The 144,179-nt window shown below is 41.1% G+C and overlaps 2 protein-coding genes across 5 annotated transcripts; one reads left to right on the top strand and one right to left on the bottom strand.

Annotated features, from left to right (window-relative positions):
• Positions 1 to 52,559: 52,559 nt before the first annotated feature.
• SHTN1 (shootin 1) lies at positions 52,560 to 119,732 on the top strand. 4 transcript variants are annotated; one of them, XM_049810933.1, is made up of 17 exons: positions 52,560 to 52,632; positions 62,506 to 62,558; positions 69,945 to 70,005; positions 74,537 to 74,631; positions 76,797 to 76,965; positions 80,268 to 80,365; positions 81,317 to 81,398; positions 83,179 to 83,273; positions 94,922 to 95,068; positions 96,399 to 96,552; positions 98,730 to 98,835; positions 100,571 to 100,653; positions 104,428 to 104,537; positions 105,184 to 105,237; positions 108,157 to 108,277; positions 109,250 to 109,382; positions 117,816 to 119,732. In XM_049810933.1, exons 1-17 carry the CDS (start codon positions 52,575 to 52,577, stop codon positions 118,024 to 118,026), a joined length of 1,830 nt encoding a protein of 609 aa, XP_049666890.1. In that variant the 5' UTR covers positions 52,560 to 52,574; the 3' UTR covers positions 118,027 to 119,732. The 4 variants fall into 4 exon arrangements, with proteins under 4 accessions (XP_049666890.1, XP_049666889.1, XP_049666891.1 ...); XM_049810932.1 differs by having other exon boundaries at positions 109,199 to 109,382; XM_049810934.1 differs by lacking the exons at positions 109,250 to 109,382; positions 117,816 to 119,732 and adding an exon at positions 108,356 to 109,158.
• A 607-nt stretch (positions 119,733 to 120,339) lies between these two features.
• On the bottom strand, positions 120,340 to 142,355 carry ENO4 (enolase 4). The gene is made up of 14 exons (XM_049810532.1): positions 142,191 to 142,355; positions 139,597 to 139,725; positions 138,192 to 138,382; positions 135,938 to 136,074; positions 133,688 to 133,857; positions 133,328 to 133,459; positions 131,795 to 131,860; positions 131,017 to 131,079; positions 128,758 to 128,925; positions 126,838 to 126,963; positions 124,352 to 124,547; positions 123,306 to 123,373; positions 122,624 to 122,741; positions 120,340 to 120,512 (listed from the first exon to the last, which is right to left on the bottom strand). Exons 1-14 carry the CDS (start codon positions 142,353 to 142,355, stop codon positions 120,340 to 120,342), a joined length of 1,902 nt encoding a protein of 633 aa, XP_049666489.1.
• Between the last annotated feature and the right edge of the window lie 1,824 nt (positions 142,356 to 144,179).

The raw sequence follows: 144,179 nt of genomic DNA, 5'->3' as shown, positions 1-144,179 counted from the left end.
TGTCCCCCCCCCCCCCCTCACCCCCCCGCTTCAGTGACTCCTAAGCACGAAGGTGTGGGGGCTCCACCTGCGGCCCCCGTTTCTCCCCCTCCCGCTGCACTGCGCTCCCCGGGTAGCGTCCCTGCCGTCGGCCCTTCGTACCAGCCGGGAAAACGTCCAGCAACTTTTATTTTTTTCACCAGAAATCTCGAATGTGGGAAGGGCCGGAACGGACTGCCTTGAAAATACACGCACGAAGCGGGGAGACAGAAACCAGTGGCTGCAGAGATTTTGAGTAAAACTGTCTCTCCCTTCGAGATAACACAACGCCCCTTTTTTTCTTTTGGGTTTTTTTTCCTCCCCCCCCCCCCCCCCCCCCTTCCTCGCGTTCCCACGGGCCAGTCCTGCGGACCTTATCTGCAAAAGCAAACCTGCAGATAAATAGCGGAAGTCGCGACTCGATTTGCATCCAGATCTGTTGCGATGGTAATTTTTCTTTTCTTTTTTTTTTTTAATTATTTTTTTCTCTTTGCTTTTTCCAAATAATTTCAACGCGCATCTAAATCAAAAAACCCCCTTAGCCTTCCTTCCTCCTAAAATAACCCTCTCGTATATCGCTCACACTTCATTTAAAACGAACGTAAAATATAAAAAGCGTATCTTTTATTGTTATTTTTGTACTTTGAAATACATCTATGTAACAACCTTTTTTTTCCCCCTTCATAATTCTTACTGCTATTTTCTCCACAAACATATGTATTTCATCTTTTAGTATTCCAGATCGAATATTTCCTGTTCAATTTCGGTACTTGAATTTGCCAGAAAAGGGATACTGTACTTAGCTAGTTCTTTGAAAAAAAAAAAAAAAATATTCTTTACTTTGGTTTTAAGTTTCTTTTCTTTCTTTAAACTTTAACACATGGCGTTTACAAACTGTATAAATACGTGCCACCAAACTGTAACCAAAAAAAAAAAAAAATTTACAAAAAGTGGAATGGTTGCTGTAGTATATAGAATTAATTATAGACCAGAACTGGACAGAAGGAGCTGGACAGAAAGAAAATAGTAATTTTATTGTAAATTATTTACGTCTGAAGTTTCTAGACAACTAGTCGAAAAAAATAATGAATGAATCGAGCGCTGAGCCCTTGCTACTAACTTTTGTTCTGAATGTTTTGGATATTTGGATGTTTTGTATTTATGTGGTGAGAGTGAAATATATTATATCTATATGATGATGGAATTAGGTGTATTTTCGTCTTGTATTCGTAGCACCCAAATTACCTTCATCTCCTACGTGCGCTGCCAAAAGAAAAAAGATAATCCTTCCTACCCCTACGTAACCCTCCCAATTTTTTAGTTTTCTTTTTAAATTTTATTTTTAATTTTGAAGCGGGGGGTTGTCAGGTCCCTTTCGTGGAGCGGGATCTCTTCTTCCTGGGGCAGTTTGGGGCATTCCCGGTCCCCTCCCCGGCTCCCACCCAACCCTCGCAGCGCTCCCCGGCCCCGCGGGCCCAATCCCGCACCCGTGCCCGTGGCCGTGCCCGTGACCGGTGCGGCGTGGCCCTCCGTGGGGAGGCGAGCCGGGTGCCCGGCTTGCCGGGGTGCCACCGCCGGGGTCCACCACCCCTTCTCCTGCCTGCAGCGGGTGCCGGGCCTGGCAGGCGCTTACGGATGCACGTACGTGTGTGCGTATCTATCTATATCTGTATAAGCACATATAAATATACATGCGTGTATATACGAATACACATATCTGCTTGTACGCATAAATATGGATATTTTTAAGTATTTTCTCAACAGCTCTTGCTTCCATCGTGTTTGGCAGCCGAGCCCAGACAGTCCTTTGCTGGGAAGACGGCGCGGGGCAGAACCCCCAGGTTCTGTGGGTTTTTCAGGAGCGGCCCCCCCCCCCCCCGCCCCAAGGCTCTGGTTCCTCCATGGCCACAGCCAGGTGTCAAACTGTGGCCCCCCCCCAGGCCAAGCCACCTGCGGCACCGTGGCCCCCGCCTGCCCGGCGGCTTCCCCCCGGCCACGGGTCCCCGGTGCGGCCTCCGCTGGGCTTTTGCCGTGAGCCCGTCCCAGCCAGGGCAGCTGCACTGCTCAAGATTAAGAGGGAAGGATGTGGTGGCGATGGTGATTTTGGCTGGTTTTTCTTTTTTTTTTTTTTTTTTTTTTTTTAAAGTGTGTAGAAATGATCTGGGGAAGGGCAACCCCAGTGAAGGAGGGGATGGCAGGTGACATTTGAAGAGGTGATATTGAAACTGCTGGTCAAGACTGAAAAACTTCAAGGGGAGGGGAGGGGAAGCAGCGTTAAAAAGAAAAGAGCTGAGCGTGGCAAAACAGATCCGCCAGGGAGACCCCGGGGTGAGGATAGTTTTCGGTTTCTGCCTTGCCTGCATGGACTGCACAGCATCGCCTGCAGCCCCGGACAAAGAGAGGAGCCCAGGCCTGGCTCGCCTTTGCCGAGGAGGCGATCGCCACCGCTCCCACCTTCCCCGGGCTCTCCCGCCCTGCGTGGGGCCGTCCTGCGTGATGAATTTGCCCTCTCCCACAGGGACCTCTCTGCTGTTGAGATGGGGCCCAAATCTGCTGCCGCACCGTGACCCGTGGGGAACACCAGCACGAATGCGTCCTGCCAGAGCTGTCTCAGGTGCCTTCATCTAAAAAGAGGATTTCTCTGCTATTCTATTCTTTTTTAACCGGAGACAGCAGGGGGGCTTCTGCCCCTCACACAGGCACCATGACACCCTTTTTCCCTGGTTGCTGGCCTGACCTGCAGTCCCAGGGCTGGAGCCATGGTCAGCGTAAGCTCTTTGCTCCTCACTGAAGGCAATTTAAGCCAGTGTCAAGCTAAATTGCCCACACTAAAGCAGAAATCCTTACTTTACAGCTTTGCAGCCTTCAGTATACACGTGAAGAGCTAGATCTTTTTCTTCTTCTTCTTAATTATTTCTGAATATTGCCAAAAAAGGATGTGCCCTGAGGTGTGAAGGGGTCTTGTCTAAGCATTCAAGTAAAAGAAATATTTTGAGACATTATTCTTTCTGTCTCCTTCAAATTCCATCTGACCCACCTCGGTACCGGAGGCTGCTTCTGGGCTGGGGACCGAGCACAAGCCGGAGGCTCTCCACTCCCGTGCAGGGTTATCGCAGTCCTGTTTCAGCCTCTGCTTGTGACTCAGGTCAAAACCTTGGACCCCAACAGGGAGGGAAGCGATTTGTTGTTTCCTTTGACACTTCCAGAATCCAAATGCATGGGGTTCCTGTGTGCCTAAACTCCCTCCTTTCTGCAGGAGAACAAACCAAGACACGTTCATCTGATTTCTGTAAAAGGTGGAGGGGTTGGGAATACCACCTGTAGCTGTGTTACTAAGTAGGACAAGTTGAAAATCACGTGTATGCACATCCATATATACAGTGAGCCTGAATCAAAAACTGCTTATAAGCAATAGCCCCATTTCTTTTTTTTTTTCTTTTTTTTTTTTCCAACTACACCAAAGCTGTTCTGAAGCTGTGTGCTGCCCAGAGACACTGCTTGCTTGTTTTCATTGAAATGCTGAATTTCATTCTACTGGAGCAACGAACACAAACCACCTTCCTGAAGTTACTTGCTGCCGAAAGGTTTTGCAACGTTTCATGCAGTGTGGCTGTTTGTGCCCGTCGCTGCGGCATCTGAGCTCAGACTGAGGAATGCTGGGCTTAGGCAGAGGGAGCATGTGTGAGTGTGAGAGGCAGGAATATTTAGTAGGAAAGCAAATAAACAAAATATAAATCTATCTCCAGAACGATTTTTTAAAGGCAATCCTGAAAGTATTTCTGTGGCAGGCAGACTTCCTCAAACTTTCCTTTAGCAGCAGCTACACATAGGACTTAGGGTGAGCAAGCAATAACAAAGACAGAGGGCAGCATGGGTTATTTCACTTTGTTCGGCTGAACCCAAGGAATATTTTCACAGGTACGTGGGCAGAGTGTCTGGCCCTGTGGCTGTCAGGAAGGCAAAACTCCCAGGATCAGCTCCAAAGCACCCAGGGTGAACACAAAACAATGTTAGCCAGGTCCATGTAGGAAAAAGAGGAATTAGTCTATTTAGAGGATTTTTTTCAAAAGCATTTGCCCACGCACTTAACATAGGCTCTGCTTTATTTGCTGCTCCTCCATATCCCTCATACCAGGGATTAGTGCAGCCTCTGACCACTTTGTCTCCATTTGCAACCCTGTCATCAGCCCAAGATACATGACCTTGTGACATGTAAAAAAGCACACCAGGTCCCTGATTAACTTCGGAGTATTTTATTTCTTTAGAGAAAAGAAAAACACTTCAAAAGAGTAACTCTTGAACAGAATCAAGCCACAGTCACTGGCAAGTGTTTAACAAAATTACCAGGGGAGCTAAACTGAAATCCATCGATGTGATGCTGTCTGTGTAGCAGCTGTGATATAAATCGTGACGCCGGACCATAGCTGTGGTCCACAGTGCTGGCTGGCAGAAGCCGACATGAAAGGTTTCTGACTTAGATGTAAGAACTCTCTAATAAGCAGTTTACTCCCCACCTTGCTGCTTCTAATAATTGCTGAGAAACTTAAGTGCAGTGTTTATTATCCTTCTCTATGTAGTTGTTACCGTTAATGTTATTCTTCATATCTGTGTGAGTGACTGGTTCTCATTTGAATGTTAAGTCTTAAACATTTCTAGCGGAGTGAGTTCCACAGTCATATATAGAACAAAAATGATTGCATTTTGCGTATTCATTTTCTACTTTTTATTAACGTGAATAGTCCCAAGTCCTGTCATTAGAAGCAGCAGAACAGACATTCCCAAGCTACCTTCTGCAACCACATCCTTTTTAATTCTCTTTTACCACGTTAGCTCTTCTTCGTCTCCTTTCTACATGAACAATCAAAATCCTTTCAACTTCTTTTCATACGCAGTTCTTGCAAACTGCACTTAATATAACTGTTTGCCAAGAGGTGCTGCCTTTTCTTTCTTATTCTCCCGGTAAAAAACCAAAGTAATAAATTCCAAGAGCCTTTTTCTCTTCAGCTATCTGCAGCCCGTTCTTCTGCTTGATCCCCCTGCTGTAAGCAATGATGAAAACATCACACCGGTAAGGATTCGCCCAGAATACAAGCCTTTACCTGACACGTGGTGTTATGGCCAATGCAAGAGGACTGGATCACAGGCCTCATCTGCTGAGTTGCCACAGCATGGGTGAATGAAATGTTTTTTCTGTCTTTCAGCTGAAGAGGCCAGCCAAGGAACCAGATGTAGCAGAGGACAAATAAAACAGCCCGATCCACACGAGCCTGGTGCACAAAGTTTGTCAGAGAACAGCGTATGTTTGCCTGGTAGAAACCTCTTCTTACAAGCCAGCAGCACATGAAAAACAGACTGTGAGATTGATGGAAAACCAAAGGGAAAATGATTTTTCAATTCTGTCCCCAAAAGAAAAGAAGACGAATGCTAACATGAATTTGAATCATTTCTAAGGTGGGTACCCCTTATGTATTCAGTGCATCTCTTTCTATTAGCCTGGCTGCCCAGGGATCAATCCAGAGAAAATTTTGCAAAGGAAGCCTCATGGAGTTCTTATCCTTTTCAATTCCCTTCCACAGTTTTGTTTGTCTTCTTTTAGCGCACGGAAAAGACAGGGGGGTAGAAAGAAACTCATGCTGGCAAGCTGCAAATTGGCAAGTCGGGAGCTGTGGTTTCAGGGGTTCAGACTGGACATTGGGAAGGAAGCCAGCCAGAACACAGAGGGAGACAAGGAAGGTTACTGAGACCACACCTGGGAAAAAGTTGAAGATAACCATACGAAAGATCAAATGAAAGAAGTCCTCACCCTGGCTGCAGAAATGCTGTCAGAGGGAGGAGCACTTGAAGGACAAAATGGTGTGTGTACAGAAGCATGGAAGGATGTCCTCATGGCTTAGCCCCTAGCCTGAAGTTAAGAACAGGAGAGCAGTTCTTGTCTCTACCAGAATTTCTGCCCGATCCTAAGAGCATTGTTAGTCATGGGTCAGTGAGTTTCTTGCTGTTCTTCCTCTGAAATGGGAATACTAATACTCATCTAAACCTACATAGAAGGGGGTATCGGTATATACTCTTGCTTTAATGAAGGTGAGGCAAAATTGTGACCTAAAATTTAACAGCCACCACAGTGAACTCTAATTCACTGTTTGCAATCATTCCCTCTCACTAGCCCTGATCTTTCTTCCTTTCCCTCTTTTCCTGCCTGGTCTCTTTAATTTAAACCTCTAAAATGTGCCTACCACTAGATGGTTCTAATCTCTTTGAGGCCTCTAAACAACTTCATAAACCAAATCCTAAATGGAAATCAGAAGTAGGCAGGAGCATAAAGTGTCTGTTTCCATAAAGAGCTAAGGAGGGATAAATAGGCAATCCAAGGCATCCTGAGTGCCTGCTCCAAGATAATCTCTATACTTCTCTGGACACAGCATTGCAAACATCCTCAAGATCAGCTGATTACCAAGATGAATTAGTAAATAAGAACCCATTTCATCAGGTGTTGAGGGGGACTTTAATTGTGCTCAGGCTCCAAATGGGAAACTTTACACCATGGCCACAGCTGTTAAAACAACAGAGCCTTATGGAAACAGGCTTGGATTACTGGCCCCATGGAGTGAAACATTTTTAATGAAAGGGATTATGCTTATTATTTTTTAGTGCATTGTGTCTTCTTAGATACTCTTACTGTCATTATTATTATTTACCAAGAGAACTGATATTTACTCCCACTTCAACATGTTCACACGCATCTTTAATACTTTCTTCCATTGGCATAGTTCTAATATGGTCATAGGGAAAGTAGTGTGAGATACATGAATTAGTTGCCCTTTATTAAGTCTAAGATATTCAGAAACTTGGTGTGTTTGCTTCTCTCCCACTTGCCAATTCTCTTATTGACTTTACTTGATGAAATCAGATCCCTCATCACGTACAGTTTAAATGGTGTTTTGTGAGAAGATGATCTCCATAGATGATACTGACACTGCCTTCAGTGTTAGTATAGGCTATTTGTGTTCAGAATAACTTTTCTTTTTCATTAGAAGAGCCGAGTGGGGAAAAATCCAGAGGAATCGATTTAAACTTTTAAGCATAAAATTTATCTATTGCAAGGGGAAAGCGCCCATTGTATAAGCCGTATTTCCAGTTCATGCATTAGTTTGTATTCCATTTCCAGTTTTTGCTCCTGAAGTTTCTATCCAGGATTGTGGTAGTCTGACTTAGTGGCAAAGCTCTTCCAGGGAAATGCCTTGTACTGTATGCATGGACTTTCACAGAAGCAAGGTCTAAGATGTATACATAAAAGAAGAAACGGCCATCTAATCAGGCAGTAGAAACTTTTCTATGGCACATCTTGAAATTCTAAGATGTGTGTTCACTGCTGAGAACAACTATGTGAGATTTATTTGAGGAGGCTGGATTAACGAAACTCAATGAATACAATATTCACCATAAATCTGTTTAAAAAAAAAAAAAAAAAAAAACAACAAAAAAAACCCCAAACAAACAAAAAACGAGTAAAGAAGAAATATTTTCATTCTGATGGAAGATGCTGAAATCCTGCTGCTCAGAATACATCTCCAGAAATATTCTCCTGTGAATAGGAGTTTTGAGTATGTATCTAGCTTTTGTGGGCTCTGGGGGACAGCGAGTACTGTTTCTGTGATGGGATGTTGTTACTGTCTCGAAACTTCTTCATGAGCCAAACCTCACCTCCTTCTGGATATAATTAGTGTGAAACCTACGGTTTGAGCTTTATCTCCATCCTGTTACCTATCGCTGGAGACAAATTTTCTAATGTTCTAGCTAAATTTCTGTATGTTTTTGTTGAACAGTCAGACACATGAATCTGAGCAGAAAGACACAATGCAACCCTCCAGAGCACCAGCTCGGTCAATGAGGCCTCAAGGCATGACGTTTTCAGACAAGGGCTATCGTCTCTTTCTGCTGAGCACCGGTGATGCTGCAAAACCAAATACCAATAGATGCCTGGGAGGCCTTTACGTACAACTGCTAATGTTCAGAGAGAAGCCTGCTCCCAATGCAATCCCAGCCATGCCAGGTGGGCTGCTGTGGGACCTCACGCCGTCTTTCTCCGCCGTGTGCCTGATGAAGGCCGAACCTTTTCTTCATCCACGACCCACACCCGACAACGCGCCCGCCGCCTGCCCGCTCGGCCGGACGCCGGCTCTGGCACAAACCCTCCCATTTTCTCCCGGCGAGAAACCTCTCCTCCGGGCCGCTGCGGACCCAAGCCACCCTGGGCAGGTTCCCTCCCCGGAGCCACGGAAGACCCGGCGGCTTCCCCCGCCCGGCAGCAGGAGGCGAGCGGCGGTTCGGGGAGCGCTCAGCACCGCGGACAGCGCCCGCCCGCCGGCCGGGGGCTGCCGGGGCCGCGCAGCGCGGTCCCTCCGCGGGCAGCGGCGGCTCCTCCGCGGGCAGCGGAGAGGGGTCACCCGGGGTGCCGGGACCAGCAAACCCGCCGTGAAGGGTTTAACGCCGGGCTGCGGGAAGGGTAAGGAATCCGCCATCCCTCCGCCGGCCGGGGGCTGTCGGCGCGTTGGCGGAGCGCGCCCGTGTCCCTCGCCGGGGTCGGCGTCGGCGTGAAGAGGGGTTGGACTGAAATGATTGGAAGGCATCTCGAAACGCATCTCTAGTGGTAAAGTAGCTCTTGATAGAAGTGAAATCGGAGGCGCGGGGGTGAGATAGCGTGTCGTGAGCGTCTTTAATCGGGGAAGAGGATTTAGCAAAGACAGAATTATTTCGTCTGGAAGGCTCTGTTGCTGCCACGCTCTTCTGTTACCGCACTGCACATCTTCACCAGGCAGGTTAGCCAGCTTAATTCAGCCCCACCGCCCTAACTACAATTACCATGTTTCCTGACCACCAGGTAATCCAAATGTACATGCAGAACAGTTTTGTCCTACCACACTCAATAGGAGCAAGCTCATCTCCTTGACATCGCTTAAAAGAGACTTCTAAGACGTATAGGCGATCAGGGTCCTTATTTAGAAGCACTCGCTGCTCTTTCCAGAGCTACTGTTGTGTGTTTGGGAAACTTCTGCTAGGAAGTATCACATTATAACAGATTCAGTGGGGCCAGAACACGCAGATCTTGATTGGCAAGCAGAGAGCTCCAGTTCTAGCACTTTGTCCATTTGCTTTCCCTTTCCATTCCGCTCCCACTCTTGTTTCGTTTATATTGTAAGATTTGCAGGTAGAAACTCTCTCCTGCTAAGCGTTTGCATAGTTAGGCCAGTCAGTAAGCATTGCTGTGATATGAATAACAATAATAAACAGCTTTTCAATCCTTGAGCATATAGTAAATGCTGAAAGCCAGAAGTTCAAGCCCTTTAATGAACTGTAATGCTAGTTTATATTAAAACCAAGATAAATGATAATTTTCTACCTGTTCATTCGGTTTCACAGCCTAGAGAGCAGATACACCCCTTTCTAGAGGCATGTGGATACACCACCACTATAAAATACCCTTGCTAATTCCCGTGAGACTGTAGTAATGAAAAAAAGACTTACAGAGTTCACCTGTTTGAGAGCTTCCAAGGAGTTTAATATCTGGCTATATTTATACATATGCATGCTTCTGTTAAGAAGAATCCTTGAAACTGCCCATACTCCATAGCTAAATGGTGTGGACATGCAGGTAACAGAAAAAATTGCAGTGACAAAGAAGATTTTGCAATGTCCATTTGTGCTGGCCAAAGCAGTGAGAAGCCCAACAGCAGAGCAAATGCAGGGCAGACGTTTTGGTAACAAGCAAGGAACAAATGCATAAAGTGACCTCTCTTCCGAAAGCTGCATCAGTACAGAGGGGTCCCTGAGGAAATATTTCTGCCTCATTACATGGCTTCCTAAAGTGGAAGATTGGAAGATGGGAAATATTGGCTCTTTCAGATCAGGATCCTGAGGTGGCTCTTGTGCAGTAAACTTTGGTGGAAAGCAGAGTCATTTTTACCTTGGTTACTCTGAACTTTATTGCTTAACATTTAAGGGCAGAGAGTAAACAAAACCTTTGGCTAGGATTTTTCTGACATTTTCATAAAGAACTATGACATGTCCCATTGTAAGTTCTTGATGTGTAAGGACTAAGAGGTCACAAGTACCAGAAGAAAGAGGCAACACAATTCAACTTATGTAAAATAAAATTCTTACATACGATCTGTTTCCTATCTATCAGATTAACAGGGTGAAGGACTTCTGTACTTGCGGGCTATGATTTGGCAGGCGGTGGTAGGCAGCACAGCGTGGGCATTACCCAACTGTGTGTGGGTTAATATCGAGTCTATCAACTCCTGGCAGCCTGGTCTGGGACACCAACCCAATGAGTTACTTGCCTTTTAATATATCTTGCTACAATGCTAGTACGCAACGGTTTTAGTCTTGATTAATGTAAGAGTTAATCTGCTGGTGAACTCCTAAAGTAACTTCCTAGAACTGTTGAGTTCTGCACCACAAAACAGCGTAGGACTTGAATTCAGCTCTTTCCAAAGCTAGGACTGTGTATTAAGTAGGGACCAATTTTCCTCTGTATTCAGGATTATTTCAGGCCCAGAACTCAACGGGATTCAGCTGAGGTGTTGTGCTTTAGTTCACACATGATCAATAATTTTAAAAGGTGTAGAAGAAACTTTGCTTCTGGAGCAAATTATTCTATAACTGACTAATTAAAGGTCAGCTTAAACACTGGACGCTGTCTAAACCAGAATGCTCACTAGACAATCACTAGTTAATATAATAGTACTCAGTTTATGCTGCTATGTGATAAATATTCAGTTCTATGCATGTCTGTGCACAGTGTGCTTAGGGAAAAAAGGGAATAGCACAGGCACCACCATTTTTTCATGGGTTAGCTTGCAAACAAACATATTAAAAAGAGTCAAGAGTAGTATTGTCTAAAATGATGTAGAAAGAAGAGATATCCTTAACTGGAAGGAAATAAATTACCAGCTTTATATGGCCAGCTGTTTTTTACGAGGAGAGTAAAATTTTAAAAAGAGAAGTTTGGAAATCTCTCCGTGGACAACTTCTGGCCTGTATTGTAGAGGTGCATTGGAGAAAGCTGAAGGGAAAGCATAAGCTTTCGAAGCCTTTGAGTACAAATTACCACTTAGCTAGTACTTAATACTGGAGCATGATACCGCAGACCCATTTACCACAAATTCTTGCTGACCGTATTTGGCAGCATAAGGCCTTTGGGGTCAGGGTGCTCAGTTTACAGTTTTGCCCTTTCGGTCTCAGAAGTAAGGAAACATTTCAAACCTTCAGCTTCAAAAAGAATCTAAGAAATGCACAAGAGAGCCAACTTTTAAATGAACTGGAAAGATTTTATGAGGACAGAAGATCAACAAGTGACCAGGACTCCAACTGTGAAAGAAAATGTGAGAAACAGGCACCTCTTCTAGTGTGAAATTGGTCTAATTCTTGGGGCCTTTAGAGTGGCAGTATCAAACAACTGGCCAATATGATGTACGCTTTCTGCCATTCGCATGGCATCAACTCCATTACCACATTCTGTGAAGCAGTCAAATTTGCCACAGGTTTGTTTAACCCCTCATTTGACAGTGGAGATGGAAATTTTTTTCCCTCACTGAGGGCTGAATGTGCCTTTCCTAACGCACCTGGGAAGCCAGTCTTAGCATGTACCTCAGTGCTACACACAGATAACTCTGCAGAAAAAACCCATACAGCCAGGAGCCGTATGAAGTGGGGATGCAGATATGTACCTGATCTTAAAGGGGGATTATAAGAAAGATGGGGACAGACTTTTTAACAGGGCCTGTAGCGACAGGACAAGGGGTAATGGTTTTAAACTAAAGGAGGGTCAATTCAGGCTAGATAAAAGGAAGACATTTTTTATGACAAGAGAGGTGAAACACTGGCACAGGTTGCCCAGAGAGGTGGTCGATGCCCCATCCCTGGGAACATTCCAGGTCAGGTTGGACGGGGCTTTGAGCAACCTGATCTAGTTGAAGATGTCCCTGCTCATTGCAGGGGGGTTGGACTAGATGACCTTTAAAGGTCCTTTCCAACCCAAACTATTGTATGGTTCCGTGATTGCTGGGCGGTGGAGGTATCGGTGGGCAGGGGATGAGTAAACGCTCAGAGTACAGCTGTGTCTTGAAAGAGGCACCTACATCGACAAAGGACCAAACCAGCTAACTATAAGTTGCTGATCAGCAGTATGGGGCTTGCAAAAGGGGTGAAGGCTGGCACACTGCTTTAGATATTTAGACATGAGATGTATTTGCTGGGTTTTATTTACAACATCTAATAATGTCGTCTTATAGTTTGGGGAATTTCTAGGTATAATTAATTAAACAAACTAGAACTTTGGCAGAGCCCAACATGAACTATGCTTCACAGATCTACCGTGCCTTTTCATCCTGCCCTGTTTTGCACCATCACCTGGAGGAATAGGCGTCACTGGGTCCGGTTGCAGGCTCTGCCAGCACTCTCGGTCTGTGCTTGCGTTTTTAAGACTTCAGACAAATCTGCTACTGCAAGACACCTTGGTAGCAAAACCCACAGTATGTAGAAAAACTCCTCCTCTCCCCTGAGAAGCAACTCTTTCTAGTCCAGCTGCCTTTACTGTTTTATTGACAGCAGGCGAGAGGAGCATTCTGAGGCGAGTGTGTGTATGCGTGCTTGTGCGAGTGATTGTGTCTCTCTCTGGTGGGCAAGCCAGGTAAAACTGCTTCTCAGCAAATGTGCAAACACAATGACAGAACCATGTGATTCGTTAAACCACTGATCCGATGCCCTTAACAACACAAATTCCTATCAGATCCCAGCCCACAAAGCAATATTGATCATCTTTCTTAAGGGAGGAATCACCACGACGATATTGTTGAAGAAAGGAGGAACATTTTGTCAAGAAGCTGTATTTCAAGTAAAATAATCCTCCACGGAGCATTCACTTTCAAATCAGTAACGGACAAGTATAGCTAACTCACAAAACAGCAGCCAGTTATATACGCAGATTTCAATGAGGCTTTTAGGAGAAACAATGGGGCTGTTTTTAAGGGTGGTTGCCCTGTTGAAGTGCATTTCTCTGAATAGATACAATGCTGTAGTGCTGAATGGATTCAATGGTGCTGTCTCAAACACGGCCAGGAGTGTCTAGAAGTGGGTGGAGGTAGAAAGAGCTGGTGGGACCCTTCTTATGGTTGACTTAGGCTGCCTCCTCCAATCCTTTCTTTGCTCCGGCAGGGGCTGAGGTTTCCTTCCCCTTTCCCTCTGTGGCAAGCTTCCTTCTCTGCATGAATATTCCCTGTCTGGAAATAAAAGAATGAAATTTTAAAAATGTGGGCTTAAAAAAATCAAGCATAACTTTGCCTGAATGAGACGTCTGGGTAACAGAAGACTCACCTAAGGGAAGTGAGTAATATCTTGGCACCTTGGCTATTTGAAACTGTGAAGGAAAAATACATACACAGATAGAATATAATGTAGGAATCAATCCTGCCTTGGCCTCTGTGAGGAAAACAAGTGACCTTAATGATCTATTCTCTCTCTAGAGCACTCACACAGAAAGCTGTGCTCGTTCCAATTCAGCTGTGTGCCCAGCACATAACACAATGGACCTCACTCCTCGGGAAGCTCTAAGTGCCACTGCAATACAAATAAACAAGTTCTGCACAAGATGGTGAGGGCACCAGAAGCCTACAAAAAGCAGCTCTTGGGGCCACACGAAGACTTGGAGGGGGGTGGGTTGCAGCAGGAGCATTTACTTAAGGAAATGCACTTCCCTTATTGAAGAACACACTTCAATTCAAAATGTGTGCCTCCTTTTTGCCTTTATAAATTTTGTATGCACGCTCCTATATATGTCAAAATAGAAACACAATGACTGCAAGCTTATGGGTGACACCACTGAACAGTGCCATAAAATACAAGACATGAGACAGAAATATATAAATAGCTGCGGGCCATGATCTGCTCTCACTGTTTATGTGCAGCTCTATTAATACTAATAGGAGTTAAGTGTGCAGAATAAAGTGACAGCTATTGCCCCTCAGCTCTGCCAGCAGTTCTTAAGTACTGCTGTGGTCCAACCAGCACTTCGTACTACACAGTGCTGCCTCAATCACAGCAAAAGCTACCGCTGCACCCCAGGAAACAGCATGCTGCAACTGTTCTGACCTTATGTAGGGTGTTTGTTCAGGTTCCTACCTCCAGTCTCACTATGACCTACTGTAACATGAAAGCAATAACAATAACAACAACAACAATAATAATAAACCCAGCAATAATAATAATAATAATAATACAATCTTGTTGTTCTCATGCCTTTGTCAGGATAGTGATTCTTTGGCATAACTTTGAAAATGAAAAAGGTGCTAAAAATTGGATTTGGGTGTCCCAGAAAATGGCCTTGAAATTGTTCAGCTAAGAAAACCACAGACAATACATGGCACAGGACTACCATGGTAGTCCTATGTCCCACCCATCTCATGCTTTTGGTTTTTTTGGGCGGGATTGATTTTTTTTTTTTTTCTTCTTGGTGACATTGTCCATTACCCCTCTGGGTTCTGAGAAGGGAACGACAAACCCTGCAGGAACTGCCTTGGGAAAGTCTGCTCTGTAGACAGTAAAGGAAATTACTAGTGATCCACTGAACATCCTGTGAAGCAAACGGGCACAGACTGTTGGAGGAGTCACCTTCCTTCTCATCGTCCCTTTGTCAATGTCTTTGCCCCACTCTTCTATGGCTGCAAGGGCAAGGGGTGGCTGGAGCTTCCCCGGGCAGCTCTGCAGTGGGTGCCTGTGTGCCAGCTGGGGCCTGAGGTGTACGGCAGAACATCACTGAGCTGCAGGTTACGGGTTAGGGTCTGCCGTCTGCAGGTGCTGGACTGTCTCTTCGAGGCTGGGAGGAACCTGCTGGATACTTTCAGTGCTGGCTGGATAGGGCAGACAGTTTCTTCAGCCGTGTTATGTGACCTTCCCAAAGAATTCCCTGGTCTGTGTTTGGAATGAATTTATAGGCGTAGGAGGTGTGAGGGACCCTGAGGATGTCAGAAGTCATTTGTTCAGTGTTGGGAAGGAAGGTGAATGAAAACTGTATGAAATAGTTTTGGGTGGGTTTGGGGTTTTTAATAGCAATATATTTAGAAAAAGCTGCTGGATAGTTCTCAGGATGTGTCACTCTCTTCTTAGCTAACTTTTAAAAGCCAGGCAGCTAAATTACTCCCAGTGGCACAGAGATGATGTTCAGCTAACCTCTCCTTCTAGCTACTTCTCTGCTCTTAGTCCACATTTTCCAAACAATTTTCCAATGTGTATTGAAATAAATTTTTAAATACAGCTCACCTAAACTCCAATCCAGCCTCCACTGTTGGCAGGAGAAAGTTTCTGAATAGGCCATCAGGAAGGAGTTACCATGTGAACTACTTGAAGCTTTTATTCCTCCTAAGGTGCAAACACATGAATGTGGGTTCACACGTGCATAAATGTAGTATCCTTTTCTCTGTCTGCTCCACCTTAAAAGAGATCACATTTGGATATTTTGCACATTTGGGTAGCCTTGCTCTGCTGCAACTAGCGATGCAAACACACGGCTGATGTGCAGGATGGAGGTTGCCCTGCTGCTCCCTTGCTGGTGGCGTGCCGTACTAGCCCCACTCAGCCCCACACCGTCACAGTCCTTGCAACCTTACAGAGCCCAGCTTTCCATGCAAAAGCAAACAGGCAACCTTGTGGGTTTGGGACATGATTCAGACACCACCCCCCCAAGGGGATTTCAGGGACCTCAAATGAGGCAGATGTTAAGACAAGGCAGTTGCTGCAAAATGAAAACTACAGTCAGACCTGTCAGGTAGATTTGCTTCTAATCCACAATTTAAAGGGAGTGATTTCTCCCTCTTGCCCCTACTGCAATGCCCACTATGCAGGCGGGGTACTTAGGCTTGGCTCTGGAAGCAGAACTTGAGGCTTACTGTGCCTTTTGAAAGAAAGTATTGGAGGGCCTGTTATATCTCTTTATTAATAGGTTTTGACTAATCCTCTATTCATTGATGTCCATTATGAGATTATACGGCTAAAATTAAGTTAGTACATACAGTATGTCTACAATGAATTCGATAATTGTGTGTTTCTAAAGGAAAAAATGGTTCAATAATTATGGCTGAGATCAGCAACTGGCATCACAGTCTTTGTTGACTGCGGAATATTGCTAAAGTAGGGCAGCTTTTCTTTGCCTGTACAAGTTAAACCCCCAAACTGAGGTGGTTCTGCTTTCTTGGAAGAAACAATAAGAAGTGTTAGTAGCGTGCACAGGGCACAAACATGCATTTTGAGGAGGAATCAAAAGCCCCAAGCTGGCAACAGTGAGAATTCTGGTGGCAGGAGCTATTCTCACAAGAGAAGAGATTTATTAGCAGTTACATTCACAATTTATTTCTATCAATAGGATTCGATAGATGGTGGCGGGTCTGGATGGCCGAGCGGTCTGAGGCACTGCCTTCAGGTGGCAGTCTCCCCTGGAGGTGTGGGTGTGAATCCCACTTCTGACAGCTCCCTCCCTTTCTGGACGAGGGGATCGAGTGCACCCGCAGTAAGTTTGCAGGTGACACCAAGTTGGGCGGGAGTGTTGATCTGCTCGAGGGTAGGAAGGCTCTACAGAGGGATCCGGACAGGCTGGGTCGATGTATGAGGTTCAACAAGGCCACGGGCCGGGTCCTGCACCTGGGTCACGACAACCCCACGCAGCCCTACAGGCTTGGGGAAGAGCGGCTGGAAAGCTGCCCGGCGGAAAAGGACCTGGGGGTGCTGGTCGACAGCTGGCTGAATGTGAGCCGGCCGTGTGCCCAGGTGGCCAAGAAGGCCGACGGCATCCCAGCCCGTATCAGAAACAGGGTGGCCAGCAGGAGCAGGGAGGTGATGATGGTCCCCCTGTACTGGGCACTGGTGAGGCCGCCCCTCGAGTCCTGTGTGCAGGTTTGGGCCCCTCACTGCAGGAAAGACATGGAGGTGCTGGAGCGTGTCCAGAGGAGGGCAACGGAGCTGGTGAGGGGCCTGGAGCACAGGTCCTGTGAGGAGCGGCTGAGGGAACTGGGGCTGTTTAGTCTGGAGAGAAGGAGGCTGAGGGGAGACCTTGTCACTCTCTACAACTGCCTTAGAGGAGGCTGTAGCGAGGTGGTGCTGGTCTTTTCTATCAAGTAACTAGTGATAGAACAAGAGGATACGGCCTCAAGTTGCACCAGGGGAGGTTTAGATTGGATATTAGGAAAAATTTGTTCACTCAAAGGGTTATCAAGCCTTGGAACAGGCTGCCCAGGGAAGTGGTGGAGTCACCATCCCTGGAGGTATGTAAAAGATATGTAGATGTGGTGCTTAGGGACATGGTTTAGTGGCGGACTTGGCAGTGTTAGGTTTATGGTTCGACTCGATGATCTTAAAGGTCTTTTCCAACCTAAAGGATTCTATGATTCTATATATACAACCTCTCGGAGACAAGGATTACTTGTTCAATAAGCATCTACGACAGTTGTGCCCAGATGTTGCACGTATACTCACCAACTCACCAACAAAACCAACTTGAATAACCTGTTCCTGGGAGGTTTCCGAGACCTGACACACTCTGAAAGGATTACATCATTTGTGGACAAAATTGTGAATGCCAAGATTATTTTTTTTGAGGAGAGGAGGTTGGTTAGCCGCTTTTTATGAGGAAATGCATTTATATGATGCTGAACTAGCTAAAGCACTGCTTTCTATTAACCTTAGTTTATTTTGTATCCAGGGCCTATTATCAGGCTTGATTGATATAGCAGTCTTCTATGCTCAAGACATGAAAAGAAGAAAATAGCATACCTAGGGTATTCTTCCTGCCTGATCACTACATACGTAGATAAAATCTGGCTACAAGTGCTCATATGAGGAGCTTCCAGGAGAGGCAGAATTCAGCATAAAAATAGGTGGCTAAGTACAAAAGGGAAGTTAATCTTTCCAAAAAAAGTCAATACATTATGCTTCAACTGGCTGCATACTGTGCTGAACAGGTAAATTGTAACAACAGCTTTACAGGACACTTGTTTCTAACTAAATTAGCTTTTTGGTTTTAAAATCTCAGCCAGCTGGTCCCACTCTCCCCATCTTTGCTGCTTACAAAATGAATCGTCTCTCTGGAGGCTGGCTTACCAAAATGCAGTGTCACATCTGCAGTCCTTAAGCAAAACTCATATTGACTCAACCACACTTTTATAGAAATAAGGACTGCGGAACCTGGCCTTCTCTCACAGCCAGAGCGACACGTCTGATTAAAAGGGGAATCATTGAAGGAGCAGCTCCAAAGAATAAAACAAGCCAGCAGTGAGAACTTCCATCCCTGCACCCTCTGTCTTTATAGTGAGCGAAACCCTGCCCTCATCAAAGTCAGGGTCATAATTGACTTTGACTTACAGAACCAGAAATTTCACATTTTAAATAGATTAGATATGATCTCTGCAGATGCCTGGAAGAGCTGCAAGACCATCACAAATGATTTCCCTCTCCAAATATGATGTATTGAGCTGACTCATGCCACTCACACTAGCTGTGTTGCTTTATAAATCCAGCCTTTCCATCTAGTCTAGTCCCTGGCATGTGTATCAGACCTGAATGGGTCTGGATTTTATTTGCTGTTCCTCCTACTTTTATCCTTCCATTTAGCAACAGAAACGGATAACTCCTAGATCAAAGGATGACACTGCTGCAGTGCTTCCAGGATTAAAGTTGATGGCTCTGACGAAGCATCATCGACATTTTTCTCAGCTATGTTCTCCCACATAACATTTTGCTTTAACTTTAGGTTTTGTGTTGGCAATGGATGGGATGCATAGCACCACAAGCTGGTTAGAGAGTCCCTTACAGAGAGAAAGTCTCCTTGGAACAGCAGATAAAGGCATTCCCTCCCAAACCCATAGAGCCAGCTGAGCCACCAGCGAGCTCCCTACAAACTAGGGAAGAGCAATCAAGGAAGGAGAGGTGTGGAGCAGAGCAGGCGGCTTGCTGGAAGGGCACGTCTGGGGTCCTGCTTTGCATGCACTGAATGGTATTTCCCCTTCACTGAATTCCTGGGTGAGGGTGATACCTGCCTCCTCCAAAGACGACTGCACGTCTGGGGATGAATTTTACAGTCCCCGGGGGGGGGGGGGAAGTAAAGTTATGTGAGATTTAAATATGGACTAACCACTCGGTACTTTCAGACCTGTATTTTAGGAATATAGGAAATGGGACATTCTGTTAGGTAGCAAGACAGCTGCCTGGGCTCTGCGTTTAACCCCCGTCAGCGTGCTGGTGCTGGCAGTGCATTGAGACAGCCTGCCAAGGTAAGCCTGTAAAATTACTGGAGCTTAAATTTTATAACCATAAAGTTTAAGGCAGTGATTTGTAGTTCCAGAACTGCTCTAAATATTCTTTATTCTTGTCCTACCGCTCCAAAATCTGGAGCAATCCAAAGCATTGCGGGTACCTGGTTCTCCCAGTTTTCTTCCTTAACGATTGCACTGACCCAATGCGATGTTGTTGCACCGTGTGTAACAGTAATACTGAACGCTAAATCCCTTGCTACGTGCAGTCTCTGGAGTGACATTCATGCAAGACATTCACGCAAGACATTCACCTAACCATTATGAATAGCAGACCAATTCGGAAAAAAAAGAAAAAAAGAACAAAAAAAGCAGCAAATTCTTTCTGTTCTCTACCCATGAAAAGAAAAAGAGAGAAAGTCCTCAAATACATTACTGGCGATGAACTGGCCCAGCCTTCATAATCACGCACAGAGACAGAGCAGAGGGGGATAAACACAAACGATGTACGTCTCTGTTTGCAGAAAAGTAACCTGGGGGAGTACCAGAAAAACAACTGGGAAAAAATCCATTATGAAAATATTTTACATTCTGTCAGGTTTTGCCTTTGTCAGACAAGAAGTAAAAAGGCAGGAGAGCATGATATTAAGATGCCACTACCTAATAATTTCTTGGTAATTGCCCTTGAAGAGCAAATGACAATGAAATGAGTAAGGTAGAGCTTTCACCCACTCTATCCTGATTTAGGCAGTATGCTTTGGTACACACTTCCTTTGAGTAAACAGTACCTATAGTTACACAGGATCTATTCTCCCATTGATGTACCAGGGATTTATGTAGGTGAGTCCCATTAATGTTAATGGAAGTTATGTGTGTAATTCCCCTTTTTCAGCAATGAGAGAATAGACCTTTATGTTTCTAAAGTAATTACAGCCTTAGCTCTGGCTAGGCTGTTCTCCCCACCCTCCCCCCTTTGATAACTTCTTTGCTTCCCTCCCCAGCATTGACTCTGGGAGAAAAAAAAGGGATAAATTCCTCCATTCAGAAAGGAAAATTGGAGAAATAGCTGAAAGGTGAAACAAATGTAACTAGATCCACTCATTGTGTGAAGGAAATGCAAATACAGGAAGCCAATCTACATCCGCTACCTTTGCTGTGCTTTTGGGGACAGATGTAGATTCATTTTCCTTAAATTGTGTATTCACTGGGTATTCACTGTTTTCTGGGCATGTAGGTTACTTAGAGAGAACAAGGGGATTTTTCGGCACTTCGTTCTTAATCCGTTTTAGAAAAAACACACGTTTTGATACTGCCAGACTTTTGCAGAAAAAGGTAAAATGAATGGAGATTTTAGAGAAGGAATTAACCGATTCACGGAAACCATTGTTATTATCTGAGTCTGAGCTGGGAGATAGTGTACCCTACGTGAGAGGTTAAAGATGCTGGAGTTTTGTAACAACTCCTTTAACGGGGTTTCTTAGCCCCGGGTTCAATGCCAGCAGGTTTCGGAGGGCATGCTGTACTTAGCGTCAAGCCCCTAAGTTTTAAACATTACGTTTATATTCTGTTCCTGATTTTGTGACAGATTATCTCTGAAAGTCATGTGCCGGCTCTTCTATTAAACCTGCTCGTTTCTAAAACTCGGGTACTAATATTTTCCTTTTAGAGTAGGTTGATGGGAAGTCTATCCCGTTGATGTACATGGGGTGTGCAGAGAACACCTGTATTATTTACCTGTTTGACCATTCTAGGCATTTCTGTCAATAAAACCGTGGGAGTAATATTCTGCATCCTTCTGAAGAGATCGGGTTAGTTTTGCAGTTCTGCCGACTCCGTTTCCATCCCTGCCGTTGCTCTCCAGGCCTGACCCAAGGCCCCTCACGAGGGATGGGGTGCAGGGGGGGTCCCCGCGTACCTCGCTGGGGACGGAGGAGGACCCTCGGGGAGCTGCGCTTGCTGCTCCCGTAGCTGCCGGTCGTGGCGTGTCTTTCTGCCCCTCCACCACGGCCGCTGGCATTGCGCACACCACGATCCCTCCTTTCCCGTCGCCTGGTTTTGCCGGTTGCTGACATTCACAAAAACGGGAACGAGGACATTTTTTGCACCCTGGAAATGTGCTGCCCTCTGCAACTCTATTCTGTCCGTGCCTTCAGCCGGCCCCGCTGCCATAGCTACATTTAGAGAGAGTAGCGCTCGTCTAGAGCTGATTCAAGCAGGTGTGAGTGTGGTTGTGGTTTTCAGCAATGTCCCTGGAAAGCCACAAATGTAAATTCAAAGGCAAAAAATACAACTTTAGAAATTCCCGGAGGCTATGCAGCACACAGCTCAAAGTTTCGTGGGTGCAACAACGGGGGCGAGGAATCGCGCTGCTCGCTCTGCCTCCTTTTTTTCCTCTTTCATTTAAATTCTTCACTTCATCTTTTTTTTTTTTTTTTTTTTTTTTGCAGTTGCTACAGAAATCAAGGGGGACAGACGGTACCCAGCAGAATCAGGCCTTCATTTAGGAATCCTTCTATTTTACTAATCTCCTGCAAAAAGGAGTTGTATACTCTTGTGGTTCTTTGCCACCTGGCAGGGATAACAGAAAATACCCAACAGTTTCTTATGGGCTCACCCAGAGTTTAATACCCCTCCTGCCACGTCGAGAGAAGAAAGGAAGAGTGGGTGGAAACTTTTTAAAGTATCAAATCAGTCAAAATGCTGATTTATTTTCTTAAAAGCTTGGTAGAGATTAACCCCTGTGACATTTACAACACACATACATTAACTGGATTGAAATACCACTAGAGCTGTAAAAGTGAGGGGGAGTGGAGGGAAATGATTGGAATGGGGAGAAAAAAAGTTCGACATATTCACTATACACTCACTTCCCCAGAAAGGCTGGAGTGGTTTTCAGGGGCTACTTCTCTCCCTGTTTTTTTTTTTTGTTTTTTTTTGTTGTTGTTGTTGTTGTTGTTGTTGTTTTTTTTTAGCGCAGTAATACTGAGTGGAAAGCATAGATTCACACACACCAGCAGCAAGCAGCAGTTCATAAGCATGGCTTCATCTGAAAGCTCTTTCTCTGAGCAGTCCAGTGAAAAACAAGAACCATGTGGTGCTCTGGAGCAGTTACTTTTCAATCACCATGAAAATAAATACTGTATTTTCTTTTCTTAATGATCTGCTGTGGTTCTCAGGGAAAGCCCTCGCTTTGAGGTAAATTTTGTCTTCTGCTCTGATCCTGTGCAGCTCCAGAGGAGCTTGCAGAGTCTGGGGGAGACACGGCGGGGCGTGGGGGGGGGGTGCAGCAGGATTTCTTGGGTTAGTTCGTTCAGTCTCTTCTGCTGCCTCACCGTGTGCGACTTCAGGCCTATTTTACAATGAGTAATGTATGTGGATGACCCTGGAACAAGCCCTGCTCACCTTACTCATGAATAATCAGTTCAGTTCAGGAGACAGAGCACGATTCACCTGCAGACGACTCGGAGACTGAGGTCTAGGTCTGCAGAAATTACTCTGGGTTTTTTTGGTTGAAACTCCTCAAATATGCCACCTTTTCCACCGGCAGATGCTCTGTGCTTCCTGAGCAGCTCCTCCAGCACATCACAGGGGGGGCACTTGGAAACACCCTGCCACTTGCCCAAACCCTGGCTCCTTGAGTCACTTCGAATTCTTTCTTCTTGCCTTTGCTTTTATTGCTAAGAATTAAGTTGAAACAGAAATAAACCCGCAAAACATCCAAAGTAATTAAAATTCATCTGTATGCTTTAAAATGGCAAATAAATTGTGGGAAAAGTGACGTTATCAGCCTTTTTACCCGTGCATTGAAGTTTTGACACTTCCATTCATTTAATTTTTCAGCTTCCGAGGCAATTTTTTTTTCCAGCTTGATCCTCTGCTGTTCCATCCATCTCTTAAGGTGCTTTTGTGGTCCTGCCTTGATTCTGAGCTATACCTTACTTTAAGATTTTTAAGCAGCTGACCCAGAAAGTGCCAAACCAGAGAAAGAGTTATTTTTATCATGATGAGGGCAGTGAATCAGTCAGTCATATCAAAAACACACCCTGAGATAACTGAACAATGTTAACTTCTGGTAGCTATCCTTTCTTTATCTGACATTAAAAAAAATACTCATTTTTTTAATATGAGTCTGGTAAATGCTGACAAAACTCATTTGCAACCCTTCCATCACCAAAAGTGCTTTAGGAGATCGATAGGAGAATGCACCACTTTTTCCTCTTCTCTCCAAATGGATTTTCCACATTTCTTCGGCACTTTGTGTTCCGAGGGTTGGTTGGTTTGTTTTACGGTAATTGTGCAAGCGTTGTATCTTTGTCTTACCTTCCACCTCTAATGATGGGCCCTTGTTCTTTGAGCAGCAAGTCTCTACTTGTTAAGGAATCTATCATTGTATATGCCTTATTTTTTTTTTTTCTTATATTGCAAACATTCATGAAAAAGTACATCTGAGTAGCTATTCTTTGGTGAAAGAATTGCTACTGTAGTTCCCTCTCTGTGTACATTGATGGGCTATGGAAGCTTTTATTACTGGGTTTTTACATTCAACACCTTGAAACGCTTCCATGAAAAGAGTCTCCTAAGTGTTTTGCCCTTGCCTAGAGCAGTGTCTAATGAAAAATATTCATCATGAGCAAACACGGGGATGAAAATATACCGTATGTATTCTATCTAAAAACTTGCATTCAGCAACATTATAATAATACACACACTTTATATCTTTCTACTTTATCAGGCTGTGGGAGGCAAACTCCTTTGACCTATGAAGTTGATCTGTGAACTGTGTCAAAAAATTCAAAACCTCACGGTTGAGGTTTGTGCATTCTATTAGCATAATTTACCACCCAAGCTGTAAATGTACACTTTGTACAATGGCATGCTGAACAGATAGCATTTTACAACTTCCTAAGGGGGAGTGTTTATATCTAACATTTCTTGTGCACATTTGATTATAAGTTTGCCATAATAGCTGCCTTTTTTCCCTTTTTGCGTCCTCCCCCCCCCCGTCCCCAGCTGCTCTGGAAGTGCCTAATAAAAATGTCTTCTCTACTTCAGATCCTGCATGTTTATTTGTGCCACATAATGGACCAGCAGAATACGGAGGGAAATGGACTTTGGCCCGGACTTACCCACCTCCTCCCGAGAAGGGCGGGAGAAGGGATGTCGGACCCTTGGGTTGCATTTGGGTTTCTCCAGCCCTCCGAAACACAGTTGGTGTGTTAGAAACAACAAAATGGAAGAAGGATCCAAACCTGAAGCTGAAATATAAGCAGCCCTCGGCTTTAGTTTTTGTGCGTGTGTGGAAAGGGTGTTTGTAGAGCTTACTTCGCCGTTACTAAAGCTTTGTACGACCGATTCAGAATCAGCAAGATGATGTGTGCCGTCCCCCCCTCCGCCGTAACCCCTCTGGCTACACCCTCCCTTCTTCTTCTTTTTTTTTTTTTTTTTTTAATTCCCGAAATTAAAATGTGTTGGAATGCTCAGTGCTGCTTTTCACTCTCTTTTCAATGGGCCCTTTAGTTTTTCACACCAAGGTGTCCTTTGGGGTGCCAGGTCAGGCTACCAAAACAGCTTCTAGGAGGGGATTAGGACCAATTAACATCTTTGTACACAAAAGCCACTGGCAGCTGAACAGGCGGCCTGGTGGCCTGCTCGGGAGCTGCATTTTAAATAGGGGCCTTCTGTACTTGAGCTCAAGTGGGAAGAGGCGGAGAAAGTTTTTATTTATAATTGAAAATGCTGCTCCTGGATAAAGTCTAATGAAAGGCAGAGTGGTGTTCAAAAGTATCTAACAAATACCATTTGAATATTGGCCTTTATTGTATGATTTCCATCAAGGATAGCATAACAATATAGTCATTTCTCCTACATATTGAGATGAAGTGATTTTTCTTGTAGAGGAAAACAGCTTCATCCACACATTGCATCGGCCCTTCTGGTTTTCATTTCTTGTTTTAAATTCAGCTATACTTTAAAGACGCCCAGTAGGACAGCTGCTCAGGAGTGATACACGTCCATAAATCTCTTTTTGAAGGGAATTCTACCATTCATCTACCTGATCCACCAAAGCTTACGGAAAAAAAAAAAAAAAAATTAAGAGAGAACTTAAGTATATGCATCAGACTGGAGGGGGAGGGAGTCCTACAAGGGAATCTCTGTGTTTCATATGAGTAAATTTGCATTTATACCCCTTGGGTTTGTGCAAAGAGGGGAAAAACTAAAGAGCTCCAAGTCCGAAGTGTTGAATTCAGCTGAGCCAGATCCTCAGGAGAGGTAATGGCCTTAGCAGCTTGGCCCTGGGATTTTGCACCTGACTTAATATCTTTGCTTCTGCTCTGCTTTGTTTTCAGCGCATATCACTTCTAAATCATCACTCTTGCAATCTGATCAGGCATTAAAGCAAAGGGAAAGGGAAAGAAATATATGGTGTGCGAATTACTATTGTACGAAACCTAGCAATTTACAAAGGCTTGTAAGTGGGAGTTATATGAATTCGCAGCGATGCTATGTTATAATGATTGTAATGAAACTGATTTCTGTATTTTGAGGATGAGTCGTTTTCAAACACGGTATTTGTAATCACTGCATAAGCATTCCTCCTCCCCCTTTCATAATAGTAATAACAGGGCAGGTTTGTATATTTTTATCACTTGGACTGAAAAGTCATTTCTAGAAGTTTTCTAACCATGTGTTTGATAGGGAAAAGATTCATGATAGGAAATAATAGCACAAATGTACTAAGTCCGCCAGGCAAACTGGTACTGACATCCTGACTGACACGATTTTAAACGAAGGAATTATGAGGTGGAAGGATGGTGCACAAAAGTTTCTGAGAGGCCTGCGACTGACTGGCTGAAAGTAAATAAGAGGGAGATCAGAAGCTCGCTCAGTCTGCATCAGCTTAGCCGCACCAGTACATGTGAAGGATGTGGTCTGCTAGAAAAGCACTGGATGTCATTTCCTACGGTGTTTGTTCATGTATTTTTGGTAACCAACAAAACTATGAATTTCTTTCCGGGTTGGCGTGAACAGAAAAACCCTAATCATGATCATTTTCAACCTCCTGGTTTATACAAATAAGGGGAGATTCCACTTAGCGCGACGTTCTGCAGCAAACATTAATACACTCGCTATGTGTGGCTTTGCCCCTTCCTACCCCCTCTTTAGTTTCAGATACTGTATTGTATTTCTTCCGACATGTTGATTCTACCTAATGTTAAATGGTAATTGGCAGTAGTATAGGTGGGGAGAGAAACATTGTTATATTTTGTTCATTTTTCACACTTCAGCAGTTATCCCTTTCTCTCCCTGGCTGTACGCTTATTAGTGTATGAAATGCAGGTGTGTGGGAAATGGCAAGCACACATTGACAGGTTATTTTGTTGGCCACTGCCTAATTAGTAGCATAGTGGATGCACCCTGCTAAGCTTTAGTGTGGTGCAGTAGAGCTGGTCTGTTCTAATTTCCTCACAGCTTTGATATTCAGCAAGAGATTGACGGTTCGCACAAAGAGCCAAAGCGCGACGGAGGCCTGCAGAAACAATGGCCCTTCTTGCTTGTAGACACCACAGATGTGAGAGAAAGCTGACTAAAAACAATTGGCCGACACTGTCTAATTGTCTCCAATGTCAGCATCATTAATGTTTTCCCATGTAAAAAGTAAAAGGCCAAGGTTGTATCCTCCCTTTATTTTGAGTCACATGATTATGTAACTTACTGAGATTCAGATTAAGTGTTAATTGTATTTGTGCAATAAAGAAACTGAAGCTACCTTGAATTTAATGAATATGTACTTAATTAATTTTGACAGCCTTTATCTTTATTACCTATTGAATAATCACAATCAGAATTAATAACATTTATAGGCAATTAAAATTACAGCCTATTTAATGATAATATATGTTTACATCTTTTGCTGAGATACAAATTATGAATACTTATTAGCAAAGAAGTTGTTTCCCTGCCAGGAGGGTTTCTTGTCTGCGTTAACAGCAACAAACAACAATAATCAGTTCAACGTGTAATAGTGCCTTTCACATCAGACAATCTCCCAAAGCGCTGCACAAGGGCACATGAGAAAAGGCTTCGCAGAATTTAAAGGTAATCGCTAAATGGCAAAAATTGTAGTGTGCCTGGAACAAATGCTTCAAAATTACACACGATAAGACAAGTCCGACAATATTTGAGCAGTTTCAAAGCTTTATTTTCTCGCAGAAAAAATAATAAGAATAAAAAGGGTCCATTGAGGGTGCAACATCGAACTCCTTGCTGACCCAGTAATACCAGACCAGAGCTGCAGTAGCTACAAGCCAGAATATCTCCACTGATACCAGCATGGCTAAAAGTCTTTTGGCACCGACATCTTACGTAGAAATCCTAATTCCCTGCTACTACGGAGGGAGAACAGACACGGCTCTGATTCTACCAGTGCCCACAGAGTAGGCAGCTTGATGTGAAATGCAGTAAATCATACAAATAAAGATGCTTCGGAATGGTGAAGCCTCTCTGCCACCATCCAAGAGCAGCAGGTTCGCTGCAAATGAGAAGAAAAAGCACGCGGGCTGTTCAAAGAAGGAAGAAGGATCAGGCCCGGGGTTTGGCAGGTATAACTTAAACCATCAAATGCATCAGAGAGAACCAACGGGCGCATGTGCCCGCAGATGCTGCACACATCTGCGCACACACACTCACTGAATGAGTCTGCACAAATCAGTTCGCTCTTTGAATGTTCATTTTCCTAACATCTCTCCCATTCAGAGCATGGCAAGTCTTTGTCCCACCACAAGACCAGCGTCCTCAGAGAGATGCACAACTTCCACCTAAATAATGGGACTTTGCATAACCCAGTTCAGGAAAGAATTAGGTCTGATATGCCTGTGACCTGTGAGAAATAACCAACTATCTCATTAGACCTCAAAACATGCATGTCCAGGCTCGCATGTTCAGCATCAGCTTTGCCTTCCCTTCCCAACCCTTCATCCCCCCCAGCGCCTTTCTTGGCTTTGCGGGGCAATGCTGCTTTCTCTCTCAGTCCTGGCCCCAAATCATCAGGCACAGCCCCCTGGAAAACCTGTCAGCAAAGTGACAGCGAGTGCCTAAACTCTCAGTGCAGGAGAGCTGCAGAGGGGCTGGGTGATGGTGGACCATCTTTCTTCTCTATATATTCCAAGGTGTCTCCCCTACCCCATCGCATGGCTCATTGTGGGAATTTCCTCAATGGAGAGGTCTCCTAAAACTGATTAAAAAGAAAGAGCAGCAGGGGTGTGCAGCTCCTTCCCTCCTATTTCTAACAAGGAAGACTTTCTCCCCCCTCCTAATCATATAGCAATATAATTATTAAAAATTATCTGTGATAAAAGCACAACGCCAGATCCTCCATTACGTGCGTGTTTGTCCCTGTCACTGGGAGGTCAAGCTGTTTAACCTAACTCGGGTATGGAAAAGAAACTCGTGGGCTTCCAGCTGAATTTACTGCTGCTGTGTGGACTTGGGCAGCCTCACCCACCAGGTGATCGGCAACAGAAAGCAGGGGAGGTGCTCCTTGTTTGCTAGGGAGAGGGGAACCGGCATTTTTGGGTACATGGTTAAATAAGAGAAGGGAAGGAGGCGGCTGGACACCTGGGCCTTCCATTGACTGTACTGCTTAGATCTCTTCGCATCTCTCAAGGCTTTAGCTAAGTCTCCAATGTAAAAATCAAGGACAGGTTGTTGCAGGGATTGCTCCCAGATACCATGCAGTTTGGCTCCTCTGGTATTATCCCAGCAGGCTCTGCAGTCCCAAACATTCTCACAGACCCCCATGTCTCAACCCCCCTGCACAACACATAGTCTTGGTTTATGCTAATTAAAAAAAGAATCTAGTGAGCTGCAATACAGCCCTTGTATTATCTCAGATACTTTGAAAGTTAAAAAGAAACCCTAAAAATACAATTATTTCTGTCTAAGGCCACAGTGCACCTAGGAAATACAGAGGGCCATCTCCAGTGGAGTGTAAACATGGCCCATCAAGAGCAACTAGCCCTGAGCAGCAAGGATACAAGCCAGGCTGAGCCTGTTGACCTTGGGGACAGTGATTTCTCTCCAAACTTCCTTTGTTTATCAACACAGATACAGCCTTTGTAACACCTTCTGAATGGGCAACCATTAGAAACCATCAACAAGTGACTAACCTGGCTTAGAAAAGCAGGTCACTGTATCCCGAATAATCTCATCCCTGTCCACTTTGTGAAAAGAATGGAAAAAATCTGAAAAAAAAGGGAGAAAAGGAAAGGAGTGAGTAGCGTGAGATAGAGAAGCTGAAGGAAAAGGCAAAGAGGGAGATCTGGAAGCGGGGCAGAGCCACGCTGTTCTCTTATGGTTGTGTTCCTCAACTGAGGAGCATCAGGAGGCTCCTGGGCTGGGACCCAAGCTGTCCCAGCTGAGGCCACTGAGTAATGACAGGCTCCTAACTACACCTGCGGGAACCCTCCTGAGAACCGTAAATCTATTTAAAGAAGCCCCACAAAGCCAGGGGGTGCTTTTGTGCAATTCATCTCAGTTTGGATTGAACGTGTCTCTGGTTTGTATCCTGTGTGCTTGGCTGACAGGCTTTCTGCCTAACCTTGTATTGCTGGTATGTGTGCCTTGATCTAAGTTTTGATATTAACTATTGGGCTGGCTCGTTGCACCTTAGTCTTTTGTACTCTAAGTTATTTCAAATAAGCAAGTTTTGTCTAAAAAACCTTTAGGATGTTTTTGCTATTGACTTCTGTGAATCCTTGTAGAAGTAATCTGTAGGGTACCTGGAAAGTGAGCGCTGGAAAGGATTTCTTAAATCGAGGCTCCCCTTGGTCCTGAGTTTGGAGAATTGGATGGACTCTCATCTGAGCAGAGGTCCTAAGCAGGCAGTGCCTTTCTGGAAACCAAGCGTAAAGACAAAAGGTGGAGACTGTACTTCATGCCACAGTGATCCTAATAAAACACAGGCATTTAAGCTGGAGCATTTAAGTCAAGCTTTGAGCACCTTCTGCTCAAAGCTTACTAGCCATGGCAGTCACCATGCCTGTGTAAAGTTAATGGAACAAGTTGCACTTGAGTTATGTTTGGCTGCTAAGAAAGCAACTAATTGTGTAGTGTGAAGGAGGAGGGGAGCGGGGCAAGTGAGTAAAAGGCTAGAAGTTTGGGAAATGGAGAGTGTTTGATTCAGAGAGACTAGCAGAGCTTTGCTTGCTCATTCTATCAAAATGAGCATGAAAAAGGGGAAATTCTTACTCTTTACAAGTGTGTAGGGAAAAGAGTCCTGAGGGAGAAAAGCTATAAGGTAAGGTTGATGCTATGAATAGGTAGTTCGATGTTGTCTAACCTCTAGTTTAGAGACTGAGTAGCCTTGCAATCAGAGTAAGTAGCGTCTACCTGGTCCTAAAAAGGAGCTTGGTAAGTGTATGAGAGGTATTGTGTGAGATGATGCATGGGGCTGAACGACAGCATGTCCTGGATGTTCTCTGTTGGCTCAAGTTCCCCGAGCAGCAAAAGATCATGCCAGAGGTGGCTGTGTACAAAAAGCTTTGGGGCATGAGAAAAAGGAGTTGTCCTCCCATCCTGCCTTCAGAATCTGGCTCGTAAAGGTAAACTGAGGCTTGGAGAGATGAAAAACTAACTGCACTAATTCAGATCTCTGAAGAAATGTGTACTGACATTCACAAGGCTGAAGTAAAGTAGCACATTTGAGGGCCTCTTACCAACCATTGAAAAATGAGTCTTACGACTGACTTCAAGGTAAGACTCCTGCAAACTCCCCTCTTGTGCAGGGAGACAGCAAATAACCTGTTACTGCTGGGCATTGACAGAAAAAAACAATACATTGCTTTATAACAGCTACTGTGTATGAAATCATTGTTAACTTATAAAATCAATGTCTATATATTGTTATGCTATTCATTAAGCTGTGGTGTGCGTAAACAGTAGTTTCACAACCCTGAATGCCTGCTGCATTCTCTCTTATTCAAATGCAAGATCCATCTCTTTAATCCCATAATTCATCAACTTTGTTACACTTAAGACATTGACTTTTCCATCAGGCATAAGGAAGTGAATCACTCATCCCTTACGCAGCTGTGTGCTCTTACATCACCTTCTCTCACCTTCGAAAAGTGTACTTCATTGTATCTAAGACAATTGAGAGCTCAAAGCTAGGTTGCTTCAATCTGGGGTCGAACATTAACCTTTTCTGCACTGCAAAGCAGATGCAAGTAGGCTGTGCTGCTCGCATACCTACGCAGAAAGTGCAAAACAGAAGCAGATGCTGCCTGTAGCACAAAGTGATCCAGGAGTCCAGGTGTACGTTGGATTTCTGATGGAACGATGGCCAAAAGTGAGACCTTGGGGACTGTTTTACAGCTGATTATTTTCAGGGATTTTATTTCCCATTATAAGGTGCTGGAGTTCAGTCCTAGTCAAGCAGTTAATTTTCGGTTATTAGTTGTATGACTGCTTTTCTCTACATGTCCAACAGTGTAATGTCTTGCAGGCTGAGCATGCCAGCAAACAGAAATACAATATCCAGAGGAGCTGAGACACTGCCCTTGCATCAGTAAGTAAATGATGATACAAGACTCCCACCAAATAGGTATGTTTCTTGTACGGGCCAGTGATGAGAGATGGAACTTGCCATATGCCAGAAATACTTGCCCATGTGGAGAGATGCGTCTTGCTGAACAGCCGTGGGACATCCCCAGCCTCCCTGGTGCTTGTCAGCACACCTCCCTGCGTATGAAACGTGGATTAAGCAGGACCTGCAGCACAAATGCACTGGTTCAAGCACACCAGTGGGAGGTGGCTTATTGAGGAGAGCTGTGCAGCATTTCTAGCCCAGGCGTGATATTTGTTCTTGCTGCAGAAGACACTCCAAATATGAAAGCAAACGGTTTGGACTTAAAAATATCCTTTTCTCAGATACCACTTATCTCGGAAGCCATTCTTCCTTTAATTGTGGTTTGCATTAACAAATATGAGGTATCGGCTTGATTTTCCACACTTCATTTCTTGGCAAAGGGTAAACCAGAGGGCTTTGCAATTTCCAGGGCATTTTCTCTTCCTTGATGTGGCAGAGTAAGCAATGTGCTACTGAATGAGTTATTTGAAGTGAAGTTCTGCCCTCATAAACTGCCCTTGCATTCCTCAAAGACATTCAGTGGCTGCACAACACACCATGTTATAGCCATACCTGACAACAGAATGACAGAAGGTGAGCACTTGTAAAAAAAAAAAAAAAGTGGTCATATAAAAAAATCACAGGTTTTGTCTGAAGTATACATCTCTGGGACAAAGCTTCCTTTTGTGCAAGACATTTTGAAGAAGTCTTTAAGTAGCAGTGTCTTCACTATCTGCATTGGGAGGCTCTGAACTCCAGATGTTGCTACAGGATACAGGACCGCTTTGCTCAACTAGGAACTTCTGCACCTAGCAAAGCCTAAATTTCTCCTTAAAAACAGTTGGGAGTTTTGCAATGTACAGATTGCATTACATTTCCTGCCATAAGTACAAACTTCAAGCTAGCTTTCAAAAGCCAGTCCTCTGCAAGTACTCTCCTTACCTTTTTTCAGTGCCTATTTTATCTTAGTGTTCTGAGTTTTCACCCGAGTGCATTTTGTTTATCTTAATAAAAGAAAGTTTAAATAAATGGCCCTGTTTCATCCATTGCTATGGTATCCATCAGGGAAATCAATAAATGAAGAAAATCTTACCAGAAATAAGGAGGCCAAGGAAAAAAAATGTGAGTGGTGTAGTATCATTCACTCATATAATGGTGGTCTGCAGTAATGTAGGCAAGAACAACAGTATCAACCTGTAATCCATTATGAACCAAGGTGTTAGCTTTGTTGCATGGTCTTGTTTTCATTTTTTAAGACTTCCCAGTGGCTTTTAGTACTTTACATCTTCATTAAGGATTTTAAAAGCAAAGATCTTTGCTTACATTTAAAATACTTTCCCAGTGCTGTGATGAAGCACAGTCACTTGCTAATGGATTTCTGAATGCCATTTTCATTATAATATTTTTATAAGACCCCTCTCTTCCTCTATTATTACATTTGCTTTTGTAAAATGGTTGAGACTGCTCATCATGTACTTTAGGTCCTTTAAATATTGTTCCTGTTTACCATTATGGGAGAGAATCGGTGCTTTATTTATATAAGAATAAAGCCATAATACAGTTTGTATTTGGCAGCTAAGTGCATTTATGCAGCACCTACATTTCCTCCCATGTTGGATAATAGGCCATCCTCCTTCAGTATGAATCAGTCACGCAGTTAACTTTGAACTATATACACCTAATATTGGCTGAAGCATTAGTCAATGCAGTCTTTATAGTTGTAAGTGTCCAGGGATTCCGTAATGCCGTAAAAGTAAACTTGGCTGCGTAGGATAAGTGGTGTTATTTAGGGGAGATGAAGTATTGACAGCTTGACCATCTCAAGCATGACTGAGTAGTCTGTCTAGGAGGAAAGGGAGGATGGAGTGCTGCCGTGTCCCTGCCCACGGAGAGACACGTGCCAAGAGGTGGCTCCTGTTGGGAGCAGCTGCTGATGGTTGAGCAGCTGCTAACATGCAGTTGTCTTAGTTAAGGCAGTTTGGGGTCACTCCCTGTCCCCAGGTGGGAAGGTCTCACATTCAGACCTCCCTGCCAGTCTGGAGGCCTCGGTACAGAAACTGCCCTTTATTTAATGAAGCAGACCATAGACTAACCAGAGTAAGACTCCACCAGCCCAAAAGCCCTTCCTGGGGCTGCTTTGCTCCAGCCTTTTTAGGCAGCCCTGCAGCTCATGGGATGGGGGCTGAGAGCCCAAACCTCCCTGATCCACACGAAGGCCGGGAGACAGGAACAACTCCTCCACCGCTGTTGTTGACTTGGCAAGGAGATGTTTGACGACGACTTGGTGGCTTCTCCGATGCGTCCGCTACCCCTCTCCTCACCTGAAAATAAAGCATTAGAGTCTCTCCTGATCTATACCAAAACGAAGCGGGAAGGCAGTCATCCTGGTTATAAGACTAATATTTCAACAGCAGGCTCTCTGTCACTGTCTCCTATTGTAGTCATCTGTCTTGATTTAATCTCGTGGAAGGTAGAGCTGACTTTTGTTCCCTGGCTATAGTTCTCTGAGTTTATGTCAATAGAGATGCACTTGTACCTTAAGTAAAACTCATCTAAAATGAATATAGTTTCTGGCTGCCCAGAATACTGGGTAACCCCATAAAGAATGCCTGTTGTAAATATCGGTAATGTTGACGTAAGATACAGTGCTATTACAGAGCTTTTGCGATGTATTTTTACTAGTGTTTTTCAGTTATTCCTACCCTAGTATGTCAACAAGCTGACTTAGTGGCTCAGGATTTGCTCCAATGGGTAGAAGTCAAGGAAAGAAAAGCAATTCTTGAGCTTGATGGGTGTTATTTTCTGCCTTAATGCATCTTTTAACTGATCTGTCAGAAATATTTCAGACCTATTAATCCTGAAAATCTTCTTTCAGTTCATCTGGATGATTTGTGCTGATAGCTCTCCTCTCTTGGAGCAATGATAACAATGCTTTATAGAATTCCTGCATAGTTAAAAGCAGGTGCTACCCTTATGAGGGTGATGAATCCGACATGTTGGATGTGCTAAAGCAAGGACGAAAGGCCCGGAGCCTTGAGCCCAAGGGCTGCTAGTAGGCAAAAGGAGATGGAAAAACAGCAAGAGAGGCTGTCTAGCAGCACCACCGGTAGTGCTTCCTTTCTACCAGTTTCTGTTTGCATCATGTATTGAAGCTGATTCTTTTTTTTTTGGGGGGGTGGGGGGGGTGGGGAGCAGTTTAACTGGTATACTATCATCTCCAGGAGTTTTTATGGCAGCTAGGATGATGAGCATAGGGTTCAGCTAGAGCTGGTTAGGTGCCACTGCAATGCAACCAAACTGACTGTAACCCCGAGCAGTTCCAGGGTGGGGGGATCCCTGTCCCAGCTCCAAAGAGTGGGTGGTGGGCATCGTGAGCAGAGGGAGCCTGGAACCTGAAGGGACTTGGAAAATACCTGATCAGTGCAATGTTTTCAATCTGCTGAGCAGGTAAAAGAAATGAAGAGGGCAGAAAGGCAGGGGGAGACAAAGTACACACTAGAAGGCTGATTCTTCCTATGCTAAATATTTCCCACCTAGTTGTACTCTAATTCTTACTGTGATCTGATTTGATCTTTTGTTTGTTTGATATTCCACCCCCACCCCTTCCCTTCTTCATATACTTCTGTCCAACCTGTACTACTTGACCATTTGTAGACACCTTGAAGTTGAGGTAGTCCCACTGAGGCAGTCGGCTTCATCCTAAATATTGGAAACCGGGAAAGCACTGGGTATTTTGAAGACATTTTCCTCCTGTGTTCTTGATGGGAGGATGATTTTCTGCTGTTTGACAAAAGCTAGTTGGTTCTTAACCTGGAACTCAAGGTTAAGACATGTTTCAAAAGCATTACTGAGATACTAACTGTCCAGACCAGAGACAAAGGCAGTAGAGCATTAGAAGCAGCAGAGCTAGAAAATTGATGTTTACTGGAAGTGTGGCTGGCTTTTAGTAGCTCTGAATGCGCAGGAATGTGTTCTTGTGAGATGGCATGAGAGAGGAGATTGAAATTCAAACTGTTCATCTTCAGGTTGCCAGCTCAGACTGGGTGAAGATTTATTTGCTGATGTAAATAGCTTCTAGAAAGAGACAGAAAGGTATTAGCATCTATCAGCGCCGGTAAATTGTATAAATGAGTCGTGGGTGGAACAATTTATAGTGGGTTTTGACTGCAGTCTGTTGTTCTTCAGCAGAAAGAGTAAGAATAGAGACTAAATCACCATCGGTGCATGCCAAGGACTTTATCAGACCTGGATGGGCTTGAGACTCATTACTAACTCTGATGCTTACGCCAGAGCCAGAACTGGAGGAGATCTCATAGACCTGTGGTGCCAGCTCCCTCCAGACGGGCAGCGATTCTCACCTCCGCAAGCCGCCTTCGTTTCCAGACTCTTCCTGCCAATGGATTTGGTCAAAGGATCTGCCCTTACTTCCATAAAATGTAGCTGGTTCCTTTACAGAAGTCAGATGTCATTTATAACAGGGCAGAACAGGCTGTTCAGATGAGCTAGGCAAGCTGGACCATGTCCCACGCAATGCACAATTGCCTGTGTTTTTTACTAACCGCACCAGAATGCCTTCTTTACCAGTTTAATAAGCACATGCTTGTTAAACAGACATAATTCTTGAGGCACTGTAGGAAGTAAAAATGTAAAAGTATTTTTTTGCCAAGCATTTGTTCCAAAGAAATCTGCTGTTCAATAAAGACTGCCTGTTCTTGGCTCTTCTGTTGCCTCCGGCGCGGCTCAGAGGCGTCTGTATGTGTTTGGCAGAGGGGAGAGAGGTTTTTTCAAAAGCTGTTGTGGCTGTGGGTCAGTTCGTTCGGTGTGGGGACCCAGAGCCGGGATGGAAGTGTTGGTGTGACATTTTTGCTACAAAGCCGTGCTATACTTATTTCAACAGCTAGTCTGTAAACTTCTTGGAGGTGGTAGTATTGCACAAACTGTAGGGTGACTCTCCAGCCGCGGTAGTCTCCCAGGAGCAGCGTCACAGGCACGGGCGACCTGATTTCAGTGACAGCAGAGAATGAAGCAGCTCTGTATCTTCCCCTCTCCCGAAGGGCTGGAGCTGCTCAGACTTGTAGCTGTAATCCCGTCGTGAGGCAGGAATGCGCGTTATAGCAGCCTGGGCTAATAGCGGGATTAATGCCCCCTTCGCCACGTTCCCCCTTCCCTTCTTTCTCACCTGCTGCTGTAAATTCCTGCTCCAGCAAAGAATTGTCAAGATTGGAGCCTTTGTTTAGAGCGCTCGGACCCAAATCTTTTCTTTGCAAAGTTGAGCGCCTAACTTACCATCCTCAAAAGGGCAGTTATTTTGTGTTTGTCTTACAATACCACCTAGAGGCCTTAGCTGACTTTGGGTTGATAAATGCTCAGCTTTTTTCTGAAAACAGCAGTCTTTAAGGCTTTCCTTTAAATGGATGCTCTAGAAATGAAAGCCCCAGGAGACCAGTCATGCAGGAGTCATGGTGTTTTCTTCCCAGCAGACATCAGAGCAGTTTCACCATTATTACTGAGCTGCGCAAACTTGTCAGAACAGGGTTTGCTTTTTCTGCAGGGATTGCTTTTCCTGCAGCGGCAACTTTGCAAATGTTGGGGTCCAGGTGTGAGTTACTTCAAAAATAAGAAGAACATGGCCATTGCACTGCTCTGGCTACCCTTCCTGTATGCTTCAGTCAAAGACTTTGGGAAGGCAATCTACCCGAGTATGAAGTTTAAGGGTATCTCATGTAAGTATCAGAAAACCTAAATGGAGAATGAAAATGTGCTGAAGCAGTGGATCAAGATGTACAGAAGAGTATGGAGCACTCTTCTAGAGAGTAGTCTTGCGGGGTAGTCAGCAGCAGAAAGTGGGACCATTCCTACCGTACCCTGGCGGAGTCACTTAGCTGATGCTGTGGTTTCAGCGCTCAAATGTAGCTCTTTCACATCAGGGCATCGTGGTGCCCTGCTCAGGCTCAAGAGGCTCTTGTAGAAATGAGGTCCCTTCTGGTATTTCTTCTTAATGTGTTAGGAAGCAGGACAGGTTTTCTGTAAGCAGGGAGGAATGGTGCTCTCTTATTCTACCTGTGATTTCTTGAGCTGGCATGCTTTGTTTTGAAAAGTGTGAGAATAACTGTAACACCTAATTTACTCAAAGGTCTTGTTTTTAATCAACACACACAACTGCTTACCACCAAGAGGAAGAAAGTTTTTTACATTGTGCCATAACCCCCAGAAAAAAAACCCCAACATTCAGTGTAGAAAATGGAATTAAATTGTTAACAAACAATATAAAGGGTCTTAGATAATACAAATGGTGATCTTAACTTTAAAAAAAAAATATACTGTCTTTAACAGAACATTGCCTTAACTGCCTCTAACAGGCTCCGGTGTTCAGTTGTACATTTTCCAGCTCTTGCAACAAGGTGGGCAGGGTTACTGTTAATAATGGCAGTGGAAGGAATAAGATGGGTCCCACGGGGAAAACAATTATGTGATCACATACCAAAGACTGCATCCTCAAGCATACGGATAAGGTAAGACAAGCCAGGCTTGCTGCAGGAACAAACCTGCAAGTGCTTCACAGTTGGGTAATGCTTCATGTTATATTTCTGGATGTTATCTCTGAAGTTTTAGCATATTAAAACCTAGGGGGAGGAGGGACAGGAGGCAGGTAGGAATAGTCTTGGTAGCTTCCCCCCCCCCGACATGAGTGATCACCGAGGATGAATTTTTCAGAGCTGCTGTCTGGAGGGGTTGGTAGCCAGAGGAGGAGGCTCACTGCAGTGTGGACACCCCACCAGAGGTGATGGAGATGCTTGCCGGTGGGATCCATCATCAGCAAAAAGGCTGTCGCTGCCCATCTCCAGGCTGCTCCAGCTCAGGTGGCGCAGAGTTTGCCCTCTCCAGGATGCCCCTACCCCATCTCTTCCAGCTTTCTGCTTTGGCAAAACCGAACTGTGGCCAAGAGGTCTCTTGACCACCACAGGGATCTCTGGCTGGGTTTTTGGAGCTGCCACAAGGTGGTGAAGTGCTACAGCTTCCCAACCAAGTGGCAATCGGTTCTTTTGGTTTTGGTTGGTTGGTTGGTTGTTTTTTTTCCTTAAGGTACCCCAAATCAGTGGCAGTGTAACTGCTGAAACAATCCCCAAATCTGGCTTTAGCTGGAAACTTGCCACTGAATTCTGTAGTCCATATCATTATATTTTTGGCAATGCCATAAACAAAAGCAAACCAGTCCTTATAATGACATGTATGTGTCAGTAAACCTGCTTTACAGTTAGTCTGAAAGCTTTTACATTAGGTACAGAAGTGTTTTGATTCCCATGCGTTTGTATATAAAATACATAGTGCCGTACCTTTGTAGGTAATATCCAAAAATTAGTCAATTACAGCATTTTTTTTTTTAATTGTTCTATGGCCCTCTAATAGTGGACAGCCTTCTTTAAAGACATGTTCACATCCACCACCCACCATCCAAATCTTTTTCAGTGCCTGTAGCCTTTGGCATTACATATGAGATTATTCACAGAATGGTTTAAAGACCGGTTTTTGTCTATTTTCAGCAGCACTTAGCATCAGCACAGCACAGTTTCTTTATTTGAAGTGTAACGTTTTTAAGATCAAAGCTAACTTATTCTGTGTGAACTTCTCTACAGAATTTCAGCTCAGGAATGCAAAAGCAGGATTACTATTTTATTTTTTTAAGTATCTCCGCTGGGTTTCTGTGCATCTTCTTTAAGTGGCTTATACTGCAGAACAGTTTGATCTCCTGCTCCGGCGCCTTTTCTCTAACGTTTTGTCAAGTGCTGCCGTACGCAGCCTGGCACGATTCAGAGTTGAACAGTCAGCCCGGTGCCTACGGAGGCGCAGAAGTGATGGAAAAGGCAGCCCCAGGCAGCCCCGGCGTGACCGGTGGAGTGGGCAGCGCAGGCAGCGTCGCGGCATGCTGCCCGCAACCGCCAGCCGTGCCGGTGGGCTGTGAGACACACGAGGGACGGTGGTTGAGCGTCTGGTCCCCAGAACGTGCTCACTCGCTCTTCCCAGAGCTGAAATACGGCCTTGGAGATACTGCTTGGGTTACGCTTTGCATATGCGTTTTCTCTACACGTTTTCATCTTATCAAGAGATGCTTTGTATAGCCAATGGAAATTACATATCCGTTTTCCTCTAGGAACAGGAGAAAATAATCGAATAAGGGACTGGGTATTTGCTTTGGCTTCTAGCACAAAGTGTAAGTGGCTACCATAGCAATGTGAAGCAGAATTTAGGATTTTCTGTTGTTTAGCAGACAATCAACACTGGCAAACGCTGTTTCTGATACAAGGCAGTGTGGGGATCTGATGAAAGTAGGAGATGGAGACATCTTGGACGACGGCAGTGGAAAGCTCTGCCGTAAACATTGTGCTAGAAGCTCAAAGTCGCTTGAGCCTTACTTAGGTAACAGCTTTTCAGTCCCTGCAGAGCAGGGATGTGGCTCAGAGGCCAGAGCTGCAAGTCTGAATGAGAGAGTGAAGTCAAAAGTATCCGGCCCAAATCTGATCACAAGCATCTCGTTTGGAGCTTCTCAGCTGAATGCGTTGGGCGAGGAATAATACAAGATGGCTATGCTGAAGGCTGCAGTGGCACTGCTACGTTATTCAGATGAGCGGCTTGCAGAATTTCTCGTCTCCTTTCTACCTTTTATCCTTAGGAATAGTGTTCTTGATGAACCTTTTGGTTTATTAATGCTCATCATTATCTAAATTGCTTTTTGTCTTTCAGTTATCACTGCCTCTCCTTGTAGGCGGTGTTCATAGGAACTTCTTCCAGGGAGAGAAAAATGATGAGTAACCCTTTGTTTGCTTTTCCATCTTCTCTTGATTTTAATAAGACATGAAAGGCAAAAATCTGAGACATCTGTTGTTTCTTTCAGCCTTTTCCACAGAGACAATAGATAGTATTTCAAGCACTCAACTGACAAAACAACTCACCTTGTGAGAACACCCTGATTTATTAGATTGTTGCATTGCACTGGTTTTGTACAACGTAGGCAATAATTTTTTTCTCTGAGACTTTCTCCATTTTTTGCATTAAAGCAGTATTTTCACACAGTTTTATGGTATTTTACTATATATGAGTAATGATATGCTTGATATTTGGAATGTGAAGCAAGTTAGTTAAAAAGAATGCAATTAAGCCACGAAATAATCTTCTGATCAGATCCAGAGATGTGGTTAATGCATGTTTATCATCTACTTTAACTAACAAGCCTTAGTGTAGAATCAGTATACAAATAAAAAGCGCTGGCAGAGTGAGAATATGATACATACTACTTCTGGTGATAGAAAAAGTGAGAGATTATATATACTACTTCTGGAGATGGAAATAGTATATATTCTCATCCAAGGCATAGAGCAAACTTCATTTTGTTAAAATGGGGTGAACGAAGAGTAATTTTAAAGTCAAGATAGTTACTGAAAACTAATTTTAGTGTGGCAAGCAGGACTTTTAACCCCAATGTTCACTCAAAGGTGTTCTTGTATGACCTGTTTCGACATGGAAGACACAGTGGAGTGTCCCTTTGGCCAAAATGCTCTGTGGGGGCAATCAGTGGTGGGTGCGCTGCCCTGCGAGGTCCTTCTCCAATTTCACTTTCTGTGATTCTCATTTCAGACCCTAATGGGAACCTGTAACACTTTAAAAGGCCACGTAACACTGAGAAGCTACAGGCCAAAACCCATCTCCAGCCGACCCATGCAGCGAGCTCATTTGGGTGGCTGAGGGCTCACAGAAATGAGTTGCTCTCTGTAGGATCCAAGAGCAAGGAGTCCTCTTAAATGTTAACAAACACTTTGGGCCAAGTTTAGTCCCAGTAAAACTCCACTGCAAACAGTTTTTTTCTCTCTCCTGAACAGGCCTTTATGAACTTTTTGGGATTTCTAACGCAAGATTCATTACACAATTTCTTTATCTCTGTTTATAGCATGGCCAGTAACAGCGCTTGAGTGAGCTGTGGGAGCTGCCCTGTGGTATGGAAGATCAGCAAAATGAAGAGCGTTGCAAAGGATATGTTTTTTTGGTACCTGATGATGAAGAGTTGGGCAAGTGGGAGAAAGTTTATCTGATATTTTTATGCAAGTAAATTTGCTTACTCCTTGGTCCCTTTACTTCTGCCTTGTTGAAGGACTTCCAGAAATGCTGGTTAACCTGGTGAGAATCCTTACGGCAACTTTGAGCTTTGTCTCTGTCCCTAAATTCTTACAAAGAGCCCAGTTTTCTGCTGGCATGAATCGATAGAGCTGCACAGCATACAATAACGCTATGGTGATTTTTATCAGCAAAATACCTGGCATATTTATCTTAGCGTAGCAAGTGTGGTCAAGTGGTGTAATGTAATCCAACACCATTTAAAGAATGCATGTGACGGCTTTGTTTTGCAAGAAGGGAGTAGAAGGCCTTGCTGGAAGGAGAGCCCAAATGCCCTTTTATACAAGGAACTAGCATCTGACCCTAATTATGTAGTGAAAATGCAGGTAGTGCAAGCACCAGAAAATGGACAAGTCTGCAACAGGAACAAAAGCATCAACTGCTGTTGAGCTGTATGCAAAGTTCAGCTGAGAGAGAGAGACAAAGTGGCTCTAGTTGCACATAAATACTTGATGGAAAGTGTGTTGATGAAGCAGGGCAATGGGTTATTTCTCATAAGCTGCAAAATTGCTTAATATAAGTGAAATGAATTGCCCTTCCTTTAGAAATTAATTATGAAGGCAACTTTACAGAGCAGTGTAATAAAGATGTAAGCAAAATAACAGTGGCATTGAATTAAAAAGTTATGCATAATGAATGACCTGCTAACATGCCTATGATCAGTACCAAGAGACCTTGACTGTTGTATAGTAACATACTTAAGTTTCTAACTAACTGATTTTATTATTTAGTTTGACATTATATTACTTGTTTATCAAAGAACAAGGTCTAAAATAGCACTGTGAGCTCTAGGAATAACTTAGCAAGGATTAACTTTTTCTGTCTGGTGACACTTCATTAGATTTCAGTGTGCTCTTTCCCTAAGACTTCTCCCATGATAAACATCTGTCCACACCAAAATCTGATTACGTCCATGTTTCATAATGAAATTATGAACACAAAGATGTGTGATCCTACATGGCTAAGAATTATTTTTTTCACCCAATCTGATAGATCATCCCTTCTTCCTAGGAAAAAAACAGAAAAGGCTTCTTTGTTATTGTCATTCATCATCAGGTAACATATTGTAACTATTTGAAGATATCAGAATAGGGACTATGAGGAGCAAATGCTGTTAAAGTATTTGCAGATGAGCAATACGCAGCCCAGATATGTGTTAATAGGCAATTCATGAAATTTCCAGAGTGCTGGTAAGTCTGTGTGGAGTAACTTCTTTTGTACTGGGGAACCTCAGATTCTCTTTCAAGCAGATAAGTTCACATGCAGTCTTACCACGTCATCTCCCCTCTTTGCAGAATACCACAGAAGAGAGAGCATCCGACCAGAGGTATCAGTGGAGGAAGAGTTTCTTTCACAGAATGACTGAGGTTGGAAGGAACATCTGGGGGTCATCTTATCCAACCTCCCTGCTCAAGCAGGGCCACCTAGAGCCAGTTGCCCATGACCATGGCTTTTCAGTACCTCCAAGGATGGAGACTCCACAACCTCTCTGGGCAACCTGTGCCAGTGCTTGGTCACCCTCACAGTGAAAAAGTGTTTCCTGGTGTTCAGTGGAAATCTCTTGTGTTCCAGTTTGTGCCTCGTCCTGTCACTGGGCACCACCGGAAAGTCCCTGGCTCTATCCTCTTTACACCCTCCCATCAGGTATTTATATACACTAAGATATCCCTGAACTGACTCTTCTCCAGGCTGAACAGTCCCAGCTCTCTCAGCATTCCCTCATGTGTGAGGTGCTCCAGTCCCTTAATCATCTTAGAGGCTGTCGTGGTTTAACCCCAGCCAGCAACTAAGCACCACGCAGCCACTCACTCACTCCCCCCCACCCAGAGGGATGGGGGAGAAAATCAGGAAAAGAAGTAAAACTCGTGGGTTGAGATAAGAACCGTTTAATAGAACAGAAAAGAAGAAACTAATAATGATAATGATAACACTAATAAAATGACAACAGTAGTAATGAAAGGATTGGAATGTACAAATGATGCGCAGGGCAATTGCTCACCACCCGCCGACCGACACCCCGCCAGTCCCCGAGTGGCGATTCCCTGCCCCCCCTTCCTGGTTCCTATACTGGATGGGACGTCCCATGGTATGGAATACACCGTTGGCCAGTTTGGGTCAGCTGCCCTGGCTGTGTCCTGTGCCAACTTCTTGTGCCCTGGCTGGGCATGAGAAGCTGAAAAATCCTTGACTTTAGTCTAAACACTACTGAGCACCAACTGAAACCATCAGCGTTATCAACATTCTTCTCATACTGAACTCAAAACATAACACCATACCAGCTACTAGGAAGACAGTTAACTCTATCCCAGCTGAAACTAGGACAGAGGCCCTTTGGTGAACTCTCTCTTTTATATGTAAAAGAACCTTTTAACATTTAACGATCAATATTTGGTGCAAAATTTTCCATCTGAAACCAAGGGAATTGATTTGGGAACTGTAAGAGGGACTGCCAGCTCTTGGGCTGCAGAGCTGTTACTGGCAGAGCTACTGGTGAGTTTGTGTTTTTAATGACTCGGGTCACTGGTGTAGCATCCATAGCAAAAAAACACGTTGCAACTGCTTTAAATAAGTGATGTGGTGCCCCAGCCAGGGGCCTGTTCCCTCCTTCCTTCCCTCATACTGGACAAAACAAGTCTCAGATATTCTGAGTGAACAGAGTAATGTACTTTCTAAGGAGAAACAGGACGCTTGAAAATGTTTCTTGCAAGGACATTCCGGTACAAACCATCTGCTCTGCTCTGGCAGCTCATTTTATTCAAAGAGCTACAGAACAAACCAGAGCAGAACCCCAGAGGAGCACATATGAGCCACTGCAACAACTGGTGAAGCACAGCCTCTCCAGCGTGATACTGGTGAAATGGGGTCCCCCAGCTCAGGATAAAGGTCTGGAGAGTGACTCAGTTTCTAGTTTTCCAAGAGCATGATATTTGTTCCTGCCAGGCTGGAAGCAAAGGAGATCTATTTTGCTGGGAGGAACATAGTGAATCACTTCTGAGCTATTTGTTCTCTCTACATATGTGTCCATGCACGTGTTGGCAGGTATTCACATCTCAGCGAGTGAAACCCACCACCTGTCTGTGCTTGCAGACAGAGAAAGCACCTATTTCAACCAAATTATATGAGGTGAGCATCCATAAAGTACGATGTACTGCTATGAAGGACGGGTAGATATAATTTGCCTAGTTATATTTTATAGTTGCAAATTTAATATGCAGGGTTGTTAATTATGGTATAATTAGAGCATTTTAAAATGCCATGCTAAATACTTAATCTTCTTCTGATCTATCCTCCAATCAGTTTGTGCCTTTTTTTTTGTGCAGATAGAGATGTTTGCCATTCTAGATGGGGATAACTAGCAAAGATCATGCCAGTGCCTCCAATCAAATGGTTAAGTTTTTCAAATGAATCCATATTATCTGAGTTTTTTATTTTTAATCATACTTATACTCCAGTTTGAATGTGTGTTGATTAGTTAGTTGTCATCTTAGGGAAACAAGAAGTGCTTATATTTACCCAGATATATTATGCTAGTCATTATTCAGCACTGATTGGTTTGATGGAAAAATATACATTACCTCAGCAGATAAGCTGCTTAGTCTTATTCATCGTGTTAATTATATACTCAAACAGCTATTGCCATTTGATTTTTTTTTTTTTAGTTTATTAATATTTGTTTATCTGTGCAGTGATTTTGTAGTTTATTCTTCCTTGTCCCCCCCCCAAAGTCTGTTCTGAAAGTGGCAAACATATGGCTGTAGTCATGCCCTGAGGGTAACTTCAGCCTGTAGTCACAGTTGTTTCCACAAGGTAGCTCTCCTCAACAGGAGGATGATGAATCCTCAAGAGTTAATTTAGGCTTTCCAGGGACTGATAGATGCCACTGCTTCAGAAGAGAACACCCACCTCTCCCAGGCAGAGGAGGTCCACTACTCCCTTCTTTGTCACTTGTTGTTGGAGATGTTGGGGGTTTATTTACGTATGAGAGGTAAGGTTGTCTCTGTATCCATTAAAAGGTCCGAGTAACTTTTAGCCCAAATGAGGAATAGGAATCTGCACATTCTAGCATGCAAAACAACTGCACCGAATTTCTGACTGTAGTACCTATTCGATAACGTACCACACTCTTCACTTCTGCATGTAGTTATGTGCGGTGTTCTGTTAAATAGCTAATTTATGAGAAACCAATTTATATTCTATAAGGATGAATAGATAAGGTTCACAATCTACTGTCTCTAGATGATTCCAGTCCAAAATCATTCATTCACACAATAATTGATTCCAATTCCTAGCCCTTCACTCTAGAGTCTATGAATTTAGGAGTTATGGGAATAACCACTAGCATTTGCTTCAGTTTGTCATTCTGTGATATTTTCAACTTGCAAAGTCCATCTGTGTGAACACTCATCAAAGTCCCATCCAAGAGGAGAACAGGCATAAAGCATGTTTTTAACCATGGAAAAGAATTGCAAAAATGATATGCAAGCTAATTATTAGTAAGATTCTGCATAGGCACAACAGTCTCAGTTACACGTACGTGTTAGGAACTGTTAATTTTCACCAGCTTCAAGCATTAGTGAAAACAGGAGGTGTCCAACATCTCACTACAATCTATCCCAAGGGAAGACAAAGTTAAACCTCTCTGTATTTTTCTTTATCTTCCATTTTCTCTATAATTATCGTATTTTATATGGTTGCTGGCTACTGTGAAGTTGAGAATACTAGCCAGATTCCCATCCATTGCAGCTGTGAGTTCCCTGTTACTTGTTTTTTCTCTTATGGTTTGATATGGCCCCAACTGCATGCTTCCCTTCATGCTGCCTGCTATGAGTATCTTTTCTTACTCACCTCAGCATCTATTCCTGTAGGTATTAAAAAGGAATGACTCTGGAGCAGAGCATATAGTGAAAACAATGATTCCTTCAATTTTTAGCTATTTTAGTAGCTCCTTAAAACTATGAACATTATACCCTGTGGACTGGTTATTCAACTGCAGATATGTTTCATGTGGATGGATGTGATTTTATAAAGATCTCTTACAAGGCTGAAGCCACTCTAATACTAATTATTAATCTTAGGCAAATTCTGAATCCTTTGTGTGCTTTTTTTCCCCTTTGGCTTTTGTTCATCTTTATTATGTTTGTGAGTATACTGGAAACCTCTGGTCATAAAAAGTGCGGGAATGCTACGTAAGTTTTAACAAGCAATGTAATTTTCAACAAGTAAACAAGTATTCGTATTGTTTGTCTGCACACAGCTTAAGCAGGTTGGGGGCAGCCCTAGTGAAAAGATATGCATACATATATATTAAATACATCATCAGTAGGAACACGTTGGTAAAAAGCTGCAGTTGGCAAAATGGATATTTGGAGAAATTCCAAAGGATGGTGAGCAAATGCCTCCTGAAAAAAATGCCTCCAAAACCTAATAGTAGCAGAAAGAAATGATAAATCCCAAGCTACCTTGTGATTAGGAGAGTTCACGTACGGGCACAAAAGAAGTTGCCTCTCCAGGAATGCCATAATTGTTTCAGAAGTACCCAGCTCTTTGGCACTGCCCCTCCTATTCTCTCTGGATATGAACATAGGACCCGGTCTGTTCTTAGATCAGCAGGGGCAGGGACAGGCTTGTGACTAGTCTTTTTGCAGGAGTTTGCGGCTCTCTTGCTTAACACCTGCTCTTTTACTTGCATGTTGGCACCAACTCTCCTTCTGGAAATCCTACGGAAGAACTGACCGTACAAGTGCAGCGTAGCTGAGCCAGAGAGGTGAATGGAAGGACAGCAGCCACGTTTTGTTTCAAAGATAACACCTGGAGCTGCTGCCCTCCACTACTGTTGCTCAGGGATGCTGCCCTGGATGCTGTGCCTAGGTTAGGACCCTTTGTTTATCGGTGCCCCTCTCCATTCACTCCAGGAGCTGCAGAGCCGCGGCCATGCCCCATTTCCACTGGTGACCCTACACTGGCCTGTCCACAGCTCAGGAGCAGCAGATGCAAAGAATAAATCTGTCCTGCTGCAAGGAGAACAACAACAAAGGGGTTTGAACAAATGTGCCCGAGTGTTATTTCCAATAAAGCTTATAAATGTAATCATCTGTGAACAACGGGGGGTGGGAGCAGAGATATGGGAAGACTGAATCATCCCTCAAAACACAGGGCTCTGCAAACCCTTCCAAGTCTCTATCTGGTTTGCAGTACTGTGTTGAGAGATTCGGCAGGGAAGAGGTATTGCCATTCAGCTCTAGTTTTCTCTCCCATCCTTCTCAGAGGTTGGTCAGAGTCCATCACCAGCTCCTGGTATATGTGGACCTGCCTGGAGAGATGAAATCGCCCACGAAGAGTTGGAAAGGTGGCAGGGCAGACCTCTTGTGAAGTTAGCTTTGCTGTGGATGATGGGAACCGGAGCACTGGGAGTGGTACATTTGCTCTCAGTCCTGTCACCTGCACAGATTATCAGAAGGGCAGACCCTCACAGGTCACCTAGACCTGTCAGAAACTTCTGAAGATTTCACCTTCCCTCTTCTCTGTAGCCTGTTCCAGTGCTCCCACTAATAAAACCTTTGTTAATACCTAACCTGCCTCTCCTCTTACAGTTTAAACCCTGCACTAATTCTCCAACCCAATGGTTACTGAGGACAGCTTATTAACAACTTTGTGATAGTCCTTAACTGATACCAAGACCTTCATTATTTTTTCCCTGGGTTTTCCCTACAGGAAACAATCCCCCCAAACACACCCTTTTGTCTTCTTGTGGGCCCAGGTTACATTTAGAACGGATCGCTCTCACCGCAGTCTCTCTGCAGACTCTCCGACAGGTCTGTGTTTCTATTTGACACGTGGTAGTAGGAGCGGGCATGCTATTCTGCCTGGTGTCTTATCAGAGTCAAACACAGCAGGAAGAAACAACAGTGTATCTTATGTACTTATTATAGTCCAGATTTTGTCTTTTTTCACAGCCACATATTACCTTAATTTACTCAAACTTCCAGCAATGATGCAGTTATTTTACTGATGCATTTGATTATCACTGTTTCCATGTAGCATAACAGAGCATTGTGTAGAATGATGTCCAGTGTAAATCACTGCTCCACTTGGGCAAGAGCTGAATTCCAATCCCACTTTCTACAGTGCTTCTAGCCTTTCCCATCATGTCTTCCATTTTCCTACCAAGTATAATGAGTGATTCTCAAAACTTTGCACAGTCTGTGACAAAGCTATTCCTGGTCTTGGAAGAACAGGCACATATGGCCAGAACCTAAAGATGCAGTCAATCCATCTGAATTTTCGTCTCCAAAAGGACATGGAGTATCCATCACATGTCATGTCCGGTAGAAAGTGACTCAATCCTTGATTTTTTTTCCCAACACTGGTACTGATTCTCTACTGGACAAGTTTTCAGACACCTTTAGTCTTAGCTTTCCCATTTAACAAAGAAGAAATAGTATTCTTGAAATGCTATCACTAGAAACTGGTTATGTATGTTCAAAGTACAGTGTTGCTTTTCTTTGACAGAGGAAGCAACTGCTACCCAGTCCTTATTTAAACATTGTGAAATCCCATGTTGGATGCTTGTATCGCCTCCTCAGGATTTTTATTATCTTAGTGGTTTACAGCATCAGTTATCAAATCACTATGTAGACATTATATTACATAGAAATAGGCATTACAGACTAACTCTTATTTAAAATAACCCTGAAACAATGAACTGAATTCATGATCCAGGGAAACATTTCCGGGGATGTCAAATCCTTAGAGCATAGGGGGATCCGTAAGCAAATTCAGTAACGGAGTTAATTTCTCTGTTGTCTGCTAACTTAGAAAAAGAAAAGCAACACTTGATTAACAATTGTTTTATATCTTTGAGGAACAATATTGCAGTGGCACCCATCCTACCATTGTAACCAAAAGGGTCTGTAATGAGGATGTACTCGTTTTAAATGCTTACTTTTCAAGGTATTGTAACCTGACGTAGGTCTAAGTGAATAACAACAATAAGAACAATGATGAAGCCACAATATAGGAATTATGGAAGGGAATTATTTTGACAGAGCTGTAACACTTTAATTTTAATAAATAAATAAAATAATGGAAGAATTGGCTTACTGTCTCTGCAGATATCAAAGAGATTTTATGCCCTGTTCTGGCTGTGTACAACAGACAGAACATTGTTGCAAGACGAAGATGTCCGGTGTCTTGGCACGGTGCAGGGGTAAGCAACCTTACAATGACTCTTTTGCAAATCCTGCTATTGGGCTGCATGAAAGAAATTGGTTTGGAAATGGAGGGGGGTGATATCACCAGTGGGAAGAAGGGCTTGGAATGAGACCTGTCGCTGAAGGGAAGCCAACAGGCAGCCCAAGAAAGGATGCTAAAAAGTAAAACACTGGCAAAACTGCTCTGACTTAGAGTGGGGGCTATTCAAAACAGAGGTCAGCCCAGAACTCTAAGGACCTAAATAGGACCTCTGTGTTCCTGCAAATGGAGGCATTTATTGATGTGTGTAACTTTATTTGTAGTTTTTATGTTCAGCTTCTGGTTACAGACACAGATTCTGGTTGACTCTTTTCCACTAGGCTGAAAAGCCCTCAAGTATTGAGGATTTTCTCCTGTGAAATTAACATAATCAAATAGTTTGTTTCCTTTTTGCTCAATTAAAAAGATTAAGGGTTTGAAGTCTCCCATTGCAAAGCACTCTCCTCAAAATTTAGGTAATTTTTTTTTTCTTGTGCTTTCTCTGTAAATGTCTCTGTACCATCTTTTGAAGAACTGGATACAGTAACTTTATTTTGGTCTTGTCAATGTCACAGAAGAAATTTTTCCTCTGCTGTCAGCGTGCATCTCATTCTTTTGCTGCAGTCAGTACCTTACTGGCAGCACCTATGTAATTACTTGCACTTTGCCTCCCACTTCCTCTACAGAGCCTTTGTTTTCCAAGATAATTTCCTGTTCTTTGCATATGACTCCACCTCTAGGAGCATGAATTTATAACTTTGCATTCGGTACAGTTAAATGTGTTTTGTGCTGACTAGTTTAAAACAAGCTGACTAGCTTATGAACTTCCCCGCATGGCCTCCTCTGCCTTACGTGAGCATACCATGCTTATGAGACACCAGTATAGCTCACATGGATCTCTTGGCTTCTTTCCAGGATGCTACACGTGTTATTAACTACCTCTAGGACTGATAATGCTGTAGAGCATCAATATGGGGTCTCTTCATGTTTTAAAGGTTTACTAGGTCGGGATGAGAAGACTAGAGGATGCAGTCTGGGAGGAAGGGAGGCAGGAGGACCAAGCAACTCTTTGTAGTGAGGTTGTTTTTTCCTTTCCTTCCCAGATATTTCTAAGTAATGTTGCCACACCTGTGGCAATGCTGTGTTTTCTGACCCACCTGCCACGGTGAACGATGGGTGAGGGAGGTGTACGAATTGTACCTTTGCCCGTGCAAACGTGAAGGTACTTGCCACTCAGTTGACCGCTGCTGAAGCTCAGTAAAAAACAGAGGCAGAAACAAATTCTGCAGTGCACTCAGTGTCGGCCTTGGGGTAAGCCAGGTAAGGAAACCATTTTAATAGAGAGATCGTCACTGCATCCACTCCTTTTCCACACAGGGATCATCGGGCAACAGCAGGGAGAAGGACTGTGTTTTTCCGAGATGAACACGGCGGCGTCCTCGCCAAACCCTCATGGTGCTCCAAGGCTTCGATGAAGTGCTGGACACCGGGACTGGCATGTGGTTGTTTCCCGTGGATCCTCACAAACAGTAACGCGACCCTCTAATTTTTATTTTTTTGTTAAAAATCCCTTTCTTCGTACCGCGGTACTCAAACCGCAGATTTACGTCCTCCCGCCGCTCGTCTGGGCAGCGCACGAACCCCAAGTGGAAAACCCCCCTATGCAAATCGCGAGAAAAGGCTCATTAAAAACTCACGCACCCCCAGGCCTGCGGGGAGCGGTGCGGGAGGGCTTCTTCCCCGCTCACCGGAGACCCCCCGCCCGCCCGGGGTCTGGAGGGAAAGGCGTCCACGGCCCCTCTCTGCCTGCCTGAGGGTGGCTGGCGCCCCGGCCCCGCCGAGGGGGGCTACGAGGACCCCCATCTCCTCAGACCGGCGGGGGCTACCCCCGTCTCCTCAGACCGGCGGGGGCTTCCCCCCCCCCACCCCCTCGAAGCCCTGCCCGGCCCTGAGGAGCGGGCAGGCGGCAGCGCTGGAGCCCCGAGCCCGCGGCTACGCCTGATCCTGTCAGCCGGCGCCCGGCGGCGGTCCGGGGTGCCGCCGTGCCCGCACCCTCGCACATGCTCACTGGGGCGCCGCGGGAGTCTGGGCATGTGCAGAGCGGGCCGGGCCGCTCGCCGAGCCCGCCGCGCCCCGGGGCTCCGGCCGCCGCCCGCCCGCTGCCAGGTGAAGCGGCGCTAGGTGGGGGCGGAGCGGGGGCAGCCGTTGGCCGGTGGTGGTGGTGGCGGCGGCGGCGGTGGGGCAGGATGAACAGCTCCGACGAGGAGAAGCAGCTGGAGCTCCTCGCCAGCCTGAAGGACCAAGGTAGGGGCGGGCGGCGCCGTGGCCGCCGCCGCCTCCGGCGTTGGAGAGAGCGGCTCCCTCTCCGCGGGCCTGGGCTTTCGGGAGAGGCCGGCGGGAGCGAGGCCGCCGCGGGGCGGCGTGAGGCGGCGTGAGGCGAGGGCTCGGCGGACGGGGCGCGTCAGGGCGGGCGCGGCCTGCGCCGGCGGCGGGTGGGCGGGAGGGCGGGCGGGCGGGCTGCCGCGGCCTGGGCGTCCCCCGGCCCGGCCATCGGGTCCCCCTCTCCTTCGCAGGCCCCTTTTCTCTGTCTACGCGGAGAAGAAAGAGCCTTCAAAATTAAAACAAACCAGGGGAGTGAAACGTTTTGGCTGGCTGTTCCCCTTGCGGGTTCCCCCTCCCAGCCGCCTCGCCTTCCCGCAAGAGCTCTCGGCTGGAGCGGGGCGTCGTGGTGGCCGATGGCGGGTCGGGGTGAGGGCGGGAGGCTGAGGGGCCGTAGCACATGGGCTGTTGCTGCTGTCAACCCGGACCTTCCCGCCTGGCGTCCAGTCTCGCCTGCGTGCTGGGGACGGGTGCGCGGCTAACGGTTGGCGTTGGCGCCCCGGCCGGCGGTACCGGTGAGCCCGGTCGTCTGGCCGGCTCCAGTGAAACTCCATCTGCCTTGCTGTCTCCCTCTGGAGCTGAGCTTCACGTGGAGTGCCTGGCTGTCGCGTCCCATCTCCCGCTCCGCATTGCGGGATCCGATACTAACCCAACCCATCAAACACGCTCTGTCCCGCTCTCTGTCAGCGTGCAAACTTCCCGCTGATAGCTCGGGGGTCACCCTGGTACAAGTTTCTGTAGAGGCTTTGTAGTTCCAGTGTAAATAAAAGGAAGCCCTTGTCCTGTGCTGGTTTGGTTCCCTGTGTGAGTCACTCCCGGTGCTTTTGTAGAAAAGTTCAGTGCTTCAGCTTTGTAGGCGTTCAGCTTCGTGGGCGCGTAGTTTGCCTAGGAAACTAAAACATTGTAATATTACATCTTCTGCAAGAAGGGATTATGGAAAAGGGCTTGGGTGCTCAAAAGGCAGCCCATTTTTTAACTTCCCTGGTCAGTCTATCCCTGGACTAGGTTGGTCCAGCAAAGTGTCTCCCTTGTTTAAGTAGGTAGGCAACATCTGAAGAACCACCATTACCATTTGAACTGTGGACATCTGCTTGCGAGCATGCATCAAGTGATGGGCATGCCTCCTGTCTCACAGCTTCATGAGCAGTAGGTGCAGAGTACCAGCACTCTAATTTGCAGCTGGTAATTCCCGCAGCTGCGTTCTGGTCTCCTGCAAGCCTGGGAGGAGCTGTGTGGAAAGGTCCTGTGGCATAAAGTTGTGTAAAAGAGTGAAATTATGGGGGTGTGATCAGCATCTCTTTTTCTGTCATTCATTCTGGCCATGCATGCGCTCCGTCACCTTTGCTGGATAGCAGAAGCTTTTCTTAACCTAATTTCAGCTGGATATTTAGGAACTACTCATGACCTGCTTTGGCACTTCTTTTTTTGGTTGTTCCTGTACGCTCAGCATTGTAAATTCATGGTTACCAGCTGCACTGGCTAGATTCTCACTTACAAGGATTTCAATGGGTGTAAAATTCATGATAATCTTATAGCTGTGTGTTTTGATAATACAGGGCCAAAAAATAAGGCTAAAAATCTGAGTTTTTTTGGTGACTGACTGTTTCCCTCCAGTACTGTTGGCTCTAGAGGAGTCGTCTGTGCCAAAAGGACAGTTATTAAAATGACAATAATCAGTTTCAAAAAAAAGGCAAGTTTGGGTTATTCTTTAGAAAAATCGTAGCCTCTTGAAATTGGCTAGATTGGGGCTTCAGTTCCGATGTCTGAAAGTCTTCTGCTCTAGTAGGCTGAGTATCCTTTAATGTCTAATGAAATTTTACAGGACTGCAGGAATTAGTTCAAGGGAAAGTTACTGTAACTTGAGGACTGGCTGTCCCAGATCTCCTTAAGCTGTTGAAATAGAAACTGTACTTGGCAGACCCTGTCCTGTAAGGCACTGTTCTTGGTGGATGTTTGTCCCCAAACGTAGGAGTTGTAATATGTTGCTGTGAGGCTAACAAATGGTTTTTGTAACTGTATGGCTGGTGAGAAAGTTGTTTTATATGGGCAAAAAGTTGTCTAGTGGAAAACTTTTTAAAATACTCTCCTATATGCTGTTTTGCGTCTCAAACAATGCAAAAATATGGTAGCACACTGTATTTAAATTATGTTAACTGGCAAATCTGAGGTGCCCAAAGTAAAGAGTCCAAGTGATGAAAAGGTAACGAGGTACATAAAATTATCCTAACAGTAATGACCTAAATATTGTTATTGTAGGTAAGTTTGTTTGCTTCCCCTTTATATACTGTAAGTTTGAATATTTAGTTTCCTCTCCATTCTTATTGATAACAAAAAAGGACTGGTTTAGATACTAACAACTTTCCTCAAGTAATTTTAGGATGCTCTGTTAAACAGAGACAGGATAGAAAGAGGAGGGGAAAAAAAAAGTCTCTTAATTTTTCCTCTTTACTGCTTCCAGGTGTAAATAGCAGTATTACTCTGGAAGTAAATGCAGTTGGTAGAAGGATCTGCTGTCTCTGAATATTTGGGGTAATGGTTGTACATACTTAGCTTGTCTTATCTTTATTGCATTCAAAGTGGCATATTGCTTCAGATTACCGTAACATTGTGGTCTGTAGTCAGATTTCTGAAAAACACCCATTGGTTTGGAGGGGTTCCAGAGAACATTCGTTCAGTAGCCCTTGTTTGGTTTCTCTTTCAGGATGTGTTTTTCTAGTCTTGAGAAACTTGCCTGACAGCAGGTAACTGAACTGGCTGAGAAGTGATACGAAAGGTAGAGGGGAAGGCAAATAGCAGCATACGTGGTTGGTTGCTGTCATGTTTCAACTACTGCTTATACCTTTCCTAAACAAGGTCAGTAGATTAAACCTGAGGCAGGCGTTTTGCGGCTGCCCACTCAATTCTCAGTGGCAGCTGTGACACTGACTGGTGTCTGGGCAAATTCACTTGGCTGTTTGGCAGAGCTCTGAACGGCGACAAGGACACTGAAGCTGTCTGTGTGCAAGATATGCTTATCTTTCACCAATGCTGAATTTTCCAAGTCCTGTGTGTTAGACTCAGATACCTGATACTGATCATTCTTTGGCTTGCTCCATTACCAAGTTTAAGGTGAGCATCATGAAGAAACATGATCTCTATATTGACAATATTTAGGACTTAAAAGTATTATTTAATACTGTGACTAGCTTTCTGAGATGGCTTGGTTTGATAAAGCAGATCCACTATAAATATTAGTATTACCGAACTGTACCCTAAGTGGTATTTCCAGCAGTGCGCATGTCAATTCAACTGGCCCCTATAATTCCCGTGGGTAAGACTTAAAATTGAAACAAAACCAAGTCAAGTGGGCAAAACCTTGCGTTATTAATGGTTGGTTGTAGAACCTGAGGAACTGTAGCAAAGTGACTAACAGCTATATCATAACAGTAGTTGATTCCAGTACCTGCCTGGAAGACTGCCTTGTTTGGTTGTATTGGCACTGCTGGTACTTTGCCCTTAAGAGTCATCTTCTGCTGTGGTCACTTCTTTGTTCAGTTGAAAACGAGTCAGCAACCAAAATGTCTGGAGTTACAAACTAGGTAAAATTACACTTCATCTGCCACTGTCATAGTCACATTTCTGGTTACTTGGCTAAATTACAGTGGTTAACAACTACTGTTAACTACATATATACTAAACATGTTTATATTGCTTGGATTTTCTTCATCTGTTTTAAAGGTCTTATCTTGCTCTGTGTTTGTTGGCTGGATTTAATGAAGTGTGATAATTTCCAGGCTCTAGACCCAAGCACTGTGGCTCTCTATGATTATTTTATTTTATTTTTCAATAAAGGTCTATTTGAAAGTGCCAGAAACTTTGAATAAGGGAAAACTGTGTATCTTCTAAACAACAGACTGCCAATCTGGCATAAATATCTCATAGTAGTAGTTTTAAAGTATATTGACAAGCTTTTAATGTGATTTGACAAATTTATTCTTCTTTGTGGCAGAGGAGTAATTTTTATGGCCAGAGGAATTCCTTTGTTTAGGGTAGGATATCTTGTTGGCTGCTGCATTCCCTTCTGTAGTCATCAGCTTTATAGGTTATTTCTGCCCCCCTATGTACGTGGGTATGTAGGTTTTCATACACAGGAATTGTCATTCCCCAGCAGAACCCATCCTGCTTGAACATTTTCTTCATTCATTAGAGTTTAAAAGTGTTTCCCACTTCAATTTCTTGTGTTGAACCATATCTGTTTTTCAGAAACTTGTGAAAGCAAATATTTTGGTGTGAGCTTAATGGTTGGGCTTTATCAGGCAGTGGTATGTTCAATTTCCCTGTCTCGTTTCCAGGAAGCTGTAAGATTACAGGATGCAAATTTGAGGTCTCATTAAAAAGATTCTTCTTACACACTTTTACAGATTTGAGTAAAATCGAAGCATGTGGGAACACAGATGCAGGATCTGACTTACAGTATTTGTACTTAATGCTTACCTTTGTATACTTACATGCATGTTTTTTATTTGTTTATCTTTTTAAGAACTATTTGATAACTGAATCTTGTAGGCATCAGCTAGTGCAACTGATATGTGACTAAAAGCTTGGTTTGCCCATGTAAGCTTTAGGCCTCATAATAGGTTTATATATTCTGGCTCAAGATTTGGAGTCACTGTAAAGTGACAGGTGTAATGCCATCGCGTACATTCACCTTTACACAAGCCCATAAGTGCTTGTTCCTCAGCTCAATCTCTCTTTCATGGAGGCCCAGGAGATATTAAAAATGCTGCCCAGGCATCAGTTAGAAGTAGTTTGCACGTGGCTGGTGCTGCCGATGCCACACCGTGTCCTATTGAAATGGAGATCACCTGGGCTGAGCAGAAGGGATCTTTGAGCCTAAAACTAGGAACAAGAGAAAAATTGAGCCCTTTTGACCTTCTTTATGCTCTTGACGGTAATTCACAGGTCTTGTGCATGCTGTGCTTGTAGGGAAACCATTGCTATTTGAGAGACGGTTTGTACAACAGACTTGGCCTGACTTCTTATTCCAGGTACGCTGGGATGAGGAGGGTGGTGGCAACCTCTTCTGGTGCAGTGTTGCTGTCAGGGGTAATTCTCTCTCTAGTAAATATATCCAAACCTGCAAAAAGCCAGGTGTTAGTTTACTTCTACCAACAAGAAATGACTTCATTGGGATAGCTTGTTTCATCTGGAGCGAAGGTCTTCTTGCACTGTAAGCTCTTTCTCTTGCCTGTACCAGCAAAAGACATGCCTGGTCTGTAGTCTAGAAGAATAAATAGTGGAATGACACTTGCTTCCTTTGACGGCTCTACTTACTTTTTGATTAAATAAGTAGGTTTGAAATGCTGAAGCGGCATTACTCGTTGATTTGTCATGGAAGGGCTCTCAATGTACTTGAAGGCCGCCCTGGTTTACAATATAAATGCTAAAGTATATGCATGTAGCATTTTTAAGGTTGGTTTTTTAATTTGCATTTTTTTAATACACAGCTTTAGAAAAGAGATTGGTGAATTTTTTGATAAAAAGAGTAGGAAGAGTCTCACCACCTCACTGTGTAAATGAAGGTGTCTTTTCTGTTGTTCACTATGAATTATAGTTGTTATATACTTTTACCCTTTTGACCTTGTTTTACTACTAAGTGCTTTTTAGCCATAATAAGTACCTAATATATAAACCATCCAATTTAGATAATACATATCTTCTGTTAGCAAATTCAGGTTCTTGCCTAAAAATCAAAAGACTAAGATATAATTAAAGGAGCTTCTGTATACAAAATAACCTGCTTAATTTAATACAGATAAAGTGCATTGATACATGTTGACAGGACGGTCTCTTCTGGCCAGCTGAGCTGAGGAGTGAGTAGCGGGTGAATGATCATGGTCATGTTATGAAGGAGCATGCTGCATTCACTCATGTTGGCTATTTTGTGGTTTGAGTGCTTTACAGTAAGAACAGGGTGGGCTGGAAATATGTTTTAGGTGGGTTAAGAGCTATAGCCCAAAATTTTCTGTTCTTTTCTCCTTTTCCCAGCTTTTTTCTTTCCGTAGCCTTGAAATTAAGTTGTAGTATTGCTTTCAGGCTATATGAAGGTAGCCCGAAGCAAAGCAACGTGATTTGGATCCTGATAAATTGTTTATATAATACTGCTGTATTTTAGGAATAATTCCATCAAGGATAAACTTAAGTTAGTGTCAGACAATGACAGTATCTCAAGAGGTCTCTGGTATGTATTTATTATAGTTCTTCAGGATTCACCGGGGGCTAATGAGTACAACCTAGGCATTTTACTATGGATATATGCTACAATATTCATTCATTGAGAAAATGTTGTATAGCTCTGGCATTTTAGTTGCACCTTTAGTAAAGCATCTTTACTTGTTTGTTTCATTCACCACTAATTTATTGGAAAGAAATATCTTTATTCCACAGTAAATTATATATAGCGTAATCTGAATGAGTCAAGGTGAGATGTAAGAAGTTTTGAGATGCTCAGGTGCTGTTGTCATGTATATTGTGTGAGCACCTTCATAGGTTAAGGTGAAAAAATAGTCCTGTTCCTCAGAGAAGGTTTAGGAAAGTCCTCATACAACAGGATTTATTGCTTGTCAACCTATAAATGAGTGATGATGATTTCTCCTAATCTACCAATGAGGGTTTTAAGGCTAAATAATCTACTTGAGGTTTGGAACATGTAAAGTGTTGTCTAGTGCTGCTGGTAGTAATTGTTCTAGGGCAGTTTTAGAGCAAAGAGTTCATTGTCACCTTTATGCCATTTAGCGCTTCAGTGAAGGTTATGTAGACTCTTGACTTTTATTTTTAGATGGCTTCAAAACTTTATCATACATGAAACACTTGAAAAACTTGATATAAAAACTTCCCAATAACACTCCCAATGTTAAAAAAAAGAAAAAAAATCCACCAGCTTTCATCTTCTGCCGTTGCAGAGAAGCAGGTATACAGCAGAAAATGCGTGTAGTAATTTTTAAATTATTATTTCTGTTTCCAGGTCTGACAAAACCCAGCAGTCTCTTCATTAGTTTTAGCATTTAGTAAATCCATACCCCAAAATCCGAATGATGGGATCTGTATGGGAGCATCATCTAGAGGTTGCCATCCACGAAGAACAATCTTATTTTAAGATATTGGATCTTTACAATGCATTAGCTGTATTCAAGGAAGAAGTAAGAGTTTTGCAACAACAGTAAGGGGGTGGGCACAGTAAAAAGGCACCGAAGAAAGTTGCTGCGCGAGCGCAGCATGAAGTAGCTGATGATTTTGTGTCTGCATTCCACGACAAACGTGCTGTGGATTACCATCCACAGTAAAAGACGAAAGCGCTACCCTGAACAGGCAGTTTAATTCCCAGTCTCACACAGGTGAGCCCTTACTGGGGATTGCTGGAGCGTTGTGTAAGTTCATATCCTTGTTTTTTGTTAACTTGTTCTTGTATCCATGCCTTAAGGGCTGATGATTCAGAGTTCTAGGTTCACAGAGCATGTGAGGAGAGCTGCAAGGGTGGGGCAAATCTGTATTTACATTTTTCAGTCATTTATAAAATCCTGAATAGCAAGTATGAGTTTGCATTAAAGGTGAGCAAACACTAACAGTTTTCAAGTATGAAGAGGCTTGAATTGTGTCTGATGATATAGTCTTCATTTTCCTGCATATAGGATACTAGAAATCTCTTCCTTTGACTTCCTGAAGGGAATTTTCCTAAAGGGAACAGGGAGTTGGCTTAGAAGTGGAACACTGATCAAGAAGCATAGCATTTGTGTTTGTGGTGTAGGAAATATGTTGTTTCACTTTAGGTGCTCTTTCTTAGAGCAACTGCATCAGCGTGGTTTCTTCCCTGTTCATCTACCTGTTGTTTTTTTTCTGCTTCTTGAGTATGGAAGGTGGGTAGGGGTCTCAGGGTGGGTAAGGAGAAGTGGGGACAAAGTAAAGGGGTGGATGGGAGACCTTGATTTTACTGATGTGGGAATGCAGAGCACATTTTTAAGAAACCTGGTTTTGTTCATTCCACTCTTTAGATACACCTTTTTACTTGGATGAGCAGGAGTGAGGATTTTTTCCATCTGTTTAAATGATCAGATTTCCTGTGAGTTTGCATGTGGACTGTGACTTTGTTTTCAGTGGTTTTATTTAACTTTTTTTTTCTTTGAGAGCCCTGGAACTTTTTCAACACTTGCTGGTCACAGCAGAGCTGAGATTCTGGCTAAGAGATTTCTAGCATTCCTTCATTTCCCTTTCTAGGCAGCACAGTCTTGCCATTTCCCCATTGCTGGTCAGGGCGCACAAGGAGCAGAGCCCTGTGTTTTGAGTTACTAGCCCAGGAGCTAATACTGCTGACTGTACCCCAGACTTCATGTACCTCAGTCATGCATCTCTAAAAGGGAGTGACCTTGGAGAAAAGAGGAATTAGGATAATTTGACGGTTTTTACATCTGAGGTACTTCTGTGCTGCTGCTGAGAGTAATAGCCATGCTGAAGGCAAGTAGAACAGTGATGCTGTGGACCTAGCTTTCAGAATTGAGTTGAATTAGTTTTATTTCAACAGATTTTGAAATGCTGGGGAGTGGGAGAGAAGAGGGATGTCACAACAGTGTAAAGTGTAACTTTATTTGTAAGATCTGCTTGTTTGAAAAAGTTTAACTATCTAGAGCTAGAAAGGGCTAGTAGGTTTTCTGGCGGCTAATCTACCAGACTACATGTTCATGTCTTCAGGCATGGGGTAAGACATCTTAAGTGTAAGATGAAATTCCAACATCTCTGCTATCATCAGCTGAAAACTGTATATTCATACCCTTTATCCAGCTTTAATTAAGTTGGCTTGAAATGAAACCTGTATGCTAGTGTAGCTTCTCTTAGGAAGATACTGAGGGACTGGAATGAGATGCATAGTGATGGACAACAGCCCTCATTTTATTCTTGCAGTATGCATCTTGAAGACTGAAGAGTGTTCCTTTCTGGCATGGTTTGTTCCTCTAAGCTTTGGAAGTGTATTCAGCTTCTTTCTAGTGACAATAAAATTTCTATGGTCTCAACAGCCAAACAGCCCACATGGGACAAACTGAAAGAACAATAGAATTGGGAAGTTGTGGCAGTGATGGCACATCCCAAAGGTAGTAAAATAAAAGGTCTAAGAAGGGCACAGAAAAATACACAGTAAACTAGAAGTTTAATTGGTAGCTGATCAATTGTTTCTGCATATTATTTACTGGTTTGAAACAGTGGACCTCCAGCATCCTGGAGGTTTATCCCTTCCCTGCTGATCCCTGCAGCTGAGTTCTTCTGTGATCTTGGGTAAATCATACAATCTTTTCATGTCTCCACTGTGGAGTTCAAAGAAAAAATCTCTCATAGGAGTCTTGTTGGAAGAAAATGTTAATAAATAAATAAATAAGGGTGCTTAGCTACTCTGGAGGTAACAGTATTGCATTAACCATGCTTTCTCGCATTGATCTGTAACCTGAGCCAGCGTGGGTTTAAAATGGTGACTGCAAGCCAGTACATTCACCTTGTAATTTTTGAACTCAATCAATGAGATTGTTTAACTCTCCATTGATCAAAAATTGATTGTTTTGGGAGCCACCAGCTTTTTCAGACACTTTCCAATTACTTGAATTCTAGAAGGATATCCAGTACATCCATAGGCTATTAATGAAGTTTATGACCCATGTTATTTAAGAAGTCTGTGTAGATAGCCAGAAGAGCTTTAAAATGAATGAAATGGAGAACTAATTTGGGTAAAGGAAGTGCTGCAATATTAACTTTTTTCTTTTATTTTTTTTTCTTGTATAGCTATTGGCGAATATGAAGAGCTTAGAGCAGAAAATAAGAAAACAAAAGAAGAGGTTTGTATCTGTTGATTACTTTTTAATGCTAAATATCAGAATACCTTATTGGCTATATCAGGTTGTTGTCTGCTGTTGCGAGCTCAGCTGTTTACTTACAAGTAATAAGTATTAGTTGTACCTGTATATATTAAGGAGCAATGAATGCAACTGCAAGAAGCTATTCTAGCTGTCCCACTCCAGAAAAGTTGCTATAAATATATATATATATTTTTTTTTTTTAAAATGATTGCTGCTGTAGCCAGTTTGCCTATGATTACAATGTGAGCATAGACCAACTCAAGTGTTCAGATATTCTTAGGAAAACTTGTTTCTCTTCGATCTAAGCCTTGTTTTATTACAACTTGATTTGTACAGTGGAACTTACTGAAAAGAAAATAGAACAAATCCCCTCACCCAGCCCTTCTGAAAATTCAGAATGTAGGAATATGATTTCTGAAGGAATATGAAGTCCCCCCGCCCCGAAAAAAAACAACCCAATTTTTAATAGGAGAGCAATATGTGTTATCTCAACTTGCAGAATGGTGCTGCAGCATAAAATAGAGTTGCAGCATATCACACATCCTTCTGTGAAATCTGTGTGCCTGTCCAACTTGAAAAGAAGCTTTGAATGTATGGGCTGAACTTCATACATTACTGCAGGCTTCATTTTTTAATGTTCATAGATACTGGCGTAAAGAGTAATGACCACTTTCAAGCTTGTTCATTGATGAAGTGTCTTTCTGGTAGTAAAATTAAGCACATTTGGTAAGGTATCCCTTCCCACCTAGGATTCTTGTTCATTCAACACACCTGCTTTCTGCAGGGAAGCCAATGGGAACAGAGAACTCGGAGAGATTTGATGGCAGTGTTGTGTTGCATAAATCCATGTCAACGTGCAAAAGGTTTTTAGCAGATATCTGCCAAAAGAAAGTGTGGCCACTAAAAGCCTCTTATCAGTTCTAGATAGTGAGGAAGGCAGAGGAGTCAATGCTACACTGTATTGTAAACAGAAAATTCTCCTTTCTCCATTATTAGTGAGCTGAAGATGCAAGAAACATGTTTGTTTTCAAATCCCTGTTAGCTGCCAAGGCATGTAGGTTTAATTTAGCTTTTTGTGAAGTCATTTCTGAAGGGTCACTTTTAGTCCAGTTGTTACAAATGTTGTAATTCAAGGCTGTATTGGGAAGACCATGTCCTTAACTACTTTCTCATTATTAAAGAAAACTTGAAGCTTATCTTCACATTACACTTCAGCAATGATTATGCGTATTTTTACTGAGCTCAGCATATCGTGCTTCACTTGCTCCTACCCGCTGACCTCCTTGTCTTTTTTACTGTGCTTGTTGCTGCATTCCCATTCCGCTGTCCTACACCAGAGCCTCAGATATACTGGGAAATCTGTCCTCTATTTGCGCTGTTTGGAAGACTGTGGCAGTTCATCTCCTAGTGTTCAGAAGAAAGGAGAATGAAACCGAGTTAGACCAAGAGTCTGTCTAGCCCAGTATCCTTTCTCTGACAGCAAGAGAGAGGGAAGAGCGTGAGAGCACATATAACACCTACAGAGAGTACTATTCTAGTCTCCAAACCACTTGCAGCCTGGGGATGTCCTCAGCTACATGTGGTTTCAGTGTGTTCTGCCCTCCACAGCTCTCTTCCTTGTATTTGTTACCATTACCCCCAAGCCTGTGCTGATTGTTGGCTTCCATCACATGTGAGGACTTCCACACCAGGACTGCCCACTGCAGGAAAAATGGGCTCCCCAGCTTTGTCCTGAACCCAAGTCCTGCTAGCTTTGGTGTTTTTTCAACAAGGCTTTGTTGGGGGGCCGTGAGGAGGCTTTTCCTGAGTTCCATTTTTATTTAGAAATTTTTTTTCTTCAAAGTCCAATGAAAAATTTTGTCACCAAAACTGAGATGAAATGAGATGCTCTGAGGTTGTTTCTTGCATTCTGCTCATCTTTCTTCCTTGCTTCTGTCTCTCACAAGGCTTTTTTCCTATAACTGCGTATCTCTAGCCACTCCTATGTGTTACTTCTGAAGGCTGGTATGATGTTTTTCAGAATACTTACGTAACAACTGAAAATCCTCCAACCCTGAGCACATGGGGATTATATCCCCAGTTGGCAAATTAGTTAAGCACGTGCTCAGGGTTGGAGGATTTTCAGTCGTTACGCAAGTATTCTCCATCCGAGAACCTCCATCCTGCAAATTGGTGTGCTTGTGTAAGCAGTCCTGCTTAATTGTTTAAGTGCTTGGACTCAAGTGGTTAAATGTGAGGCCCTAAGTGCATTTCTTCTATAAAAAAAAGAATCTACTGATACAGAGTTCATGGTTATGTTTGCTTACAGTGCCAATACTGGAAGAAACTATTCCTCATGTTATTGCAGGGCTGAGTAATCCTGAAAGCTCCTTAGCGTCTCTCTAACTTTGTATCTTAGTTTATGCTTTGCAGGATCAAACCCTATACTGGAGGAAGTATAGCACAGGCTATCTCTGCCTGTGGGTCTGGAAAGTTGTGGGTGACTTCTGTTCCAGTTTCTGCCACTGTCTGTCAGTATGAGTGGAAGCAAATGGCTTCCTCTGTATCAATTGTCACATAATTGCATCAAAAGGAGGAAGAGAAGAGAAAATTAATTTTTTTAGAAGAAGACTTGCAGACTATTTATGGGAAGTAACGACACAGGACTTAGCAGTCTGTATATATGTGCTTTTGATGCGCTTGGTGGAATTTTTTTCTAAGTCACCACTACACTTCTATGGCTCTGAAAGATGAGCTGTGTCATGGAGAAATGATCCTAGTTTATATTAGAAACATGGAACTTGGTGGATAATGGGCAGCTAACTTAAGATGTAATTTTAAATTTTGAAAATTTATTCTCTTTGTTCTTTATTTTTTCTTAAGATTAGAAGGTAAGTTGACTTGTACATAGGTTACTTTGTTCAAAGCACTGCTGCTTAAAAGGATGCTAATAACCATGAAAATTCAGGAGCAAAGTATAAGAACTTTGATCCACACTGTCTGTTCCTCATTGCCTTGCTAAACTGCCAATTTGGAGACCTCTGGTGGGGTCTCTGACAAAATTGGTGCAGACATTTTTTTTTATTAGTATTTTTAAATACTTTCAAAAATTGGAGCAAAAATGACATTGGCAGACTACTTCTTTTAGGTCATCCTTTTAATTAAGTAGCCGACTAAACATGCATACCAGTCACTCAAAAATAGATAGCTAATGTTCAGTTGCACGTAAATGTAGATAACTTAATATGCAGTTCTGACGTATTCAGAGTCAGATCATGAATAAATATTTGACTACTTGCTAATCAGACAGAAATGACTCTGAGCACTGGTTTTGACAGTGTTTTGTCATGCTGCCAGTAGGGGGAAAAAAAAAGAAAAGCAAGACAGCTTTCCAAAACAGTAGGTGTAATACTGGATCTCTGATACATCTTTCATGGTGTTTGCTCTGTTAAAGCACACGTATAGAGTGGATTATATGTTTTGTCACCAAATGGGAACGGAGAAGGGATTCTGCCTTGATGACAAGCTCATTCTTTCTGAAAGTAGAGTATAGCAAATGTCATAGGATACATTTAAGCACTGTACGAAACTCATAATTTTAGAACAAGCATTAAATCTGCATAAATTTCACAATCTGTATAAATGGGAAAGAATGTATTTTGTGTTGCTTAGATGGCTTAATTGACTATATGGCTACTTCGTGAACTTCTTGCATCTTAATATCTGGACTGAACAATCTCCTTCTTGTTTTTGCCCTTTGAAGGCCTTTTACTGAAGTCAGTAGGAGCTTATGTGCAAAATAGTTGGCGAAGAAGCCTGTTAGAAGAGAATAGACAAGAAACCCAGGCCTCCCTGGAATTATTGGCAAAGAGTCATTAGGCTGGTGGGAGTGGGAGTGTGGAGACTGTGTATCCATCCGTAGGCTTCCAGGTGGTTGTGTGCTTCGACTTCTCAACATGACGTTGTAGTGTCAAGTTCCCGTGATGGCATGGTACTATCCTGGTATTGTGCTAGCTCCAAGTACAGGCCAAGTTCAAGTACTGCTATTCACCTTGCTGTATATGCAATATTTGGTTTGGACACCGATCTTTGACATGTACATGATTTACTCGTAAGTAGTCAGCATATCAGTTCTCTGTGCTAGAAATGAAAGTATTGCCTCATATCTTGTGCACCTCGAAGGCAAAAATCTGAAATTGAGTGGGATTGGCACAGCTCCTGAACTTGTTCCTGCAAAGATGAAGAATTGTAAGGAGTTATTCACAAAATTAATTTTGGAAACTGAACTCTTAATTTATTTCTAAAAATACACATGCGATGGCTTTTTATTGCCAAGAAACGATTGCCGATTCCTATGGCTAGTTCAGGACTGGAATGGGAATATTGTGTATTACCTTTGGTTTTTTAATTGGGATAATGGTGCTATAAATATTAGATTAAAAATGTAGTAAATAAAGTGGTATAAATGCTTATTTTCCTCTGCAGAGAAGCTGGAACTCTTAACAAAATAAAGTTAAAAACAGAAGATTGACCAATAATACAGAAATTCCTGACTTTTTTTTTTTTTTTTTTTTTTTTTTGAGGGTACTCTTGAGTATGGAGCTATCTCTTAATACTGACAAGGGGAGCCTTAGTAAATACTGGAAAGCTGTTTCTCCTTAACAGTTGCATGTGCTTGAATGTGAAAATTGAACAGTAGATTTTATAGTAGTGTTATGCTATTTGCCTTTTAACATTTAGGATTAGTCATATTCTTGTCAATTAATAATTCTACTCTATATGCCTCAAACTGCTTTTTTGAAAAATGAGGTGGTTGTGAATTTTGAAGGCTTCTGTGCAGCTTTTTGAGAGCAGCTAAGACTTCTAAATTTTGATGTTTTTAAACTTTACTGGTTTAAAGCTAAAGTCAATTTATTTTAAGGGGTGACAATATTTTTTATTATGAAATTTAATTACTTTTATAGGTATATTTTGTTTGCATAACTTTCCAGTTTGAAACAGTACAAGTAGTTAAAGACAAACTCAACTTTTTCTAATTCTTAGCTAAATTGGAGATAAACTAATTTTTTTGGTAGGACTTGTAACGGCTCTACTTGCACGGGTCTGATTGCAAGACAAAAGACAAAATGCTTTCCATTGATCGTTTCAGCAAGGGCAAATCTCCCGCTCTCCTTTTCTTCCTGCTCTTTCATTCTGAAGCACAGTAGCAGCGAAAGGAAAATATTCAGAAAGCTGCAACTGAGAGCAGGAATTGCTCTGCAGAGACCCAAACCTACAGACTCTGATTGTGTAGAGAAACGTGTGGCTATCAGAATTGTCAGCTTGCCGTGGTCCAAATGGAGCTCTCCCTGCAAATAGCACTCAAGGTGAAGTGGAATAGGTCATTTAACTTCCCCTTTGGCTGCACAGGGAAAGAAGTTATGTCTTACGGCTTGTTGCGGGAGGATTTCAAAAGGAGTTTTTCCTATCGTTGGGATAGGGAGTATACCGCATCCTCTACATCGAGGTTTCCATCAGTAGGAAAGTGTCTTGTTGACTTCCACAGGCAACAGATCAGATCCTTAAAACGCTAATCTTCCTAGTTTTTAAACTGAGTGTTAAAAGCGCTTGCTCACTTAATGTGCAGTGAGCTGAAAGCTTGCAGCCTGCAAAAAAATCCGTGGGTGAAGTATGCCAGTGTGGTTACAGTGTCTCTCTTGTAAAATACAAAGAGGCAGCAGCTCACACGGATCCCCCTTTTGCAGAGGAGCTGTGCTCTGCAGGAGCAATCAGAAATACTTTCTTTCTGCATCTTTTACTGCCTTCTGTTCTTAGACTGCACTTCTGCCGGTAAGGTAAGGCAAATTTTTGCTGCGGAAAGTGAGAGGGAGGGCAGCAAGCAGCAAGACACATGCACAGATTTCCCTTCCCCACCTCTCCTGCGCAAGATTCTCTAAACAGCTTCTTTGTTAACAGGGCCAGATGAAACGGTGAGTCCTCGATCCGCGCCTCTTGGTCAGCACGTCTTGCTCCTTCTGCAGCTCTGCCTTGTTTCACAGACCTTTACAGCAGCTGGTGACTGACCTGTCCCCCTGCTCAGCCGCTGTCCCTTGCCTCATCACCCCAGTGCCATGAGAAGAGAGATTGCTTGTTGAGTGCAGCTCCTTTCGCTCCCACAGATAGCCATCGGCAGCAGCTTCCAAAGCCTGCATGGAGGCTGCCCCTGAGGTGACACCAGTGGCATCCTCTCCTGGCCCAAGAGCAGATCCTTCTTTGGGTCCCATCCAATGTCCTCCAGAGCTGATAGAAGGGCTTTCTTGAATTTGGCTGCCTTTGAATCAGGCTCTCCCCTTTCTTGTTACTTAACAGCAGGCTCCTTTTCCAGCTAACTCAAAGTGGGTCCTCATGTGGAAAAACTGAAAATCGAGCAAAATAATTTCAGGGGTTTTTTTTGCCAGTTCTGTTCCAATGACCAGTATCCTTGTAATTGAAGTTACACGGTAAGGAGCTCAGTCACACAGATCTCTTCCAGAAGTTAACTCATGGTCTTAGGTTGATTTATTACTGTGAACATACACAGCTGCATGTGAGGAAGGATGTCTGGTATGCTGTGTGTGTAAGACACGTTGTGAGCCAGTCATAGTTCCCCCCGGGTCATGTGTTTTTCACAGTGTGGTTAATCACTGACTGCGCCTCTTGTGAAGTTTACTCATTTCTTTGATTTCTTTCATTTGCTTATAGAAGGCGTTTTCTTAGAGAAGTCTATTTAACGTCTGTTTTATTCTTTCTATTTGAAGAAACCTTTCCATCATAAGATCAGTGATTGCAGCCCTGTGTAGTATTAGCATTAGAATTAATAAAATTGGGGTGATGGGAAATCCTAAAAGTATGAAAATGAGTGTCCTCCCCTCTTCAAGGCTGTAGCTTTGCTCATGGTATTACGAAACTGAACAGCATGTTGCTGTTTATTGGCTTTAAGGTTTTCCTTGCACATGGTAGGTATAGAAATGTAGGCCTCTTTTCCAAGTCTATTTGTGTTAAAGAAACTAGACTTAAAGCATATTCTTGACATGAAAAATATTGCTTTTACTGTTGTATGGAACATGGATGACTGTTTGTATCAGTTTTGGGTAATGCGGCTCTTCTACAATATTTTCAGAGCAGCTCTGAATTGGAACCCAAAATCAAGTACAACTTGCCAGTTTGGTTAGGAAATACTCTGGGTAATGAATTTTTTGGCATAGTTTCCATCGATCTTACATGACTGAGAGCAAAAAGAAATGATGCTTTGGTAGGCTTCTGTATGTTATTTTGCTGGCAATTGATCTTTCATTTTGCATGTTGTGACTGACTGCTAATTAAATAACTGGGATCAGTGTTTCATTTCAATTTTCTCTTCTCCTACAGTGTGACAAAATCAAGCAAGAACGAGATGAGGCTGTCAAAAAACTGGAGGAGTTTCAGAAAAGTAAGCTGATAATGTTAGTGGGGTTTTTTTGGTACAGAGTTATGAACTTTGCTCTGCATACTCTACAGCAGTGTTAAGAATGCTGAGATTTAGGTCCACTTGCTGTTTCTCCTTCAAAACCTTGTTTTAAAGAGGTAATCCAGTGAGACTTTGACCATTGTCAGGCTAACTGCTGTCACAGCATTTATATGCTCTGACACAGGTAGCCGTTCTTAATGGCTTAATTCAAATGTAGCACTCTCTCACGTGGATTCTGCAAGTGACTTTTGGAATGATATATGCTTGGATGAGTGGGATTTGACCCTATTGCTGAGATTGCTGCTAATAATAATAGTAATGGTAATTTTTTTATGAAGAAGGAGAAAAATTACTTTAAGCACAGACACACCAATAAAGGTTTTTAGGATGAACTGCTGTCTCTTGATAATTTTTAGAGCAAGTTATGTCGTGCCTGGGCTGTGAGAATGTCAATATTCAGTTTTACACTTTTATGGTAATGGTTCTATTGAAACTGTATGGTGTCTGGAAGCAACAAAGCACATCTAATGGGAGTGGAAGTATCCTAGTGGAATAGCTCTTTAGAAGCGACAATTACAATAGGATTGTGGTCTGTTATGTCTGGTTTGTGCCAGTACGGTGAACTGCACGGTGAAGCATCAGAAATGTGGATGAAGTTAATGCAGGAGAAGGAAATCACATGGTCTGTACTTTTGTGTGACTGTGTTAATAGAGGAGTTTGCTCACTTCTATTTTATAATTGTTCATATGATACAGTTATGGAAAATAATCTAAAATCAACAGGAATCATCTACTGCCTTAAATGATGTTAGATAACTGTTGTGTGAGGCAAGAATGTTTTCCAAGAAGTCTAATTCCTCTCGAAAAAACTGCAGCCTGTTTTGTTTTTGTTATGATATGAGGAATACCAGAGTGTGGCAGAAAATGTCAAGTAGTTAAGACTTAAAATTTGAAGTAATATTTGATGTTGTAAAATTTTATAGGTTTCTTTTATCTTCCTTTCACATTTTTAAAGGACATACCTTGTAAACATAGTGATAAAATGCCAGGAATATTAGGATTTTAAGGCAATAATAGAGCCCATTATTTAAACGACAATATAAAAGGCAATTATATTGATGAAGAGCTACATTGGCTTTGTGTCTGTGAATAAACTTGGCCTGTACTCAGCTTCTATTTGTTCTCCTGGCATAAACACATATTGTGTGTGATTCCAGTTTAATGGGGCCCCGTTTGTATGCCAAGCAGCTGCATTTTAGGCCCTATTGCGTGATTTCATAGCTCTCTGAAAATTGGTTCTATTGAGCACAAGAGATAGAAGGTGGTGGTGGGGGGGAAAGCTTCAACACACAATCATTCCTTTTCAATTGGAGCCAGCAAGGTTGATGACAACATGACCATTGTGTTATAATGATAAGACCACTAAGGATCTGTACCTCTCATCAAGGCTTTCACACAACAGCAGATACAATTTAATTCACTGCTCTGTCAGCAGTGCTGATACCATTATGCCGTCTGTCTCCACAGTTATAATCACTGTCCTCCGAGAAATGCAGTTGAAATGATCTTGAGCAGTCAAAGAAACTCTCAATTAAGGCTGCCACTTCCAATGTGTCAGATTGTGTCTTATGCACTTGGTACAATTTTCACTTCCAATCCTGTTTATTTACAATGTCTACCAGTAATTACGCTTAACATGTCATTTAGTGAGGGTGCCCCTGCCAAGGAGATTGTTGGGTGCTGCAGTACCATTGAGTGGGAGTTTCTCGCAGTCAATGCCATCAGCGGCTTTTAGTCCCTGATGGGATGCAGTAGTAATGTTGATAATGCAAGTATCGTGCTCATCAAGTCATAATTAGATGCCACTCAAATGTGCCACTTGTAATAACAGTGTTGATTCATGTTTTCTCGGTGACTGCAACTACTAATTAGTTAAGTGGTTTTTGGTTGGCCTGCATTTGCTGCGGATTATTATTACCCCTGAAAAAAACTGTCAAGGTTAGAGATGTTTCAGGCCACTTAGTGCTGCTTTATGAATTTTAATATTGACATAATAAGAACTTTGGACAGACTTAGGAAATAATATAAATTTTGTATTTAATTTGGAAAGATTTTTTTCCCCCGAGTTAATCATAATTGCAGGTTAATTAAGTTTAAATGAACCAAGAGTAATCCCTAGTTCTGCCATGTGAGCCCAACCCTTGTTTCCTAACTTTAGCCTTGCTTGAGGCTATTAGAATCCTGTCTGTAAAATGGGAGCAGCTCTGTATCTCCACTGTTCCCTCATCCTGCCCAAAGCATTTCATTACTCCAAATTCCCAGAGCTAGGTAGAATAAAAACAGAAGAGATATGGACACGTACTACCTGAAGCTTTTCCTCTCTCAAATTAAATGTAGCAGGTACGGCACACTTGGAACAGATAATTTCTCCAAAGCTAGAAAAAATGGAAATAAAAAGACAACCAAAGAAAGAGGTGTGGTTGCTCTGCTGTTAGAAGACTTCATGTGAATATAGTTTTTGGACCAAGATTTCCCAATATTCTGCCCTGCTCTTTTTTTTGGCTGCTCATATTTTGTAGAACTTGATTCTTGCATGCAGCTACTGATTTGACAGCAAACTCCAATGTATTGCTGGTTTCCTATGCTGTCAACGAAAATGTTAGTTAATATTAACTAAGTATCAATAAAGCTGCATAAATAACACTTGTTAACAGCCTGCTTTTTCCTATTCTAAAGTCATGTTTTGTAGTCATTAAGATGACCTCTGGATATCAAAGAGAACTTAAGAATATCTCCTCAGTTTTTAGGCAAAAGTCTTGGAAGAGGGCAAGCAAGATCTTCTACCCAGTGGTATGAAATCACTAGTTTTTAAAGCCTATCTTCATGAAAATGAAAGGGCATACTAGAAAAAGTCCTCCATATGTACACGGTATTCTTCCGGCCTTGTTCCCCCTCCAAAGTATTGCTCAGCTGTGAACAGTCCTTTCTGCACATTGAAAATCCGACATCGGGCTAAAGAGGAATCTGCGCCATGAAATGACTTGCAGAATTAGGGTCCACTCTGCTGCTTAGGATAGATAAGGGTGCCAGGAGGAGTTGCATTGATGAGCAAGGTGCCAGCCTGAGAAATGGGAAACTATTGTTGGGTTTTCTGCTTTGCTCCAGATTCCCTGTGCGACTTGAAGCTTGCCACTAGAAGACCACTTTCAACACTAGTAAAGTAGCTATGTACTGCTGGAAGTTGAGGGGAATTGCAAACCAATATGTATCTGTGCTTTTGTATTTCCTCTAACTCATGTTGGTATTCTATGTTACAATATAAGATTTGTTCTATAACTTTTCAGTCACTCTAAGAATATTGCATATCTTCGATTTAGTGATGTGTACCCACTGCTGTAATAGGGATCCTGTAAGTGCAAAGGACAGATGTGTCTCTTGCTCTTTCAGCTGTGACATCAAATGTAGTAGTATAGCCACGTATTTCAGATGCAGTCAGACAGCTTGCTGTTGGCCCTGGTCTTACAGAAGACTGTGTGTGACATGCTGGTGTCTGAATCTTTGTTGTGGACTGTGAAGGTTAGGTTGTGAGACCATGGTGCTTATTTTAGGGCATGCTCAAGCACAGAGAGACTTCATATAAGAACGTGTTCAGACACTACAGCCACATAGCAATAAAGAACTTGGGTTGTTCAGCTGAGGCTGTCAAAAATCGGTCAGTGCATGCAGTGTTGAGTTTCCATCAGGATTGCATCCATCGAGGTGTAGCCCAGCTGCTGCAGGTAGCTTCGAAGCTGATGGGGCAGAACGAGATGAAGGAACTGTGCTGTAGTAATGATTCGACTTCATTGGAGCACGTGCTGTAGGAGGCACTGTGAATATGGAGGCTTCAGTCACTTAACCCCTTTCTCCGTTTCCTAGTAAACTTGCCCCAGGCCTGGGCTATATGTCCATCCTGCAGCTCTTCTTGTACAGTGTGTTTAGCAAGTGTGATGATACTTAGAATACCATATAAACCCAAAGACTGGAATGTGAAAGTAATCTTTGTAACACACCTGAGTTAATCTTGCTGTTTAAAAATATCGAGGTTCCAATCTTCTGAAAATGGTATCCATACCAAATTTTCAAGAGGATTATGATGGCAATCTGAAGGGACAATCTAATGGTCTCACTCTGATTCCTCAAGTGTTAATGAAATAAAGATGATGAATGACGATGGTCAGGGAGGTTCCTGCTGGCCTTCTACTTCCATAATTTTATGCTCAGTTCTCCAGTTCCCCCTCTAATGCTGTAGACATGGCTTGAAAGAGTTGCTTAAAGCAATGAACCAAATATTAAATGTTCAAAAGAGTTCCTATCCATGGAGATTATCTAAGTATGTACTTCCCTGTATTTGAAATGCTTACATAGAAAGTTAACAGAAAAAGATGTAGTATTTCAGATCGGGGGATGCATGTGTCAAATGCACGTGTCAAATGCAGGAAAATACTGACTAATTTTTAAACTCTTCCCCTAGTTTCTCACATGGTTATTGAGGAAGTAAACTGTATTCAGAACCATCTTGAAATTGAGAAGACGTGCCGTGAAAGTGCTGAGGCTTTGGCTTCTAAGGTGAGAAGAATTATGGTGATTCTGTTTCATCCAATTTTTTTTTTTTTTTTTTTTTTTAACTTGAGATTATATGCATGTCCCATATGTGTTTTTATATAATCTTGCGGATCTGTGAAATTGTTTTGAAGTGGCAAAAACTGTAAGCCATATGCAAGATGCAAAATACAATTCCTGCCTTTAAAGAAAAAAAAATAATTAATTTAGTTTCTATTTTGGAACAGTAAGTCATGGACCAGCATCTTGATATCTAGGGCTTTTTATGCATTTAGGTTAAATGGAAAACAAATTTTAGAACTGTCCTGTGTGAGATATAAAACAATAATGAGCATTTCAGTGTCTAAATCAAATGGAAAAAGTCAACCACTGCATTACATTTCAGGTGATTGTTTATGAAAGCAAAGCGAGGGCAGGGGAAAGGTGACCTCCACTGCTCTGTTGATTGCGTCTAGTCTGATGAATTTAGCAAGTGTGTAATTTTCTATATTCCATCTCATCAGAAGTGCATTATTATTAAAGAATGTTTTTATCTCTCTCATATATTTTTGGTTGTGTAAAATGCATCTGAGCCACTTCATCAGAAAATGGATTACAGCAATTTTGAACCAAATTTCATTAGCAATGCTGACGGCCTTTCCCCCCCCATCCCCCCCCCATCCCCTGCCCAAAGTACATCCTTAGACATGGTAAAAAACACACCAGCAAGAAATCACTTTAATTTAGATGCATTAGCAATGTACTTTCTGGAGGTATTTACTTAATTGTTTGCATAATGACACTATATTAGAATTCATAAGATAGACAATCAGCATATAAGTAAGAAAATGAATGTATTTATGCAACTTTTCTTCTTCTCTGCACTTTTCCTGTAGCGCACATACAGGGGCAGTCCAAAGACTAGCTTTACCCCGTGGGTCTGCTTTGCCAAAGCTGCTTTGTTTGTTGCTGTGAGCTGACTAAACCCTGTAAGATTCCTCACACCACCCTTCCCACTTGCTCAGTTTCATTCTTTGGGAATGAGATGAGGAAGTTCTCTAGTAAATCTCCTGTACTTGGGGGCTGAGGAAAAGGGGGATCAAAGATGATTGCTCAGGTAAAAGTTCAGGGTCAGCCTAACTGTACAGTATATGTTCTATTTGAAAGTAAATATCAGACTTCTGAAGTGCATGTTGACTTTGACATGTTGTACATCATTAGTAGAAAATCAAGTCTCATTCTTAGACCTGAATACAAGGAATGCTTGGCTGGTGGGTGGGCAGTCGCCCCAACATACGCCTGAACACCCTTGAGACCGTGCTAAGCTTGCTGAGAGCTGCTGGCATGGGGTGTCTAGATGCAAGACAGTGAAAGAAATGGTGAGAGTGAAACATTTGCAGCAATCCCTGTTGTGCAATTATTCCTGGCACCTTGATCAAGATGGAGATGCCTTACAGAACCTCTTCTGTATCATCCACCAACCAGTCATGTGTTTAAGCATCCAATCCAGAGTGGTTTCTGATTTGTGGTTTGACCCATAAAGAGTTGGTTTATGATACGGCTTTCATCTTACATACATTGACTTTACAGTAATAATTTCTGAGAATTGAAAATAATTCAAAAAAGTTTTGAGGTAATTCTGTCGTGACTGGGAGTATGGTAGTTGTGGTGTTTGTAGTTTATAAGCTAAATAGGGGCATAGGAGGAGGTAAGAGTTTTTAATTGACTAATTGATATAGCCAGCAAAATGAGATGAGCTTTCAGGAACACAAGCCCTTCTTCAGGTCATTCAGTTAGGGCTCCTGTTGATGCTGGTACATGCTGAAGGGTAAGGAGCTGAAGCAGCTATCACAAAGAATGTGTAGCTTTAAGTAAGCTTGATAGTTGATTTGATTTGATTTGAACCTACACAGGGTATTTATTAATGAGAAGTACCAGAGAGGAAAGAAAGGCATGGATGAAGGATCATGTTGAATTCAAGCCTCCTCAGAGGAGAAAGTGGGCAAGCTTCCCATCTTCAGACCATTTTAATATTGAATGGAGCATTTAATCTAATGTTACTTTTTCTTCTTTGTTTGATAGATCTTTTAATGATAAGGGAGAAAAAAAATTCAGTTGACTTTTTTTTTCTTGTACAGCAGCTTAAAGACAGACTAACTAGCTTTTTACTGTTTGTGCTTCTCCATATTCAGCTGAACAAAGAAAATAAGACCTTGAAAAGAATTAGTATGCTTTATATGGCAAAACTGGGCCCAGAAATTATCACTGAAGAGATTAACATTGATGAGGACGATTCATCCACAGATACAGAAGCTAACTCTGGATCATGCAATTCTGTGCATTGTCAGCAGCAAATAAAAGGTGAGCATTGTTGCTGAGCCTACACTACCATACAAGGCAAAAGTTGTCTAAAGAATGGCTGTAGTGGTTTGGACCAGAGATCTGACTGGCTCCGAGTCATGCTTCTGAGAGTGGTCATCAAAGGATTTCCAGGAAATACTGTAAGAACATGGTAGGCTTGTAGTGATACTGTGTAAGGTATACGGTGCATATACAGCCTGCAAAGGTAAGTTACGATGCAATAAAAAAAATGGGATCTACACAGCTAAGAGAGTTCAATGTTACTGAGTTGGTAAAAGAAATATTTCCTCAGATCCTTAACAAAGTAAAAATTAAGCAGAAGGACAAGGTCACCTTGCAATGCAAGGTCAACTGCATTGTTACTATTTCAAAGCTTGTAAGACAGGACTCTCCATTTCTATTTCCATTGTGTTACCATTGTATGCACTAACTTCATTCATATTCCAGAGCTATTACCAAACAAGCAAAGGGACCGGGTAAAACAGCAAGGCTTGGGAACATGGAAATACATTGATAAAAGAAATCTGTGCTTTATTAAGAAATTTCTAGTCCCCTTTTGAAAGGCAATTCATATTTCTATAATCCAAAATCTGCCTTCTTTTCTCATCTAACTCTGTGATGAAGTAATTGTGATGCTGTATATAGTTATATCATAGTATCCCAAAAAGGGGAATGCCCATGTTCTGCATTTGGTGACAGAGAAAGAAATTAAGTGGTTCACTTTTTTTTAAAAAAAAAGCTTTCTTTTTTTTTTTTTTTCTGATAATAAGTTACAATAGCAAATAATGTCTAAGTACAGCTGTCCTGAACTTTCAGCCTGACCTTGTTAATTGTTTTCTGTTTGAATGCAGCAGCCTCAATGAAGTGGTACAAAGTATCACTGAGAAAAAAAGAATGATTGTTTTAAAAATGCTTAAAAATATCGCCAACCCACGAAAAAAACCCACCAAAGAAATCAGATGTCACAGTACCCTTCTATAATAAGCAGTTTTCCATCCCATAAATGTGGGAAAAGAGGCAGAGAACAGTATGATCCACACCAGGTAACCCATCTGAATTGGAAATAAGACTGGAGTTCCTCCTATCTTTTATTGGAGAAAGATGTCAAGGATACATTTAAAGACAGCAATGTCTCTGGCTGCAGATCAGAGAACGTGGTTAGGAGGAGGGTAGCAGTGTCAAATAGATAATTTCAAGAAAGATTCTGAAGTATATGCTTTCTGTCTTGCAGATGAATTCACTAAAGAACGAAATGTGGCATGTTGTGGAGGATTTAGAACTTCTGGCTTCTGCTCCTCTCTCTGGCCTTATTATTAAATCTTAATGACCTTACTTTTAACAAGTGTTGGTATTTTAAAAGCATTGGCATCCCACTGGCTAGAGGAAGATATTTCATCCCTGTGCCTGGAGAGAAGCGTTTGTGTGTGTGGTAGGGGAGTGATCTGACAACATGCACCAAAAGGCAGTGTTAGGGCTGTGTCCCTAGCCTAAGCCAAGCTACATGGCATTTTTCTTCAGGGAAAAATCTGAAGTTACATCTTGGATTACCTGCTAAGTGAAAGACCTTATGCAATGAAAGATGTGTTTTCAAGACTCCCCTCAATGCTTTGTGGTGTTGCTCAAGGTGAAATCTGCTGGTTTATGTATGTTTATTATTCCAAGCAGTTGTGTTTGCTGTTAGGAATCTTGGAAGTCTTTTAGCCTTCTCACCATTCAGTAAAATATGGGATGTTTCTTGGAATGATTCCTTTCTTCCCACCACTTTTCTGTAAGGGTATACAAATAAGGTCGTACAGTCTGAGGCTCTTTGATTAAAACCCTCTCATTTATTAAAGGGTTAAAATTTTGTCCCTCACATATCTGCCTCTATTTTTGCTATCTCATACATTAGGGAAAGGTGATAATAAAGCTGTTGTTCCTAATGGAAGTGTAGAGTGGTCTCAGAGTAGTACCTGAAATTCATTTATAGGTTTTGGATTTTCTTTTTCTTTTTAGCTGACCTTTTGGATATAACAAGTGAAAACTCAGCTGTGTGGGTCAAGCGGTTTAGTGCATACCCTGTATCTGGAAAGAAACATTTTTTGTACACATTTATAAAGATTTAGTTATATGGATGTGCTTTCTTCCCTGTATGAGATTGATATATTTATTGTAAGACCTCACTTAGTCCAGTTACCATAAATGTCAGTGAGACTTTTTTTTCCATTAATTTCACTGGAAAGCACAAATCCATAAAACAGATGATTTGGTTCAAGAATCTTCTGGGAAAGTGAGTCTTTTTGTTTACTTGAGAATGTATGTGCCTTTAATTTGGAGGAAAATAAAACTGAGGCTCCTGAATGGGAGGGAGGGGCTGGGGTAGAATCAACATTGCCAAGAGGTGAGACCAAACAGAATGACATCCAGCATGTCATCATCATCTGCAATTGATTAGCAACAATTTTCTCAACTTGTGGCTGGTATTCAATGAACAGCAGTGCTATGAAATACTGGAAGCAGGTGGGGAATGAGAGCACTTACTGAAAGCTAATATATATCAATAAATTTGTATTTTTGTGGTGTTTTTATGTTACCCTAAACCTTGATACATTATGTATGCAAACTGATCTCATGTTAACAAGTGATTATAATCAAATGTTTTATTCCATTGTGAATTTAATTTATTTCATATTTTGATAATTAAGGAACAAAAATTCTGAGGGGAAAATTACAAGTATTAGCTCTTCCATCAGTAAAGGTTATATTCTGACTCTGTTCACATAATGTTACAAAGACTATAAATTGGCAGCTGTTCAGGACAATTTCTTCAGTGAAAACCTCCCAAGTATTAACTGCCTGTTGTTTTGTTTATTTCCCTTGTGACAAGAACTCATGATCCAAAAAGAATTGAAGTGCATTAATTTGTTTTAAAGGACACCTATTAAAAATTGCTTTCTGCTACCTCTGTACCAGAGTCTCTGTGATGTGACAGTCTCCTGAGTAGGACTGAGGACACTGTGGTGGCAGGATTGGCCCCATTATAGCAGGAAATGAATCATTCAGAATGCAAATAAAGACGGTAGTACTGAGCAAGGCAGCTTACCTCAATAGAGTAAATCTGAAACGGTGGCCTAGTTATAGATCTGTTACTTGACACTTACGCAAAGTTCCTAAATTATTGAGGATGTACCTTGAATACAACTGGTGCTTTGTATGCAGGCAAGGTGCTTCATACTCCATTGTAATTGGATTGCTATGACATTTCCTTTGTTGTTTTCTTCCAAGAATAAAATATATTTTTCATTTCCTTCCTCAAACTGTAGACCTGCGAGATCAAATCATATCTGTTCATGAGGAAAAGAAGACCTTAGCCATTGAACTGGAAAACCTGAGGTGCAAACTTGTAGAAGTAATTGAAGAAGTATGTATTGTACCATGGAAGGCGAGACCATGTTAGCGTGTAGTCGGTACTTTTTTGTATCTAATTTTGCAAAAAATGCTCAGTTGTGAAGTTAATTGAATACTATCTAATCTCAGCCTTCCCATATGATGGACCACTTAGGGCATATGCCTAGAAGGGGCCTTCTATGTCAGAGTCTGGTCTGTTGCTGGCACATGACTTTTCATGATCTGTTCTAATGCCCATATTATAACTCTTATCTCCCCTGCCTGACAGCCCCTCACCCATCACAGCCTGAGGGGATTTTTGGATTTCCTTAAACCTGTAGATGTGCAAGAAACACTTTTGGAGAATGTCCAGTTTAATCACTGGTGCTACTTCATTGAGCGTATCCTTGAGTTTAGCCATTGGCAGTGCCCTGTCATGGTAATTAGACCAGCAAATTGGCTTTTTGAGCCAGCAGAGTTTCATTCCTGCTTGAAAACTGGATAAGCCATGTACTGATGCAAATCAGGACTTAGTGGCTCTTCCTGTCTATGCAACACTTGCATTCAGAAAGACACAGCTCACCGCTCTTGGACAATAAACAGAGCCCAGGAAAAAAAACCAAACCAGCAGCCTGACTGTATCAAACCGCAAATAGTCAAGGGCAAGCTAGGAACTTTTCAACAAGGTGCTATGGCGCCTCATCCTGAAAGGTTCCAAAAACGTTATATTTGCAGCTGTGACTGGTACGTGCCATGCGACTGGGCCATGGCAGGATTAGTTCGTAACCCTTTTATGACATCTGTTATGAGGTCTGTAAGTTGGGGTAAAAATGCTTTCCATCCCACTGGAAGCCCTAACATCAAGCCAAACCTAAGAAACAGAATTACGGAAAGCAAAATATTGCTTGCATTATGTATGTGCTATATGCTTTATGCCACTAACTGAAATACTCTTATTTTTTATTTGTTCTTTGTACTTTTCTAGGTGAATAAAGTGAAAGAAGAAAAGGCTGTTTTGACAACAGAAGTTAATAAGCAGCAAAAACTGTTGGAGAAATGTAACAGAGGTGTGTGGTCTAAGCAGCTTCAGAGCTTTTACCTTGTAGTACAGAGTAGGTTAAAGAACAGTGACTGTGGTCCAGATCTGACAGTAGGCCTTATTGCTGCAGGCACTGCATAAACACATGGTTTATTCTAGACTATCTGTATTCCAGGAAAATGTGACAGGGTAAACAGCAAGTTACATGTGAGAACAGGAAAGCTTTTTGCTCTGTGGCACAAGCAGCAAACTAGGCAGGAAGGCAGTCCTTCACAGAGATGGAGTTTGAGCCTTAATCTCCTGTTCTCCTAAACTGTTACATCAGCTTTCCTTTCAGTTGGGACATAGCTAATAATTTTGAGTATCTAAAGACCTGGGAGCAACTTGTTGTATGTTCAGAGGGCGATGAGGAAAAGGAAAGTGTGCTGCATTTTAGTGAAGTGGAGGACAACGGGTCTGGGCAAGATACAGTAGGGCGTATCCTGTAAGCTTCTACCAAATGTTCATCTCTTACCTCTTTCATGTGTCTGCATTGTGTAAGCCTATGACAGGCAGTACTTGAAGACTCTTAAAACACCAAACTTCAGATAGGTTGATTAGACAGATCGGCCTGAAGAAGCTTTTGATGGGATAGTGTGGCAGATGAAAAGTTTCTGAAATGTTTTCTTTTTTCTAAGCATGATCAAAAGAATAGTCCCTTGTTTCACGTTTGCCTGTTTTCTAGGAATTGGGAGTTATACAGGCTAGGTCCTAATGCACTGGCAACATAAACCAAGATTTTTTTGTATGCTTGAAATGAGCTACCAAAGTATCTATTCAATACCTACTGTATTCCGTGTCTATGCGGCACTGTCTTGGAGTTGTGTAATCAATACATTTCAGTCAGAGTTGGTGAATTTATCTTAAATCTTACTAAGTATGTGGGTTGTCTGTTGGGTTTTTTTGCATAGTTTGGTTTGGGTTTTTTTTAAAGTTAACATCATTTTGAGAGTCAGGTGGGCTGGGGTGTGTATCCCGCTGTCTAAAATACCACTTACTGTATGTAGCTTTAGAAACTGTTACACTCATCTCCAAAAAAGCAAGGAACTTGTGTACAACTGTTAGAAATCCAATGTCATCACCCTGCAAACTAGTCTTCAGCCAGTAAGAGCTAAAGCTTACCAAGATAATGTAAGTGGTCGGTGAGACATGTTAAGAATAAATGATGCTTGAGTACTAACAAATGATCCTTGCTGCCCTGGACTGAGGCCTGTTTAGAACGGTTTGGGGGAGCGTGCCCCATGGTTAGCTTTAGCCACCCGTATGAGCCTCACTTTTGTAAGCACAGTTTAAATACAGGCAAATTGCACTGCTTGCTTCTTGAGACTCCTTTAAATCTCTATTGTAAGGGGACACATCAAGCCTCACTCCAACGAGGTAGGCAACGAGGTGCCTCCAAAATAACATAATAATCTTTGGTAGATTCAGCAAGGCTCTTTTGAGTCTTTGGTTGCTTCCACCCAAAGATGCAAAATATTATCTGTGCTACGTGATGGCTGTTACTGGAGATCTTGAGTCTGCATGGGAGGACTATTGCTCTATTCAGAAGGTCAGTAATTGTGCATATATATGGTGAGGTTTAGAGCAAACAGGACAAATATTGCAAAGCAGACTGTATACAGAAATGTAAAACTAGGTTACACCTTCATTTAAGGATTCATGGTACTAGGGAGTAACAGCTTATCTGGGTAAATCAAGCAGTAAGTACTTTCTTCTTATTTTGATTAATTCCAATTTTACTTCTGATCTTGTTTTATTCTTATAAACAGTGTCTGTGCTGGCAGTAGAGGAATATGAAGAGCTTCACGTAAACTTTGAACTGGAAAAGAACCTGCGGAAGAAAGCAGAGTCGTTTGCACAAGAGGTGAGTAGTCAAGAAAAAAAGATCTTGTAAAATGAAGACATTGTAACTGGGCAAAAACCTGCCAGCTTAGATGACTTGATTTCAATTCCCAGCTCTCGTACAAAAGATGGCTTTGAATGTCCACGTACTACTTAGCTAACATCTGTACTTCATCCGTAAAATGGGTTTACTGTTTCAACAGCATTTATAAAGCACTTCAGAATTATCCATGCAGTCTTACCTCTTTCCCCTTTTAAAGTGAGGCTTTAAATTGATAATGGGCTTAGTCAGCCACAACATTTCAACGTGGTATATGTAGGGGTTGGATCTGGGAAGGATTAGCTGCCTTTCTAGTGATATAATTTGAAGCACTGTGTTTTTCCTGAAAAATATGTGAATTCACAAAAAAAGCGTTGCAAAATACAGTATTAATTGAGTTTGTGCAAGTTTGGCTGCTATTTAACATATGCTTTTTTGAATAACCTGTTGCAGGGAGCATTCCAGCTGAAAAAAATTGTTTCCGTGTTTTAGAAAAGGTATAAATGCCAAAAGAGGAAAATGAGTTACTGGGCAGTATTATAGAATGGCTGGTGGTTGGTCTGATGGCTTGTGACTGGCAATGTTTGCCTTAGAAAATGCTGACAAACTCTTTCATTTTCTTGATAGACTGAAGCCCTATAAAATCATGAGTTTGTTTTTTGGGGGGGGTTCTTTTTGTTGGTTGTTTTTTTTTTTCTCATGTGCTTTTTCTATTTGCAGTCTGGATTTTGAGAGCTCTGCACTTGAGTTATATTTTCGAGCTTTTCTATCCCAAGCTATGCATCAATATTTTCTTTAATAAATGCTGGCCTTCCTAAGTAATAATTTTTCAGGGAGCTCAGGTTTTAAAGAAAGCCATTATGTATCAAAATTACATGAGTCATCAGTACTGAAATATTGTAAATAAGGGAAACATCTAACATCTGATATGAAGTAGATTTTAGATTTTGAAACCATGGCTGCCAGGAAGCAGGTATTTAGCCTTCAGGAAGTCAGCTTTGTTTAGAGAGCTCTTTTGCTTTTTGTCTTTGCTGCTGCTGTTTTTCTCTCAAAAAAAATTAAAAAATGTATTTGATAGTTCCGCTACAGCTAACTGCATTCAGTCAGTGAATGTAAGGCATGCATGCATTTTGAACCCGTACAGAAAACAGTGAATAGACTTACTGTGTTCTGTTAATCTTCTGGTTTTTGCTGGGTATTTTGAGTGTTTCGGATATGAACAGAATCACGTAGCAAGATTTTAAACAAACACATTTTGGGGGATTTGAGATGAAATGTAAGTAAACTTGGAAATCTGGAAGATAGAGTGAGGAAGTCAACCCTGATGTTGCCTGTAGTCACACTCTCGTGCCTGAGAGCTCTCACTCTCTCTGTGCTGTGTACAAACATTGGAGAACTTCAGGGCACCTGGGCCAAGGGTACTGGTTCTCTTTCTCCTTATTCCACCTTTTGCCACTCTTCCCATTTCTTTCCTTTGCAAGGTCACTCCGTTGACCCTTTGGGAAACCCACTGAAGGAGCCAACTTAGCAGAAATCTGATAATTTCTAGGTACAGATCAATTTCTCTTTCTGTTAATAGGAAAATTTGCATTTGGGTAACAGGGTCGGGTGCTCACCCTAGAGGAGAAAGGTATTTGCAAATTCACGTGTATTAAGCTTTGGCAGATTCTCTTTCATTCATATAGGTATATGGTATAACCTAGCTTTAGGAAAACTACTGCTTATCAATTCCACTACTGAAGCGTCAATCATTCAATGAGTCAACTTGTAATTGAAGTAAATTTAAATTTATGTAACTGGTATGTATACATATACCTGCAGTCTCCTGCCTATTGTCAGTATTTCTGCCGCATGTTGAAAATGTAACAGGCAAAGCTAAAGCAGCTGACGCATTTTCCCCTCAAGGGAATAAGAAATGATAGAAATGAAAATTATTTACTAATTATTAAAATGCCCTGTTAACTCCCAAATTTTAAGGACTTTTCAGGATGCTCTTAGAGTCAAGAGATGTGGGAGAGAAATCACTCAAGAGGATTGATTTCAGAAATCAAAGAGACTGTACATGCAGCCTCCTCCAAGCCCCACTTTTACAGAGCTTTGTGGGATGAAGCCCAAATTCCTCTGCTGAGCAGAACTGGATACCTCCCTTTGCCATGGCTTCAGTGCCATTGGGCCATTCACATTTTGATCAAAGGCTCACTGTGGTTTTTCAGAAATAAAAATGAGATCTGCAAATTCCATTCAAATTTTTAAAGATACAGGCATTTATTAGTGACCAAAAGTTGTTAAACAAAATATTGCCTATATTTATTAAATATTGATTTGGATTTTTTTTCAATATTGTTACCAGTCTGTGTTATAAAATATTACCTTACTGCAACTATTTTTAAGTTTTAGGAAACCTGGATTTGTTCATTACCCGTGCTTTTATGATAACTATTTTTAATAATGCTTTTTTTAAAAAAAAAAAAAACCAAACACTCCTGAGGTTGTGCAGGCATTATTGTTTTATTAACGGTGTTTGTTGACTGTAATATCTGCAGAACTGTTATTTTCAGAAAACAAATTTCTAAGAATGTTCACTTAGCATGCATTATTACAGTATCTATCTTGCATCTCCTGCTGTTGCTTTGCTTTATCATCTGAAGTAAAGAACAATTATGTGCTTCTGTTCATTAACTGACAACAGATGATTGTATGCAAAGGTCTTGCACCTCTCAGAAATGAGTAATATATAAAGGCATAGTTAGGCTGGTTTTCAGATCATAAAAGAGTATAATCTGATACTCTGGGACCAGAATGTTGCTTCGGTTTAGATTCATAACCGTAACATTTAGACACCTATACTTTTTGAAAGATGGTATTTAAAGTACTTTTTATATTTGACTGATAGGCAAGCTGTTAAGTACAATGCCAAAGAAATACTGATTATTTGTAAACAAGTACTTCTTGGTTTTTGTCATTACTTCGTTGTTGTCTTTTCTGAAAATATGGGCACCTGTTGTTACAGATTGACAGTGTAGCTCTTCAGTTGAGGCTCTTCATTCCATGAAGTTCTCCAGTCCAAAATGGAGCCATTACAACAGTGAGCTTCAGGCCTGTGTTAGTCTTCCTTTTGTGTTCCTACCTCTTTTCCTTTTGTATCATGCTATTCAGAAAGATTTTTTTGAAAGTTTTTTAAAATACAACAGCATGTGACAACAAAGGCATTGCTCAATTCTGTTTGGGGAACAAGTAGCTTTTCGAATTACTTTAAAGTTCTATTATCATTGGCCTGGTTTCACACTTGATGGTGTCCTTTTGGTGACCTGAGACATTAGAGAGACAGGCTCTGGCCCACAACTGCATCCACAACAGCAAAGCTTTATGCTCGGGTGAAGTTGCATGAGCGTCCTCTCGCATGGATCATGCCGCAAGGTCGCAGCTGTGTTTTGAGAGCTGAGGTTTCGATGATGTGCTTACAGGAGCTGTTTGGATTATGCTAAAGATGTGTAGGAATTTTCTGCTTGCTTTCATCAGCCACATGTTTTCTCTGTCTCTTTAAAATGTTTCTTGAAAAAACAAAAATCCTGATGGATTTTTGCTTGGATTTTGCAGAAGCCGCAATAGTTGGTTGTGATAAGCTGTGCAATGTTGGGAGAAGGAATAGCTTTGAGTAAAGGGCAACACCGCACCTTCAGTACTTTGTGCTCGACTTGTTTGGAGCACTTATAGAGAGGAAATGGGCTCCAAGTAGCGCAGGTGTCACCGCAGCGCCATGGCATAGACTTTAGAATGGCACATCTTAGTGTTTCGTATTACTGTTTGTGACATCTCAAACAGCTTAGATGTGTCTTTTAGCTCACTGAAATATGGGCTTACTGCCTGTGGAGGGGCTTGCTTGGTGGTGGGCATGTTGCCTTTCTAAGGGGCTGAGGTATCTGAAGCTTGCCTTCACGGGGGGAGTTGGCCCATGTGTTCACATTAACCCTTTTCTCCATAGCGTGGCTTCATCTTTTAGCTTTGCCCTCCTGGGGCTGCATCGCGGTTGCAATGGGACGAGACCGGATCAGCGGCTGGTGCGGGCTGCTTTTTGAAGGGATGCCCTTGGTGTCCTGCCCTTCTGGCAAGTGAGGAGGATTTGCCACAGAACGTGAGCAATTGGGAGTGCAGGTGTGATATATGGATAATGGGCGGGTGAGCGTGTGTGCAGAAGCGAACGCAGATGGGGGGGAGAGGAAAGACAAGGAGCAAGAGAGGGAGGGAGCAAGCACATATAGGAGTGAGCAAACACTTGAAAATCAGAGCTTTTGATTTAAAAAAAAAATAATCCAATACAGCTTTAATTATAGTCATGCTGCTGGCACCACCATAATATATATTTAATTAATCAAAAACGATCCAACTTCAAACATTAGAATTCGTGCTCTTTAGAGGTTCTAAAGAAACTGAGTAAATATTGTCAGCGGTGGTGTGGAGAGGGGGAAGGAAAAAGAAAGAGGGTTTGAAGTGAGTCACAATCCATTGTGAAAGGTACAGGAATCTGCATAAAATAAATAGAGTGTATAAGGGGTGGGGGCATGGAAAAATCTGTACCTACCTGAATAAAACAGGGTTGTTAACAGAGGAATCTTGGCAAGCTTTACCAGAATTCTAGTGTCATGTTTTAAGAGACACTTTAAGATCTCTCAGCTCTTTGTGGAGCAGTTTATAAGAAAACAAAGGAAGGCAGAGAGTATCGTGAAGGCCATCGCAATAATATAGAGGCTAGCCCTGAAAAGCACTCTTACACAAAGATGAGCAAAATACAATACATACAGCCAAAGCAAGCCAAAAGGGGAGGGACACAGTGAGAGAAGTGAATTGAAAGTCTTAGCAATGTAAAAATCCCAGGAGTTTAACAAAATAATCTGGCATAAATGGTTTATTAAGCATACATCCTGCCTTGCAACAATATTTTGTAAAGTGAACAGTTTATTACTGTCGTGTGCGCTGGCATGGAGACAACCCCTGCACCTAAAGTTACTCTGGAAACCTCCCGGAGAAGAGGCAGCGTGCTCTCAAAGTTAGTACTGAGCTATTGTTTTCCCTCCTCTGTAGCCTGGATAAATAGAAATGAAGTGTCAAACTGCTGAGCAGGTTTGCTGGGGTTCCTCTCACTTTTGAGGCTAGCATAGGCTTTTTCTCAAAACACACAACTGGAAAAAAACCCAGAAGGGTTTCCCAAGTGTTTATGGTTATCTGTAGAATAGTTTGTGGTTTGAGAGTTTGAAAGGCTGCATTCAAAGGAACTGTGATCCAGATGGATTATAAAAATCTGTGATATCTGTAATGTGCATTGTTCACCTTTTCCTTGACTTTCCCTCTAATTCTCAATACTTACAGATTCATTAAAACAGCATACAATACCTATGTCTGTGTTTCTAAGTAACTATTACACAACATCATCTTTGCATGTAATTTGTTTACCTCAAAATGCCTGCATCCTGTGCCTGGGCCAGCGCACAGCTGATGTTACTTAATCTGGGACTGAATCTTCCCTTATTGAAAGATAAAAGGTGTCTAACATTTTATAAGACTTAAGAAAAATTATTGTCATTCTTAACAGATGTGTGCGCTACTCATGAGGTTGTGTGCGATGGATTTGGTTATCTCGATGACATGAGCTCCCAAAGAACTCTTCCTCAGATGCATTTGTGACCTTTTGGGTTAATTTCTGAGGACTTCTGCATAAACATGCTACATCTGTGAGTGGATACTGCAAAACCAGCACTCATGGAGCAACACTGTGCTTGCAAGTACCATGCTCTGTGCATTACCAAGGATAGTTCAACAGCAACTGGTATCTGCAGATAATTAATTTGCAGTCCAGCTGACTGAACTGGACATAATAATTAAAGAGACATGATAAGCGGTTAGTACATGAATTCTCCTGAGCTTGAATGTTACCACTTTTGAAGCATGATGTAACACTAATATGTTTCATCAAGCTTTTTCCCAAGAACAGGCTTCTGAAACAGTAACAAAGGTATGCTCTGGGAAACTATCCCTTTGGTCTCTCTTTTTTTCCTTTCTCTTTTTTGTTCAGGCAATTAATCTATTGGGGAAAAAAAGTAAAGAGGTTTCCTCCTTTTTCATGTGGTATATGATCTATTTCTGAATATATTAGATGGTGTCTTAATGCTGTAAGGCTGTGAGTGATAGAGAATGTATCACTATATTACTACCAAAAAAAGAGTTAACTGCAGGAAATGAAGAAATAAGTAAAAATAGAGATATTATTTTTTTCCCTTTATTCTGGGCCTTGGGCAGTTATGCCTCATAAGTGAAGAATGAGTGCCATAGTTTGAAAAACCCTTTTGTACAGGACAGGCTGGTAAAATAAATAATACTGTGTTTTTAAGGAAGGCACAATGCTGATGGGGATTCAGTTTTCTCACACTCAAAATACATGGTCCAAGCACCTCTGTGGTGAGAAGCAAATGATGGACAAGAAGTAGGGTTAACTCATCTACTCCAGTTCCCCTATTCTGAGTAAACTAGACCTCTTCTTTTGAGCCACAAAACTTCTGAATGCTGCATCTTGTAGCTCTTGAGAAATAGTCCCTTTAGAAGTTGTCTGGCAGTTAGCAAAATAACTAAAGCAACTATTGTATCTTTATTAGTCTAAAATTGATGCAGGTCTTAACAAAAACTATTAACCATAAAATACTATGAATGACCTAGAGAGAGAGGAGTGAGTGTTGGCTGTCCATTACTATGCATATGTCCTTTTTCATGATCATGTTGCTAAGTTTTCTGTGGCAGTTTGAAAATCCAGCTAGGGTTAGTCTTTGAGTCTTTGGCTTCTCTGAAGGAGGAACTCTATGAAGGTCATAGCATATTGTCAGAAATGCATCGCTCTGGGTTTCCATACTTCACTTCGGGGTTGTTTTTTTTTTTTTCTTTGTTAGAGTCTTGTCCTATGCCCTCCATACCCTTGATATTAGCCGTTTGGGTAGTCTTCTCTTTCTATCTAACATCACATGACAGTTACTTTCCATAGAAGCAGTTCCCAGGTGGGGAACAATATAAGCACCAGATAAAAAAGTTTCAGATCAAGAGTAATGCCACATGCACTTAGAATTCAGGTTGTGCTGAAGTAAGTTTTCTGGATTGTGTCCTAACTGCAGAACCCATTTATTTGTTGTAGCTTTTTTTCCTGAGTAGCGCTTCAGACACCTATGAACCCACTAAACTGCAAGGGATTTGTAACTCATACAAGACTGATACCACTGCTTGTTGTGCAGCTTTGAGCCTGAGTGTAGAGAGAGCATTTCTAGTTCAATGTCCAAACTATGCGTGTGTTTCTTAATGTGTTTTAATAAGATACATCTGTTTCTCAACTCTTATATAAAAAAAACCCCCACTAGCCATTGTTTCCTGCTGTAATATTTATATGCAGTGAAGCTCAGAAGCCCAGGTGTACAGTAATAATACAGTACAGTTAAGTTAATATAAATAAATAAATAAAATATAGTACAGTACAGTTAAACAGTTACAAGTTAGAGTTTATATATATAACTTTCCTGATTAGCATTGAACTAAAATCCACACCTGGATTTATATTTTAAACTGAGTACCTCCTGAATTTGAAGCCACTTAGTGCCCTTTCAAGCCATAATCGGACAAGAACACTCTGTCCCCCCCATCGCATAAAATCCTTCAAACAGCCTGTTCTTTTGGGGAGATAAAAGTACCTTGACCCTACCTCTGTTGAGACTTATTTCAGGTCTGAACACAAGACTATAATGCCTCAGGGTACACATAATGCAATAGATATCAGCTCCTGAAAACTATGACAAATATAAATGAGTGAGTTACCACTCCATAACGATGACTTACTGATTTCTCACTAGGATGTGGAGGGGATGGACCAGTGCTGCCAAGGATTGAAATCAGGACCAACTGCTCAGTTGACTGATTGTCTCTTTTCTGTTTGAGACTTCTGAAGTTTGACTCTGCCTTGCTACATACTGTTTCTTATTCTATTCATAGTGGGTAGCATTTGCCACTGATTTTTATTTTACTTTATGCAGCCAATGATTACCTCATTATAAGAGTGCTACTGTGTTGAGACATTCTTCCCCCTTCAAGCTGTAGCTAAGACAAAAAAGTTATTCCACAGAGTGAGTACCCAAATGATGTGTAGATGGAAATGTAGCAACATATGGACATTAAAGCATTTCCTTTGGCCTCATTTTGCTCCTGGGAGAGAAGTTAGTTGGAAAGCATCCAGTTATACCCTGAACGCTACTCGAACGACGATCGAAGTTCCCAGGGACTTGACACTAACAGAGTTGCTTTCTAAGTTTTTTAATGAGGAAGAATTCCTTTTTCAGCTCTGGTGTAAACAAAAAACAGCTGCAGTGAATGCTCTGTAGGGTAATGGTTAGAGCAGGGGTCTGAGCAATGAGGTGTGGCCCCATTAAGGTCAAGGGAAAAACTTCTGTTAGTTTCAGGATTTCGCCCCCTTCTTTTTCCCTGTCCCCAGTTCTTGTGCAAACTCTGCTGATGAAAAGTGGCCAAGTCCCAGATTTCCTGCACTTTGGAGCTTCTGTTTGTAAACTCAAGAGGAAAATAGATGTAGCTGGTTTGCACAACACTTGGAGATTTTCTAAATGAAAATGGTATATGTAAGCAAACTATTGTCCTTTGTGATCTGCCTTTAGTTTCAGTCATGGTTTCAGTAGATTCCTACAGCATTGCCTTATGTTTCTAGCATTGATTGGGATACTCTGCAGATAATTGTCTAGCAGGTGGCAAAGTCGGAACTAATCCATCAATTGGTTAAATTCCACCTAGTCCAAATAATCCTGTTAGTAGCTGTTTTGCCCTTTCAGCAGTCACTTTAATTAATATTCAGGGTTGTGCAGGCAGCCAGGTTTCTGCCCTGCTGAAGCAGGAATTGTTTTTTAAATTTTAAATTAGAATTAATTTTGAAGGGTCTTTTTTGTCCTGTGTCAAACACACAGAGTAACCTCTCAAAAACTTGCAATCAGTTTATCACCAGCTTGCTTTCTGCTTTATCTACCACTACCGTGTCTTGTCTAGTTTTGTCCCTTCCATTTGTAATATGCTAGTACTTCAAGGACATGTGTGAGTAACTTCTGAAACTTCTGAGACTCCCCATGAGAAATTGATTCCCATGTGTCTAATTACAGCATTGTTATAAGCAACAAGATTTTTTTGTGGTGCAGAAGACACTTTCACGTATATTGTAGGCAGGAACATATTTGCAATATCATGAAAGCAATTTATAAAGCTTATTGAAAATGCAGGGCTTCATGTGGAAACTTCTGAATGAAAAGGTTTTCACCCAAGTCTTCAAAAAGATTTTTTTTCATTTTGTTGCAGAAGAGCGTGAAACAAAGTGAATATGAATTTTCTACGTTTGGTGAAGTATCTGCTCAAGTTGAAGTATTCATGTTGCTCTACTTGATTTCTTCTTGTTTTGGCAGCTTTCTGCTCACTCAGGGTGGAATAATTCGGTTCTGTTGGTTTTAGTGGCAAAAACTCAGGAAGCAAAAATCTGGAATTATCACCTCAAACTATTTTTCAGATTCCAAAAAAATGAAACCCAAGTTCTCACTTTGCTTTGAAGGTTCACAGTAGGTAAATTGCGATGTTTGCCAAAGGTGGCTTCGAGGGAGATGATGTTTCTGTCAGGGTTAAATAACTTTTGACTGACTCAACAGGAAAGCAGGAGGCTTTAAGACAGTATTGAGTTCTTTAGCAGTGATTTAGAGGCCTTTCTAAAGTATGATGTTTCAAAGATGCTGTTTCTTTTAAGAAGATAAAATGTTAAACAAGTAGATGATTTGCAGTACAAAGGCAAATCTTTATGGGTTGGGGTGGGTAGCTTTGATTCTGAACTTCTCTTGCCTTTGAATTGTTTTTGCCACAGCCCTACTAGTGTAAGGTAACACAAGCATAATTGGTTTGACTGGCAAAATTTTGGGACAGGGAGCTGATGTCCGGCATGCGTTTGCACCACGCCATAGTGGCCTGTGTATTGTCATAAATTTGGTTTTGTTTGTTTTGTAACAAAGTATAGTACTAGAGCCTGAATTCATCGTTTCCTCTTCTTCGAATACTTCCAGTCCTTTATTGCCTACCCCCATGTCACAGCTTTACCCAATGAAGTGTTCATTGTAGGTTTTATTAGCTTAAGGCCGCATCAATTGACTCTTCTTGGCACGCAGGGTCAAGCAGGCTCCGTTGTGAGTTAAAAGTTCAGCACAGTCAGCAGGCTTCTAGGTCTGTATGTACAGCTAGAGAGTTGCTTGCTCGAAGACTCAGTTGAAGTGTCCATGAAAAGCACTGGGTGGAATGCTTGCCATGAAACTGCAATGGCTGATATTTCTTTAAAATCCAATTGTATTAAAAAAAAAAAAAAATTAAAAAAATAACATAGCATTGCAGTAGCACCAGACAGGAAGAAACCATATGTTGTATCTGTAATTTTGGTTTGTGAATAAATAGTGTGGGAACCTGAAAAGATCTCATGGAACTTTTGTATTTCTAATACTTTATTCTTAAAATATCTTTTTGCTTTTACTGTTCTATACAACGGTGTTTTTACAGTCTGAGGGAGTGTCTGCATTCTCAGGCTGTTCTCCTGCCATAAGTGGCATGCTTTGCTGACCTGTGCATACTCATCTGAAACCTCAGCGTGACCCAGTCCCTGTTTCTGCTGTAAGAATAGGCACAGCTGAGTTTGTCAAGAGTGGAAGCCCCTGTTGCCTGGGGGGCAACACTCTACCTGAAAGAGATGTCAAGATGCAGAATAAATTCACTAGGAATTTTTTTTGGCAGGAAGCAATCTTTTTTTTTCTGCATTCTTAAACAGTCTGGAAGGAACATATCTCTCATGGAAACTGCATGTGCTGACATCCTCTGCACTTCTTGGGTGAAGCCTAGAGAAATGTGTGATATTTTTATCAGTGTCAAGTCTCTAGAATTTTTGATTAATTTTTTTTATCCTCTAATGTATCCCTTCCCCACATCAAAAATATAACTGGGGAAGAGGAAAGAACGCAAGGATCAGAACTAAAAGGCTGAAATTGCCCTGAAATGCCTTTTCCTGGGCAAGTGCATACACTGATTACACAAACATGAACTGAAATTCATTTCCCGAAGACTCCATCATTCACATATCCAGGTAATCTTCAAATAAGTGGGCTTTAAGCTAAGGTTTGCAGATGTGTTTGAAGAGGTAGCCTGTGAATTCATAGGCATTTTTTCCTCCACCTAGAGTTCTTTGAATCTCTCCAGAGCTCCCAGAATAGAGATCAGATTGTTCCCATTTACAGGAAACAAAATACAGAGATACATTCAAATTCTGAATGCTGCTAACATGTGGGTAATTGAGGTGTAGCAGTGGGTGATTCTCTTGGCAAAGGCCTGGTTCTTTTCAGTCTGAGCTTAGGTCTTGTAATTTTTACTCTCAAACTTCCTTTCCCTTTCATTCTCACCTTCTTCCTCACTATCCCTACCATGTTAACATGATGTTAATTTCTTCATTTTATTTCCAAGTGCTATTTTTTCCAGGATAGCATTAGACTGTGCTTAAGTATTGTTTTTGTTGTGGGTGGGTTTTGTTTTGGCAGATGTTTATTGAACAAAACAAGATGAAAAGGCAAAGTCAGTTGCTTCTGCAAAATTCTGCTCCTGATCAACAGCTTTTGAAGGCTTTGGATGACAATGCTAAGCTAACCCACACATTAGAAGAAGAGAGGCTTCAACACCAACAAAAGGTACAACAGGATTACTTTTCATCTCATGGAGAAGTCTGAAAGCCTCGTGATTTTAAGGAGTATCATCTATTTGTTATGTTCAGAATCATTTGATAACTTGTCCCCCATAAGAGTTCGCAATCTAAAAACTAAACTTCAGAGAAGATTGTGATTTCCTTCTTCTGGGTCACTGGTAAGACATGAGTACAAAACCTGAAGGTTTTTCAGCCTGAAGCCTCTGGTTTAGGTAAGTATTTTATTCCGGATGCCAGTAAAGTGCAATTACAAGCATTAAGTCAAGTTCCATTAAGTGAAGAAGAGATGACAGGAGAATATTTTGGACATTGAGTACTGTAAAGGGTATTTTTGGGGGATAAGCTAAGAAGACCAGGAGGTGAGAGGTAGGCAGTTCACATTAGTAGCCTGGTCACTTGTTAAAGAAATGCATGGGGAAGAGCCAGACACACTGGAGCAGGGAAATGTTAGGTGAATGCTGCAAAGCGGTGTGATAGGATCTAAAGTGCTAGGATCTAAACAAATACATTCCTTGAAACTGGACTAGGTCAATCTCTAACTGGGAGAAAATACCATTGCTTCACTTGAAAGCTTGAAAATGAGTTTTCCCTTAGCTGTGAGGCCTCTTCTTAAAACTCTGGTAATAGAGTAATGCTAGGAATAAGTAGGCAGTTCCTATATTTTCATGAATGCAGCCAAACTAAGACTATATGTAATCTCACATGCTTCTGAATGAGTATTTTGGAAGAATAATTGCTGGTTCATAGAAAACCTCTGCATCTTTGGCTCCTTGAAGTCTAGAGCAAAATATATATATTTAGGGAGTTGGGAAGTGATTGCCACTCTGCACCTCAATGCTGCCTCTAAATTTGATCTTCCATAACTCACCCACTGGCATCTGCATGAGTTGAGACAAGGGGGTTTAAATAACCAACCTGTCAGTGGAAGCAGTCAGTAAGAGAACAGGAATGTTAATGTTCTTGTGCTTCAGATGAAGAAACATTCTGAAATTAAATTCTAATTATGTGATGATAACTCTATAAAAAGAAAAAAAGGGAACATCTTATAGCTTAAGTACTTTGGAGCTAAAGATGTATTCTAAAGAAGAGATAAAACAAGTTAGGATCATAACAGAAAATTCTGACATCTCTCAGAAAAATCTGTCTGGCTCTCATTCAAAAATTGTCCCCTTTCTGGCGAAAAAATTGTCCTGTTTTTTTCTCCTATAGTATAACATCATGGTTTGGGGAATAACTGTGCCTAATGGGTTATTTGTCAAAAGAAAGGACAGAAAATACGTTTTATTGTAATGAATGCTGTTGTTTGCCAACTGCAGATCAAAGAATTGGAAGAGCAGCTAGAGAATCAAGCACTGCATAAGGAGATTAGTCGTCTTAAACAGCAACTAGAACTTTTGGAGGAAGATAAAAAAGAACTAGAGCTCAAGTGTCAGAACTCAGAAGAAAAAGCTAGAGACCTAAAGCATTCAGGTAAAATCATGTAATAACTTTCATTTTAGAGTGGTGCGCGTCTAATCGAATTATACATGTTATGTTTGAGACCCCAGAAGCAACAGCTTTTGTGTAGCTGAGATCCAGACCTGTGCTTCACAAGACAAAGTACAGCCACAGAACTGTTGTGTCCAGAATGTGTGTGAGAGAATAACCTCGTAAAACTTCCATAAGGTATAAAAGTAATGTTGTTAGATTGCCCTGAGATGGATCAACACATGTGAATGGGTTTTCATGTGAAAGACACAATCCTTCGTATTCAGTCAAAATATATTCTTACCGAGTTTTAAAAATAAGTAAAATGGGATAACTCTGCTCTTCTTTTTTTTTTTTTTTTTTTTTTTTTTTTTGCGAAGATGCACAGTGATTTATCAGACTGTGGAGACTACATTGTATGAAATGTACAAAATCATCCCATAATTATCAAGCTACCTAACCATTTAATAGTCTTGCAATAGAAGACACCAGTGAAAATAAAGACATGATTTAGCCCTTCATATTGACATGTGAGAAAACAATTTCTGCTGATGTGAGAGGGTCTGGGGGAGTGTTTTGTTGGGTTTTTTTTAAACAGATATTTAGAAGGGTAAGTACTGCCTTCAGAGCCCTACAAAAGGAGTTAGCCAAACAAATCCGGTGAGCTTTTATGGCTTGTATCCATAAGAATTACACAGCTAAATCTCTTACTTGTAGTCAAATATTTTGTTCCACGTCAAGTGACTGAAAGAAACAGTCTTGCCAGCTACTGTGTATGTTTGTCTCGATTTAAACTAATGCCCAAAGAATTTGGGCAGAAAAGATTCACAGAGTATTTAGGAGGGATTTTGTTGCAGTGCAGGTGTTCATACAGTTATTGCTGTCAGGATGGTGCCTGGCTTGTCTGCATCCTATCTATTGAATGAGGAAATTTCTGACCTAATGCTCTTTATTTAAAATTGCCTTTAAAAAGGGCCACTGGTGTGTATGGCCTCGCTATAGAGAATGTTGGTTAAGTATTTGCATGTGCCTTTGCTTTCAGTCCTTGTTCAGCTCAAGGCCTAAGCAGGTGCTAGTTTTAAGTATGATACCTGGTCAGAGAAGCATCTGAACCCCCCTCAGAGGAGGCCAAAGTCCCTGTCCTTAGTTAAGACTCCACATAGAGCCATGCTTTTCCAAAACATGTCCTTAAGAGCAGGATTATCTTTAAGCCTGTTAGCAGTCTTGCTTGGAACTGCTTTGTGTTAGAGTTTCCCATTACCTAGCCTTAAAAATATGCCTAGGCAGCACATGAGTTCTCTTCAGCTGCCTTGGAAAAAAATCTAACCTTCACAGCAGATTCTTTCCTTCCAGGCTTATTTGTCCTTCATAAGGAATTTATCAGCATAAAGATTGTACCTGGAATTTAAACTCACTCAGTTGATTTTTTTTTTTTCTTTTTAAATTTAAAAATAAATGTTAAAGATTGTAATTTTAATTTGAATCCATCATTACGAGAACAAAGAACCAGATCCACTTTGGAAATCATATTCTGTACTTCTGCCATAATTTGCACTGTGTTCAGAACAATTGCTAAGAATTTTTGTAACCTAAAGACATTTAAGACTTTTTTTTCCTCTGTTTCTACCCTTCCCCAGTTAATTGCCTTTGACAACATTTCAGGTGCAGGAAAGTAATTTCAACATTTTAGATCTGACACAAAAACAGGAGAGAAAGAATCCATTCTGCCCACTGCTTGGTTTTGACCATTTTTATGGGGAAAACCCACACCATCAGCAAGACAGAGATAAGTCTGGAAGCTGAAATTGTTCTATTTGTTTCATCTTTTGTTAGTTCATTCTCAAACGCAACCTCAAATAGACCATTACAGGAATGCGATAAACTTTTCCGTACTCTATCATTTTATATGAAGAATCCTGTAGGAGGGAGAGTGTCATTTTAGTTTCAAAAGTAACTTAGGTTGGAGATAAACTGGTTTAATGAGAATCCTGTGCATCTAGGACATTGTTCTTGCTAGAAAATGTTGCCAAAAATAGGACTTCCTAGCAGCTGTGTGTTTTAGTCTTGTTTGGTTTTTAGTTAATTAGTAGCTGGTTTTGCTTAAACCATCAGAGTTGGTTTTCAGAGCAGATGTGAGAAACCAAGAACTCGCTCTAGTTTGTTTTATTGCTCTTGTGCAGTTGATGAACTTCAAAAACGAATACAGCAGTCTGAAAATCCTGCACCACCTCCTCCACCGCCGCCCCCTCCTCCTCTTCCTCCTCCCCCTCCTCCTAACCCTATACGGTAAGTGCTTAAATCAAAGGTCACAGAATTAATGCTTTGCTGAAGCAGAATACATTACATGAGCTTGCATCTAAGCAGGAAGAGTGTCTTCAAATTAAAAAAAGGCTTTCTCCATCTGTCTTGGGCTCTTTACCAGCAGGACGCGCTCTGTGCCCCACCTGCCAACAGACTAACACCCTGACCAATTTTGAACAGTGTCTGCCTTGCCAAGCCTAACAAATTGTCTAGATTGTGACTTTGGAGGAGGAGGGATACCTGTCTCCTCTAAATTTAGGAGATTATTTTTTTCTATTCACCTGATAGCTGTAATTACAGACTTGTGAAATGCTTGCCTGAATCTACTGCTAAGAAAACCCCTTTGAACTAAAGGATATGTTGGATTACAGTGTGTCCCTTCCTGTCGGATACTGGTGATGAAAATGCAGACTCCAGTGAGTTCCCACAATTGCTTTCATAAGTTAAAAAGAAAAAAAAAAAAAACCCACCAGAAAATTACCACCCCATCATCAAGCAGTTTTGAGCGAAATTATCAAAATTAAGCCTGATTTTTGCAAAGAACTGTGAAAGAGGCTGACCAATATATTATGTATCAGGCATTAGATCCAAATTAATTAACTGAGCCCTAAAGTGTGCTTAGTAAATTTTAGGAACGCAGCTAATCTTCATGTTGTTTGCTTGGTTTTAAAAATAAATGGACTTTGATGACACTTTCTAGCCTTCTGTAATAGATACTACATACAGGAGTCTTGTTAACTGCTGTGTTAAATATGTGAATAGAGATGATTAGTAGGGAGAATTCATCCCTTTGTGCATCTTGCTTTGTTTTTAGAGATCTATACTAAACATGTTCTGAAAAACTACGTTTGGTCTTTTGCTCCTTTTACGTCCGTTAACTTATTTGGCTTGCTCACTTCTTTCTCACTAATGTATAGCATGAATTAACTGTGTGTGGGTGTTGTGGGGTTTTTTTTGTTTGGTTTGTTTAAGTTTGTGCCCTTTACTATTTGGGATAGATAACACTGTTCCTTTTAAGCCCTGAAGTAGCTAAACCAGAGTATTTCCTTCATGCACTGTGATGTTTATGTGCATAGAGGTTGTTTCGGAGCCTAGGCACTGGATGGTGCTCTTTTCTGGAGCAGAGTTTTGACCCTTTATGTCAGGTGGGTCGCTCTACTCTGTAAGGACCAATCTTCAGTAGGGAGTGATAGGCCCCGCTGACACATCATATGTGCATAGGAGCTTGTACTTGGGCTTTAAGATGAACCATTTCCTTGTCTGGACTTAGTTTTGACTATAGTGAAGGGATAATTATTTGACACTGTAAGAAGATTACAAACTTGGAGTTGGTGAGGAGATACTGATCACCATATTTAAGTGTCCTCTGGAGAATAATACTTCAATATCCACAGCTCTTCTTTCCTTTTATTATGCCAGAGCAGCTTCAATTTGTCATGTGTCACAATGAGACACTGTCTTTTAATATTCAAATCTGGAGTGTTTTGATTTGTGCCTAATGTCTGTTAAAAAGAAATAAATTTCTCTGGTGCACTTTAATGGGAGGCATTGTGGGGGTAATTCAGTACATACATCTGCATTCAAGAACTGTTAAATGAGTCTCTTGTAAGTAGCTGTATAATCAGGTATAAGCAAGCTGTTTGTGTGTCATGTTCAAGTTCATTCTAACAGTGTGTAATACAGGACAGAATGACAATCTGCAGTTTCATTTTCCTCAAAGGTCTCTCATGTCAATGATTCGCAAGAGATCTCACTCCAACACCAATGTGAGCAAGAAGGAGAAACCTCCTCAGCAGGAGTCAGGTATGGCTCATCCTTTCTCAAGTCTTGCGGATTATTCACTAGGTACTGCAGGTAAAGCTAGTGAAAATGAACTGTGGGTACAGATAGTGATGCAAATGCTTATAATTGTCAACATTAACTGTTGCTATCCATGTCCCAGCATATTCATCTACCTTGCCGTCCAGAAATGTGATTCCGGCTCAGGTATATGTACTCTGAGATAGGAAGTGGTATCTTTGGTACTGTAGCTTTGGTACTCCTATGAGGAGCAGCTAAGGACTTCGGGTTTGTCTAGTTTGGAGAAAAGGAGGCTGAGGGGCAACCTCATTGCTCTCTACAGCTTCCTGAGGAGGGGAAGTGGAGTGGGAGGTGCTGACCTCTTCTCCCTGGTATCCAGCAACAGGACCCGTGGGAATGGTTCAAAGCTGCATCAGGGGAGGTTTAGACTGGACATTAGGAAGCGTTTCTTTACTGAGAGGTTGGTCAGACACTGGAACAGGCTTCCTAGAGAGGTGGTCGATGCCCCAAGCCTGTCAGTGTTTAAAAAGCATTTGGACAATGCCCATAACATGCTTTAGCTTTTGGTCAGCCCTGAAGTGGTCAGGCAGTTGGACTAGATGATTGTTGTAGGTCCTTTCCAACAGAAATACTCTATTCTATTCTGCTCTACTGCAAGCTTCCTTGAGATCCCAAGCAAATTTGTGTAGCCCTCGTGGCCATCTATGCCTCTACAACTGAGCTGATGATCAGCATCCAATTTACTTTTTCCAGTGGATTTTGGTATGAACAGTCTTTGAGGCTGCAGATCAAAAACCTTTAGGGAAGACCTAGCACTTGCTGTAACTGAAGAAAAGTTCTAATCTTCCTATTTCTGGCTCTAATGCTTATCGGAGATGTCACTGAGCTGATTTCATTCACTGATGTGGCAGAAAAAGTAATCTTTCTTTTTTTCCCTTGGGAAGAGGGTGGTCATGTTTCTTAGAGGCTCACAGAAGGACCTGACAAGATAAGTACTTAGCTGGGTATGGTGATGTGCTGGATGAGAGGGATGGGAAGAAGGATGGTTCAATTTAGGCCCCATGCTGTTACACGGACTCCGAGCAGCTTGTTGAGTTCCACCCTGGCAGTTTGGTACTGCCTGTAGTAGTTGCACTATAGCAGGGTTGAGAGGCTCAGCCTGTGCCTCTGAACTGGAGACACTACAGCATGTAGCTGCAGCTACAGTGTGTGCAGGGCTTTGCACTTCCACAGCTTATCTGGAAGAGGCAAAAGAACAAACCCAACAAGCATTAAGCGGAGAGCAGATTATATACAGCATAATACAGGGAAGCTTCCAATTTCCAAATGGCTTCTTGGTTCTGATTTCCTCTGTCCAGAGGCTCTCTGCAGAGCTAGTTTGTTAAATGCTTCAGTTTTCATCCCTCAATTCATATTTTGTGAAATTACCACTTGGAGTTGACTGTAATGCTAATCCTTTAACAATACTGAAAACCTAAAACAAAACAGAATCTTGCACTAAGGTGACTCTGCATGCAAAGTAACAGCTGAAATTGCATTTTATCATTGTTAATGGAAGCTGGAAGCTTAGTAGGTTGAGAACAGGATTTAAGTACAGATCATGAGTGCCTGAGGAGTCAGAGCTAGTTAGACAAGCATTGCCAGTTAAATAACCAAGGTTTTTCTCACCATTTCTATCTTCCTTCTGAAACAGCAGGAGTTTGTTTGTAGTGAATTGCTTAACCTATTTGCTGCCACTTAAACAAAGAAGGGGGCTGCAGAAGGGAACCTGACTGAAATTCTAGGTATAGGATATAACAGTTAAAGGAAAAAAACGCTGTTAGCAGACTGTAATGGTATGTAAGCATGGCTGGCTTGTTGGATGGGACCAACAGGCAGAAAGTGGGGGAGGGAAGTATTACCCCTCCCATTTTTCAGGTGAGGAACTGAGGAATGGGGTGACTTGGGCAGGTCCCTGGGGGGATCTTTGGGACCTGGTTACCAGTCTGAGAGAAGTAAGGTTGTTGGTCTGGGTGAAATAATTAGAGAAGTGACCTTGTACCGAGATCTCTGATGAAGAGTCAATCTTATCTTTCAGTAAAAGTTCAATTATGTTGCCTTCATTTATCAGGTTTCCTTACCTCGAAGTGTCCTACATGTTTTGATTACACCTTTTTGTTAAGACTGTTACAAACAGTGATTGCGGGAAATACTATGAAATTCACTATAAGTTCTCTACACCCCATTCTTTCATTATTTATTAGCAAACTTTAACAGTTCTGACCTTTCTTCAATCACATATAAACTGCTTCTTCTCTTAATAGTTGAGCTGTTCTTCAAATAAAAATAAAAAAAGGGGGAAAGTTCTCTCTTGATCTAGTTATTACATCCAACTTGAGGCTTGTTTTGACCCTTGTTAAGGACTTAGAATGAGTGGTTTCTATCCCGTACCATCAATTAAGCTTTTATATTTGAAACAGCCTGTTTGTGAAATTAAAGCCTGACATTAAATCAGCTTACAATACAGAAACTGCATTTCTATGAATCATCAATAGTACCCTGACAAGTGAGAGAGCGAAAGTCTATTTAAAATTACTGTTATATAAGGTATAACACTGCAGGTTTGAATAGTGTCAACCATATTTCTCCATGTATTTGCTTTAAGTACTCTTTTCTTTCCCTTTTGGTATGGCACATTAAGTGTCTTTTGTTAATGTTATCCAGAACACTGATAAGTTAGCAGGTATTGTTTAGGTTCATCACACAGCTTCCCGCTTCATCTGAACACTTCGCAGTCCTGATACTGAATCACTTGAAGAAGCAACCATTTCCTTTCATGGTATTTAAGTTTTGCCCTTTAACTAGATGTAGTGTTCTTCGGATGTGTGTTTTTAGTTCAGTCTGAAATGTTGGTGTGTCGTTCCAGCAAGGTTCTTAAACCCACGTGAAATACAAGACACGTTTGGTAGTCTTGTGACGGGCTGCATACAGGCCTCACCGTGGGGCATTATGAACTTGGCCTGTGTTGATGAAGCTGTGGAAATTTCTGCTGAGCCACAGTGAAGAGATACAGTGGAATTGGGGTCGTATTATTCCGTGCTTGGTGCTTCAGCCTGTAGCACTGAGCTTTTGCAATTCCCAAGTTCCAATTATAGGAGCTTTGCATTTTTGGGGATCTGGGCCCTGCTTCTGTCCACACTTCTGTAGGCACTGCGGTTTGGTGTTTGCGAAGTCCACAGCTGGATCCTCAGTTTGTGTAGATTGGCATTTTATCCTTGAAGACCTTGTGACAGTTTAGCTGATAGCAAAGATCACTAATGGCGCTGTATCCAGAAACCAGAATTCCTGTTAACTAGATATGAGGTTGCTGGTTTCTGCTATCATATAGTTGTATGCAGTGTAAGGTAAAGTGCCTCTTTGTGGTGGGGAAAATTAAGAGTCAGACAGTGGTCCTGTAAGAAAGACCCTGTGAATAGCCCACTTATGGGGAGAAAAATAAGCCTGTATATTTATGCTTATCATTTTCATTTTTAATAAAACTGAGAAAACCCATGCATTTGGGTAGTACATGAGCAATATGCATGACACATACAGGGAAGAAGACCTACTGCATATAACTAAGTACATTGTATATGTAAATGCTGTTTCATCATTAAAACTAATTTATGATTATGGTAACTGGCTGTATATGGCAAGCAAGCTGTTTAGGAGGCCATCTGTTTAACATGTTTTTTTCTTTGTACTATTTCTCTGTTGTTCATATCTGGAATGTGATATGCTCTTTGATTTTTGGAACAGGTGAAGAAGTTACAGATCTGAAGAGACAAGCTGTTGAAGAAATGATGGACAGAATTAAAAAGGGAGTTCATCTGAGACCAGTCAACCAGTCAAGCAGGCCTAAAACAAAGGTTTGGAATAAATAGCAGAGCAATATTGGCGAAGTACAGTAATTTACACTGAAAATAAATCAGGCTTTCTGTAAAATTCATTCAGAAGAATACATTTGCTTCACTTACCTCATTTGCTTTGCTCAGAATTAGAGCAGCGTATATCTGAAGAACAGAAACAGAAGTGAAGCCAACAGTAAGTAAATAGAAGTCCAGTTTCTTTGACACAGAAAGGAACTTAAAGCAAACATCTTGTAAACAAACAGCTACTGAGAAACGAAAAGCGCAGAGAGAATAACTGAACTGGATAAAGGGGTGATCAAGAAGTAGACTGTATTTAGCAGTATTTCTTCCTTTATGCAGCACTTAGCACTATTACCTGAATGTGGCTTCTATGAGGTATTGCTTACCATCTTCGCAAAAGCATACTCTTTCTTTATGTATAGGCTGTGATTCACAGTGTTAAGAGCTAAGGCTTTTCCCTTCATCTGTGTAAGAAAATAGATTGAATGTTAGACTTGTGCCCATGAGAGGAGAGAGCAGAGGAACATAATACAACTGCATGCCTGTGCAGCAGACCCTTGTGCGATGTCCGTCTTCAAGTACAAAGTCTGTCATGGTCCATTTCACATGTTTTTTAACATGCATGTGTTGTGTTTGTTTACAGCCAGAAACACCAAAGCCCTCTGAAAGTGCAATGAAAGAATTAAAAGGGATTCTGGTAAGAAAACTCATAGTTTATATTTCAGTTTTTTCTTCTCATTGAGTTGACAGGGCCTTCTGTGCAAAATAGCTAAGTATTTGAAACTTCTGATTCAGTGTTTTGGTTTGAAGCTGTAGAGCAGTTTTGGAGTGAATCGCCGATTCCACTTTTGACTTTGGTCTGACTGAAAGATTGGTTCTGGTCTTGCTAACAGAATGTATTTTGGAGGAAACAAGCCTGTTAACTCTGCTCTGGGTTTGTATGTTCCTGCCACTAGAGGGGATGTTATGGTCTGCATCTGCCATAGATCGTTTGGAAACTTTCCAAGTACTCACAGTGAGGATGCTTAAGGAGGGAGAAGCAGCTGAATATATCCAGTCCAAAGTAAAGCCCCTGGAGTGCACATACAGTAGATGTAGGGTTCTCCTCATCAACTGTTCTGATCTCCTGCTCTCTCCCAAGGCACCAAATTTCTCGTTAGTGTAGATGTAGCTTAAACAGAGCAAGAGCTCTCTAGCCTGTCTGCATTTAAATGTAGACAAAATTGATTCTGAATAGCTGTCCACATACCCATTTATCACTAAATAAAAACTTCAGGCATGTATTTGGTCCTGCTCAGAGCAACATGCTAAGTTTGCTCTTGTTCTGTCCTATACTCATACATTGCATTGATTATTTAACTGGTTGCTTCTTTTGCATGAGTGCTAAAACTTTATCAAACAGTCAGAAGGAGCTGTAGTTCTTGCTCCCTGACTTCTGTGACCCTGAAGCTTTTAAAGTTGAAGTGCAGCTTTGGCACACGAGGTGAAATTTTGCCTTTGTAAGGTGAAATATGGTGAAATTCTGCCTGTATTGAAGCAATGAACTTCACATCCACTCTACAGAAGGTAAGGCTAATTATTCTAATCATCTATGATAGCACCTAAACAGCCCTTATAAAAATAACTTCAGTATTGTGTTGGGGGATGCAAGGCAGTACAGCAGAGGGGGTAGCCACAGCCTGTGCTGTGATTTAAAAATCACGAGTGTGGCACCAATGACGTGTTAAACTTACTGTTCTCCAGTCACATGAAAGCAGGGGAAGAAGGGAGGAAATGATCTAGAGAGCCACCAGACCTTAATGCCGAGCTCTAATTAGAGGGACACATAATTAAATGTGGAGATAAATAGAAAATGCAACACGGAGATTATGTTTTAAATTGAACTCTAATTATAGGAATAGTTTGATATGGAGTGCTGTTTGAAACAGTGAGGGTTGGGCTGAATGATCCTGCCGAAGGTCCTTTCGTTTTCTAATAGCTGTTTTATTTCTTTGACACTGTATCACTGCCATTAGGGGAGACTTGATTATGTACTCAGGGGAAGCAGAGAGAAACCTGCAGTCACTGTACTTCTGTATCTAGCTTGTTGCTTTTGAGCCCTTCAGGATATTTGCAGTATAAGACAAACTGTGTAAAATCCAATTCCAGTCTATTCTTGAGACCAATCATTATGCACAGTCAGACAACAAACATGGGGGTGGGATGTGATGGAGTAAACGTTTGTTGTTACTATGCTAATTATGCATTTCATGTAGACCTCCATATAGTTGTTACAAACAAAACACATTTATGTTCTGCAGATTGCAGAGTTTGAGTGACTCGTTGCTCAAGTTGCTTTCGTACATGTACATTTGTACAGATCCGGAGCATACTACTAATCAATGATGTACCTTCTCAGTTAAATTTCAAATAGTTGGTAAAGAAAATATTTTAATTTGGGGGAAGGGGTGAAGAATTAGAATTAGAGTTACTTTGCTGGGATCCTGAAAGTAGCACAGCTTTTGCAACTTGTGATGCCATTTCCTTTTGTCATTTGCTGTTTCTGCTCAGAAGTTACGTGCTTGTCAACAAAAGATGTTAAGAATATGTTATTTAAGCTCTGGAAAAATGCCATACAAGTCTGACACGTTTTGGGAGGCTGAATAAACAGGATTCCTGGGCATTGCTAAAGATGGCAAGACTCAGAGGGAAAATGAAATAGCATATGGGTCCCAAATTTTCAGTTGCCTTGTAAACATTTTGGGGAAATTTTACAGTCAAGTGGGTGCTGATCCAGTAACTGACTTGTCAATTGGGAAATGCATGCAGTATGCACTATGTGCATGTTAAAATTCCTGTGGGCAAGTTTGGGAGGTTTCAGGCTTTGATTAAAGCCTTTGCCCCCTCCCCCCCTTTAAGAAAAGTGCTGCTGGGCTTGCAGCTTCACTGATACAAAATACTAACCTTGGCATAAGGCAGCAGTAGCATGCGTTTCTATTTTGTATGTATAAAAAATCTGTTTCAACTTGAGATCTAACTCTCTGCGTAAGAGAAACCATGAAGTATGTGGACATAGGGTCAGGTTTATGACAAATCAGCTGGAGTATAGGATATAATGACATGCTGCAGTTGCAGCTAGTACATACTGACTTCTACAGATACGTGTGCGCACCAGGATGCAGCAACACAGGACCACGCTAAAATATAAAACATGCTGGAACAGTAAAATATGGATCTTTGGCTTTTTGTTAATAGAGGTTAATTATGGGCATGATAATGCTGTAGCAGTTTTTTAAGATCCTTTAAATGTTAAGACGGAGGAAGTTGGCAGTTCCCTGCAAACATCAGAATTTGTTCAGTAGTGATCCAGAGCATCTTTCTCAAGCCTGATATCAACCCTCTAGTGTGTAGGTAAGTATGGTTAATCTCTAAAGTGGGAAATCCAAGTAAGGAGAGGGAAGAGTGGTGAGCCAATCCCCAGATGCTCGCTGTTGTACTAATGGAAGAGCTTTGCACACCAGTCTAGAACTGCAGTTGCTTTTCTGCAGTTTAAAAGGTTCTTGTGTTGTGCACGTGAGATGTTTGGCAAGGCATAATAGGTCCTCAGAGAGCTTTTCATGCCTATTTCTTGCTTTAGGAAACATTGAATAAATCCACTAGTTCCCGAAGCTTGAAGTCCCTTGAAACAGACAGCAGTGAAACAGAGCTGGAACGAGTTCTGCGACGCCGGAAAGTAACCACTGACCAGGACAGTGGCAGTAAGTGGCTGGACTCCTTTGTAGTCCTCTTCTTCTCCCTGCATTAAGTGACTCTTGAAGCTTTACTTTCTTTTCCAGACCATTGCCATTTCAGCCATTACGGAGAACCCTGCTTACTTCTACAGTGACTCACTTCCCCATCACACCTGTCGCTTTTCATCCCCATTTTCTCCAAGAGATGCCTCTGTCAGGATTTTCTGCGCACACAGCCGTATATACACAGGTTCCTCTGTCCTGCCTGGAGCTCAGACATTGTTGCTGGAGCTAATAGTGTGAGCCTACTGTGAAAATACTCTTGAAAGTAATGGTAACCAGAGAAATGAGGATTTAGGACTAATGTTTTGAATTAACCTCTTCTGCAGAGCAAGGGCCTGCAGTTTTTAAGCTATGCTTTACTATCATCATCGGTAAGAACCCGTTAATATTCTGCCTGGCTAGAAACACAGTCTGTGCAAGTGTAAGTGCATGCCATAGTCGATGCAGATGTGGCTGGTTTTAATGTCACCGTATGGTTTTAGCTTGGACTTTGTAGACAGACAGTTTACTGACTTCTCATTAGTATGAGAACAGGCTTTTTTGTCATTGGGCTGGCTCTTGCTCCAGTTGCACTTCAGGCTGAGAGCGCACTGGCAAGTTGTGACTTGGTAGCGCTGTGTGGGCAGCAGGACTTACCATCCCAGAAGGCAAGGGAACTGAGTGCATGACTGTGTCAATATAGCAAGCCCTGCTTGTGGTACAAGAAAGGGTTAATCCTGGTGGGGAGAGCAGAAGCTGCAAATATGGTATTTTGATACTCTGCATGCACTGGATGCTGGTTCGTTAAAATTCCAAGCGGTTAGCTTGAATTCTGCTGTGCTTATTTGTTGTTTCTAGACCAGTCAATCCGGATAACAGAAGCATTAAACTTTCTTTGGGTTTTAGGTCCCACTGGAACCTTGGCCACATCAGAATCAAAATCTCTGCCTGTGCTAGGTTTGGGATCCAGTGCCGCACAAACAGCGTTGAACAAGAAAGACCTGGAGACGGAATTCAGTTCCAAAGTACCTGACTCAGGTCCTGTCTCTAGCCAGCTTAAGGGTGTCACGGGCTTCAAGCCTACATTACAGTAAGTAGAATATGGATTTCTAGATATATTTTAGGACCAGATCTGTTTAGCTGGTGCATTTTGAAAGTGATTTAATAGCAAATTTGGTTAACAGGATAAATGTACAGTCTGCAGCTGTTTACCACTGATTCCTTAAATAATTTGCAGTCTCATGTGGAGGTAGATATCAAACTCTGTAATAAAGTCCTTTTCCTATAAAATCTGTGAACATTCTTCAAAAAAAAAGTTCATCTTCTCTGCCAAAAAAAAGATCTCAAAGAGTTTTTAAGGAATAGCAAGGTTGAGGGTTTTTTCCATATCCTGAAGAGAAGAGGGATGATAATTATACAGTTAAGTCTTGATTTAAAAAAAAGGTCGTTCTAGGACAATATGGTGAAAAATAGAATCATGTAAGTCATATTGGTCTATATGCAGGTGTGTGGGGCAGTTTCTGTTGGACCAAAACAAGTCCTGACTATTACTTTTAAATGTTTGTTGATAAAAATTCTGAATTACCTTGAAATCTCAAGATTAAGATTCTTCAAAAACAAAAAATACAGTTAGTGCTGCATTTGCACAGGTGGCAGAATAATCTTTTGTCACAACAGATTGAAGACCCAAGGTGCCGGTTAAGCATCAAAGAGTTAAACCTACTTCAGAAATATTTATTTCTGACAGATCCACTGAGGATTGGTTTGTTTTACAATACCCAATCTCCTTTTGAACTTGGGCTGTGCACTTGCTTCAGTTGCCTTGCCAGGTTGTTTGTTGGTTTGTCACTTCAAGAAAAGGAAATAGATGAGACAAATCAGATCAGCAGAATATCGTAATCATGGCTAATTAAACCGCTGATTTCCTGCTCTATCAGTTAAAACATAACACCGGTACCAATTCTAGCAAGTGTCCATTGCTTGGTTCAAAAGAGTAAGTCACAACAAATGAACTGGAAATTAAGTTCACATCTATTCTTATGAACTGATATTTACTTCACTCTCCGCAGGTACTTTTATCATTTATTTTTGAATGGATAAAGAGCCCAATTTCCTGTTAGGCTCTACAATTTTCTTTAATTTGCACCAAGTTTTAAAAGCAGAATGCCTTTTCCAATCGTATGTATTTTCCCCTTTTATTTCATTTAAGTATCCTTAGAAGAAAGATGATCTTCATTTTAATTTAATCAGAAAGATGAAGATTTTTTAAACAGTTAATTTGACATGAATAATGCCATTGCATTTTCTTGAACTGCTACCCTGACAGAAAGGTGAGGTTCTTCTTGAAAAATACTGTGTTAGTAGTTTGTGGATTTCTACAACGTTGAACAGATAACCTTAATCAGAAAATACAGCAACTCCTACCACCTTTTGCCTACCTTTATTCCACCAAACTAAGTGGAAATTGCATTTACAAGAAAGGAAATGAAATAATTGCAGGCCCCAAGGTCTCACAGAATGCATGGTGAATTGACAGTGAAAAGGATCTTGTGTTGACAGTCACAGTTGTTATGTGTTATAAAAGCATATGTGAGGCTCAATTTATTTCTCAGCTTGCCTATACAGTGACATCCTAAAAGACACATTTCACTTTAATTTATCTGTTTAAAGCCTTAAAACAAATGTGCTGGGCCAGATTCCTTAGTGCTGCGGGGCTTCTTTGCATGAGTCACTGGTGTAAACCTGCTTAATGGGAAAGGCTGATTGTTGAGGATGGCTTTCCAGGGAGAGAGAAGGTGCTGGGGCTCTCATACTCTTCTGCTGCTGGGCTGGCAGGGAGGAGCAGAAAAAACCTAGATGCTTCATACCATGTTGAAGTGCAATTACTTTTCTTTTTTCTCCTGGGTACTGTTTGCAGCAAAGGTTAGTAGAAGCAGCCTCCAGACTCCAAGGTGTGCAAGCGCTGTTTTGAAACAGGGCTCATTTGAAGCAGATATCAGAAGGAAGTTCATTTGTCTTAACATGTCTGACAACTTGGCTCTGTAATTAGGCAGTTTTCTGGGCTTCCCTGGGTACAGCTATACTAGCAGTTTAGTTTGGATCAGCAGAGCACTTCTGAAGCAAATCTCCCTATTGTCCCCATTTGCTATGCTTTGATTTGTATCCTGGAGTGGTCTTAGTGCATAAACTGGATCCCTGGATTCATTAGGTGAGTGAAACTAAACCAGAAGACGTGATCCAGCCTTTAATGACTGGCCCAGGGGCCACAAGAGAGCTCGCTCAGTGAATAACCCCCCTGAAACGTGTGTTACGAGGACATGGGTCTGAAACACAGGCTGTTTCCCTCTACGCATCTGCTCCTGTTGCACCACGCTATTTCCTAAAGTAGGCTGTGTTAACTAAACAAACAGTACGCTGCTTTGACCAGATACCCTAAATGACAAAGGCATACAAAAGATTTATTGTGGCTCTTCTTCTCCCTATTCACACCTGAGGTAAAAGGATGCAGCTGTCTCATCATTTGCAATTCCTTGAGAACTGACAAAGGTGTGACCTGCTTCAACTATTTGCAGCAGCTAAGCAAACCTTTTATAGCACAGTAGAGGATTAATGTCTAATAATTACCAGATGTCTCTTGCAGTGCAGTGTTTATTCTTTTTTCTTCACCTAGATTTTAATGTACAGCTTCCTATAGAAAACCTTAGGAATAGTTGTGCACGAGATATTTCTCTTTGCTGCAACATCCATTTATTAAGTCTTGTAATCTGAAGGAGGAGGTAATACAGACATTTAAATGCGAACAGCCCTATTCATCATTCTTTATTCACATTGAGTAACAGTTCAGCACACCCGTTCTCGTGGAGAAAGAAGGTGACGCCTTTGAAAAAGACGCAGTCTTGAAAATATACCTGTGAAAAACATGTAGACAGAAGTCAGCTCCTTGAGTAAACTCCTGGATCCTCCCCACCCCCCAGTCAGTGACAATCCAACCTAAATACACACAGGGTAAGGGATTTCAGTCTTTGGCTGAGGCAGGCCTCCGCACCTAACGTGGTTACTCCTGTGGTTAAGCATTACCAAAGCACTGGACTCCAGCTGAATCAGCTGGGCCACTCGTGTCAGTAGCCAAAGGAGGGGTTGTGGAAAAGGGTTGTTACGTCGACAAATACCGGTCGATTCTGAAACTTTCCTGTAACCACACTAAGTGCTGATAGCTCGGAGAACTTAATTCAGAGGAAAAATTTGCGTTTCAAACCACTAGGTGAGGTGTTATTTCAGCGCAGGAGATTGTTAGAAGAAGGCTTTGAAGCCGTTAAGCAGGTGATTTGGAATGTGTGGTTTTGCTGAGGTGGCGCTGAGGGGGAAGACATCCCCTATAGGGAAATTGAGGCCTTACCTCAGTATTCAGGTAACTTCCTCTGCAAATCTCTTCCCAAATGTTTAACCCAGCATGAGTGTAATTCTGTGACAATTGCTTAGAAGAGAATAGGTGACAATTTAGTTCCCTTGGGAGCAAAGAGAGTTCCCCTGACTCCCTGCGGTGTGTAGACACAGAAGGGAAAGGTGTGTCTGGCTCTGCCCCTGGGTTTTGGGTTTGGGTTTTTTTTTTCCAGCACTTTGTAAACATTTTGTTTCTGGGCAGCAGAGTTCTCCGCTAACACAGTGAACCACAGAGAGGGTTAGTCTTAATCTGATGATTTTATACAATTAAAGGATTTGTCCTCCTTCTCCTGGCTGTAATCTTAGTACCTTTGAATCATCTACCAGCTCTGCGGGAAGCAGCTCAGCCTCAGCTAGACAGAACTGCAAAGGTTTTCCAGTGCAGCTTGAACATGGGCAATTTAGTTTGAACAACAAATGAAGAAAACAATGGGATGTTCTGGAAGTTTGAGGTCTCCTCAGTTTTAACTGTTTTAAAAGCTACTGTCACGCATTTTTCTTAGAGTGTACTTTTGTGTGCTCTCTCAGTGCAGGTAGAAGCTCTCCAAGATCCTTCATTTAAATGAATTTGCCAATCTTTTTGAGCACTTTCAAAAAAGCACCTAAAAATGGGAACAATTTCCATACTAAAGATTGCAGTTCTGTTCTACTCGCTGCGATGTTGACCACCTTTCTACTCGGCTAGATTTAGCAGGGTATTCCTGAAACGGAGGTGGTTTCTTGCACTTTCTTCACAGATGCCTGGTGTTATAGATAGTACTGGTGCTATCAGAGCAGGGGGACCAACAGACTAATTCACTAGTGTCACTGTTTGTATTCCCTGTAATTTCTTTTTGACAGATACTGTAGTGTGATGGAACTTTCTATTAACTGAAGACTTTCAAGACTTGGAATTGGTGTTATTTTTTACTGTTGTTCAGTATTAGCCTTTGGTCCTGTCAGTTGTATTCCCCTGCCTTGTTAAGAATTCTGAAATACTTAATAAACACATCTGCAGTTTAGCTTTTATTCTCAATAAAGGTTTTTGACCGAGGATAAAATTGACTCGCCTCTTGTGGTCTGGCATGCCCCGGACAGACCACGACGGCACTCTGCTGCGCTGAGACCCACTCCCCTGTACAGCCTGACGCCGTGGGCTGGTTGGTCCGGGTCTGACCCAGGACAGCCGAGCTGTTGTTACTTGGCAAACCCTCCTAGCGTGGTAGTTTGGAAAGGACGTGCAGATTGGAGCGTGAGCTTTATTGCACAAGGGATGCTTGTCCTCAGTTATGGGGATCTTGTAGGAAAATGGGAATGCTGGGGTCAGGGTGGGAGGTAGTTAGGCAAAGAGGGAGCTATAATTGAGATGGAGGCATGGTTTTTAAATGATATGAAGAAGCAGCTCGGGGTGAGCAACTGTCAAATTAGCTTAATGCTTCAGATCTCATCTTTTGGCGAGTAAGGAATAGCACTGGTTGAGTTTTATTTTGGTTTTGAAAGCAATTTGACTTTGAAGATGGATGATGGCACTAGATTAGGGAGCTCACTGAAAGACAAAGTCTACTGATTTGATGCCATGTTAGTGTTGGCTTTTGTAGCAGAAATGAATTCATTCGTACCATCTCAGATTCCAGGCAGAGTATCTACATGGAGTCTCCCATGCTTATGCTATGTACTTGCAAAACCAGTCTTTGTTGGAACGGATTTTTGACAGTATTTTCTAAATATGCTGCAAACCCCGCAGATTTTCCTACAGTGTTTTCTTTGAATGGTTTCCTTTAGCCTTCTGCTTTTACATATAGTTAGAAAATTGGATGGGACTTCATCCAATAAAATTTTCCATGATATTTACATGAAATTCTGGTTTCTAATGGAAACTTATTACAATGATTTCACAAATAGAGCACCAAGCAAGGTTAAATAATACCAAGATTATAATATTAACCAGAGGAAACAAAGAAAATCCAAGTCTCGGGGGACAATCTGATCCTTAGTTTGTCCTTTTGTACTCCTACTGTAAATTATTTACAAAGGGCATGGCAGTACTAGTTCACAGATGGCCCGTCAGGCGTAACCCTTTATTTTTACACCTTCTGTAGCTTCTGTAACTATATAAATAGAATATATCGCTTTTGATACTCTTATATCACAAGCAGCCCTCAGTACTGCGTGGGACTTTGCACATCCCATACAATTAATCTAAAATGCATTTATCATCTAAATCTGGATTTCACAGTACCAATTTTATGTGGTTAGTCATAAAAATACACGCAGACTTATGAACAATTTCGTATGAATGAGTACAACAGAACTAGGTTTTCAATTTCTGGCTTAAATATATAGTTGGACAAATAACAAGAATACTGATAACAACATTAACAATCCTAATGAGGGAAGAGCTTTGCATAGAACTAAATGCAAATACTTTGGCTGGACAAATTTGTAATTGTTCAAAACTGTGGCTAACTGTATCTGTACTAATTGCTTTTCCCAGCTTTATTTGTAGCAGTAAAACCTGGTTTTTGAAAGGGAGCACCAAAATTATGTTCATTCTTCCACTGAAACTTTATTATGTCTGCATTCTGCTCTTGACAAACTATTGAAAATGAGCCATGAATACCTGATAAACAGGGTTAATAATTTTTAACAATGCCTCAGCTGTAACAGCAGCACTGTCAGGCTGGTGCTGCAACAGTGTAAAGGATTTAAAGAAGGGAATGCTAGTACAACGAAGTCTGAATAGTAATTCTTATTTTTATGCTTGAAACGTTGATTTAATCACTGGTTTTCTCCATTAAACTACTTTATATCGACATCTTTCATTTTTCTGTCCTTTGAAGGTGGTAAATATGATTGCCATTTTATCCATTTTTGTTATAAATGAAACAGACTTCAGAGCGTTTGGCTGTGCATCAGTTGTTGGAATGCTGCCATACACTAATGCAGACTCCCCACTGTGAGCCCAGTGAAGAATTATACTTTGATTCACCAGATTGTATTAAATAGTCCAGCTGTTGGGATTTGAAAGATAGTTACCTCCAAAGTGAAATAAAAATGAACTTGGCATTTATGGCTGTGACCATTTTTATAGTGTTGGGCAATCAGCTTTTCAGAGGTAGCACTTTTTAAAATAACCCTCTTCTGGTTACACTGCTTTAAGAAGTTTAATTTGCTGTAACATTCAAAATACCCCACCTTGTATTTTCTGGAATGATTGGCAACTTTCGCATAACATAAGCATTATTTTCCTTATGAAATCACTGGCTTCTGATGATAATCAAATGAGTCTGAAACTGTATCTATTAGCACCAATTTCTGCATTAATTAACTTACACCAAAGTTGTAATGTTAGAGACAATTCCTGTAATTAAAGCTTGAACATGGAATTTCATTTGCTATATCCAGTGCTTCAGTAGCAAGCTGAGTAAATTCTTCCTGAAATGGAAAGTGCAACAATTGTTGTTTCTGTGATTATTTATTTGGTTTTAACCTGTACATTTACTCTCTCCCCGTCAGGTGGGAGCCAGTACATTCTCCGCCCTGTGCTCTAATTGTTGAGTGGGGTGACCTCTTTTTTCTTTGTCATTTTCTCCAGGACAAAGACTGTCACAATAAAGGGCAGTTCATAGCAGATGGATCCAGTAGCTGAATTTCTTTCGCTGGCCTCCAGTTGATTCTACTTTTTCCTTTCAAGGGTGTTATCTTAGCAGTATGGAAGGCTGTTCCTTAGGAGTAAGCATGAAAAATTTAAAAAAAAAAAAAAAAAAAAAAAAAATAATAATAAAAGGCTCTGGACTAGCAAATGCAGTTGCCTTCAGCAGCTCTACATTCAGCCTTCCCAGGAGAGCGGAGCCACACACCCACGGGTGCGTGTGGGACCTCGCTGCACTAGGGGTTTTTGCGCTTGCCCAGTTTGGTGGTCGTAGCTGTGTTGGCGTGGACATGTATACGGTGTCATGCTGTTGTGTAAGGCCCTGTCTAAGGATGGGCCCAGCGCCCACGTGTGACTGCCCTCCTGAAGCATGCCTGGTGACGTGCCCTCGGGCGCACGGGGCCGGCGGGGTCTGGGGAGCGCGGTGGAGGAGGTGTGAGCCCGTGCTTCCGCCTGCCTGCCTGCCCGTACAGCAGCGTTACGACGGCAGATGAAGTACCCCGATCTGCAACTTGTTCAGGTCGTGCTTTCCCGGTGTTTGCCTTGTTCTCTGCTGGTGCATTCTAGCTAATCTAAGGATTTGCCTGCATGTTTTCAACAGTAGTACAAAGCTTTTGAATATAGACGAGTGCTTTTACTGTTTATAGCACGATGCCAGCCTCTACAAATAACCCTGGTGTCTCTGACCTTTCCTTCCTCTCGCCCCACTCGGAGGGCTTTTTATCTGCAAGAATCCCTGCACTGCAAGCAATCAAGACGTAACCCCATTTCTGCAGTACAGAATGTAGGTCTAACGCCCTCTGTATTTCAGAAAATCCAGTCGGTGAATTTTCAGAAATCATTTGCACTTGCTCCCAGTGAGACCACGAGCAGCCCGTTGGTGCCGAGCCACAGCAGAAAATCTGGTTACGCTGCCTCTACCTCCCTGCCATAGTGTAGAGTGTAGTACGGGGAAAGCCCCACGCAAGCTGCTCTGGGACGGAGGTGTGGAGAAGAAGCCACGTTCACCTTTCAGGCTGCAGGACTGTTAGCCTACAGATTACAGGAACTGGTAGCATTTTCTCTGAGTGCAGCTGCTCTGTTGGACATGGGGAACCTAAATCCAGCTCTGAGATGAGCAGAGAGAAAATAAATTCCTGAGACTAGCTTTAAACTGATTCTTTCATAGTCTAAGGATTTTTTCAGTGCTTTGTGAGTTCATTTTTCCTGTTAAGTATGTTCCATGGCTAGCTTAACAAATGATTCAGGAGGAGTAATGTGACTGTTGCACTTTGTGTGCTACTGCCTGTGTGTAACTGCTGTTAAACATATGAATCTATTTACTAGTGTAGTAGACCTGTCCTGGTCATACGCGCTACTAATAATAGAAATGCATTTCTGTATATTTATATTCTTTCTCCTAAATATGTGAACTGTTATCTGTATTCATATACTTTATTCTTTTTCCTTTAGATCAACGAGTCATACAGAATTGACAAGAAAAGCTTCTAGCAGTGAAAAAGAGACAGAATCCGTTGTAGTTTTAGATCCTGTTTCCACCAGTGGGGATCAGATGTCTGAAAACACGCTGAATCAGAATAAAATGAAAGAAGAAAAAAGGAAGCTGCCACATAAAGAAACTAATGTTGAGAAAATAAAAGAAACAGACAGTTCTAACTGTTAATTGTTATTCTGAAAGGCTGTAACTTTTGGGAGTCATTATCTGGACATGTAAATTGCTTAGGTGTGTTACTAGGGGCTACGGTCTGTACTCCAAACAGTTTTCAATAATATAGATTGAAATGGTCTTTTGTATGCAGTTTTGTTATATGCATTAAAGTATTAAATAACTATGTATCACTCAGAATCCCTTTCCGATTTTAATTTTGCAGGTATGGTTATTATTTTCTTAGATAAGAGTCAGTTACCTTTACTTTAAAACTGTATTTGAAAAGGCTTTTAAAATTGTTCTTTTATTGAGAAGCTGCCTTGTTAAAGGTCCGTTCTAAAGCTTGCCAGAAGCCCCTTGCATCCCTCTTGAATTGGACACATTTGGGTTAGACCCTATGAAGGTGATTACACACGCATCAGCTTTAGTATGGAGGGGTATTATTAATTATTAAAAAAATCGGTGTTTAGACACATTGCTTTAAAAATATTTTTAATATCTACTTAAACCAAGATCTTGTAGGTCTCCTTACTGCTGTCTGCACACACACCTTTGTGAGGAAATTAAAAGCACAAGCATAACATTTCTGTTTCAGATTCCTCAGTGGACAGCTAGCCCAAAGACTGAAAAGCAGAGGCAGTGCAGCATGTCATTTCGTACCAAGACTTGGTAACGATAGCCAAAGTCAGAAGTTTGTGGGTTGAGATTGGTGCTCTCATTTGGATGAAAAGCTTTTCAAAGGAGGGCTTACCTCCTGGTTTTTGTTTCAGTGTTACATAGCGAAGTTTGGAACCGCTGCAACCGGAGTTTGTGTTTACTGCTGCTGCAAAAAAACCCCTTATCCTAGGCTCCCGTGAGTATGGATTAGATTTGGGATTCAGTCATTCTAGGATTGCAAGTTATCTGGAATCAACATTTTGAGAACTCCCAGCTGAAAGCTCACAGCACTAACAAATAAGCCTTTGCTTTGAGCCTGGTACACACTGGTGTCATTAATTTCTTTACTAAGTAACACTTTAGATGTCTGTATTTGATGACATAAATCCCAGTTTCCCTCAGCCCTTCTTGCCTATGAAGACAGTGAGATAGGTACGTAATTGATTTGCTCCACTGCCAATTCACATTCCATTGTAGTCTCTTTTTAAATTCAACACAGTATCTCATTCTTTTATAATGAATGAACAAATGTAATCAGGGATTTACCTAAAGATTGGTGTAACTGAAATTGGGTGGTAAAGTACTTGAATGCACTTGGAATATTTTTTATTTAATGATTTGAAACAGTAATAGCACTGAAGGATGAATGTTCTGAGTTTGTTGATTTGGCTCTGCATGCAACTGTCTGGTGCTTTTCCTAAAAATAAAAGTATAGTAACGAGTGTGGTAGTTTCACATCTTTTTTGGTGTTTTTTGCATGTTTGCTAAGAAAATCTTGGACTTGATCTAATTACTGAACTACATTATAATTCCTAAACTTGGGGAAATTTGTCTCTCATTGATATCTTAATTTCTGGGGGGTGGTTGGTTCTGGTGGTTTTTTCACTTAGGTGAAACATTTTATATATGTATTTTTCCTCAAATTATTGCTGCTGTATTATATGTTCAAATTTCCAAATTATACAAAACCCAGAAGTTTTTTAAGAAGTATTTCTTTTACTTAAACTGTTTGTTACCTAGGACATAAATTATTTATCTTTTCACTGTTGCTTATTAAAAAGACTCCTGACAAGTTTCCCAGACCTTGTGAAATTGACTTGTTATTCCCTGCCTCCGACTGAAGCAAGCTTCCTAGCTATGCCAATTACAGCTTTGTGTCCTACATTTGGGGTTTGCACTGATGCGCTTGTATTGATAGCTAGCTAGAACTGGAGCAAAATTTCCCTCGTAGGCTAGATCTAAGAGCAGCATTGAGGGTGTGTGGGGGGATGGAGCAGCACAACAGTCAAGGCCTTTGTTTTTTGTAAAATGTTTTTTTTACTGTTTGTCAATAGCTTGCTCTTTGTATGGAGAGAGATTTCAACTTTCCCAAAACAAACATTTAGTTTTGGACTGAACACAGAGATATTTGTTTTGTCAATTTGTAAATACAGCACAGAATTTTGTGGTGTTTTCAAACTAAAGCCACTGCTCAGTTAACTTGGTTTCAGCTGAAAGCAATGGTCTCCTGGGAAAAGAGAAGCTAGTATCTGAATGCTTTTAAAAATGTTTGGCTGAAGTGCTCAAAAATAAGTGGATTAAGGAATAGTTAACATCGAGTTTCTTACTAGAATTTTTTTATTTTATTTTATTTTATTTTTAGAAATTTACCCAAAAGTTGATGTTGACAACCTAGGTCAGTGTGCTGTTCTCTGGGAGCTGAGCAGGCAGGCTGCGAACCTGCAGGGCTGGCTGAGAGAGCTGTGGAGGCAACGAGTCCTGCTTTGGGGGAGGAAGTACATTGGAAAGTTGTTTTTCTGGCTGTGGTTCTTCAGCAAAAGCAATAAATTCAAGATTTGCCTCACCTGAAATAGAAGAGAAAAAAGAAACTCATTCTTATGTTTGCTGTAATCCTGTTTCTTGTAATGTTCTCTGGTGCGCTCAGATTTTTTTAAAATGCCACATGATGCTTACAAGAGTCTCTAAACACATTTAAAAGTCTGGTCCTTAGAAACAAAGGAGCGACAGTCCTGCACTTTGATTACAGGATTAGGGCATGGCGCACAGCAGCCTGAGCTGGGATATTTATTGCACTCCCTTCTTCACTAATCATCTCACCTCGCTGCCTGTTTTTCGAACACCCATCTTCCTCTGCACTGGCGCTCTTGCAAAAGTTCCCATCAGCTGACTGCGCTGCTGCTTCTCTACCCCAGCCTTCAACAACTTTATGTAAGCCCACGTTCGGATGTTGCTCCCGTAACTCACCACTTCAGCTCTCTTCTCGCTGCTATTTTTCCCAATGCTGTGACACTCTTTCCTCCCCTAAGCCCACCACCTAACTCCCCGTTTTGCCACCTACACAATGCCCACCCCATCACTGACTATGTCTCAGCTATACATGTTACTTTTCAGTAGAGGGGTAGCGGGTCTGTGCTTCAGCTGGCAGGCAGTTCACACGCACCCTCCAGATGAATCCGGTGGCTGAAACACAGCATCGGCATCGGGGCTGCTGCTGAGGCCGAGGCTCCTGCGCAACCCAAATTACTCGTAGGGAGAGGGGGCAAGGCAGCAGGCGAGCCCAGGGTGCCTGTTGTTACGGTGCTGCTGGGCCCAGCTGCGTGCCCCGTTCAGTCACTCCTGGGGGGGCACTCCTGATGGGTCAGTGTCACCTCCCGTCGATGAGCCACTTTACAGAGCCCTCTACTTCTCAGCTCTCCAGTGTATTCCGTAGCTCGCGGCCCGGCCAAATGAAGAGTTTGGTATGCAGCTCAGACATGCTATCTCAGTATTTCCCTGCTGTTGATTTAGTTATTGGATTTTATTTCTGCCAAACGATTAACGGCTTCGGGAATTGTTGCTATTTCACTTTATGAGATACAGGTCTAAATATTTGTCAAACTGGAGCTCTTTTGTTTAGACTATGCCATTTGAATAGGGAATATATTAATGCTGCTGAGGCAGTTAAAATTCATAGTTCTATAATTATCTGTCTTGTTTTTGAAAAGTGCATTCTGTGAAACTACTTTCTTAGCAAAAGAAGAATTTCTGTCTCTGTTTCTGTTTTTTACAATGATTATATATGAGCAAGGAGGAGATTCTGAAAACTCAGAATATTTTCACTAAAAAAAAATATTAAATAAAACATTTGTTCTACAGTATGCATGTCAAGTGCTGCTATCCTATGTACAGAACACTGAAAATTATTAGAAACAAGAGGGTAAAATGACTTGGATCTCCTTCATGTTTCTTTTTCTTAGGCATAATAAATTCTTGCAAACCCTTTCCTTCCTTTCTTCCTCTCCTCGCCTCTCTGCCTCCCCTTCAGACTGTATGCCTTTATTCTGTCTTGATTGATACCTGAGCAAGTGAGAAGTGGCTCTAATGAACTGTCAAGCATTTAACAGTGTAGCATATAGTGTAAAAAGAAGATGCAGATCCTGAAATGCAGGCAGATGCATACAAGTGGCTAAGGCTGAACGTGCATCGTCAACTTCGGTTTTATTTAGTGCTTACCCGTGCAATTGTAGCTTTCCAAACACATTTTGCTGGGAAGGTAACGCACAAAGGAGGGTTGTGAAATGAAGTTTTGTTAGCAATATATGTTTAGGGCTCGAGGGAGGTGGGGTATTTGGCCTAAAATTCCGTTTTGGCAGCTTTTCGGCATGTTATATGCATGGTTTTTGTTTTGTTCCTTTTGCACTGTGGTCTTCAAGACTCCAACCAATTAATTCTGGAAAAAAGCTTAATGTAGGCTACTCCTCAAGAAGGGGTCTATTTTAACATTCAGTAAACAGATAATCCATTAGGACAACAATATACATTGTGGCAAGTGCTATCCTAGGTTTTTTTTGTCAGCACTTATTTATAGTCTTTTGATTTCGCTTCCCTCCTGTGGTGCAGTTTCAATCATTCTCCCTCCAATCTTTGTTCTCGTATTCATTGCAAGCTGAAAACAAAGTAAGAAAGAAGCTCATACGTAGCGTTCTATTCTTGGCCAGTTCTTCCTCTATAGCAAGAAGGCGGTTGTATTTGGTCACCCTTTCTCCGCGGGAAAGACCTCCCAACTTGATAAACCTGGCACCCAGTCCAACAGCCTTAAACGAGAAAGTGCATATTTTAAAACTACACGGTTTGGGAAGTGAAGTCATTCTTAATTATTAAGCATGCTATCCTATTTCTAATTTAACACTTTTATCTTTCTACAGATAAAAACCCTCCTCTAAGTAGAAATAAAATCTCCTAATGAAAGATTTGTGGATGCAAACAGTAATTTTCACTGGCGTATGAAGTGAAATTTTATTTGCAAATGTAGCTTTAATACAAAAAGACTAAATATATTAGTGTTCAGAATTTTTGCCTAAAATATTATTACTACTCAGAAATGTTTTAAGTAACTCAGATTTTTTTTATAACCTAATGCAACCAAATAGATCATACACACTTTTGAATATACTCCTGGCTTTGGCAAATTTCCTGTGTGTTCTCTTTAAACTCAAAGATTAACTCTCTGTGGGGAAAAAAGGCAACTCTCTAGAAAAAGCCCATTTTGTAAAGCGTTATTTCTTTCTCAAGCAGAAACAGGCTTTCTCCTTAAAAAATAGTTCATGTTAAAAGCAGTGTTTTGGCAATTCTGCAATTGAACAGCTTTCAATACTTACCAGATCCACAAGGCTATCATCAGAAGATTCTCCATCTGGACTTCCTAATATGGTAATATGTCTTTGACCTATATATAACGGGAGTGTAAAACCTTCATTAGTGTATATTTTGTATATTCAGCACAGAAATTGTTGGGACTTTTTTTTTTTTTACCCTTGGGCTATCTAAGCTTGAATACAAACAGGAGTAAAAGCAACAAAACCCATCTCTTAACAATGCAAACTCTATTAGTTTGTTACATTAACATTACATATTATCTTCAGCATGGATAAGGGAATACCTAACAACCTATCCTAGTTTCTTTCTCTCGCTGATCTGTCTGGTAATGTATTCTACAGGCTGGGAAGCTGTTCTATTTATTTTAAATGTGCTCCTCCTTACCAGACTAATGATTTTTCTTTACTGCAAAAAAGAGTTTACCATCCTGACTGAAATAAATCTTTACATTGCTATTTACTTGCTTCGATATAGTGATTCTGGGCTTTTTGAAGGAATAAGGAAGGAACTTGGATATGTTAGATTTGTCCATCTATTCCCTGGGTTTAAAAATGAATAAAGAAAAATTGATACAAAGAGAAATCTTACATATGAAACTGCACAAGTTCTTAGTACTGTTACCACAAAGGCTCAATAATATGTAGTCAATAATCTACATAAACCGCAATTTTAAACATTTTGGACTTGGTTGGATTTCTTAATTATTAATACTAGTATTAGTCAAAATTCAGATTACTCAACTACATCTTTTTTTATTTTGTCTTATTCTGATATCTAACTGCATGACACTGAGCTGCAATGTCAAAGGGCACCCACATTCAAAGCATCCACAGTGTATTAATTTACTATAGTTGAAGCCTTGAATGCTGTTTTAAGCTCCTGAACAGAGATTTGTGAATGAAAACATGAATTCTAGTTTCTTCTGACAAGCGCTTTCTAAATAAGAAGTAGCAATAATTAAATAAAAAGATGTAATATTTACAGGTGTAGCAACACTATTTATTGACTTGCAGGGTTTGAAAGTCAGCCTTTGCCCCTCTCTACTCACCGTCTAGAAGTCCAGTAAGTTCTATGAGGTCTGATACCTTAGTTTGGTTAATATATTTTAGGACAACACCACTGCACATTGGTAAGTTTATGTTTTCATCAATTTTAAGATGGGAAATATATTTGGCAGCATCTTCAGCAATCAGGTAACACTTGGAACCAAGAGCACAACATATGTTATTCCATTGCTGTCTGTCCTGCATAAACAATCAATAATAACTGGAGTTTAAAAAACTAAACTGAAGGAAAAGCCTAACTGAGGAGGTAAAAAAAAAAAAAAAAAAAAAAAAAATTGGATTTAATCCTAAAGGTACCATTCATATAAATATATTATATTTTATACTGTATTTTAAATCTGTGCACATAAGAAAAACATACCACTGGAATTTTGCTTGGATTTTAAGATTTTGCTAGAAAACATAAATTCTAATCTGGAATTAATCCAAGCTAGTTGCATACAAGTAGAATTTAAAATATTTCAAATTAAATTAACTAGGAGTTTGCTATTTTGATTTCCTTCCTGAGATGTATTTAATTGAATGGAATATTCAGAGTACTCATTCTTGTGTTAATATTTTAAGTGTCATAATATTTGTTTGAATATAAAATAATGAAACAGGAGGCAGTCATAGACTCAATGACACCTATCAAGACAGGATGATCAGAGCTGTAAGACTGACCCATAGGGAACAGGAAACTACAATGCTCTCTTTCCAGCAAAGCTCTGGTTTTTTAGGGTCTTTGTTTCTTGATTTTAATGCACTGTCCACATGGTACTGAGATTTAAGGATAAATAAAGGACATGGATATGTAAATAATTTGAAAGAAGAAATTTATGAATTAATTTGCTTTCTTTGTGTCCACAGAATGCAAAGTTCTCACATTAAAAAAATTACTTTTCTAGTTAATAATTCTGCCAGTAATAATTCTTGGTCTGCAGATCAGAGACACTTTTGTATCTATATAGTTGCAAACTGTTTAAGGGTCCATTCCTACCAGGATTTCAAGCCCATATGTAAGTGAAAATGAAGTTTTTGACACCTGAACAAATGTTAAAACTCAAGCACTAAAGTGGTCCGCTGTCTGGCAATGAATTGTTGAATTGGTACCAGGGCTAATCCTTAAGGACCTAATTATCTGTGGCAAAGATGTGGCATGGGTAAACTGTAGATTTGTGAGGGGGGAGGAGGAGGAAAGGCATCTCCCTTAATAGTATTCTATTTCAAACTGTACTTCACTACCTGTTGTAATTCTCCTGCAGATTTTCGTATTGCAAATATGTTTCTTCATAAGAATTCTCAAGGATTCTCAGGCCTGGCAGGAGCGGGGAATAATCTGATGTTTTGGAACGTGGGTAATTCAGAGAGTCAGACTGAAACAGTGCAGGGAGGCAAGGCTAACCAGAGTGAGGTAACAGTAAACACAGATATTAGAAAAATGAACTTTTAAAGTTCCAGTTAAGAACAAAATCAGATGGATTTTGCAGTTCATCCATTTTCGAATTATTGATTCAGGCACTGGGCAGATGCACAAAGACAACATCACTTTGCATCCCCCTTCAATCACAGTCTTCATGCTTTGCTCATGAAAACAAACCCCATGTACTTATTTTAAAGAAGATAAAGTGTGCAATTTGACAGCAAAAGCAAATTTTTATTAAGTTGTGCAACTGCAGAATCTAGGTCTACAATTGTAGGTTCTGCTACAATTAAGTTTTTATCTTTTTTTGTAATAGATGGAAACAATCTTTTATGTATAAATGCTAATATTTAAGGTTATGCAATTTGTTTCTTTCATCCATCTATAACATGATAGCATGCTTAATAGTATTCTACTTTATTGTTGTAATCTACTGGCCACACTAAATTGACTCCTCTAACTTTGATCACAGTGGTAAATACACAGTATCTTACTACCATGTTAAAAATTCTGCCGAGCATTGCTGCCAGTGACAGGTTTGTTCTGGCTTTGAGTATAAATCTCAATCATAAAGAATAGCAGCTATAATTTGTTTAAGTGATTCTAAGGCATATACAGTTACATCCAATTTTTAGTTCCTCCCATATAATATAATATAATATAATTTATATATCACTTGAATTTCATAGTTTTGTTTTATAATTTGAATTATTTGTTTACATATGAAGGAAAATGTAATAAAAATGGCAGTGGTTTAGAAAGTAGGATCAGAAAAAAACCCACAATGCTTGTAATTCTTTAAAATATTTGTACTGACCATATTCTGTTCATGCCAGTATTATTTTCTGTCAGGAATTATATCAAAAGTATAGGAAAATTTGGAGTTACTGTCAATTACAGATATGCAAATGAATTGTTAAATACATTTTTATAGTGATATTTTTGTGCTTAAAGACTCTGAAAACAGAAGCTTCATATTTTATATGTTTTGTAAAAATGTGCAAAGTTCAGTGATATGCCACTTAACAGTATTATCAATTTTTCAAGGACTGCACTGTGGTATCTTACCTCTTTTCTTAAGGGATCTATTAATGCAATAATAAAAGGAAATTTATTGATCAGTTCCACATACATGTCAACCATTTCGTCAGGACTTTTGAACGTTCCAGTGAGTACTTCGTATTTTCCTTTAACCTAGAAAGTAAAGTAAAAGGCATAAAAGATAAGGAAGGTAATACTTTAAAACCCAGAGTACTAACATAAGTATACAGATCTTGTGACACTAGTATCTCTATTAAGGCAGCGAATTGTGTGTTCCTCAATAAGCACACATTCACTTGTCTACTTTACTCTATGTCTAAGTGGTCAGCACATTGTTATAGAAAACTCTGCCTAAAGTAACAGTGGGTTCCAGTGGGCTCATGCCGAAGTCTCTGAAAGATGCCACTCCCAAAACAAGGGAGATCTATTTCAGCATTTTCTAGGCAACGCTGGCAGTTTTACAGCACTTTATCACAAAGTTAGCAATATTTGTCATTTTTATTAAATCTTGCATGAAAAATCTCACTTTTCAAAAAAAAGTTAATTTTTTGTCCTCATTTTCATTAAGAAAACACTGCTAGGGGAAAGGAGTGCACCCTCAGTGCTCAAAAACAAGACACTGCCTTTCCTTGCTTCTTTCCCCTTTCAAAAAAAAGACTAGTTTAAAACTAGTCTCATCATTATGGGAAGCACAAACTGCAGCACATGAGGATTATTAAGGGCACACTGTCAAACTGTGCCAGAATACCCATTGCTTTAGTGACTTTTAGCAGTTCAATAACAGAAAGTTACAGAATTACTGATAATTCATTGGTTAAGATTTTCCTCATTCTGATATCACAGACTGTTAGGAAAGCAACTGCTTTCACAAAAGGTATTAGGAATGGAAGGTTTGTCACTGTAGTACACCCAAATACACAAAATCTCATGAGATATTAAATGGAATAGGAAGTTTCTCTTTCTGCTTACAGGGAAACCTGATTGCTCTTGGAACAAGGGGCAAGAACATTAAGACTTCAGCTGGAGATAAATAAACTTTGTCAAAAAAAAATATTGAAAAATAAGAATTAAAAAATTAATGTTGATACACAATGAGATGAACGTTAGTGGATGTACAAACATTCCATGGTAAAAATACACAAAAATGTCAAGGTAGTTTGAAGTACAGAACACATGTAGCATAATATAATGGAGAAATAAGCATCTAGTGATGTGAAGGAATTACAGAAGTATACTTGTGTAAGTAATTTTGTGTTCTTCATCCTTGAAAGCAAGGTGGATAGAAGATAATTATTTCATTTATACCTTGTGGTGAAAGCAAAAAAACCAAAACAAAACAGGATTTGCCACTTGATACTTTAATTCAAAATTGTCTGAGATGTAATGTGAAATGAAGCTGGTTTGTTAAATAGAACATGTAGTAGATGTTTGCCCATTAAAACAGTTCACTGTATTTGACACAGACTGATCTGAAAAATCTTACTGAATAAATAGAGAAAAGGAATAAACCTGGCTGATGCAGGCAGGCTTATACCATTTGAATGATTAAAGTTAAATTATGAAAGTAACAGAGTTGCTGTAGGCAGGACACAAGCTGTAATGGAGGTCTGCCTTGGTCCAGTGAGCCTTATCCCACACAAGGTGCACCACCAGTATTCTGGTACAGCTGGGGAGGAGGAATACATGCATTCTCTCTGGTCCCACTGCATCAAGCTACCAGAATGGTGTCTGCATGTCTTTTCCACTTGTACTCACAGTCCAATACATATCTGTTACACTTGTAGGACTGATTCAACCATAATTTATAAATGCAGAGACAATTCTTTTGGTTTGCTTGATTGCTACCTTAAAAAATGGAGTTAGAAGCAATGTAATAATAAAGGGAGTTAACAAATAGCTACATTCCTTTAAAAAAAAAAAAAAAAAAAGTTATAGAAAGTAACTTACATAATCCATTAATTCATGAGCAGCACAATTTATTGCTAAGTGCATGTCTGTTCCTAGCTCCAGACCCATATTGTTGCAAGCTGTTTGCATTAGGAGTAGCGGTTGTTCTAGATTATCACATCCTGTTATTAGGCAACCTAAGTGTGATATTCTTTTTAAGGCTTGTGGCTGAAAGTAAAACAAAAATAATCACTTTATTTACACACATGTATATATATAATATTTATATTTATATTTTTCACTGTCATTTCAGTCTGCATTCAGTCATCAAAATATAAATCTGTTCTCAGAAATTGCATTGGCAACTTTAAGGACAATTCTCTATGAATGAGGAGTAATCAAGTCCTAATGAATAGTCCTTGCAAATACGTCTAGTCATGTAGTTCCCTCTCTTATATGGCCAGTATTGCTTTACAAAAAGATTTTAAAAGCACTCTTAACAACCACTGAGTTGTCATGGATGCTATGTAAAAGACCATCTCTTTGCCACAAAAACATATTCTCCACTTTTAAACAGCTTTTACTCATTTATCTTCAACTACAACTTTGATATTGCCTCTATGGAGTGTTAAGAAACACTAGAATCTTCCAAGATGTCTAGAATGAACAAATTTCATACGGGGGAAATACCTCCAGCAAAGCTGCATGTCGTTGTCTGCCTCAGGAACAGTGTTCCTGGACATGAGCCACAAGCAGAGGTGCATTGAGCAAATATTTCATGTGTCCTTCTGTCGTCAGGTTTTTTGTAGGTTTTTCAAACACTGATTTTTAATTTTAAAGTCTGTGAATTTGGGATTATAAAGAATGACCCTAAATTGCCCAGAAAGCAGCAGGATATAATCATGAGTTAGACTGGAGAAGTTAATTGGAAGGCATTGGTTTTGACAAGAGTTAGAGAAATAACTACAGCAGACAGAACAGAGGCCTAGCTACAGAGGATGTATGAATGTTCCTTCACATAAAAAGTTAGGAATAAAATGCAGGTCAAATTGTTATGAGATTATTTTGAGCAATCTGCAAGGAGAGACAATTTATTTGACTTGGTGCTTTTGGAGCACTAAGCTGCAGCAATAGACAGCAAGAAAAGCTGCAGTTTCCCTGCATTTAATGTGAGATAGAGGTTAAGTCTGCATTTTCATGTAATTTTCAAGGCATCCACATGTTGTGCCTTGTTACATTTTATTAAAAGCACTGTCTATCTTTAGAAAAACATTTTTTTCTGTCTAGTCTTTACTTCTATAACCTAAACAAGTTCTTCTTCTTCACTGCCTACTTTGTAATTTCTCCTTTTTTTTTTTGCCCCAGAAAGTTCAAACTAACATGGTGCTTTTATCAGTTTAAAATTCAGTCTCACTACTATCTCCTTTAGTTTTCTCCTATTAAAATAAATGGAACTTTTTCAGAGAATCTAATGCATTGTTTCCTTGTGTATATCTTAAGAATTATTTTAACTTGCAACTGCAGTACGTATTCTGATAAGAATATGGAAATTACCCACCAGGAAAACATTGGCCAGCTGCTTAATGATGATGAATTTTGTGTTGTTTAAGCAACAAAAAAAAAATAGGAAAACTTTCATTCATCCTCTCTTTTGTGTACTCCATAACAGCAAAGATTCTCACCTGATAATATTTTAGTCATCTCAGAATGGAGAGCAAAACCAGCATGGCATTTGCCTCCCACTATTTGGAAAACTCATCTACAAACTACAGGTTTTGAAGTGATAAAAAAGATCATTTGAGTCATATAAAATAATGCCCTGTGCACTATTGTGATTGCTGCCCTTTACCTACTGGATCATATCTGCCATTATCTATAACCTCAAACAGGAACTGGGAGCTTAATGCAGCATGATTAAGAGGGGAGTTATGCTCCCAGAGTTAGGAAACAGCACAATATGCAAGTCTTACAGGTAATTGTTTTATGGCCTGCATGATCAAAAGGGCATGTTCTCTGCTGGTGCTACAGGCCTGCAAAATGCTTATTTGGATAATTTACCAGGACTGATTTCTATATGAGAAAAATGACCAGATTCCAGAAGAATTTCCCCTTTCTGTTATTGTTCCACAGGAAGGGAAGGTATAGTCAGAAGAATCCAAATTCTTATGTAAAATATAAGCATTTGGAATACTGAAAAGTCTTCCCTTGACCTTTCCAAAATGGTAATGTAGATTAATGTTTCATGTCTTAAAAACATTTTGGTTCCCTGCTGTTGCTGATACCTCGCTGAAGGCTGAAAAGGAAAACCTCTTTTCTTACCGGAGCTTTCTTCCCTATATTACGTGCTTTGCCTTTCTTACTGTCTGCTAGTTGAGGACTGGGCTGTTGGGAGTGAAAGAAGAAATCAATCAATTTCATGGAAAAGTCCAAAAATGACAGAGACACCTTAGAATAAAAAAAAAAAAAAAATAAAAATTGTCTGAATTTTGTTCTAAAGAGATTCCAAATATTTAAGTTAGGAAATAGCTTCTGTTTTGCCTTGAATACTATCAGCAACTATCCAATTTTATTTTGTGGTGGTAACTCATTTCAAATGTTTATTTCTATGTGGGCATCACTCCAACCATCATTCATTTGTTGTTCAAAAGACGCTCACCTAGCCCATCAAAAATACAGGGGATCTCAGAAATGAGAATCTAGATTCTGCTCTTGGAGAAACCCAACCACCTTGCTTTGCAAAAAGCATGTGCACATACTGAGATTGATATACTACTACAGTAATAGTACCTTGAGTAATACATCACGTGTGTGTGAGACTTGGCAAGATCAGAACCACATATTGTATATTCACTGTGATACCATTCACTCCCAGCATACTTCTTCAGGCAAACAGAAAGTCTTACTATGCTTCGAACAATTTTTTATTCTGTCTTTGTTAATTGAACATCACCAAATGGCCAGAGAAATGCATCTTCTATTCCGTGCCATAAAACTAAGCCTGATAACAGGCTAAATGTTCCACGTTTAAGGTTAAAAAGACAATAGTAGTAGAAAAAACAAATTAAGTACATCACATTATAACACATTTTTACTGTACCACTTTGCCTGGAGGGTCCAACAGTCTCATAATTTCTTTCTGAATAACCAGAACTCTTTCTATGCCCTGAAATTAAACAACAATGATCTTCAAAAGAAAGATAAATTATTTCATTTTAGCAGCTTAAATCAGAAGAGATTAAATCACTTATTCTAAATGCAGATCTTAATATAAAGTCATTTTAAAAATAACTATAATAGACTTCCGTAACACAGTCCCCCCACCCACAAAATGCAGTCAAGTGTCCAGTGATAAAGGGTTAGTAGCAGTGGAATGAACAGAAGTATTTGATTATGCTGCTGAATGGGATGGCAAGGAAAGTGGTCTCTTCTTCCCCAAAAGGAACCCTTCCCAAATCTAACAAGCAAGCAATATCTGGGTCTGTGTAGTATCTGAGAAGTGGGAAGATGATAATCACTGTTCACAATTGTGACTCTATCTACAACTTTCTAACTGGAAACTCTGACAAAATTGAATGTATTTACCTTCAGAACATTTCAAGGAAGCAGGGAAAAAATTGCTGTCTTCATTTTAAACATTGGGGAATGGAGGAACACTCCAATCAAATGAATCCATTGCTTTTAACGCAAGACTCTATCCTTTTCAGCTAAGTTAGTAAAAGTTTAAAGCTAACTTAGTAAATTACATTTCAGATTTTCTTAAACTGTGCCAGTAAAGGAATACTGAAGGGGGCAGAAGTCAGTCACAGCTGACAACACATCAACACAGGACAAATGGTTTTTTGCACTGCAGCAAACAGCTTGCTCCTCTCCCATGAGCACTAGGAGGCATGTCTTTGAAAGATACAGAATTAGCAACCTTATTAAGAGCTCTTGGTGACAATTCTAAAAAGTTAAAGGGAAAGGAAAAAGAAAGAGAATCGAGCCTAGCTATTTGTTCAGGTCACCAGCATACAAAGTAGAAATCACAGCCCTACTATAGGCATCTTGTGCAGATATATTCTTTAATGCAACACATGGCTAAACAAAAAGAGAGGGTTGATCCAGCCTGTCTCATCCATCCTTCCTGTTCCTTGAATATATTTTCTTCTGCTTTGTATTCCCTTCTATCGTCACAGTTTCATTTTTTAAAGCAGTTTATCCCCAAAGATTTCATGCTTTTCTGTGAATGTTACAAGTATTGTTTTGTATGCTCTATAAATCAACTGCTACTATTTCTAATCTACTAATGTAAAATCACATTCTAAACAAAACTAAATTCTCTTACTGGTGTGTAACACAATTCTCTTACATCTTCTTCGATGTACTGATTTTTTCCTCTATACTAACACATTATTTTTAACTTGAAATCTTCATGTATCTTCTTTTAAATCTTCATCTATTTACTTTTTTTAATGTTCCTTGTGTTAGAATTCTGCACTAACGTTTGTTAAAACTTGGGCCTTGCAAGCAAACAAGAAATGAAAAACACAGTTTGTAAGGACTATGTTAAAAAGATCTATATATTTACATACATATGTAGTTTATATTAAGTCTATAGAATACATTTATAAAAATGAAAACAAAACGGTACCTGTTTGAGTGATAACTGAACTGGTGGTATAAGCATAACTTCTTTCACTAATTTCAGTTTTGCAGGTGAAATTTTTTCACAGTTCAACAGAGTAACCATTGGGAGTGGTAGTGTCATTTCTTTAGGTGAATCCTGTAATTGGGAGTACCATGTGAAAATAGAAATGTTAAAAATCAGAATAATTTCTTACGTATTTTAATTATTGCACAGGGTTCAAAGACTGCTACAGACAATGGTCTTAAGGGTGTATTCTACGAGGTATATTAAATACTACTGTCACAAGGGACTACTGGCTTCAGAATTCTAGAATAATTGTGATAACCAGGTTAGATTAAAATTACAAAAGTCACGCATATCTACCTGATCATGTTTCAGCAGTGCAATATGTAAGTACAAGGGGATATGGCTAATGGTGGCACCAGCCTTAGCTACGGCAAGTGATGTTCCCCCAATGGCTAAGCTGCCACAAAGCACGGATTCAACGGGTTCTGCAGGTGGGATCGTTCTCTCTGCAGCTGCCACCTTCTTTCCTACAAGACAGAGACTAGTAGCTAAGTATTTTCTTGTTTAAAATATATGTATCACAGTTATATGAGTAAATACGATATTGCCATTTCAGTATGTACTCAATGTATTACAAAACAATCAGTTCTTATTTTAAACTTAATCTTGTCAGTTATTTTATATGAAATGACCTTACAAGTAAGCAAAATATCTGTCTTCACTCTGGTGTCAAATGTATTTCAAATCTGTTTCTTTTGGAGACCTTTCAGCAACTGAAATCTGTATTTTTATTTACCTAGGTTTATAACCAGTAACATTACATCTTTTTTAAGGTTCCTTTCATAAGCATGATTTCAGTATTCTTTATCATCCTCCCTGTCTGCTCAGCTTTTGCATAAACAGCTTGGAAGATTACATTATAACCTGAGTGGGAGTACACATACCTAATTTCTTCTAATAATGACTGTGAAAAAAATGTAGGCCTATTACAGTTGGATTTTCCAATCAGAAAACAGGTCTTTTAAACATTCCACATGCCTAGTCTTGTTACATTTTCAAAATAACTTATTTCCCTTTCAAATACAGTGGAGTAACTTTTGCCAAAATGCTTGAAACCCAGCAGTTCCCACTATCATATTTATTGCCTACAGTGCTTACATAAACATGTACAGTAAGCACCTATGTGAAACTGAAATAAGCAGTCTGATTGTCAAGAATCATATGCATTGGGGACTTTATAAAGGTGACCAACTACTTTGGTTTCTAAGAGAAGTGCCATACAAGTTTTGATTTCAATAAAATATAAATACTACAGGATACAACTGCTATTTTATGATAAAATGTTCTTAATAGGACCTTAATTGGATATGCAGATTAGATTATACGTAAGTTGCATACTAAACACAGATCCTATACCTCTTACATTGAGGATGAAGAGCTACACACATAGACACTAGTAATCAAGTACTCAGCAACTGTGACAAACTGAGGTGTTTTGCACAGATCCTTTACACTACACTACTTTGTAACCTGCATAAATTGGAACATAGATGCTACCTCTGAAAGCACCTGCTACTGGAAGTCACTATCTGTTAGCGGTCTCCTGTAACAGCCAGTAGCTTTATAATCATTGACTCCTAATAGTCAGATATTGATTCCAAAGTAATATTAGTCACTGTCGCAAACAAGTATAAAGAAAACACAATTAGTGAAAACAAGTAATATATGCATCAGCAGAAGCTTGACTAAAAGTATAATATACAGCATGATGGTATCTAGATAGACCTGACAACTGCAGATGTTACATTTCAGGTCAAAGGTGAATTTACTGTGCACACATCTAACATTAACTGGTTACTGATAGTATATGACAGTTGAAACTAAACTGACAAGAATAATTTGCCAAAATTTTCTGCCCTTCCAATAAATGATAAACCTTTTTTTTCTGAGGCTAATACATATATGAAGGTAACATATGGTGCTTTTTTCATCTGGGTTTTTTTTGGCCTGTATACTTGCCCTATTTCTCTACTCTCACACCATTTTTTTCCTTTAGTAGGATAGTTTGCTTACTTCTTTTTACTCTATATTGCCCATCATTCCCACCTCATCCCCTTCTTTCTCTTTTGCTTTTCACCTTATTTCCTCCTTTTCTCACTGTTAGCAAGAAACTTCCCTTCCTCCCTCTTTCCATTCTTTTCAACTTCTATCTTAATTCTATTTCCATTTTCCTGTTCAGTTCTGTGATTCCCTTTTCTTTCCTTATCATTTTCATTTTTGTTCTTCATTTGCATCCTCCTCCATTCTTATTCCTCACTCTGAAGAGTAATAACCTCCTGTCTAAGCCAACTGTAAAACAAAGGCAAAAACTCTGTTCAACCAATGCATGTGAATGATGAGAAAACTCTATTTTCCTCTCTCTTATTTCTGCAGTAGAAACTGCTGTGATCAGAAAGAAGATTTAGGAGAGAGAGTAGCCAAACCCTTTGAACATGACTGTGTCGTGTTCTGAAGCATTCTGTGTCCACAGAATACTTCAGAAAGTATTTTAGCAACCTTTATCAATATCTGTATTGCAGAAAATATTAAAATCAAATAAACTAAAACCTGGTTTTGCTGCTTTTTTTTTGCCAGATAGTGCTGTTGCTGATGCAGTGCTTGAAGTAAGGGCAAGAGTGGCTTCTGCTTCTTCTCCTTGGTTTTGAATGTCTTTTTTTTCTTCTACCTTTTTTCTAAAGTATTCACTGAGAGGGGAAGAGGCATAAAGATTACTGGCTCAAATTATTGTTAGACATGTGACAAGTAGACAGAGTATACAGACTAAAGAACATGCTAAGAGGTAGATTAAGGGCACCTATCTGAGCTTCTGCCATAGAAGCTGGAGAAGTCAATAAATGACATTATTTTTGTGGTAGTCATCTGCAGCGTTGGTTAAACAAAAAGAACCACAAGCAAGTATTATAAACCTTAACATGCGCTTTTCAAATCACACCGGTTTGAAAGTCAGCTCTGGGCAGACAATCTTAGTGTGAAGGTTGTATTTGCTTTGCATGGGTAGCAACGGATCTTGTCATAACTTCATGACATACAACAGCTTGCCCTAAGTTGCTAATCCAATAGGTCAGTCATACACTGGTTATCTAAGTGGCTGCAAGATCATAAGTGGCTTGTCCTGGTTTCGGCTGGGATAGAGTTAATTTTCTTTCTAGTAGTTGGTATAGTGTTATGTTTTGGATTTAGTATGAGAAGAATGTTAGTAATACCCAGATGTTTTCAGTTGTTGCTAAGTAGTGTTTAGACCAAGTCAAGGATTTTTCAGCTTCTCATGCCCAGCCAGCAAGAAGGCTGGAGGGGCACAAGAAGCTGGGAGGGGACACAGCCAGGACAGTTGACCCAAAGTGGCCAATGGAGTATTCCATACCATATGATGTCATGCCAAGTATATAAACTGCGGGGAGTTGGGCTGGGGGGCAGATCGCTGCTCGGGAACTAACTGGGCATCAGTTGGTAAGTGTTAAGGAATTGCATTCTGCATAATTTGTTTTGTATATTCCAATTCTTTTATTATTATTATTGTTGTAATTTTATTATTGTTATTATCCTTATTATTTTCTTCCTTTCTGTCCTATTAAACTGTTCTAATTTCAACCCACCACTTTAATTTTTTTCTTCCCAATTCTCTCCCCCATCCCACTGGGTGGGGGGGAAGCGAGTGGCTGCATCGTGCTTAGTCACTGGCTGGGGTTAAACCACGACAGGCTGGATTTCAATTGCACGCACAAAGCGGAAACTGCATACATGGGTCACAGTCACCCAATTCAGGCAACCTGAGTATGTAAGATATATAAAGTAGTGTAAACAATACATTAAAATCTTATTTAGACTCACTTCATTTGGAATAATTTCTTTCCAATCGAGTCCTTATTCCCTTCATCAAGGTTTCCCCAAAAGCTAATCCATGTGGAAGGTAATTAGATCTGTTTGCTACAGTCTGTGTTAAGTGCGGCAGCCCAACCGCTACCCCTACAGCAAAGTGTCATTCCCCTCAGTGACGCAGCTGAAAGAGATACTTCCAACTACACAAGAGGATGACAGGCCATATTGCTGCTTCCAGGGCAAAGCAAGCCATAATGTTGCCAGGTAGCTCCTATAATGTTACTGTACAAATACATTCAGATACATCTGTTAAACTTTTACCTTACGACTTTTATTCTTACTAAAACCAGACACATTTCTTTGAATGGAAAAATATAGCCATTCTTTTTTTTTCTTTGGGATGCTCCAAAGAAGAAATATTTGTATGAAAAAATAAACACAGATGTTTACTAAAGAAACTATGTTTCCAAAGAAACTAACTGTCCCAAGTAAGAAACCTTTTGAAGTAGCCTGCTCAGAGAGAAGACTCCACCAGAACCTGAAAACTGTATGTATATACATGTTTTCTGTGGATTAGCTCAATGCAGAAGACACACACAGGCCTTTCATACCACTTCCGCTCTGCAGTGCAATGAACAGAAGAAGTGGAGTCGCAGTCTGAAAAAACATCCTCACTGAATTAAACTGGCACTGAATGAGTTTCTTAAAGTCTTTGACTCATTAATGTATTTAGGCTTTTTTTTCTTAAAGACCCTTATTTTTGTATCCCATGTATAAAACCTTGTAAAAAAGAGCATGATTTTCATATCCTAATTATGAAAAAAGCAGGAAATAATATAGTGCAATGTATCATATAGAAATCACCTCTTAAAAATATATTTTAAAAAAGTAGAAAACACTGAATATTCTATATATTTTTCATTTACAATATAAATTAATGATGTATATTTCAAATGCAATGATTTGCATAATATGCAAGACCTACCCAAGCACTTTATCAACTTTACACTGGTCAGTAGGCTTCAAGTTTCTTAACATTGTGTTCAGTGATTCATTGACCCATTCCACAGCAGTGTTAACAGAGTCATTTCTTTCTCTCTCATCAGCTTCAGCTGTGTCAGGTAAAGCATTTTCAGATATTTGAGAATGAGAAGACATTACAGTGGAACAAATCCTCTGGAAAAAAAAAAACGTAAAAAGGCTTAAAACACTATTTAATTTCTAACTTGGAAATGTCATTTGAAAGACTAAGAAGTCTATGTCCTTACCAACTCTACAAGTACCTATCTCCAAATCTACTGTTTGCTCCACTTACCTTTTTTCATCCAGCACCTTCTTCCTAGTCTCTCATACTTTGGTAATCACAGATGTTATTCAAGTTCCTTGACCTAAATTATAACTACTTAGGCAAAAACCTCCTGACAGATCTGCTTTACACATATATTTTGTTATCAGAATAGAATGGAACTATTTTAAGGACCATACAGTCATTAGGACATCTTTTATTGCAGCTGTTGGTAGTCTGTCATAGCATGACTCATCAGCATTCATGCTTAATGCCATCCCTCATGATAAGTTACATTTTGTCTTACTTAGGTAACTTAAACTTGTCTTTCTGTGCTGCTGAAGAATAAACAATACTTAAGAAAATTCACTTAATGAAGACATCATTTACAAACATCACAGAGTTGCCTGCATTAATAGTATTAACTTTACATACCGTGAATATCTATGAAATTATATTTAATTCAAGAATGAAGTGAACCATAGTTTAACCGAAGGAAAGTAGAAATAATTACTCCACAACAGCTAGAGTTGCAAAGACAGTATCTTGAACATTTCAGGTTGGGGGAGAGATGACAATGCACCATCAATTTTGCATTGCAGGTGCTAGATGGATATGTTTGACTGAACTATCATGCACATCAGCCCATTAGCTCACTCTAAAAAAGTTCCTTTACCTATACTGTGTTTTTCACCTGTATTATATTTTTCTGAAACAGTCATACAAATATAAATATAAGGATCTGGGAAAAAAAAAAAAGTAAAAGGAAAATGAACTTAGAGGCCTAGAAATGGGGTGTAAGGAAAAAGCTACATGATCATTAAGACAGACAAAAATTTAAAATACAAAGATGCACTGTCACATCCCGCTCATAAAAGTACTGTCTAATTCATGGAAAATAATTTTTTTATAGTTGCTGCAACTGTCTAACTTTTCATGACAGTTTTTTTTTTCTAAGTTACAACACTCAACTATTGAGTCACAGGGATTCATATCCTTTCATTAAAGATGGAAAATAAAATGTTCCTTAGGATGTGAGTGGAACGGTACCTCTCCCTGATACTGTCTTATTAAAATAAACAAAAGAGGAATCAGCAGCTCATACCTTCTCATAGTTTTTAACTGTACAGTATATTTCCACTTCTAATGTTGGCTGACCAACTCCATCAAGAACTTTTCTTCCAACTACCTTGCATATTACTGGAGCTCTCGAAAATTTAGAAAAGTAGTTAGCCTTAAATGAAAGAGAAAGAACTTCATTAAAAGTCAATTTCTATGCAAAGAGGTTTTTATTCCATTAAATATATTTCAACCAAATCCACCACTGAGCAAATCCATTTATACATTCCAGTATTCAAAATACTCCTGTTACACTACGCATTTACTTCTATATTATCTGCTTAAGTATGAAATTCCAGGGAACAGAAACAACTCATATCTAAGCATGGAAGTCCAAAGCCACATCCAAGTTAGATGAAAGTGTGTTTTATTTGGGAAAGTTAGTGATGAGTATCAGAATCTCCTTAACCCTCCTAGAAAACAGGCATTTGTCCGAAGCTTACTTGGCTTTACACTGAAAACCAAAAATAGTCATTGTGCTACTCATGAAACTCATTTCCATTAGAATTCACATAGCCTCCACCCCCCCCCTGTGCAGTGAGCTGCTATAAAATAATAATTTTGTCTGTGGATAAGATCTTGAAAAAATACATGTCTCTTCTCTCTCATAAGAGAAAAAGATCCTAGACAAGAGAAACTCTCAGAAATCCATAAAAAAACTCTACTAGATCCTAATGTTATACTAAAATCCCTGTAGCATGCTTTCATTTATTGATCTATTAACAAGGAGTTATTAAGCTTTAAAATAATATCGTAATTTTTTTTTCCCTAACAAAAATACTAGAAACAATCTTTAACCAAAATCCTCCTGCTCAGGAAAAGTTCTCATGTGAAATGCTATGCATAAAATTTTGTATGTGCTGCAGACAGGGAAAAACAAGGAGTATTTTCAGAATATGCTTCTTGCTTATAGAAAGTACTTAATGTCCTAGATACCTAATAATGTTTCAAGGTTAGTTCATCAAAGACATATGTACAGTGGCTCATGTGTCTTGACACTCAACTGATGCAATAGTAAAGATCTTCATAGTAGAAGATTTAATCTGGAAGGAAGAGAAGCTTGTCAGCAAGCTCCTCAATAACAATAACCACTCCTTTTGTAGACTCCTCTTATGGAACATACTTGGTGTAAGGTTATTTAACACAATGACCAAACTCTCCTAATTAGAAGTGGTTTTTTGGTTGGAAGAACTTGAGCTAAGGAGGCTGGCACAGTTTTAAGGAGTTGTCGGTATGCCACACCTAGTAACAGGACACAAGACAAGTGACATAGCTGGGGATCACTATCCTATGGGAAATCTGGGATTTTAGGCTAGCAAGCTTTGAGCCCTGCGAGAAAGGTGAAAAGCTAGACTTCTGCAGGCAGATTTCTCTTACTTCTTCCAACATGGTCTTTAATGGGCCTGTTGGACGGTCATCATCCAACTATGAGAATATATTTGTGGCTCTGCCCATATTCAATGAACACTGATGTTGCTTTAAAAAAAGGGATTAAGTTGCTACCTGAGGTTTATTACATACTTCCTTACTGGTTTCATTCTTTTGTCTGGTATTGGAGACAGTCACCAAACCATGACTTACCAAATGGGAAAACTAGGAAACACTTATAGCTACATAGAAGAGAAACACACCAAACACCAAGCAAAGCATTTACAGGTGTTGCCAGTTCTAGTCCCTTCCACTGGTGGTGGCAAAATATCTGGGAGATGGGAAACAGTGTAAGACATAATGAAATGTTTCATTTCCACAGCCACTTTCACATCAACGAACAAACTAGAATTTTTTTTTTTTCAAGAGTTGCTCACTACTGTAGTGTTGGCAATGCCTGTATCACCACTAACAGATGTTTCAGTAGGACTACTGTCTATAGTACTTTGCCAGCTGGGAACAGATAAAATTGGTCTGATTCTTGACACTTCCACTAAGGCCCATTTGCTTTTCAGGAACTGCTGCAGTGTGAATAGCACCCAGCCTCTTGTTGCCACTGGCCCGAGACATCATGGTGCTGAGCAGCACTTTTCTTTGGGACGTCCACCTGTGCCCTCCTAAGGCAACATACTTTGGTTTTGTGTCGAGATGAGCAGCCAGCACAGGACAAAAAGCCCCGCTGCTGCAGAAACATATTCAGCCCAGCGTCAAAGCGCCACTGGCCACAAACACAAAACCGCCGCGGACCTTGCCAGAGTCGACGGGAAATTAGTTAAGCTTAATTGCAATCACAGAGGCGTCGAGCTCCTCGCATCAACCTCTTGGTTCACCAAAGCCTTGGGGCCGGCAGCCAGCACCCCCCCTTGCCCGAGGGCAAGTGCGGAGCCCGGCGCCCACGCCAGGTACCTGTGAGGGGGCCACGGGAAGGCCCGGTACGGCGAGCACCCACGGGTGCCTGGGGCAGCGCCACACGGCCGCCTTCCCCCTCCACGCCGTTCCTCGCCCCCTCTGAAGCGGGGCCAGGAAGGCCCCTGCTCGCCGAGGAGAGCCCCCTCCGGCCCCGCTCACCCCGCCGAGGGACGGCTGCCCCTCAGGAGGAGCCGGGGCGGGCGGCGGCAGCTTCCCGCCTGCTGCTTCCCCTCCCCGCGCTACCAGCTCCCCGTAGAGATCCGCGGGGCGCAGGGTGAAGAGGGAATTGAGCGCTTCCTCCATCCTCTGCGGCACTCGCTGGCCTCGGTAATACTCCGCCGCCTCCCGCCGCAGCCCCTGGAGCCTCCGCTGCTGCTGCTGCTGCTGCCGCCGCCCGCCAGGCTCCATGGCGGGGCTGCGGGCCGGGCTGGCTGCTAGGCGACGGCGGCGGCCGCCCGAGCTCTCGCGAGAGCCGCGCGCCTGCCCTCCCCCCCCCCCGGTACCCTTGGGCGGGAAAGCCGTCCCCTCAGGGTGCCGCCGTCCCCTCAGGGTGCCGCCGTCCCCTCAGGGTGCCGCCGTCCCCTCAGGGTGCCGCCGTCCCCTCAGGGTGCCGCCGTCCCCGCCCGGCCTGTGGGCTCCTCGGTTAAACGGCGCTCGGCTCCCAGGGAGTCGCTAAACGAACACCCCGTTCCTGCTGTGTTGCCGGGCCGGGTGTGGTTGGAAAGCCGGGGGTGGTGGTTTAGGGTTGGTTTGGTTTTCTTAATGCCGTGCGGTGTTCGCGCTTCCCTCGGAGGCTGGTTATGGTCTTCCGAGTCAGAATGCCTCGAGCAGGTACTCCTTAGTTTTAAAAGTCTCTGAACAACAAAATTGTGTAAGATTATCGTCCTGAAAGAGAGACAGATTGTGGTTTGTGAAACGTCTAGTGAGGATAACGCTGCAAAATGCCCCAGTAACTCTACTTCTGCGTTTAAAAGCCCTTTACTTTCAATGAAAAGAAACGTTTCACAACCTAAATGATCGTTTTTAGTCTGCAATTTCCTACAAAAACTTTCACTTTGTTACACTGTTCATTGGTAATTTTGTTGAAGTAACTGAAAATGGAGATACTTAAAAAGCTGTTAGCTGCACACTTCCTCAGCTCTAAAATCAATATGTGTAGACCTTTGCTCATTGTCTGTTCACTTCTGTAGGTGGGGTGATAATGAAGAAAAATCCCTACTGAATCATTTTCTTTTCCTTTCACATCCTTCAGAAATAGTATGGTACGTCTCCAGAGAGTTAAACCCTCTTTTTTTAAAGCCATTTCCTCAGAAGAAGTTTCTAAACTGACACTACCCATTCCTTGAGGAGAACAGGCAATGAATACCTCATTAGATTTTCCTCATTCAGAGCAGGTTAGCATGGTGGGCAGCTGCTTCGTTACTGCTCAGGAAGGGCTTGTGTGGTTGGTGGGTTGGGTGGCAGTAGTGGAGTAGTCCCAGATCTGCGTCACATGCGCGTGTTTGGCCCAGAAAGCTCTGGTTTAATTAAATATTCCTGGAAGAACAGACTTCTGGAGGTAACGGTGCTGGCATGGTGCTCCGAGAGCTTCATCGTGTGCTAGATAATAGAATCCAATACGACAGCTGTACCTTCTGATACATTTCAAGTGCCCCTATATCAGTTTCCCACCTTCTGCCTTTAAAAGGGCTCTAAATGAAATGCATCGTGGAGAAACAGCTTCATGTATTGCTGTATGGGTATTGATCAACCATCTGGGAAAAGAAACTTGTCAGCTTTGCCTTTGGGAAAGCAACAAGCTGGAGCAGATTGATACTCAGTTTATTTAACAACCTTGAACTCTTTTTTTTAAATAAACCCTTTGAAATACTAGTAAGGATTCCCCTCAAGTATTTATCATTTTTGGTTCATGATCAAGTGAATGTTACATGAATTATCTGTATGGCCATGTAATTTCCATTAACAGTAATAGTAATTGTAAGCATGTAGAAAGAGGATGGCTTATCCTATGATCCTACCTATTATGAAGTAGTTAACTGATTAAGGTTAGGATACTGCAAGCCACTTCATACTGGTGGTGAACTCTCTGCAACCCCATTATCTTCATTAGGCTTGTGTGGGTGTAATTAATTGGTGTTTAGTTAACAGTTGTGTTGAACGAGAAGAATTTAGTTCTATTTCTCTTAGTTTTATTGGCCCCATGGTGCTAACAGGCTAAAGTGTAATTAAAAA

Source organism: Accipiter gentilis, chromosome 9, assembly GCF_929443795.1.
Source record: "Accipiter gentilis chromosome 9, bAccGen1.1, whole genome shotgun sequence".
Taxonomy (NCBI): Eukaryota; Metazoa; Chordata; class Aves; order Accipitriformes; family Accipitridae; genus Astur; species Astur gentilis.
Note: the sequence above shows the minus strand (reverse complement) of the source record. Positions and strands in the feature narration are given on the sequence as shown.

Coding starts and splice junctions, on each gene's coding strand:
- SHTN1 (XM_049810932.1), top strand. CDS start 52,575: ATGAACAGCTCCGACGAGGAGAAGCAGCTGGAGCTCCTCGCCAGCCTG. Junction 70,006..74,536: donor ACTGGAGGAGTTTCAGAAAA/GTAAGCTGATAA, acceptor CTCTTCCCCTAG/TTTCTCACATGGTTATTGAG. Junction 83,274..94,921: donor CAGAGTCGTTTGCACAAGAG/GTGAGTAGTCAA, acceptor TTGTTTTGGCAG/ATGTTTATTGAACAAAACAA.
- ENO4 (XM_049810532.1), bottom strand. CDS start 142,355: ATGGAGCCTGGCGGGCGGCGGCAGCAGCAGCAGCAGCAGCGGAGGCTC. Junction 131,080..131,794: donor TGGACCCTCCAGGCAAAGTG/GTACAGTAAAAA, acceptor CACTCCCAACAG/CCCAGTCCTCAACTAGCAGA. Junction 126,964..128,757: donor CTCATGAATTAATGGATTAT/GTAAGTTACTTT, acceptor TTTACTTTCTAG/GTTAAAGGAAAATACGAAGT.